At 37.8% G+C, this 144,179-nt stretch overlaps 6 protein-coding genes and 1 long non-coding RNA gene across 7 annotated transcripts in view; 5 read left to right on the top strand and 2 right to left on the bottom strand.

Moving 5' to 3' along the window:
• Positions 1 to 1,572, top strand: part of LOC132151349 (small ribosomal subunit protein uS9m-like) — a 19,359-nt gene extending 17,787 nt beyond the window's left edge. Inside the window, exon 11 of the mRNA XM_059559447.1 lies at positions 1,384 to 1,572. Within this exon, the coding sequence (XP_059415430.1) occupies positions 1,384 to 1,475 (92 nt within the window). The 3' untranslated portion in view covers positions 1,476 to 1,572. The remainder of the gene's footprint in view (positions 1 to 1,383) is intronic.
• A 4,082-nt stretch (positions 1,573 to 5,654) lies between these two features.
• On the bottom strand, positions 5,655 to 28,208 carry LOC132152022 (transforming growth factor-beta receptor-associated protein 1 homolog). The gene is made up of 12 exons (XM_059560646.1): positions 28,123 to 28,208; positions 26,268 to 26,969; positions 13,324 to 13,518; positions 10,773 to 10,927; positions 10,593 to 10,675; positions 9,260 to 9,601; positions 8,903 to 8,960; positions 8,222 to 8,365; positions 7,992 to 8,138; positions 7,729 to 7,888; positions 6,927 to 7,363; positions 5,655 to 5,945 (listed from the first exon to the last, which is right to left on the bottom strand). The coding sequence occupies exons 2-12, from the start codon at positions 26,953 to 26,955 to the stop codon at positions 5,751 to 5,753; spliced, it is 2,604 nt and encodes an 867-aa protein (XP_059416629.1). The 5' UTR covers positions 26,956 to 26,969; positions 28,123 to 28,208; the 3' UTR covers positions 5,655 to 5,750.
• Positions 28,209 to 29,593: 1,385 nt separating this feature from the next.
• Positions 29,594 to 39,223, bottom strand: LOC132151348 (four and a half LIM domains protein 2-like). The gene is made up of 6 exons (XM_059559446.1): positions 39,166 to 39,223; positions 37,898 to 38,071; positions 35,041 to 35,215; positions 30,677 to 30,846; positions 30,411 to 30,597; positions 29,594 to 29,941 (listed from the first exon to the last, which is right to left on the bottom strand). Exons 1-6 carry the CDS (start codon positions 39,181 to 39,183, stop codon positions 29,790 to 29,792), a joined length of 876 nt encoding a protein of 291 aa, XP_059415429.1. The 5' UTR covers positions 39,184 to 39,223; the 3' UTR covers positions 29,594 to 29,789.
• Positions 39,224 to 51,520: 12,297 nt separating this feature from the next.
• LOC132151347 (uncharacterized) lies at positions 51,521 to 53,032 on the top strand. Its single transcript, XR_009436391.1, has 2 exons — positions 51,521 to 52,175; positions 52,751 to 53,032. It is a non-coding gene; the product is annotated as an uncharacterized LOC132151347 (long non-coding RNA).
• A 3,737-nt stretch (positions 53,033 to 56,769) lies between these two features.
• On the top strand, positions 56,770 to 124,375 carry LOC132152021 (cytoplasmic protein NCK2-like). Its single transcript, XM_059560645.1, has 4 exons — positions 56,770 to 56,964; positions 104,444 to 104,685; positions 119,831 to 120,549; positions 123,543 to 124,375. Exons 2-4 carry the CDS (start codon positions 104,460 to 104,462, stop codon positions 123,735 to 123,737), a joined length of 1,140 nt encoding a protein of 379 aa, XP_059416628.1. The 5' UTR covers positions 56,770 to 56,964; positions 104,444 to 104,459; the 3' UTR covers positions 123,738 to 124,375.
• A 3,815-nt stretch (positions 124,376 to 128,190) lies between these two features.
• Positions 128,191 to 129,584, top strand: LOC132152020 (otospiralin-like). The gene is made up of 3 exons (XM_059560644.1): positions 128,191 to 128,260; positions 128,955 to 128,972; positions 129,281 to 129,584. The coding sequence occupies exons 1-3, from the start codon at positions 128,197 to 128,199 to the stop codon at positions 129,463 to 129,465; spliced, it is 267 nt and encodes an 88-aa protein (XP_059416627.1). The 5' UTR covers positions 128,191 to 128,196; the 3' UTR covers positions 129,466 to 129,584.
• Positions 129,585 to 131,476: 1,892 nt separating this feature from the next.
• On the top strand, positions 131,477 to 139,518 carry LOC132152019 (augurin-B-like). Its single transcript, XM_059560642.1, has 4 exons — positions 131,477 to 131,630; positions 132,755 to 132,802; positions 134,818 to 134,984; positions 139,034 to 139,518. The coding sequence occupies exons 1-4, from the start codon at positions 131,561 to 131,563 to the stop codon at positions 139,181 to 139,183; spliced, it is 435 nt and encodes a 144-aa protein (XP_059416625.1). The 5' UTR covers positions 131,477 to 131,560; the 3' UTR covers positions 139,184 to 139,518.
• The last annotated feature ends 4,661 nt before the right edge of the window (positions 139,519 to 144,179 follow it).

The raw sequence follows: 144,179 nt of genomic DNA, 5'->3' as shown, positions 1-144,179 counted from the left end.
TGTGTTTGTAAAACAGACAAAGCTATTGAAAATGGGCAGTTGACAGGGTCTTGGCCTTTGGAAGAGGCTCTCTACCCATCACGAGCATGAGAAGAGCGCAAGAACGACTCAATTTGTGAATGCTATGGCTGCCATGTTGTCCATGTGAACGAGAACATGCTTGTGATGGACCGAAGTATAGAAACACTTAAGAGACAGGTGAACTGCTCCAATCACCAGGCAGGACATCAGATACCTTTTCTCCATGTCGGTCCAGGCACGGAATGTTGGACGACTTTTGCACAAGGCTGCTGTTGTAAAAGGCCATGATCCCCCAGAGGGCCAGCACTTCTAGGCATTTGTGAGTCACTAAGATGAGTGTTGAGCTAAAGTGTGGAGCCAGTGCAGGAACACACGCTTTCAACCATAGTGGAAGTGGTCGCATGTGAAGCAGTTCTAATGTGCCAGATAACTTTACAGTGCAAATAGAGAGAAAGAATTCTGATAGGCTACAACCCAGTATCTCCTCTATTCCGTCTTCCATCCTGTCACACTGCGCAGTGGAAAAACCAAAGCACAAAGAGATCCAGTGATGGTGTCTGCAATAGACAGGGAAACAGTGAGAAGAGTAAAATAGTGCATAGACTTTGTCAGTCCGACTATAACATTATGCAGCACGTTCTTTGTTCCAGGAACGGATGGTATTTTGGCCACAAGTTCTCTGGTTTTGCAGCTGGCTCAGGCTTTATGCAAGAGTTGAAAGCTGGGCTAGACACTTTACATGCAGTAGCATGGAGCTATGCTAGCTGTAACGCCAGCCAATCTATTGGTCAGTGTAAGCAACATGACAAATCTAAAATCTCAATCCATTCTCCATAGGAATGCGTAAGGGGATCAGTAAAAATTAAAAGCATATTCCATAATCCTATTTGGGGATGAATCAACGGCAAAGACTTAAGCATTTATAATGGAGAAAGATTCTGATGAAATGCTGCTCAGTGCAATATTGGGCAGAACGCATGCTATTATTTCAGAAATTAGTACCGGTAGCCATTTTAGTAATTAAGTTTGGAATTGAGTTTATAAAAAATCGATACGAGTTCACACCAATTTACCCGAATTGCTCCCTCAAATTAATGTTTTTTTTTTTTTCTTTATTTACCAACTGTAGTGAGTGTTTATTTTTGTTTTCCCCTATTTTTCTTGGTAATATTTGAGTTTAACTCGTATTACTAACGTTGGCAGGCATATTAGTCTGCACTTCAATGCACAGGTCCAATATTTTGATGTTAAGGGATATTCTATTTTTTTAGTATTTTATTTATTTGGCTTTTCTTCAGTATAATGGCATGTCACAGATGCTGTTCATCTGTCATCATCTGTTTTCTCTGACTACCCAAACAGCTGGCCTGCTGACCGCAGACCCCAGGATCAGGGAGAGGAAGAAACCAGGACAGGAGGGAGCACGGAAGAAGTTCACTTGGAAAAAGCGCTGAACAGGAAAGGATCAAAACAGCAGGAACCCTGAGAGAGGATAATACTTCTCTCTCTCACTGGACTATTGGATTATTCTGCAGACAGTTATACCCATAAACCAGCTTGCATCAGACTATTGGTTGGTGGCACTGGACATCTGTGAGCAGAGGAAATTATTATTTTTCTGAGATTTAATTATTGTGCAAATTAAAGCTGTATTGAAAATGTTAATATAAACATATTTCAATAAACGTTTGGTTTTTCATATGTGAATATTCTTAGCTTATTTTTTTCAGTAATGAACCCAGCTGCCAGAATATTGGTCAGATTGCAATGCTCTTAATTACCACAAGAGTGCGACAATAATCTGTTTTTGAAATTAATTCTATTCATCAAATTGTTGAAATTATTAATTCGGCTAGTTTTAGATTTATTTTATTGTTTAATTTGATTTAATAATATTATCACTATGTTTACTGGGAAAGTTACTACATATATTACACCTCGGGAATGTGTCTAGCACACAGTGGCGTCTACAATATAATACAAAATATTTTTAAAGTGCAGTTTCATTGTAAAACATTATTTACTTTACAGAAAAACATTTACCGTTATCTTTAGTACATACCACTGTAACAGTTATGCAGCATCAATGTTATAAATGTTTTTTTTTTTTATACTTTGTTGTATCAGACTGTCAGTCTTTTTAAACTATATTTGCATTATGTGCCGTTATCACATTATAAATAACTGCATAGTGTTCTCTCCACCTTAAGTATTTTCAGAGCCAGTATTTATTTTTTAATCAAAATATATAACCCACACATGTATAACCTTTGAGAGAAATTTACAGATACATGATAGCTCAAGTCACTACACTGTCTGCACTCTTATTGCTCAAAAAAAATCAAAAAAATCAATAGATAGAAGACAAACAGAGCCTGTGGCAAGCCATTCAGATCATCACTGACTAAAAGCCACTGCCACAGGCCTGTGATAATGACACATCCCTCCCGGACGCACTCAACTACTTTTATTCACAGTTTGACATGCAGAATGACACACCTGCACAAAAACTACCCATACCTCCCAACAACCAGGCACTCCGTCTACAGTCTCCAGCTGACGTAAGGAAAACCCTATCTAGGATTAACCCACGCAAGGCTGTGGATCCTGACAAAATACCTGGCTGTGTACTGAAAGACTGTGCTGCACAGCTGACAGATGTCCTGACAGATATCTTCAACAGCTCGCTTAGCCAGGCAGTCATCCCCACATGTCTCAAATCCACAGCAATCATACCGGTACCAAAGAAATCACCCGTGTCCTGTCTAAACGACTACCGTCCCAAAGCACTGACTCCAATCATGATAAACTGCTTTGAGAGGTTAGTCACGCACATCAAAACCAGCCTCCCCAACACACTTGATCCGCTCCAGTTTGCATACCGTCCAAACCGCTCTACAGACGATGCAATTTCCTCCACCTGGCGCTTACCCACCTAGATAATAGAGACTCCTATGTTAGAATGCTGTTCATCGACTTCAGCTCAGCATTCAACACAATAATTCCACAACAGCTCACTACTAAACTAAACTTGCCATAACACCTAAAGCACTACCACACTGAGCACAGGTGCTCCACAAGGCTGTGTGCTCTGCCCGCTGCTCTTCACGCTGCTGACCCACAACTGCACTGCCAAATTCAGCTCCAACCACATCATCAAGTTTGAGGATGATACAACGCTGGTAGGTCTCATGAGCAACAGGGATGAAACGCACTACAGAGAGGAAGTGGCACAGCTGACTGAATTTTCTGGGACCAACAACCTGTCCCTCAATGTAAAACAAAGGAGGTTGTGATGGACTTCAGGAGAAATTCTGCTGACCACCCCCCAATGACCAGCAATAGCTAGATTGTGGAGCGAGTCAGTAGCACTAAATTCCTGGGTGTATCTTTTTTCCAGACGGAACGTTAAAGAACGTGACATGAATTCAACCAATCCGATGATGACTTTGACACACCTGAAGTGTTTCCACTTTTGTGTCTCATATGCATCAGATGTTTAGCCAATGGTCTGTGGGCGTGATGTTGAGGCTGAGACTACCAACACCATGTTATTCTCCAAGAAGGCACAACAGTGCCTACACTTTCTCTGCCGGCTGAAAAGAGCAATTCTCCCGTCACCCATCCTCACCACATTCTAAACGGGCACCATCGAGAGCGTGCTGACCAGCTGCATCACTGTCTGGTACAGGAACTGTAGTGCAGCAAACCGCAAGACACTCCAGCATACAGTGAACAAAGCTGCAATGATCATAGGTGCCCCTCTCCCCACCATCCTGGACATTTTCCTTACACAATGCTCCAGCAAAGCCAACAGTATAGTGAAGGACCCCACCCATCCCTCCCATAGTCTCTTCCAGCTCCTGCCATCAGGAAGACGGTACTGGAGCATCAGAAGATCTGTCAATAGGTTAGTTGTGTATAGGTTTATATTGTTTTACTTAATTGTTGTATGTGTGTATTTATGTAGCACCGTGGTCCTGTGAGGCATGACATTTCGTTCCGGTGTATGTCCAAACATGCAGCGGAATGACAATAAAGCTCAACTTCACTTATAACATGACAACAGCATAAGCAGCAAGTTTGAAACACTGATAAAGCATATATCCCAAACAGTGTGCTCCATTCATGTAGGCATAGTCTTGTTTATTAAAATGGACATCTGTACATTCCACCCACACTGGCATTGATTTACAAAGCAACAGTTAATAATACAGTATGTACAGACCAGTATCTATGTATATATCTATGTATAAAATACTTTGAGGATATAAAGAGATGTAGCAACGAGGGTTTTCATTTGTAATTTCTCAAGATGAAAAAATTTACAGTCTTTCTTTAGACTGATTTGGTTGCACATATGACGAAATTAACTTTTTTTCTAGGAAAAATGCATCTGCAAATCAAAGCAAAGAACCAGTAGTGCACACACACTTTACAACACCGGATTCACGAACCAAGATATGGTGTACGATACCCAAAGTAATTTATGTACTTAACTGTGGAACATTTTTTTGAATAGAATTTACCATCATCCTTGTAGCCAGTGACCAGAATGACAAACCGTTTCTGTAAAAACATCTCGAGACAAATAGTCATCCTAACTTTCCCTCATCATAGCAGAGGTCATTTTACGTATTTATATTAAGTAGGCAGTGTTTAATCAATTTTTTCCCCATCTTTCAGTCTTCACTTATTCAACCTTTAAAAATCCAACTTCTTTCACTCTCACAGACAAAATATTTTCCAAAAACTTCTTCGAATATGAGGTTCAAGATTATTCTCAGGCAAAACATTCCACAGCTATTTGCTATCGTGCCTCCCTAAAAATCACAAAAAATGGATCATGTTAAAACATTTTGTGATCATTAAAATGAGCATTCTTAAGACATGAGGACTTGTGTCCATATCACCACATGCATTTGAGAAACAAACAGTTTGGATGTAATATATGCATTTCAGCATTTAGTTATAACATGTACACAAACACAGCACAGCCCGAGTCCACTGGTTTGTTTGATAGAGCTACAATTGGACTAAATATCACTTAAACTAATAAATCAACTTTCGACGTGAAAATGAGGGAGAGAGACAAACACAAGAAAATCTTTCTTGGGTTGTGCTCATTATTCATAAACATTGCAGAATCTTACATGTAACTTTGACGTTTTTCCAGATCGGACTATAAGTGAACATGGGAACTCTTCCCTTTTTACCTCTATTAAATTGTTGACCACAAACCATATTCCTGATGATGATATTTTTATGAGCATTTCTCCCTTTATAGCTTTGGCGTTTTATTTGTTTAATGAAAACTATTGACCACAAACTAATTTTTGATAATTCTGCTCACAGAAATCAGACAGTCAAGACACCAGTATTTTGACCCCAAACAGCTTGCAAACAATAATTATTATGGACACCATCCATTTAAAAGCAAAGACAGCCACTGGACCAGTCATCGTAAGGCAATGCTAAAAAGACCAACCAAAAGACAATGTCAGATTTTCTTTAAAATATGATCATATTCATTGTCAGTGTTGTGTGTACACACAAAAGGATTATGGAATAAATAGTAATCATCAGACACTCATTTGCTGACAGACTCTTCTCACACACACAGAGAAAGCAGGTCTTGAGTGGGCTCTGAATGGCTGCTCTATGCACTCAGCCTTCTCCGTGTGTGTGCAACGCCAGCATGTGTCGACTGCCCCACGGACTGATCAGCTTCATGTGTGGTTGCTGCGGTGGGCGTTTTCATGTTGGCGCTCTACTGGTCGTTTCAGGGCTTTTTTGGCGACACAGTGAATGTGAACAGGCGTTCCGCCGGGCAAGCAGGCACAGTCTGGCTCGCTAAAGGTATTGTGGCACAGCTGGCATCCTTTCTTTTCAGAAACTAATATTGGGCCGCCTCGATACTTCAGCTGTACAACACAGAATGCAGTGTTTAGTGGGTCAATTACATTTATTGAAAGAGTATATTTCTAAGAGTATATTTATAAAATTGAATATGTTTTTAAAATCTAGATTTAAAACACATGCAGAGTTATAATTGGTTTCACTGTTGGATTCTTTTGGTTTTGAAAAACACTGAAGAAAAAAAACACTAACTTTCAAAAGTTTGGGGTTATATAATAATAATAATAATAATACTTTTATTCAGAAAATGCATTAAACTGGTCAAAAGTGACAGAAAAGATCAAATGTTTTCTATTTCAAATAAATGCTGTTCTTTTGAGTTTTCTATTTAAACATTTTAAAACTACCTTTTAAAATATTAAAATAGAAAACAATTACTTTAAATTGAAAATATATTTTACTAAATTAATGTTTTTATTCTTGATCAAATTAATTCAGCCTTTGTAGGCATATATATATATTTTTATAAAACCTTACTGACCCCCAACTTCTGAATGTTATTAAATACTAAGAAAATGTAAATTTACCTTGAAGACGTGAGCATAGACATCAAATTGTTTCCAAAAAGTTTTTAAAAATATTTAAATATGGTATGCATTTTTAAACAGATTTCATGAATTATTAATTTTTATGAACTGTTAGGGAGTTGCACTGCATGGCATTTTTTTATACAATCTGAACTAACCTTGCCTTGTCATAAAACTCAAGTTATCTGTCCTCGTAGACCTCAACACTCTTTTTGCAGAAAAAAGGTTTTCCAAATATTAATAAACAGTCGAGTAGTTTTTGTTTAGAAACCTCTAAGGAATAATAATATAATACTGTGCCAAACTACTCAGTTAGGTTTTCTTTTTAAGAATTTAATACTTAAAAACTTTTCCCCCTTTATTATGATATCTGAACAGTTACATCCCCTTATATATTTATTACTTTGTGTCTTGCTAACTATTTTGATTTTGATAAAATCCTAATTTATTAGAACTCACCCTGTCATGCTGAAGCTGGAGGTTTTGTGCTCTGGCCAACCCCAGTGCAATCTGGGAAGTGCACCGTGCATGCACACTAGCCCTCAGCGCCCCGCACAGGAAAGGACGGAGTAATGGTAGAGACCACTCTTCTGGGAGCAGCTTTAACACACGCACTGCATCAAAATCTTCAGCGTGCCGGTTAAGCAAGTCAACGGCAGCTACTGTTTGTGCCCCTCCAGGAACATCCGGGTCCAAGTAAACGCTCAAGAGTTGATGGAAAAGGTTCTGACGGTAGGACTGGTCATGAGACGCAGAGGCCCAAGAGCAGTAATCCTCAGCTGCAGCCGAGTCTTTGAGCCGGTGCACTAGAATGTGCAAGGCCTTGTCATGTTCCTCTAACTTCCCATGTAGTCCAGCTCGCTCAAGCAGCAGCATCTCAGAGTCCTGAATTTTACCTACAAGCACACAAGCATATGACACTGAAACCATATTACAGCTCTTTACGCTATACCAGCCACTTTATTAGGTACGCCTTGACCTTTTGCCTTCAGATTCTCCGTAAACCCTTGAGATAGTTGTGCAGGAAAATCCCAGTTGATCTTTCAGAAATACTCATACCAGCCCGTCTGGCACAACCATATCACATTCACAGAGTTAGTAGAACAAAAACTACTAGAGATCAGCTCAACTCTGCTCTTGATGCCCTTTTCCTAAGGATCCACTTAATTATACTGCAAACAAAGGGTCAATGTGTCTGACATTAAAATAAAAAAACTAATATATATCAATTGGAGAAGAGGCACATGTATTCCATACCTACCTAATAGTAACTGGACCCTGTACAGATTAGACTCTTTGAGTAAGCGTTGTAGTTTCTGGCGGGCAGCAGACAGCTGGTCATCGGTGGCTGATGGTCGTGAGATCAGACCTAGCACTCTGTCTGCATACAGCATAGCCAGATGTGTGTGATACTTCTCTTTCTGGAACAACAAAGACATAACACACAAAGTGCAGGGAAACCTTCAGCATAGGTAGAGCACTGGACTAAAGAATTAAAAATGCATTGGCACAGTGATGATCTACCTGCAATCTCTTCTCTAGAACAAGGTGCTCCAGGTAGAGCAGAAGGGCTTGACTGTGCTTCTGCAAATACGTGATCACGTCATCTGGATTTAACTGACCCTCCTTCTCCTCTGAGGTATGCCGTTTGGTGAAGATCTGGACACCTGTCTGTAGGTGATTTTAAAGATAAAGACAGGTGTCCAACATCCTCTAGACTATTCTGAGGGCAAATGTTAATATGAAGTACAAACCCTTTGGTCCTTCTGTAGTGCCCAGTCTGCATGCCGCCACACAAGATCAAGGTTGGAGCAAAAACTAAGAAAATTTACAACATATTCAAACAGATCTGGTCGTGTTGAGTCCTGGAGATCTCCGCTGACGATCTTAATCCACATCTAAAACAGGAGAGGACCAAAAAAATGCTCTTAGTCATCTATTAAACGAGAGCATGTCCAGTTGTGAAGTTATACAAATAAAACTGAATTCTAAATGAAATCAGTGAGTGGTGAAAAGCGAGGGGGAAAAAAAAAGTGATGAATTCTTTTATTCAGTGAAAATGCATTCAATTTATCAAAAGTGACAGTAAAAACGTTTGTTACAAAATATTTCAAATAACTGCTGTTCTTAAGAACTTTTTTCCCCCCAGAATTCTTTGATGAATTGCATTATGGTTTCCACAAAATAAAAAAAAATAAGCAGCACAAATGATTTCAACATTGATGATAAAAAAATAAAATACACAAAATAATAATAAACTGTTTCTTGAGCACCAAATCAGCATATTTGTATGCTAGATCATTTTTCGGTGGTAATCAACAGCATGTCACACAATTATGTCTTAAACTGTATTTAACCCAGAATATTCTTTAAACATTGGTTTCCTGTCACCACAATCAAAATGTTCAAACCGCACACCAGCAATCAGATCCCACCTGTAAAGCAGCAGAATCTTGACCATTGTAGTGATATAGAAGTCCAAGAGCAAAATACCTGAATAGAGAGAACATTTAAATCCCTTGCCACACATTAAGAAATGCAACAAAAGCTATTAAAGCATTGTCAAACACTGACATTTATTAAAGCCATGTGCTGCCATGGTAACTGCAGTGAATAAAACGACAGAGGGCATGGATGATTAACGTATCATGATTGTTTATGAGACACCAACCCCAAAAAAGCTACAATTTGTGAATATCATCTTTAGTTTTCTTGCAAAAAGAAATTGTCAAAAGTGGACAGAATCTTCTATTAAATATCTACTCAAGGAAAAAATAAGAGTGAGTACCCACTTGTGATGCTTCTCCAGCCAGGGGGCGCTATCTGCCAGGAGACAGGCATTATCGGAGGCTAGCAAGTCCAGAAGACTCTCATGGCCGGTCTCTGCGTAGAGCTTCAGCAATGCTGTATCTACATCTTCACGGAAACCGTTAGCGCTGTCACTGCTGCGCACCTCGTGCAGGTAGCTAATGAGGAAACGTTTGAAGCGCTGTACCTTCTCCTGGTCCCCTTGAGTCAGGTGGTTCAAGTCAGCAAATTCATGAAGTGGTGGATGGCAACGTGTGAACGAGGAAGAGGCGGGAAGGAGCAGAGGATAAAGAGAGATCAGCTCCCTTACATCCAGCTGTCCTTTCCTAAAATGTGTAGTTGAAAAAAGCAAAATGTATTAAAAAAAAATAAAAATCTTTTAGAGGATCTGCTATGAACCAGAGTATTATTACAAGGTTACTGTTTTGTTATATTTATTTTGCTGTATAAATATATATATATATATATATATATATATATATATATATATATATATATATATATATATATATATACACACACACACACACACATATATAAATGAATTAGATCAGCCATATTAAATGACAATAAATAACTAAATAATTAAAAATAATTAAACAAAACGTGTTGTTTTTGGTTAAGTAAACCTAAAACTGCGCAAAAAAAAAAATGAATTGAAATAAAGCTAAAATAAAATACAAATACTACCTGAAATACTTTAACAGAAGTACTATCTTTTTTAAAATACTGAAATGATTGCAATCAAATAAATAATGACCAAACAAACAAATAAAAGCTAAATAAAAATACTGAAAAAGAATAATTTATAAAACTGACAAATGCACAAAATGAAATGTAATTTTTTTTAAATATATTAATAAATCCCATAAATCTATATTAATACCACAGTTGAAAAGTGACCTGTCCAATTCTATTCCTGGTTTTAACGACAGACGGCCATGCTTGTACATATTAAATCACTCCAGATGCACCTTCTCCATGCCATCTCTATACTAAGTGGAATATTACGGTAGTAATAGCAATCAGTGATTTAAATAGATAACTCGTTCTTGCTGTATGATAGATGTAGAAGCTTAAAATACATGCAAAATTCAACACGGTACATCTACTTATATTTATGTCAGCCATTTATTCAGCTGTTAGACAAGCTGCTGTTCTCCATCCATTAGCATACGGCGATTAGGGTCAGGCGCGCAGAGGAATAAGAAGCAATTAGCAAAGAAGTTAATGAACTCCATTCAGTCATCCTCTGAAACATCTGGGTGTGAGCTGCAATTAACAGTATTAATTACAAGACAAAATCATGCACTTCACCTAAAATGTTCTTTTGCTTCTAAAAACTGAAGCTGGCCAAATTGGATGAATCCTGCTTGTTGGAGAATTCTTTTGTGCAATATCTACAACATAAAAAGAGAAAATCATCAGTTAAAATCCTTTGTCCAATTGAGAGAAGCACCCTTGTATCTCCACCAATGTCAGAACAGTTTGGTGTACCTGATATTTTTCTTTGGGAATGTTTCTCTGTGCCGCCTCGGTGAGGGTCAGGGCCTCTTCAACGCGATGGCTTGCCAACAGGTCTTGGATCTGACGCTCCAGAGGAAGAGGGACCAGTATATACACCGCTTTTGAAGAGGCCAGCACCACCTTACCTGAGAGAGAGCACCAGAAATTTTAGAGGTTCTTTATATGACACAAAAAGACATTCAAAAAAGCTGATTATTATCAGAAATGATCAGACCTTTGAGCACTGCATTACTTGAATGCTGTAGCTGATGTAGCTGAAGTTCAGTGCATTGGGGAATGATGAGTGATGTGAAAGGGATGGCAGGTGTTTACATAAAATGGCAATTTCATAACAAGCCACATTCATGGAAATAAATGCTCTTAAGTACAGCACACTGATAATACTGCCAGTGATAGAGATACATGATTTACCAGCTGAGAAATAATCAAACATGTGATCGGCACAATAATGAGTGTTTTGACGCAAGACGTATGGTGACTGACCGGATCGGAGCTTGTCAGAACACATTACATGAGGTGCTCCTGACTAAACTGCCTTCACTACATTCTCTGCAATGCTTGCTTTATTAAATGTGAATGCGTCTGGTTTTCCTCATCTTGATTCAAGCTCTAGCAAGTTTAAGACTTGACAGGAGAAAATTTCCTTGCTGCTTTGTATATGCACCCCTATAACTACCATTTAATTTTCTTTGTTTAATCGTACTGAAAGAAGCACTTATTTTAGCTGCGAAATCAAGGATGCAACACATCTGGTCTAGTGTTTCGCATCACGCTTCATTGCATCTATTTCCAGCCTCTCGTGTACGGGCTCTCGCGACAAACGTTCATTTTCTTACGAAGTGAAAAACATCACAGAGCAGCGAGGACACAGACGACGAGCTGACGGACACGACACAGCAGGAAACTAAGTCTCAGCATTCAAAATCTCCATTCAAATTTTATTAAGAATTTCAAACGATAAATACAGTTTTGGAGCTTTTTAGTAGCGTGACCAGGATCATGCGCGCTCCCGCTTTGCCTCAAGTTCAAGCAAAGCAGGAGTGCATTCTTATTAGCATGAAGTAAACACTGAAAGAACATCCGATCCATGTTGAAAGATACACTACAACTTACTGAATGTAGTGTATCATGTCTTCACTCAACAAGTGTTTCAACCGCGGAAAGACAGCAGCTAGAAGATATTAACAGCACAAAATCCACTCACTGGTGCCCATAAACTAGTGAGAAAAATGTAATGCAAAAATTACATTACAATAGTTTTTTTATTTTTATTATAATTAATAAAAATGTACAGATATAACGTCATTATATAAATATTCTAATATAAACTTGTATAAAAAACAATTGTTAGGGTTCCCTGTATAGTTTAGAAAAATTTAGAAAAAATAAAGTGTAAGTTACCAGTCAAAAAGATTTTTTTTTTTTTTTTTTTTTTTTTTTTTAAGAATTCTCTTTTATACTCACCAAGCCTGCATTTATTCGATCCAAAATACAGCAAAAGCAATAATATTGTGAAATATTTTTACTATTTCAAATAACGGCTTTCTATTTGAATATATTTTAAAATGTAATTTATTCCTGCGATTTTTAAAACTGAATTTTTAGCATCATTACTCAAGTCACATGATCCTTCAGAAATCATGCTAATATTCAGATTTGCTGCTCAAAAAAAGTAATTATTATTATCATGTTGAAAACAGCTGAGTAGAATTGTTTCAGGTTTCTTTGATGAATAGAATGTTCAGAAGAGCAGCATTTATCTGAAATAGAAATCTTTTGTAACATAATAAATGTCTTTATCATCACTTTTGATCAATTTAAAACATCTTTGTTAAATAAAAGTATAAATTTATATAATTCCCATTTTTTTATACCAGGTTGGAGTTATACACTGATTTTCTGTCATGGACCTCCTGAATTAGCCTTGGCCACCCCCTAAATACCTAAAACTCTAGCTCCGCCACTGCACCCGTTATTAAAACTAAGAAAACTCATTCAGAGAGGAATTAACAAAGTCACAGAGACCCTAATACAGTTTGTATTAACATTGGACTGCGTTTCAGAGATGGTAACAACAAAGGATTTAAAAACAGAAATGACCTTTTTTTTAAGACGGATATTGGTTTTACATTTTTTAGGTAATGATCACCTTTTACTATGGGTGCCAGTATGGGTACCTCAAAGAATCATATTTATCCACAGTGAAAATCCCAACCAACTCGCAGACTAAATAACTGATTGGAGACTTTCTGCATACATAAGAGAGAAGTCATAGTTTTCACTGCAAAGAATGCAGAGCATGACTTTCTTGACTGTGAATGTGAATATGCTAGAAATACTTCAGACTCCACATTTAACTTGATGTAATTGAAAATGCTCTGGAATGCTGAAAAGACATATTTTGATAACTGACTACATGCCAAATAGGTAGACTGTCACTGTACCTAAATGTCACCAGTACCAACAATTAATACAGTGTCAGGGTGAAATAGATGGTACATGTATGGGACAGTACTCCTACCTTCAAAATCCTGTAGAAGTTGTCCATCTCTGAATGACAGAGTCTGTTTGAGCTGCTGGTCCAACATGCTGTGAACTGTCACAAAGCCTTCATCCAGTGCGACCACATACGGGAAACACACAGCCGCCGCAATCACAGTCTCTGACCAGCTCACCGGGGCACGCTGAGATATGCCCTCTGCATTAGCAAACATCCCTGAGAGATAAAGATAGAGAGAGACGCATGACTCATCTCGAATGATTGCCATGACAGCAGTCAAAGCCTAGAAGACAGATTCATATTTCAGGTGGGGTGTAACTAGAGTAATAATAAAAATGACAAACAAACAAATAATAGACGCATTCACCATAGAAAACAATTCATGAGACCTCGGGGACATATGAAGAGGTATTTCCTTCTCAAATGCACTAGAGGGAATAAAGTTTTCTCGCTCAGACCTCAAACTAGAGGTCTTCACAGTGCACCCGAGACAAAACCTGTAAGAATCAATCATCACTGCAGCACTCTAACAGCAAAATCTATATTTTTTTTTTACTAAAAACATTTCAGAATTAAATTTTATATTTAACTAAGTGCATATTTCTCATTTATATTAAAGGGGTAGTTCACTTTTTTTTCTGGGCTTGATTGTGTTGGGGTGCAGTCTAACATGTGTTAATGATTTTAAAAAAGGCATTATTTTTTACATAATTTACTTCCACACCACTCTGTCCCTTCTCTGAGAAATGCACTTATTTCCTGCTTTTATGAAGCCTCTCCCTCAGAAATAGCGATGGGCTCTGATTGGTTTGTGTGTTGTAATTGGATAAACTGCCTCTAGTGCGCGTCTAAAAGTCATGTCCCCTCACCTCAGCGCCATGTACTTCGGTTGCATCGTTAATATAACTTTGAGCCCAATTAAGAAGCAGAGGATATTATTGAAGAGGATCGCGCAGAACCTGTGCAACCACAACTTTTAATGGTAAGCCTATGTTTTTTGTTTGTTGTTGTCTCATATTTTTAGATACGCTGTTCTTTGTAAATGCTATTGCTTATGTAAGCTTTTAATGTATGGTTTTATCCTGATTAAAGCTTTAATACAGTATTGCAACTGCACACGTGTCCATGTTTAACGCTTCTCATAGCTATGTGAAGAAGTGCATAATTGGAACAGTTCATTGTTGGAGCTGAGCTGAATGAGAGAGAGTGAGAGAGAGAGAGAGAGAGAGAGAGAAAGAGATAGAGAGAGTGTGAGTGTGTGCAGAGCAGGGGGACGAGAGGAACAGTATTAAGAGCCGCTGCTTTAGAACATATATTTTGAAACTTGTGAATCCATTAGAATCGTTAGAAGACAGAATTGCGATTTATATATGAATAAATTTTTACATGCACCTCTTGTTTTATCTTCCTCTTCTCTACAGCAGTGCAGCATGGTATCGCCCCAATTGCTGCCTGATAAGACTGCTGCCTGATAAGTTGCAAAGACTAAAGTCTCAAACCCATAGAGTTTAAAGTTAAGACTTGTCCACGCCTTCATAAAACGCCTTGTTTAAACACGCCCCATATGTCTATGTCACTATGTGAGAAGATTAGCATAACACCGCCCAAATGTTCACGCAAAGAAAGAAGGCATTACTTTTATTCTTGCTGTAGTATTGTTGCTGCCACCGCCATGTTGTGGAGCCAGGGTGTGTTTCTTTGTGAAAGTGAAACCACTTTGATTGGCCTTCCAAGAGAGCACACAATTAGAAGTTGTATTTACCAGAGATGGGTCACGATTTTCGAATATTCAATTAGTTGTATTAATATGTATTAATGTAATATAATTGTATTAATAGTACATTGAAAAGGCCAAGATATTTTTATAGACAATAGTTCTCCAATGTTTTCGGTGCTGATTCATGTAAGCAGAGGGTGGCGCCACCAATAACACACCTAAAACCTGTCAAAGACAACAGAAGATCAACAACATTGTCTCACACGCATTTTGTAGATTTGCGTCAGCAGGGTATATACAGAACTTCTTAAGCTGAATTTAATGCCGTTGACTACTTTTTTTAATACCTTCAAAATATTTTTTAATATCAGCACGACTTCAATCTGCAACTGTAGTGGCGTCAATTAAATATCTTTCCAAATGGAATAACATATTGCATCACAATGTAATGAAGTCATTGCAAATTAACATCAACACTGGACTCAAAAACTGCCCACAGAGATAAGAATAGAAATAAAGACAGAAAAGGAAGGAGAAATCTTCTTCATAGATCATTAGTCAGTAAGTCTGATGTGTGAGCAATCTAAAAAAGAGGTGTCCATGAAGTAAGCACAGGTGTTGTTAAAATAAATTAAGCTGATACATTTAAGTAAAGCAGAGGGATTAATCAAGATGTCACAATGGGCTTTTGTCCATAGTTTTGGACAAAGCTTCGCAGAAAACACAGCTTTGCAGGGCTTATTGCTTTATTAGACAACCGTAGCCTATAATTATAGCACTATTAACCTAAAGTAAAACAGGCATTTCTTATTGTTTTGTAGTGAAAATATACCACAGAGAACATTCTTCTAACACTTATGACTTTTCTGTCTTCGAGAACCACTGTAGGTCTCCAAACTTACGTTTGATGACACCAACATTAGAGCCATTAAGTTCTACAGAAGGCGTCTCCAGCTCCTGACAATAAAGCACTCACCCTAATCACACATGTAGATCTCGGAGACATCTAATGTCTGCATTTACATATGTGGGATGTATTTTTAAGAGTGCTTGTTCATCTGCAGTACGTCTCTAAGATGTTTCCTGTCAGATGTCAAATAGACATTTATTAGAATGCATGTAAAACTGCTTCCGAGACGTTTATCAGAGTACACAGCAGATGATTCCCAGATCTTTAGAAGACATCTTACAGAGGTAATAAATAGATTACATCTGATAAAATGTACTTTTATTACTGTCATTCATAATGTCTAAATATAATTTAATGAATACAAAAATACTGTATATAGGCTATATAAGGGAGTGGAAATGGCTTATAAGTACTTCTCTGCAGCCATCTACTAGTGGTCATTTAATAACTTTTTTTATTTTTAAATAAGTGTTTGCTTTCCTACATTATAAAACTTTTCATTCACTTAACACAAATTGAAACTGTATCCATAAAAAATTGGGCTCGAAAATGTAATACCTCGTCAGATGACTTTTTAATGCCCTTAATCCATATTCATGGATGTATTAATTAAACTTTTGATTTTTTCGTTTTAAATTGCCATTTATGCTCATTTTTGAAAAGGAAATTCCTAAAATGGAAAATCCTAGCCTTATGAGCAGTTTATGCTAATCGATGGACCGTTAAGTTATTAAGTGCCATCATTCGGTTATATTATTTTAATATGTTTCAGCATGTTACAATCAGTATATGGCTTGAGTTTAGATAGTCTATTCCCTATTCCCTAGTCTTTCCGTTTTATGAGCGTGGAGTGCATGCATGCGGGGAGGGGTGCGATTTTCAAATAATAATGAGAAAAAAATTATAGCCAGCGATTTAGTATTTTTGCTTGAAATGCCCATCCCTAGAATTAACAACGCTGTTCCAGAACATTTCAACCCAAATATTCAGATGTGTGCAACATATTTTACGGAGTTTCCTGGGAGAGTGCCCTACAATGTTCTGACAAATAATGCTGACTCACAGCCTGTAAGTACGTTTTCTTATTTGAAAGATTTGCCACTGATGGTTCAAACGTCAGTTTTGAGCAGTGTAGAGTAGAGCTTGTTGTTTGCGGTTTCTCCTATCATAAATGCAGACATGGTTTTATGTTTACGCGACGCAATGCAACACAACTCGCAAAAAAGACAGTACAAGTCATTTTAATCAGTAACTATGTCCCCACTGGATGCTACAAATGCACCATTTGTAATGGGTTTTATTGGTTTAGTCTTGTCACACCAGGACACGTCTTCACACTATGGTAAGGGGCTTAACATTTCAGTCACACGCTTGAGGTATTTGTAAAAATCAATGCGTTTCAGAAAGACGGGGCATATAGAAGAAACAATAATGTACAGTATGTGGAAAATAATGCGTTTTTTGAACCTCAAACCACATAAGCAACTTCATTACATCAATCACAAAAAAAAAAATATTTTTTAGCAACGCCCTATGACCCATTTAAACTGCCAGAATTTTATAAGACAATGCATAGAACTTTCAGCTACGTAATTACAATACTGTTTATGTTCAAACAGCAGCATTACACACTAACTAACGTTAAAAAAGTGAAATCACAATTCTAAATGTAAAGTTTAGAACGCAAAAATCACTTTATAAGGTGTTTGAACACAGTTGAGTGGCCGCAGTGTGTGAAAACAACCAGCCTATAATGGTAAAAATCCACCCACTCATTGTTTTATAATCCTAATAAATCATAAACAGTCTCTCCATACTAGCAATTCCAGATATCTCACTACCGTGATGTCATAGTCGGGGAAAGTCCCACCCATTTGTGATGTTCTCTGCTCCATTAGCATATACACAGCCCTGAGTGAGAAGCAGCGGTCCGCCATTACTGTTTTCTTGCTGTATATGCTGGATGTACAATGTCAGCGCCAGAGAGCCATTAAAAGTAGGGCTGCAAGATTATGACAAAAATCATAATTGTCGATTATTCCCTTGAAATTGTAATTGCAATTATTAATTACGATTATAACAATTTACATTGAATGATGTTTATACCACTGTTTGATGCAACTGCAAGCAGTAATTTACCATGAAAATAAACAAGCTGAAAACACTAACTGAAAAACTTTTAGTGCTTTTCTATAGTATTAAGTCTCAAATGTCAACTATAAATTGGATTGGTTTCTTCTAGGGCTGTAGCTATCGAATATTTTAGTAATCAAGTATTCTACCAAAAATTCCATCGATTAATCGAGTAATCGGATAAAATGTGTTTTTGCTTAAAGTGCAATATTAATTATGCAAGAGAAAATATGAGTCCTGGGTCTCTTAAAATGAACAACTAAGTTTCCCTTTTTAGAAAAAAAATATTTTTACTTTTTAAATGCATAAAATGCAAGGCATACATCAAAAATAAACATTTAATTATTACCCATTGTTTCTCTGTCTGTACTTGTAATGTGAACAATGACAATAAAGTTGACAGATGAAGTAAACACATGATAGGTAAAAATTGATAGCCTGAATGCACTGTAAGTCGCTTTGGATAAAAGCGTCTGCCAAATGCATAAATGTAATTTAATTTTAATTTAAGTGCATTTAAGCGCCATTCAGTTGGGGTTTAAAATAAAGCATTTTCTGAGATGCACATTAAACACATAAAACATTAATTTAATTTATCTTTTAATTATTAAAAATTAAGCAAACTTAACTTTTTGGTAAACAAAGGGGATTTACTATTAAAAATAAAAAATGGAAGAAATGTTGTGTGATTAAACCTTAAAAAAAACGGACTTTTATTTTGACGGGTTGACGTACCTGACGTACCTTTACAGTTCTGTGTATGTGATGTGACGCTAGTTTTACTCAAATCAAACGGTCAAATCCTCATGAAGTGACTGTCAGAGCAGTTTTGGAGATGTTGTTCATGTGTTCACGTCCATATTTAGTGAGACCGCAGACGCGGAGCGTCACGCGCGCGCGCTTCAGTGTGTGTGACAAAAAGCTAGTCGCGCTTCTGCTCCATTCATTAACAGAGACACGCAGAACATGCAGGATTCATATTTAAATAGACTGTTCCGGCTTAATATTTACAGATATTAGTCAATATCATGATTTGATGTAAGTGCAATGACCTATTTTTGATTAATTCATTAAAAATTTGGCAAATTCCGTGCCATTCCGCGTTAAACTGTAAAAATCCGTTTATGACTGGATTCCGCGATTCCCTCCGCGTTTTCTGCATCACGGAAATCATAGGGCCCTAGTTGTGGTATGCCAGCTCTATCTTGCAATGGACACACGCCACAACGTTCTCTTTACGTTTCCCCGCGCCCTCAAATCAAAACACTGCTGACTCCTTGCAGTATGCCATGGCAGTATGCGACTTTGGACGCAGCGCTTGTGTCTCCTTCCGCTTTGTGGGTGACGTAAACGCGTTGTGTCACATTAAAAAAAAAATCTTTGCGAAAGTACCTGGCGTGAAATTTAAAATAAATTAAAAGAGGCTTCGAGGCAGAGGAATTTGCCTCGATCATTTTTTGTAATCGAGTTACTCGAGGAATCGTTTGAGCCCTAGTTTCTTCTTTAAATTATAAAAAAGTAAAAATATGAATGGTATTATAATGTTACACTAAAACTAAACTAATGAGATAAACCCTTAAGATAACATGTAGAAAGAAAAAAAAACGCATCTTAAGTGACAAGTGACATGACATTCAGCCAAGCATGGTGACCCATACTCAGAATTCGTGCTCTGCATTTTACCCATCCAAAGTGCACACACACAGCAGTGAACACACACACACACCATGAACACACACCTGGAGAAGTGGGCTGCGGCGCCTGGGGAGCAGTTGGTGGTTCAATGCTTTGCCCAAGACCACCTCAGTCTGGGTATTGCCAATGCCGGCCCAAGACTTGAAACCTCAGCCATAGGGTTAGGAGTCAAACTCTCTAACCATTAGTCCACGACTTCCCCCAAATTAAGCATGCAGAATAACCATAATTGTAATCGTGATTAGAAATTTGACTAATGGTGTAGCCCTAATTAAAAGTGTTGACTGGTGGGATGCACCAACGAATCTATCCTAACCCTAAGTCTCCATAGACAGCTGAGGACATGGTGGTTAAATTTCATTTTTGAAGGAAATGTCCTGGAAAAAAAGGAAAAGTCCTACAGTACAGACCAAAAGTTTGGAAACATTACTATTTTTAATGTTTTTGAAAGAAGTTTCTTCTGCTCATCAAGCCTGCATTTATTTGATCAAAAATACAGAAAAAAATGTAATATTGTGATATATTATTACAATTTAAAATAATTGTTTTTAAATTTATTATACTTTAAATTATCATTTATTTCTGTGATGCAAAGCTGAATTTTTAGGATCATTATCACATGATCCTTTAGAAATTATTATAATATGATGATTCATTATCAAAGTTGGAAACAGTTCTGCTGCTTAATATTTTTTCAGAACATGTGATACTTTTTTAGGATACTTTGATGAATAAAAAGTAAAAAAAAAAAAGCTATGTTTTTAAAATATAAATATTTTGTAATAATATACACTACTGGTCAGTAATTTGGGGTCAGGAATTTTTTTTTTCTCTCTTTTTAAAAAAAAAAATAAAATCAATACTTTTATTCAGCAAGGATGTGTTAAACTGATAAAAAGTGATAGTAAAGAAAATATATTATTAGAATATATATTATTAGAATTTTTTTTTTTTTAATAAATGCTGTTCTTTTTAACCTTTTATTCATCAAATATATTAGACAGCAGAACTGTTTCCAACACTCATAATAAATCAGAATATTAGAATGATTTCTAAATGATCATGTGATAGACTGGATGTTACATGTGACACTGAAGGCTGGAGAAATGATGCTGAAAATTCAGCTTTGCATCACAGGAATAAATTATTTTTTTTAAGTATATTCAATTGGAAAACTATTATTTTAAGTTGTAATAATATTTCACAATATTACTGTTTTTTCTGTATTTTTGATCAAATAAATGCAGGCTTGATGAAAAAAAAATGCAATTAAATAGAAGACTGAAAGTGATGTTACTAGCGGAAGCGCAAGTGCATGAGAATGCAAGTCTGAAGGTGCAAGTGCAAGTCTGCAGCCAGATCCTTTTGGCAACACGCACAATTTGTGTTAATTGCAAGTGATGTCACAGGTACCAGAGAGTGCAAGTGGCGATTGCAAGTGACATAGTAATTAAGTAAATTTTTTCTTGTCTTCTATGGAAGTAAAATAATGACTTATGTCTTTGAAACAAAAAAGCATGCTGAATAGCACTATCTGAAAAAAATAATGCATTGAATTAACAGTACTTGCATTTTAATGCCTTGTATTTCCAGGGCTTGCATCTTTAGGTCCTGAAATTTAATATAGTTGTTCGTTTAAGCTGGGAATATTTCAATTAAAAATATTTCACACACTTTTTCATAATTAAAAAATCAATAATTCATATTCACATTCCCTTTCACATCCGGGAGCTGCAGGAATAGCAGTAGAGCACAGAGGCATGATCTCTATCTGCTGTCAGTCGCTCACCAGCAGGTGGTGCAAGCGGCTGTTAAATAAGGCCAAAGCAACAGGTGGATTAAGTAATACAGTTACAAAAACTGATCTGCAGAAATTAAGCAAGCGCTAAGTAGAAGTTTTGATTATCAGGGCATGTGGAAAAGCTGATTGTGCGTATGTTTATTTCAACCTCTTTGCTGTTACCAAGTAAGCAGCATTCAAAGGAGATTATAATGGTGTTTTACCCAACGCTGAATTACAGAACAAACATTACATCTAAGGAAGACACATATTGCTTTCGGTTGTTTAGTTTCCGTGACTTTGTGTCATGGCTTTTGCGTCGCTGTGCTGTAACACTGGGGATCCCCTCACGTCACACTCCAGGATTCCCCAATGACGAGTAATGCTTCTCAGTCAAATAATACTGTGATATAAGACCTCAGATCTCAGAATACATTTTATTGATGATTATGCAAACTATATAGACAGTTAAGCAGATGTAAAATATGAACGAAAGCTCAAAGTTTCACGCGGTTTCCCTCAGAAATCTGTTAAAGAAAAGAAAACACATTACGTGGCTCAGCGCACTAACAGTGACAGCGATTAAAAGACAAACTCACATCTTACTGATAGGGTGACCACCCGTCCCGCGTAGCGCGTGCGCGCACAGCGTTTTAAGCCCAATTCATGCGTCCCGCAAATTGAGACTGTCACGCATAATCAATGCTTGCTCAAAAAAAGTTGGTCACTCTATATCCTCGAGCCCCAGGCAGCCAAACGAACATTACTTGACAGTTCAGAACACTACTTTTGCCACACCCACCCCTCAGTTGAACTGCTGACTAGGTTGTTGTCAACTTTTTCATTGTTGTCCTGGCAGCGCACGCACGTGCATACCAGACACACTGGGAAGGAACTTTTAGATAAACGCTTTCCAATTCGAAAAATGGAGAAAGAGACTCTGAGGCACCGCCATCATCAATTAAAAAACAGAAGGTGTGTCCTGTTTCAAACTTTTTTTTTATGCGCCTGCCTTTACTAACATGCGAGTTCACCATCCTTCCTCCCCGTGAACCTCTGGAGTTGTGAGTTTAGATTTTTTTTTTTTTTACTTCCTGTGGTGTTGAGCAACTACAATTCATTTTAATCCTATAATTTTATATTATAATTTATTTAAAGTGAATAAATTGTAATGAAAAATAAATAAAATTAAATAGCTAAAGTAAATCATAAGTGGAAGTGCATCTGACAATTCTGTCATGAGCAAACATCAGCAGTTACACGTTTAGGGGAATAGGGCATTATTAATATACCATGTAAGGTGGTATGTGCTAGAAATGGGTAAACCACTATCAGTTAGTCTGCCCATGGTGTGGGGGCACCGCCGCACAAGGCAGTGTCCCACATTGTCCCTCAGAAACATACCCCTTGTCCCCCCTTGGGCTTATTAGCAGGTGGTCACCCTACTTACTGATGATGCAAACTATATACAGACAGATGAGGATATGAACGCAAGTTACGGAAAAAGAAAAAGTGCATGTTATATATATAAAATAATTTATTTAATTTATTTAAAAAATAATTAATGAATGAATAAGGGGCCATTCACGTATCGCGCCTAATAACGCGTGGAAAAGGCTATGCGCGCCGCTTTCTCCTTTTTTCCAAAGCGCTCGGGCAGAAGCTCTCCTGAGGCTAAGCAACAATGACGCGCTCTCTCCATGAAGACGCGGAAATTTCAACAAAGGATAAATGGATTTGCAGCACACAAAAAAATCGCTTTCAGTAGCTCTGCTACTAAATTTATTTCAAAATGGCAATCCATATACAGCTATGATCAGCAGTTCCTTCATCTTGGCTGAGCTTTCAACGTTTACGGGAAAGGATGAAGCTAAATGTTTAGTTCTTGTCACATGACCTGCGGTGCGCTTGTGGCATTCTGAAAGTTGAGATGTTTTTAACTCGATGCAGTGCGGACGCGCCTGGAAAAAACGGGCGCGTCGCACCGCGTGCGCATCGCGACCGCGTTGCTTCCATTATGAGCGCACGCCTACATTGGAAATAACGAACTTGAGCATGCAAAAGACGCGATATGTGAACGCCCCCTAAGAACTGCGGTCTTCTACTTCAAATATGCCGTGGAGAATCACAGAAAGTGACCGAATTCAAGAACATTGTTGCGGCATCTCTCAAGCAACGAATAAACACCGCTAACTTGGAGAATGCAGTGAAAACTCCTCTTTTCGCGTCTGCCCTAGACCCTCGGCACAAACATCTCAGGTTTCTCGATGAAAACATGAGAGAAGTAAGAAAAAAAACACTTTTTTTGAACATTATCAGAACATTTTCCTTGATGCGAGTGATGCGGATGCAGCCGCCACGATGAAGAAGATGCAATGCCCACTCGTTGGAAAAGGCTGAGCCAGTTCTTCAGCGATGATTACAGAGAGTCCAGCCGAGACGAGTGGGAACAGTTCTTGCTGGAGCCATGTATTCCATGTATTCCACCATATGACGATCCCATTCAGTGGTGAAACGAAAACACGAAGCGCTTCACAAAACTTATTTGCTTAGCACACCGTTATTTGTGAGTCCCGACAACGTCTGTGCCGTCAGAGCGCGTTTTCTCCGCTGCCGGCCTTATTGTTAACAGACTAAAGAGCCGACTTTCCCCCGATCATGTTTTCATGCCCATATTTCTTAACAAGAACATGTAAAACAATAGAAAAAAAGAAAAAAAGATTTGCTGACTTTAAAAGTTAAGTGTAAGCTACATTCTGTAGGCTACAATAGCCTTATTGCTGCAGGCTGCTTTACGTTTTTTCTTTGTTCACTTTTTTTTTTTTTTTTGCTTTTAATCTGTACTTTTATTTGTTTGCACGCATTGTTAAAGGTTTTCAGCTACAAAACACGATATGTAATGTTCAAGCTTATTGTGTGTAAGCTTGTTCAAAATGACGAAAACAAATGTTGCTGAAAAATAACGTCTGACTCATTAAACTTAATTTAAATAAACGAATATTCTTTTTTTTGTGAGCTCAAATATTCGAATGTGATATTTGTGGAAAACGCCCATCCCTAGTAAGTCAGTCTTGTATCTAGCAATGTACTACAACTTTTGGAACATGAAAACCCTTTCCAGGGATCTTTAATATGTAAATAATTGTATACTGTAAATATATGAAGGGAGGTATTGGCAAAATCTCACCTGTAGAAAATCACTATGAGAAATACAAGATTAAAATTTTAATTAAAACACATTGGACCTTTTAACCCAGTCAGTGGAATTGTCAGACGGTCCCTTGTGTGCGATAGCACGTCAATAATTTCTTCAGTTTAAATTTTCAGAATATACCTAGATTGTTTTTATCTCATTTTTTTATGTTAATATAAATTGGTTGCATGTTGTTAAAACTAATCATGGTATTGATATCTTTGTGTGACTGTCGACTTTATAGATCAGCGGTAATGGAAATCAATTATAAAGAAAATGCAGCGCATTGGATTCTTTTTGACCCCATTTGCTTGCCTGTATATAGTTTGCATAATCATCAATAAAATGTATTCTGAGATCTGAGGTCTTATATCACAGTATTATTTGACTGAGAAGCATTACTCGTCATTGGGGAATCCTGGAGTGTGACGTGAGGGGATCCCCAGTTTTACAGCACAGCGACGCAAAAGCCATGACACAAAGTTACGGAAACTAAACAACCGAAAGCAATATGTGTCTTCCTTAGATGTAATGTTTGTTCTGTAATTCAGCGTTGGGTAAAACACTATAATCTCCTTTGAATGCTGCTTACTTGGTAACAGCAAAGAGGTTGAAATAAACATACGCACAATCAGCTTTTCCACATGCCCTGATAATCAAAACTTCTACTTAGCGCTTGCTTAATTTCTGCAGGTCAGTTTTTGTAACTGTATTACTTAATCCACCTGTTGCTTTGGCCTTATTTAACAGCCGCTTGCACCACCTGCTGGTGAGCGACTGACAGCAGATAGAGATCATGCCTCTGTGCTCTACTGCTATTCCTGCAGCTCCCGGATGTGAAAGAGCGAATTATCTGCCGAATTTTAACCACTGAATTTGTGGAAGCGAATTTGGAAAGTGAAATAAAATGGACCGAAATTTGCCCGTCGAATATTATACATCGTATTTTTTAACCGATTTAATATTTTGGAAGTGAATTCTGGAACGTGAATATGAATTATTGATTTTTTAATTATGAAAAGGTGTGTGAAATATTTTCAATTGAAATATTCACAGCTTAAATGAACGACTATATACAATTTCAGGACCTAACAATGCAAGCCCTGGAAATTCAAGGCATTAAAATGCAAGTACTGTTAATGCAATGCATTATTTTTCAGTTAGTGCTATTCAGCATGCTTTTTTGTTTCAAAGACATAAGTCATTATTTTACTTCCATAGTCTTCACCCCCTGGCTATTGTTGTAAAATGTTGAGAGATTCAAACTAAAAGTAATTAATAGATAGAACAAAAAAATAAATAAATAAAAGACTGCAAGTGATGTCACTTGAGTCTGAGAGTGCAATCTGAGAATGCAAGTGCAAGACTGCAGCCAGACCCTTCTCCCAAATTTTCTGAAGGTTGATGACTCAAATGTTTCTAGAAGAAAAAAAAAACTCATGCTGGCGCAAGCTTACAGTTTGTTAACTTATGGATAAACAGAAAGAAAAATGTAGATGTGCACGTATCAATGCCAAATTTTGGTCATTTAACTCACCAAGCCCGCCTGGAGCAGCCAGGAGAAACTCTTCCCGGCCAATCCTCTTAACAATGGGTTTCCTTTCTTCACAGTCGTAAGGGAACAGGTCCTGTGAGGCTCCTGTGCTGTAGTTGAGAATCATATAATGTGTGGACAGAGCTAGACAGATATTGTATCCATCCAGGCTCAGGGCACAGGGCTGCTCTGGAGTGGTCACTTCCTTTAACATCTGCACTCTGTCCTTATGGACCGTACAGATCTGGACGGCCCTTCTGCGTGCCAAAACCACCGCCATTTCCACACAGAATGCGTCCCCCGTCACTGGATTCTCGTTGATGCAAAACGCAGTCACACCTTTGAGCTTTATGCCCCCGGTGGGTACAGGCTCCAGAGTAACCATGTCCACAACAGTGATGGTTGAGTCACAGAGGACGATTAGACGTTCTAAAGCAGAAGCAGCCTTCAGCTCTGCCACTGGCTTCTTCAGGCCCAGGTATTTGTGGAGGAGCTTCTGGGCATTGTAAGCCAGCTTACCTTTGGTTGTAGTGCGCTCCTCTAGTAGGAAGTGATGAATGAAGCAGTCATTGGTGCCAAGGTACAGGTGTACACCGCAGCACTCAATGCATTCGATGTTTATCCGCACCTTTTCGCCCATCACTTGTTCCCGCTCCACGGCGGGAACCAGCTCAAAAGCTTTCACGCTCATAATGCCACCCACATCTACAGAGAAAGAGAGAGAGAGAAAGACCAAGTTTAGACAAAGTCAAAATCTGAGTTTAGACTTGAACTGACAAGTATTAGCTATATTAGAAATAAAATATACACATTAAAAAGACTATTACAGAGTAAAGAGTTTCCTCCATCTTGCTGTACAAGTCTAAACTAAAGATTTATGATGATAATAATAATAATAATAAAATGCTCTATGATATTGATTATATTTGTTGTCAGTGCAAAACCTTCAGTTTAGACTTACACTGGAAAGAAATATGTGCAAAACTGGGCAACAAAGGATCATATAGATAATCATAAAAATAAAAATATAGACACTGATAGGACAAACAATATAATTAATATTTCCTTTTCTGTATTGCCATACAAGTCTAAATTAAACGTTTTGCTATTAATGTTACAGCTTTTGTTATTAAAATGATGTCATATATGTGTCTCTTCACATTTGTTGTCAGTGTAAGTCTAAACGAAAGGTTTTGTTTCTGTTTTTGCCAAGATGTGGCAAGAGAGAGAAAACAAAACCTTAATTTAGATTTGCACTGACAACAAATATGAGCAATATGGTAAACAGAAACGCACAAGGGCTTATTAATTATCACTTACTGGCATAACTTATCATAACAGCACATTCTAAAGTAATAAATCACAGCTCTGACAGACAAGCATAAAAAACAGGTGCCTGTCAACCAGTGGTTTGTATTACTCAGGTAGGTTCATTACAGATATGTCCCATCAACTTCATCTACAAAACGCAAAAGGTTATTTTAGTAATAGAAAGTTGTTTGCGAGATAAATTTCTGTCAACCCAGCCAAAGACTACGCTAGCAAAACCTTATCATTTGATTCCTCTTTTAAGCACCAGTACCAGCTTCACATCCACAAGCCAAGACAGACATTAGTGATTTGATTAAGGGTGACCATGGGAGTCTATGGCTGTATTTCAAAACCTAGTTGAGGTGCCTAAAATCTAAAAATAATTGTTGAGTTTTCGAATATGCAGCTATTATGAAAGCCGTGCTGGCCGACAGTTCCCTAGGTTTTAGATACAGCCTTCGTGTCTCATGGTGTGTCTGTCTGTGTGTTTTGCGGCATGCAGAGAGCGCAGGTGATGTTAAAAAAAAAAGCCGAGCGCATATCGTACCCCAGCCGTGGTCAGGGCTGTCCTGATTTGAGAGATGGCAGCGTTTCACGGCCTGCCGGTTTCATTCAGGCGCCCCACTCCACCTCACCTCACCTCCCTCTCTCGCTCGCTCTCTCTCTCCTTCTGCGATAACGCTTCCTGTTTCTCCGTCGAAATACATCCGGCCACGTGATGAGGGTGGGCCAAAGACTGTAAAAAGTCTCCGTGGGCTCCGGCTTATTTGAAAGCCTTTGTAGTAAATGTAGTTTTAACATTAATGTCGTTAGAACAGAAGAAGAAAAAAATCTTAAATTTTTAAAAATCTTTAAATCTTTCTCATAGAGCTTTGTCAGAATGTTAGATTTTTTACAATAAACTATTACGTTTGTAGTCCTAAGAACGTCAGCATTTTTGAGATATGGGCCTTTTCAGGATTTCCAATTATTTATTTATTTATTATTATCATTATATACGGTTTTTTTATTCACATTTTATAGTACAACACAATATACATACAAGCGTAGCCTACATCAGCCAAGGAAGTGTTTTTTTTTTTTTATGTGACAAGTCACTAGATACTGTCAACAACTACAAAGATGTCGGTTTACGTGATTGGGGAATCGAACAATTTCTGCATATAACAAATTGGAATTTTGTTCACCATTTTACCACAGGAGGGAGCCAAAAGCCAATTTCTTCCCCAGTTAATCCAGTTCGGTTCATGATCTACACTGATGGCCCAACATGTGCCTACAACATCGTCTTACATTACTGCTAAATGGTTTATTTATTTGTTTGTTTGTTTAAACAAGGCTAATCACATAACTGGTAAATAATAATAAAGGATGGAGTCATATCTTAATAATTTCACCAGCCAAAGTAATCTTATTAATAAAGGAATAGGCCAGAACAGGTCAGAATAGGCATCAATACTAGTAACTATTGCCAGGGTATGGGAAATAGATACACATTATAATAATATTTCTAATTAATATGATATATGTTTTTTTCCCCCATTGAATGAAATGAACCCCTAGTAAGATTTTATTCGAATAAACATAAGTTGCTTTTAATAAGCTACGGAGACAGATGCATGATGACAGATGCTGTTTTGGGTTTCAGTGAAAGATAAGAAAGAACAGCTGAGGCATATTTAGAGTAAATGCATTGAATGTGAGTCATTTTTTATTATACTGATCTCCTACAAGCAGTACTGAGCCTTACGTGAATGTCTTTTTCATTCAGAAGTATATTGTGAGCTACAGCAAATTCTTCACATAGACTATAAATAAGAAATATTGATGAGTCAAAAGCAAATGTTAGTCACAAAAAAAAGAAAGAAAGCAAAACCGGCAATTATACTCTAAGATGTAACATTCATTGTACCTTATGGTTCTATATCTGTAATGTAAATAGTAATTTTCACACTACATATTAATCTTTTTTTTTTCTTTTTTTTGTGTGTGTGTGGGGGGGGGGGGGGGCTATAGTTTAAACCCTGGCCACAAAAACATGACACAATATTATAATAATAGGCCTTGGCATGCACAGGCCCCTTTAAAGTTCATTATATAAAGAAAACTTTCATTAGACAAATATATTAAACTTTGATTGATATTTAACTGTAAGAATAAATGTTATTTAATATAATAGTAAAATGTTAGGAATTGCAGTGCTATGCTGTCTGATCAGATGTCTTTGCCACAGTCAGGACACAGGATGTCATCTCTCTCTGTCAGGAAGCCGCGGCCCACCAGGGACACCAAACACTTCTTGCAGTTGAAGCAGTCATTGTGCCACTGTCTCTCTTCAAAGGAGATGTATTTGGTGCCTCCCAGAACTGCAAAGGATATAACACTAACAAATAACAAAGCTCATGATCACTATAGCAATAATGTCATGGGAAATATGATTATTATTTGCTAAAGTGTGGACAAGAAGATTGCTATGAGACTCGTGCTGCTCCTGGGGTCAGAAAGGCACAATTTCAACACCAAAATAATCCTATCATTTTTTTATTTATTTTTTTTACTCAGCATTATGTCATTCCAAACCCATAGGGCTATCTCTTTTTTTCATGAAACACACAAGGTGAATTCTGAAAAAATATATAATAATAGTATTTTTTGTAATAAAGAAATACAGTCTTGGATTCAACTAATAACTGACGGGTAAAAAAAAAATCACTGCCCTGCATTTTTATGTCATTTAAAAAATAAAATAAATAAATCTTGTTTATACTGATTCCATTTGGTCCTGATAAGCACTTTCCAAAGATAAGGAGATGTAAATGTGCTGGTTGCTCATACCACTAATAGGGGTGGTGCATTCAGCACACTTCTTGGCATACAAATTGCAGTAGCAGTTGAGGCAATAGGGAAAGTCATCACGAGAGGTAAAGTGCTTGCCAGACAGCTGCTCCTTACAGCCAGTACACAAGAAGCAGTCCTTATGCCATGGCTGGTCATGGTAGGTCAAGCCCCCAGTGGTGATTTGCTGAGAAGAAATGATAAAGGTGTGATGTTGTATAATAGTTTTTCTTCAAAGCAAAATGTTGCATTCCAGCTGTTCTTACCTTCTTGCAGTGTACACACTGCAGTGCAAACTGATTCTCATAGCAGGGCACGCAGTAGTTATTATTGTCCTTAGGAATGAAGCTCTTGGTTCCAATAGGCTGCTGACAGCGCTGACAGGTAAAGCAGGTCTCATGCCAGCTGTTCCCCTTGTGCTCCATCTTCCTGGAGCCTGAGAGAAATACAGAAAAATGCAGACAGTCAAACAAATATCCCATTACTTGGCTGGATAATAGAGATGATTGATTATAGCCTATTTATTAAAGGGTTAGTTTACCCCAAAATGTAAATTACTGGGAAATGTTGTATTTACCTTATCTGCATTAAATTCCACATGGTTTTTAACTTTACATCTACAAAATGATGAAGTGTGTTTTTGCTTTTAAATGTGTTTATTCATTTTTATGAAGGCGCTGTAAATTCAAGCATTATATAGTATATCATAATAGTGCAATGCTATTTTGTACTGTACATGCAAATCGTAAATGCAAATTGTTTCTTACTAACACAAACCCAACTGTCCCTCCATTGAAAGAAAGGCTGATTTCGAACATTGATTTTTAAACTTGTGAATCCATTAGAATCGTTAGAAGAAAGAATCATATATATAATCAATATATGAATAGATTTTAATGTGCACCTCTAGTTCCCTTCTCGAGGCAGTAACTCAATATTACATCAGCTATTTACGTATATGGGAACTCCTCCCTTCTCCACTTTCGCTGAAATCTTATGGGCTAACGCCAGCTGGGGACAGCTGGCCAATTGACGTGAAGCATACTGACAGGTCAAGGGCAGTATAAATTGCGCGGGAGCGCGAAAATTACGTCAGAATCTCTTTCTTCACGCTAGAAGTCTTGTTTTTCAAGCTAGAAGTCTTGTTAAGTCATCGTGGAAGTTGCTTTAGAGGACTACTCACCCCTGTTTTCCTCTCTGCATCCGATGGCTGCTACATGCCAGATTTGTGCGGGTCCCATTGACCCGCCTGACCTTCACCAGTTCTGTGTCACCTCGCCCACGCCGAGTCGGCACTCACAGACGACACGTGCGCCCACTGCGCCAAGCTGCCAGTGCGTGCCCTTAGAGCCAGGAGAGAAGTGGCTCGGGCAACAGCAGGGATGAGGCTGCAAGCGGCTGGTGGGCCCTCCCTCATCTGGGGATGAGTTCGACGCTGTTGACTTCGTGGACAATAGCTTCCACCCCCCCATGCCGCCGCAGACTTCGTCACCTTCAGAGCTGGCGAAGAAGATGACTCCATGTCGCTCTTGGCGTCGGAAAAAAATGGGCGTCTCAGTCGGACCGCCCCAACCAAGAGGGCCCTGCAGACCTCCAGGAGGAGCTCGTCAGGGTCCTCGGCAAGGCCGTCACGGAAGAGCCTGTGAAGAGTAAGCTGGACTCGTGGTTCCTCCAGTCAAAACGCTGCTAGACAGCCCACCGTGGTGCCCTCCCTGAACCGGACGCTCGTTTCGGCCTAAGCAAGGAGTGGTCAGGGCCTGGAAGGAAACGTCAGGGTCAGAGGAGGAGCCAACGCCACGAGAAAGCCAGCGCACCATCCTGAGCGGACCGCTAAAGAGGAAGAGAGAGCACGCTGGAGGCCCCGCCCCCAAGCACCATGTTGTAAGGCATTATGTCCCCCATGTTCCTATGGGTGATGATTGCTATGTGGTTTAAATGCTGTTTGTGTGAATTATGCAATAAAACATGTATCCACTCACAAAAAGAGCTTTTTCTTCCTCTCGCACCCAACACTGTAACTCGCCCTGTCTCAGACCAGCGCAGAATAATTAAGCACGGATATTATCTTCAGTTCAAACACAGACCTCCCCGCTTCAATGGCATGGTCCCGTCACTGATTTTGCCCCAAAACCTTTCTGTTCTGAGACAGGAAGTTCTCAGTCTGCTTTACAGTCACTCACAGTTGCGTCAGCACTCTGAGACCGTGGAGCAGCCCGAATATGTTTAGCAGAGTTCCTTTGAGTATAGTAATGCTGCATACCATGGTCTCGACGGACACGTCAACTTCAGAGTCACAGAGAAGGTGGCACATAAACCGTTTGGAATTGGAAGCGGTGACTTTAGGCCTACAAGCCTTTCGGTCGAAATTGGAGTGGCAACATGTACTGATTCGAACCGACAACTGGTCTGTGGTCTCTTACATAAATCGCCAGGGCGGCATGCATTCCAGAGCTCTATTCAAACAGGCAGCGAGTCTCCTGTTGTGGGCGGACCGACACTTTCTCTTCATAAGAGCGGCGCACATCCCCGGTATCCTGAACCGTGGAGCGTACATGCTTTTGAGGAAAGGGATTCCTCAAAGAGAGTGGAGGCTTCATCCAGGATCAGTTCAAATGATTTGGGATCGATTTGGGAGGGCAGAAGTGGATTTGTTTGCCACATGCGAGAACACGCACTGTCAGACGTTCTTCTCGTTATCTCACTCCCCGCTGCTGCACTCCATGCAGCCGTGGGATCTAGCCCTAGATCTCAATGATTGCATCTGTTTCGGACCTGGTGACTGTTATGTCACTCTCCAGCCGAGACCAGGTTACGTTCCGAAGTCACTCAATACACCGTTTAGAGCACAGGTTGTTTCCCTGCCCGCCTTATCTGCTCGGATGCTCGGACAGCAGTTTGCCCTGTTAGGGCTCTGGGGATGTATGTGGATCCCTCGGCCGTCTTTCGTCAATTGGACCAGCTGTCCGTGTGCTTTGGTGGATGTGTTAAGGGGCGTGCTGTTTCAAAACAAGACTTTCTCACTGGATGGTGGACGCTATTGTGTTGGCTTACTAATGCCAGGGGAAATATTGTCCCCTCAACATCAGAGCTCATTCTGTGAGGGCAATTTCTACATCATGGGCCTGGTCTAGAGGTATGTCTTTCTAAGATTTATGTCTTGCTGCTGGCTGGTCTTCCCAGAACACATTCGCCAAGCTGGATGTACCCTCTGTAGCGTCTCATGTACTTTTGATGAGTTAAATTTCTTTCATGTGTTGTACCAAGGCTGTTAACTCTGTGTTATGGTTTATAGGTTTATGCAGTTGTCACCGCTAACACTGTTGACTCTGTTTAACTCTTGTGCTTGAGTGCTCATTATGTTGTGTCTGCCCTATTCAGTGCAGCCTTCTTGTTTATTGCATGGAGATATGCAAATTTTGTTAGTGTAAAATGTTTCATTGGTCTAGTTCCTCATATCAGATGAGAGTACTCTTAGCGCTAAAGGCTAGAACTGTCTCGCTTATGTGTGGGTGTGAATGACCCCGTTCAGGGCTTATCTTCACTGCTCTCACGGTGGGATTTAATACAGTTCCCATATACGTCAATAGCTGACATAATGTTGAGTTACCGCCTCGAGTTATCATAACCTCGGTTCCCTGAGAAGCGGGAACGAGACATTACGTTAGCCGCCGTGGTTGCTGTTTGATCAGCTGTGCTAGCATTCAGTCGTGATTCTGATGTAATTTTCGCGCCCATGCAATTTATACTGTCCGCGACCTGTCAGTATTTGCATGCTTCGCGTCAATTGGCCAGCTGTCCCCAGCTGCCGTTAGCCCATACGATTTCAGCGAAAGTGAAGAAGGGAGGAGTTCCCATATACGTCAATAACTGACGTAATGTCTCGGGGAACTGAGGTTATGATAGTAACCGCAGACGTTTTCTCTTCTTCTTCTCTTAAGCAGCGCAGCATGGCCTTGCCCCTTTGCTGCCTTTTCCCGAGAGTGGGTTTTATCTGTGTTTGCCATGTCACAAATCAAGGAAATAATTTGTTGTAGTCCCTACCAGCCTATTTTGTAGGTATTAAACTGTCAGAAATTTAAAAGACAATATCTTTGTTTGCATCGAACTTTCAGCATCATAACTTTTCAGATATTATTTATGCTCAAACAGCAACATTATACACTAACTAACGATAAAAAATTAAATCTCAATTAACCACCCCTTTATATTATGTTTATATTAAATCTGTTTATCATAAAATGTGATTTGGACTAAACCATTCAATTCACGTGAATTAGCCAACGTTTAAAATGTCTTTATTAACTTTTTGAAGAGCCAACGTTTTGGTGGAATGGACACTCAGGTTTCATTAAAAATATTTCAATTTGTGTTTTGAAGATTAATAAAAGTCTAATGGGTTTGGAATGGCATGAGTGTGAGTAACTGATGACAAAAAAATAGTAAAGACTTCACTTTATTGGTGAACTATTTTTTTAAATGGATTCATTCAGTGTCTCAGCTCTCTATAGTAAAGTTAATTATTGCTATTATGGCAATAGCTGTTGTCCAACACTACAACTACAACCTTACCTTTCCTTCAGGTTTCTGAAGTACATGTGTGAAGAACAGATTAAGCAAATGTTTCACTTACCTGGCATGATTGTCTTCTTGCACTCAAAACATTTAGAGGAATACTCATTGGAATAACACTCAGTACACAGTAGCTGCTCATCTTTGGTGGAGAATGGCTTGTCCGCCAATGAACGGTGACATTTGAAGCAGTGGAAGCAGCCATCATGCCAGTGACGGTCCTTGTAAGAAAGATCCTGAGGACAAATGCATACAGGTAAGGACAGTTCGAACCTACAGTACATTGTCTCACATGAATGGGAGAGTGTGCATGGCCTCATTGCTCTTTTAAAGCCTTTGAACAGCTAATTAGCGAGAGTGGGAGGGTAGGGTTCCTCAATGTCAGCTTTACAGCAGGTTACTCGCCAATGAGAGCTGCAGGTGCTGGTGTCTTTGACCAATCGCAGTGTGATCTGCCAATAGGAATACGTTAGCGAGAGTCTGTCCTCACTGAGCACACATTGCCTCAAGATGAGTGTATGACACCAGTGCTTTAATTATCTTCCAATTTGGAGAGAGAGAGAGAGAGAGTGTGCTTATTAACTGCTGGCCCAAGGTGCTATGAGGTCATTCTGATTGCCTGGGACCAGAGTGAGTAGCAGCAGCTAACTGGGCCAAGGACGGGCCACACAGATGTGGCCCCACCCCAGGTCTGTCCTCCAAACTGGTGACAGCCTCCTCATCAGGACTAATGACCATGTAATGTGACACTAATGACAGAAAGTCACGGAAGCACCACTCGTCTATAGCAAGGGCTGGGATTGTACTTCTAAAGTATCATTGTCAATATATGGTTCTCGTATATCATCTATAACATTTACTATGATACACTGTATTATTTGTTATTTTTATTTTTATCAGGAAACATTGTCTTTAGGGCATTACTATGGCTAAAGTGTTCTAAGAGGCTTTTAGCACTGTGCTATGCTGTTGCTAGGGTGTTTTCTATTTTAATCACTCCTCATTTAATGCAAATGGTGGATTTTTTTCACCTGTTTTATCATCTGCAATAACAATAAATAAAAAAATCATAAATTTAATGCAATAGCACACTTCCTCTCAACAAGCTGCACAACTTGTGGTATAAATTTCTGAAGCATGCAGTTTAAAGGGATAATTTACCCCAAAATGAACATTTTACTTTCATCAGTTTTCTGTCATTCTAAACCCATAAGACTTCCATGCACACTTATCTTTTTTGCTCATCCACGCAACCAAAATGTTAACTCTTCAACAAGTACAAAAAGACATCATAACACAGTCCATTTTTACTCTATTTACCACTAAAGGAGCATATTTTTACCTTAAAGGTACACACAAGTGTACATATTAGTTCTTAAGTGTTATATATTAGTAGCACACCACTGACAACGTTTGTATTTTTTTGTTCTGAGTGTACAGTAGTCCAATAGTAATAGTGATGCTTGCCTTTACAATAATTTTACAGATTTTATTATGTAATCGATACATACTAATTAATTTTTTTACATTTAAAGCTGTACAGTGATGTTGTGCATTGTTAGATCACTGTCTATTGAATTAACCAATGATAACAAATGGAACAATAATGTAAAGGGTACCTATTATAATATAAATTGTCATAATAAACAAACATATGGAAATTTGAAATGACATAATGTCAGTGTGAAATTACATAATTTTATCTGTAATATTTTTTTATAGTAAGTAAAGGTTATAAAAAGTTTAAATTTGTCTTTGAAATGGCAGCGGAGGTCTGTGTGTCCATCACCAAGGTGAATGAGTGCAGGTAATTCCAGAAAAACTCATCTGGCCTCTTTTTTGGTTTTGGGTTCAGTCCAGAGTGCATGAGCTGGCATTCATTCTCCACGATTCCCCACCAGAGGGTCAGAGGGTCACATAAAGCTCCAAATCATTGTGCACAGTGTTACTAGACAAAAATGGTCAAATAGTTAGCGCTAGACCATCTCACTCTGGATACTGAGTTTTGAGTTATATAGTGCACAGTCTGCTGGAACTGTCATTCAAATGGAAGTAAGGGAAAAGTGCATATTTCTAGATATTAACTGCTATTTAATTTGTAGCACTCTTGAAAAAGAAGTGAATTGAATTGCATTGAATGCATACTTGTAGTGTACTTGAAATCTTTAAAGACTATACTTGCAGATATAATAATATACTACTACTAATAAAAAGGCCACTTAACTTAAAGATAATAAACTTTCATGACTGTTTTTAACACACTTGAGCATACTTTTAAAAAGTGCACTATGTAAAAATGTCATACTAAAGGTTTTACTGTTTTAATAATCATTTGTCATGTATTACAGTAGACTTATTTTGATTGTTGAATAACATAAACCACGTAAGTACTTCATTATAACTAGAGTTATTCGATGTTATATTAAATGTATTTTACATGTACTAAAATTTTAACTTAATCATTAATATAATTGCAAATGTATTACGTAAATACATGACACACAAGTTATAATAGTAATAGAATTAAATTAAAATATTTTAATTTGTAAAGTAATATTTTAGTTTGTCATAAATGCATTCATTACATTCAACTGTACACTTTAAACATATTTCAAAGGCAAGAAATTGTGAAATTACATTTTAAAGATGTATGTAAGTCTTACTTAAGAGGATCAAAAAAGCTCTTTAATTGCATTAAATATACATTTAAACTATGGCTAATACATTTTGATTTAATTGCAGTTAACCTGCAATTAAGTGTCTGTAAACACATACAGTTTGCACGTATTAATTTAAAGTATATTACTTACAAAATAAATGCTTACAATATACTAAATTGTACTGCTTTTTCAAAAGGGTTGGATTGTATCTTTAAAACATTTTGTATTTGAAAGTAGACAGTGTGAAGATCAACATACTCTGCTGTTGCAGCCAATGGGATTCTTGCACTCTTCACAGGTGTTGGAGTAGAGGCTCTCATAACACTTCACACAGTATGGGTTTTCATCACGCAGAACATACTTCTTCCCAAACAAAGACTCCTTGCAGAAGTGGCAGTCATAGCGTTCCGCCATCTTGGATTTAAACAATTCCTAAAAGATAAACGTGTTTTAAATGGTGCAGACAGGTTAATGGGGTCCCTGAAAATGCCATTGTTAGGCATGAATCTTAACTTGTAACCCTATAATACCAGTGCTTAACATCTGCTAGATAAAGGCTAACTATATGACACAAACTTTCTAAAGCAAGAGCGGAAGGCATGCCAATGTATTAGTCCCAGCTGTTATATCTCCCTCATTAATGCCGTGCTAATATTCCTGCATTATCCCTCAGAACTGTGTCCAGACTAGCTTTTGTGCACACAATACTAGCCCACTCTGAGCTCCAAACTTGTAGCTTCTTTTCTCAGTGAGTTTCTGCTTCTACAAGTCTTTGAGCTCTTTCATCAAGTGTCCTGATTTGTATTTCACATTGCAAGTGCAAAACTGTAGGCCTACAAGGTGAGCTACAGAGCAATTTTACAATGTCAGAAAATCTATACAGCCAGTCCATACAGCTATGTGATGCAAACATGATTAATTTTAGGTTACAAATCATGCACTATGGTAAAAGTGTTTTGAAGTCATTGTGACCATCATAATAACTTATTAGGCTCCTTTATGTAATGTATGTCTCCAACAGAAAGGTAATGTAGTCAGCTAAATCTGACCTGTGAAAACTTAAGAGTTAATAAAGTTAATTAAACCAAGAGTGATAAAGTGAAACGTGTGGCTAATTAAAGACTACAAGAAGGCCTCTGTGTGTGGAACCTTTCAGCCATAACTGGATAAAGGAATGTCATGTGGCTGTGGAGATGCCTGACACATTTATTTTTTCCCCCATAACTAGGAACCAAAAAAAAAAAAAAAAAAAGACAACCAAACTTTTCATACCAGTAATAAAACTCTTTTTGAGGTATAACACCGTAAACCTACTGCAGAGGATGGACACCACATCCATTTAAAAATAAAGACAAAATACAAATGCTCATATATGCTTCTGTAATCATTATGTTATCATAATGTCAATTTTAAAATGCTTTCCACAAGAGACTGATGCAATTATATAATTTCTAATATGTTGTAATGTATGTAATTAACCACTATAAACTATTAAAATATGGTGCAGAGAAAAGTATTTGACTCACAAGCATTGGAAATTTCATGCCTGAAAGTAGACCATCTGTGCATTGACATGAGAAAAAGAGTCTGAAAATTTGAAAAAAAAAAAGATTCTGAAATTTTAGTGCAGATTGAGAAGTTGTGGATTTCAAAATCAGTGCAGCTTTCTAGATGTTAATAAAGCAACAGGCTAAAGCAGGTGGAATTACTGGGGGAAAAAAGATGATGGGACAAAGGTATAAGCATCTACACAGCGAAGAGAAGAGAAGAGAAGAGAAGAGAAGAGAAGAGAAGAGAAGAGAAGAGAAGAGAAGAGAAGAGAAGAGAAGAGAAGAGAAGAGAAGAGAAGAGCCTTGCCTGTCCTTTGCAGTGATGTGCTGTGCGCCTTTGGTTCTTCAAAGAGAGATGGCTCTAGAGACTAGCTTCCCATCCAAAACACAACATATGCTAATGATCAGCATTTCTGATCTATACAGTACATACACCGCAAAGTTCAAAGTGATCAAACAAGAAATGAACATGTTCTGAATGTAAAATTTTGGACAAGCAGAACCTTATTTCAATCATTCATGCCCTAAAAATTCATTCCATATGCAAGACATTAAATTTGTACAAAAGCAAATTAAATAATACTATTTTGATTTGTGTAATCTTGTAATTTAAGTGCTACTAAAATCTTTGCAAACATTAAGCTGTGTTGAACCAATTTCGTGTGCTATGTGTTTCGAATTTAAGGTCATGCCACCATTAGAGTTTCTTAGGCTTTTGTAAGATGGTGATTAGGTGGTCTTGAAAGTATGAGAACCACTTGACAAGTTCTTTTAACTGTTCACTTCATTCGTTCCCTATGAATTGAATCTGTGACCGTAGCATTGCTGTTGCTTTACCTTTTGAGCTACAATAATTATGTCATGATTCTGCCTTCATGTCCTGATTTTTCTCTAGTCTTGTGGCAGGATCATGACAGGCCCATGTTTTGTGTACAAGCACATGGTCTTGTCTTTGGGCCATGTGCTTGTGTTGTCTCGTTCCCTTGCCCCGCCCCCCTTGTTACCCTAGTTTTGTCTTCATTGATTTACCTGTTCCACCTGTTGTGTTCATTAGTAGCCTCCCTTTATAACCTCGTGTGTTTCTCTGTCCCTTTGTCGGTTCATTGTTTAAGATTGTTTAATATTGTCAACTGTTGCTACCTGTTGTCATATATTGTCAAGTCTTGTCTAAGTAGTTGTTTGATCCTGTTTTAGTCATAGTCTAGTTTGTGCAGTGTTAGTCTAGTTTAGTCATCCTTCGTCTGTCTAGCCCTTGTTTTGCCCCCTCGTGGGTTTTGTTTTCTGTTTTTGTCTCCAATAAATCCTTGTGAGAGCATTCTGTCTGCTTTTGGGTTCATCCACCTTCACCCCCATGACAGAATGAACCAACCTCGCAAGAACTCAGCAGATGGGATGCTCTCCAATCGTCATCGACAAGCGGATCCTCTTAGGCACTGCTGGTCGTCATCCCCTACTGACAGGAAGGGGGTCACCCTCCCATATTCGTCCGAGGGTGAGTGGATCCTGCAAAATTATGCCCGGCTATGGGAGAGTTTCTCCCAGGAGGAGTCGCAGGTTTCCCCCTCGAGGTCCCCACATTCACCCAGGCTGTCAGTGATCCCGGAGGGTCATGTCCTGGCTGTGGTTACCAAGGGGAATCAAGCTGGCTCCACTTCCACCCCTGAGGCTTCAGTCGTCCCCGAAGGTCTCCGTGGCAAACGAGGGAGACGGATTTTGTGGGATTCTTCGTCTGAGTCATCCTCGGCTGAGTCAGCGCTGTCTGAGACTGCCCATCCAACGCAAGTCACAGATCCCGCTAAGCCTCACCAACCGGCCACATGTCCGGCTCCGTCTTCCACACCGCGACCTAAGAGGAGGAGAAGGGGAGCCTCTCGCCCTTCATCTCAGCCGGTCCCAGAGCCCGCTACTGCAAGCGCTGTTCCCGAGCCCGCTACTGCAAGCGCTGTTCCCGAGCCCGCTACTGCAAGCGCTGTTCCCGAGCCCGCTACTGCAAGCGCTGTTCCCGAGCCCGCTACTGCAAGCGCTGTTCCCGAGCCCAAGCGCTGTTCCCGAGCCCGCTACTGCAAGCGCTGTTCCCGAGCCCAAGCGCTGTTCCCGAGCCCGCTACTGCAAGCGCTGTTCCCGAGCCCAAGCGCTGTTCCCGAGCCCGCTACTGCAATCGCTGTTCCCGAGCCCCAGTCAGCTGCCGTGGGCGCCGTACCCCAGTCAGCTGCCGTGAGCGCCGTACCCCAGTCTGCTGCAGACGATAATCTCCCCGATACAGAGATGGTGAGCTCTATACCTTTTTCTGCTCCAAGGTCACCCACAGTATCCCCTGCCGTCTTGTCTCCTGTTGTGTCGCCTCCTGTCTTCCCTGTCAAGCTGCCTACTGTTTCCCCCAAGTCATCCCCTCATGTGTCTCCCGCCAAGTTTCCCCGGATTCCCAGTCCTCAGTCCTCGTCCCGGAGACCCAAGACCCCCAGTCCTCCCATCCACCCTGGACTGCCCCCTAAGAACTTTGTACTCCCCATCCCCCCCCCCCCCCCCCCACCTCCTCTGCTTTGTTTATTGTTTTTGATTTTGCACCCTAACCCTGTGATTGTTTTCATGTTTGCCCTTAGTGTTATTTGTCATGTCTTGTTGGTTTGTGTCTTTGTCCCAGTCAGTCGTGTCCCGTGTTTGATGTTCCCTTGAGGAGCGTCTCGAAGACGCTCCTTAAGGGAGGGGTTCTGTCATGATTCTGCCTTCATGTCCTGATTTTTCTCTAGTCTTGTGGCAGGATCATGACAGGCCCGTGTTTTGTGTACAAGCCCCCTCGTGGGTTTTGTTTTCTGTTTTTGTCTCCAATAAATCCTTGTGAGAGCATTCTGTCTGCTTTTGGGTTCATCCACCTTCACCCCCATGACAAATTATAATTTTTTTTCTTATAGAATACCTACAGACCCACCGAATATTTGAGTTTTGCCTGCATATAAGAAAACAATTTTTGTATGTATTGGCTTTCCATCATGTCCTCTGTATTTCCCTGCTGCACCCTGGCTTTTCTACATCCCTCAGGCTATAAGCAGAGGCCAGTGTGTGATAGTGTACAGTTGCTTAGTGACCGAGTGAAGGAATAGAAGGAAACTCTGGAAGGCTTTCGTCACTGTGGCTGATGGTTTACATTGAGATGGTGAGTCCTAACACCTGTTTGCTCCAAACTTTGACCATTCTCATCTGTCTCTCCCATGGATAAGAAGATTTCCTTATGGCTAAGGAGAAGAAATCTTATGCCGGCCGTCAGTTTACATTTGAATTTCCATGATCAGATTGCAAAAGGAGGCGTAATTTATCCCTGGCTGTGACTATTATTTCCAGGGGATATAGTTTATAAGTAGGCTACACAAAAGCCATGACGATTCTATATTGCTATGAAATTGCTATGAAATATGAATTTCTTCCCTTCATGTACACTTTCTGTACAACAAAACTTACAGGATTAATGCTTATTCCAAAGTAGGCATATGCCCGTATCAAATTTTCCTGTTGTGATTAATTGCTCATACTTTTATCACGGTATACTGTATTATCACAGTATTGAAATTAAGTCTCAAAAAAAGTGGTCCTATTACAGTATAACAGAAGGTTTTCATTGGCAGTTTATGTTAACCAATGAATTAACTAATGTTAACTAATGAAGCCCTAATTAAAGTGTGAATGAACAATAAAGAATCAAATCACTTCTAAACAATATCTAGGGCATGTTGTAGTCCAGATTAAGATGAAAAAAAAAAAGTTTGAAAATAAATAGCCCATTAAATACTTTAGTATTTGGCACTGTGATGAACATCATAGCAAATGTTTTAGAAAGTAGTGCAGCTGCTTTATTTATGGAGTTTCCAGGGTAAGTGCTGCATTCTGCAGTTTAGCGCCATCTGCTGTCAAAGTGAATATGCTTTCATTCAGTACGTCTTTCACGTGTTTCGCCATGTGCTTCTCATGCGTGCTTGTTTACATCAGTGCACAAATGCTCTTTCAAGCAGCATACAGCGGTGTTGTGCATTTTGACCAGTTGGTGGGAATAGTATTCATAAAATGCATTCCAAATTCGGAATAATTTGTAATATATAATTATTCAGGTATTTCGAAGTAGCCAGGAAAACAATATTGTGCATATTCATTAACAGGATATATCACATTGCCAAATACCGGCACATGTCTATTCCACAGTCTAAATTATATTATGCCATCTCTGTCTAATAAAAGACACCACTAACAAAACAGTTATTTTGACATTGCAAATACCTTTGCAAAACAATTTAAATACAGGAGTGGTTTTGCAGTAGAAAATGAAAGACATCAAAGTTTATATCTTAATGCATATTTCAATCTGACTGAAACTTGATCAAAAGGCAATGTCAGATGCACTGGCCAAATATAGTCTCAATATGTTAAAGCAATCAGAGAGGCACCAATTTCAAGGATATGCTAGGATATTTCTAGCTGATTATTCCAACTGGACTAGAGGGAAACCCAACTTATTGGGCTTCACGGCGTTGATAGTTCATATACCATAAATACAACAAGAGAATGTGAAGACAGAACCATGGATGCCACCATAAGTGAACATGTTAGGCTGATTATCATACGTACGCAGGGCTGGCAGTGCCACACACCTCGGTGTTGCCGTGCCAGCCTCTCTTCTCAGTGATAAGGCCTTGGATGAATCCAGCAACTCTCTAGATTACAGTATGAGAGGTAAAGCTCAAGCTCTATGAGGTCAGGAGTGATCCTCCCTATTGGGCCATCACACTGGCTGTAAATCAACCAGCAGATCTGACTGGTCAAACAACAGTGTACATACGGTAGCTAAAAAAGATGTGTTAATGTCGCTATATGATGTCTGTTTATAGTACAGTGTTATTTGGCCTATTACATCTCCATTCAATGTCTTAGATGAAAATCAGCGCAGTGTGTATATGAGTGTTGTTTAACCCTGGTTCCCAAAACAAGAAGAGCTCTTTGGATAACATTAATCTTGTCTACACACTCTTAAAAATATATTGGCATATGGTTCCATAAAGAACAGGTACATGTTGTTAAGGTACACGAATCACCATCTGTGATATGCTGTTGGGGCAATTGAGGTTTACAGAAACCGTATTATCTTTTATTTTGGAACATAATGTGGCTACTCATAAGAGGCAGCACATTCTAGAGGTCTGTGATGCATGAAACAGACCCCCTGTTGAGGCTTTCTGTAAGAGACCACTGAAGTCCAGCAAAATATCCAAATCTTTCAGTGAATATACAAAATTCCACAGCTTGCAACTTGAAAGCTGCAATTAGCTTAGACCCTGATGTGGTTTACGTACACAGCATAACATAATTAGAGTCATAGTTTTCCCCATTGACTACAGGGTACCGACCTTAAAGTACTATAAACACTGTCCGGAGTCATTGCAAATTAAGTTTAGATACTCATGACATTACTTTTTTTCTGAAAACTTTATAGTGTTACCAGACTTTCAAAAGAAGCACATTTAGGCATATTTCTTCACTGCTGTTTCTTGCAGTTTTGGGTTGTAATTGCTGTTTTTGAAATTCATATCATCCCAAGAACCTATGGTTACTCATTTAAAGCGATCTAAAAAGGTCAAATGATTGGTTTTCAGTCTTCTCAATCTTACATTTGCTTTTTTTTTTTTTTTTTTTTCATTTAGCCCAATCTCACATTCGCATTTATTTTCCTGGCAGATATACAAAATTACATTGTGACGAGTGGGGCGGGGCCGAGGGACATGGGAGCGAGGCCGGTGGAGTGATTGGAGATGAGCTACACCTGTTCGACCCACCGGTCTCGAGGCCCACGGAGGAGATGGAAGGATATAAAACTGGAGCGACGACAGTGAAGGACGAGAGAGGACCAGGCCTGGGCTTTTAGTTGTGTTTTGGTTTTTATTTTTATTTGCGCGCACCAGTCGTCCGTGAGGGGCTGGTGCGCTGTTTTGTGTTTGTTTTGTAATTAAAGTTTCATTTTGATTGTCCGCCGGTTCCCGCCTCCTTCTTCCCGACGATTAGGAAGTTTATCATTACATACATGTTCAGTCAATATCACTTCATTTATGTCTTTGTCATCTAAATATTATCTACATGAAGAGTTTTAAAATTGGACACCCATGGAAGAGGGTACTGGGTCTGCAGGTAATTTGAGAAACACATTACACATATTAAAAATATAGTCTTTAAAAGCTAGAAAAAAAGAAAAGAAAAAAACGTTTTTTTAATTATTTTACACATTTTACATGAATCCTGGGGAAAATATTAACCATGGTTTTACTATTTAAAAAACATGGTTACTAAAGTTAATGGTATCCACAGATTAATCATGTTTCCACCTCTGACATCATTAAGAAAAGGCCAATGATAATTAGTGCAGACAATTTAGCAGCATGTTGGACCGGTAGAGAAGCCCCAACAGCGGTCTTCTTTTTGCAGGAAGATGGCACCGCCTGCTCGTCTTCAGGAGACTAAGAACCCAGGCAAGGCTTCAAAGCTGTCCTGAAAGTGACTCGGGGAGGAGGGATCATCTGGATTCCAGGTGCTGAGATTTCGCAGCAGAGCCTGTTATGTTTTATATATGTTGAGGCCTTTAACTTAACATAACAACAAATTTCTGAACTCAAGAAGAGTTTTTTTTAGGGTGAATTATTTAGATCACTCCCTGTTTAATACTAGCAAGCTAATGAGTTAAATCAGTTGCAATTAAAAGTATATATACATTTCATTCAAAATAATGATAAATACAGTTTTATGACATTTCTTTCATGCAATTTTGAAAGTTACATACTAAATAATTTTTTACCTGTTTTTCAATATTAGGAAGTATAAAATTATTATTTTTGTTTTGTGAAATAATGGGTGAATTGTGCATTATACAACACTTTATGTGTCACGCAACTCAGGGGCGAGGAGTAAAGTGCAGATAATTTCTTCAACATGGAATTTTAATTTAATCACGACGGGTAAACACAGGAAGTTTGAAGACACTTCTGCCGAGAGTGAACTCAAAAACTGGAACACTATTTATACACAGGACAAGGCAATGGGAAGACGAGACACACCTGGTATCAAATTAATGCAAAGGGGAACACCTGGAAAGAACACGATGGGGACAGGAACACACACAAAACATGGAACAGAGTCTGACATTATGCAGTTTAATATCGTTTAAAGCTTATGGAATTAATGATTAGTTTAAATCACAAATTCAGCTGCCAGTCATTAATATTAAGTGGCTTACTTTAAAAAAAACAACAACAAAACAACAGCAGTTTTAAAATAGTTATGTACTGTAATCAACGCTGCTGTTTAATTTACAGTAACTGGCTGGCAACCCTGCTGCCAGTATTTTACTTTAAAATTTACAGGTAATTTTTACAGTGATTGAGTCAACCTTACATGCTGACTCAAACAGACATAATGGATTACTTAAAGAACTATGAATTTAGTATTGATGCTTATTTGTTAACCAGGGCACATGACAGAATTAAAAGGTCAATGGTTAAAACTACATGAATCATGTAAAAAACATTCTAGACTAGTTTCTAGTCTAGACATTCTAGAAAGATTTAAGAAGGCTTATCATGATGAAGGTCAGTTATGAGAATTTTATTTGCATTGTAACTCATTAGTTTTTACCACAGTAGTATTAACAAATTTGCTCTTGTTTCTCAGAAAAACAATACTTTTTTTTTTCCAGAAAAATAGTGACCGTAAATTATTCTCTACTTTTACATTTGTGTTTGTGACCTGATAGATCTTTAAAGAGTTTATGCACAAAGACAAGCTTCTGTTCATTACTTCATATTCATATTACCTTAAAGTGTTTTAAATAATAAAAAACTCTCAAGCATTGCTTTTGTAGTTAATAGCATTTATTAAAATTAAGTACCAAGTGTTTGAAGTTTTCCCAGGTCTTAATTCACAATCAAATTTCTGCTGACGCCAGTTATGCATTTATTTCATAATGTCATCTTACTCTTGTAACCATCACTCCTCTCTGTTTGTGCTCTCAGAAGCTCTTTGCCTTTTTTTTTTTGCAAAACCTTCCCAGGCGAAGAAAATTAGTGTGGCACATTTGCAAAATGTGAAAAACATCCCTTTTGAGGATCTGTTTCTCTCCTTGTTGACACATAAAATAGATGTTTTGTATATTATTTAATTTTAGAATGGAAAATGAAGAAAGGAAACTACCTTTATAGAGTTTTCCCCCCATCTGTTTCTTCCTGTTATCTTCGTTATGTGATGAGTTTGGATAAATCTAAGACAGTTACCCAGCAGATGAACATGTTTCTCTTTCTAAAACCCTCCTGTAATGTTCAAATATTGAAAGTAATTGAACTCTATAATCAGCCCAATCTCATGAGTGTCAGTTTCATATAAATTTGTGTGACTTGATTTGTATGAAAACATTCAAACCTATGAATGAGAGTTAACAATTTCGTACAAATTAGCTGCCCAAAATTGCCATGAGAGTGTGATACCATCCTAACTTTTTTCTATCAGCGGTTCACCATTAGCGACATTCTCCACTTGTTCAGACACAGTAGATGTATTAGAGGAAGTGGAAGGGGATTTATATGATTTCGACCTGTGAATGCAGATAAGGTGGCTAGATTGCATTTACATTACACAGATATCCAATCGATACTGATAGAATAATGTCTTGATAGGGCTAGTTTTGGGCATGTTTTGAGTAGCAATTGGACGGGTTTTGTTGTGAAAACCTGGCAAACCTGAGTCAAAGGTTTCTATTTACTACGTGTTTTTGCCACATTGAGTGATACCACAAAATACCACATTTAATAACATGTTTTTATTCCAAACTCACTTCGTAACATGAGTCAAGTGTTTAAAGTAAATCCTTCTTTGAAATGCTGTGGTTTCTTACACAGAATAAGGCAGGCAATTTATTTCATAGTATTCTAAGCAGTGATGAAGGGTATGTCAATTAGCATTGCATTATTATATACTTTATTGTAATAAACATTATAATAAGACTAACTCAGATACAACATACTGTATATTGTCGTGTGTTTATTAGTCACATTGAATTAATGAAAGCAGTTAAATATTCTGTTTATTCAGCAGCATATTGAGATTGAGAGTTCTTCTGCGGGGCGTATTTGAAGTTTCCAAGCAAGTCGTACCATTACCAAATTGTGATGTGTATACCCTGCTGATCACTGATTGTCCGGAGAAAATCATCACTAGTACCTGCATGCAATGTTGAACTTGCAACACAAGACACTAAAGACCCACTAGATTAAAATAATACAGCAAGTAAGGATCGAACGCAACAGTTTTAAACGAGTTCACCTTTTTTATACAAAAAGATAATAACTATTTTGTGGTCTGTTGAGGAAGTACAGACATTCATCTCATTGATAGTTGAAGACTGGATCCAGCGAGAGCATGATGGGCCAACACAGAATTAATTTTTTAGGAGGTCGTGGCAGTGGAGGCAGCACAACTATAATCCTGCCAACTCTAAATTGGTACTAAACTGCAGTGGCAACATAAAATGAGCCGAGCCGTAACGTATTGTGCAGTGCCAAGCCATACCATGCAGTGGAAAAGTGCCATTTAAATGCACAGGCAAATGAAGGACTAATGACAAAACACAGGTGAACTAACTAAAGTAATCAAGGGGAAACTAGGTCAACAGAAGTTAGACAGAGGATGGAGTGGGACTTAGCAGGAGGACAAAAGTGTGGGGTTGAGATGTTACAAGGGCCGGCAGGAAGGCAGGCAGATGGCCAGGGTGGTGACTATGGAGGAATCAGGAGGAACCAAGGCAGATCAGACATAGGGAGGAGCCACAGATGAATCGGGAGGAGCAAGGGTGGATCAATCTGGGTGGGCAGGCTGTGTGGGGATTCATGACAGACAGATTCTTGGATGGTGTGTGCTGCCCACACCCAATCACGACTCCCAACACCTAGAGCACTGCAGACAGGTGAACGACCTCCATGGTCATCACAAAAGCCTGTTTGATAGTCAATCAGGAATGATTGACAGTTCAGATGGACGTTGCTGTCTCGGGAGGACCAATGGTGGTGTGTGCAGCCCACCAGTGGCTGCTGGCACTGCCCCCTCCAAGTTAGCCAAGGAAGAAGTCTACTTCAACATGTTAAAAATAAGTTAAATATATATTGCAAAATAATCACACAATTGCTTTATTTAGTTATACTATTCAACTGGTAGTCATGTTAGCACCTATAAAACAAAAGAAAATCGAAACGCAATTTCATTTGTTTTAAGTGTGCGGGACTCCAGGCATGTTTCCGATTGTCTCTAGGGGTTCAGAGTACTGCTCCCCAGACCTTCCCACTTTTTGTTTTAGCAAATCAGTATTGTTTTTTGTTTGTTTGGTTTGTTTTTAGGCCTCATGTGATTGGATGTCTCTTTCTAGATGAAAATACAAATTAGATTTGATCTTTACAAAAGAATCCTCACAAGATATTCGAATTAAGAAAATACGGATCATGGAGTTTGGAAGGAGTTTGATAATATGCACCTAGTTCTCGGAAAAGGCAATATTATTGAATATCTTGCATTTAAGATTTGATGTCAAATACTTTTCATGGCACTGTAATCGCTGCATGTGGCCTCATGAAACCAGGTTTTGGGTAAATCTTGTTCTCCTCTTTTATCTTCTCAGTAGCCCAAATATATTTGACCAGTTAATATTTGCATTCCAAGAATAAATGCTTGTCTCTGAGTCTTATCTCCAGTTTCATCATAGACTCACTCAAGCTTGAAATCGTAAAATTTAATTCAATACTAAGTTGAAAACACAAGTGTTGTTTTAGAGTCTTGAGTCTTGGGTACGAATGAATGCCTTTTATTTTCATAATACACACCTACAATGAAATTAGAATAGCTTATATCACATAATACATATACAACAAAACATTAAAGAGTTGAAATGCACTAAGAATTGCAGAACCTATTGTTGACCAGCATTTAAAATTTGACAGACATATTTCTTCTGTTATTGGGTCCAGTTTCTATCAGCTTTGTTTACTGTATAAAATTACAAAATTTCTCATTCCTAAAACTCTAGAAATGGCTGTTCATGTGTTTGTTACATCTCATCTGGATTACTGCAATTCTTTATATTGTGATATATCTAAATCTCAAATTGCGAGACTTCAGCTTGTCCAAAACGCTGCATCCAGACTTCTTTTAAAGTGTCCTAAACATGAACACATCACTCCAATTCTTAGATCCCTACGTTGCCGATCTGTCAGAGAATAGACTTTAAATTTACCCTCTTTCTATATAAATCCCTACATAACAAAGCTCCTGTCTCTAACCTTCTTCATCTTTATACTCCATCTAGAAGCCTATGATCCAGTGACAAGGCTTTGTTGGTTTTTCCTCGCATTAGACTAAAGTGCAGAGGGGAGCGTGCATTTGCGGTGTCAGGGCCACGACTCTGGAATACCCTGCCTTTAGAGATAAGAATGGCCCCTTCCTTGTCTATTTTTAAGTCCTTGCTAAAAACCTATTTGTTTTCCTTAGTGTATTGACTACTGTGATGTTACATTTTTAAATGGGTGGTTTTAAATTTTTCTATGGTCTTCTGGTTTTCTGTTTAAGTGTAAAATTATTGCTCTTCTGTAAAACACTTTGGTCAGCCTGGTGGCTGTAGTAAATGCGCTATACAAATAAAACTGAAATTGAAATTGAATTAAGAATTACATTCAATGGTTTAAGTGAGAAAATATATATTCGGAATGAAATGGGCTACATATTCTTACTGTATATTAAGTGCATTGCAGTTTACGGATTGCATATTTATATAGCTACTGTATGTAAATAATTAATGAAAATGGTAAAAGATTGTGGCTGATATTGCTTACAATTCATTTCTAACATCTCAAATACAAGACTGAATGCATTATGCATTACAGTGCATTACGTTGGAATAGTTTACTCAAGCTTCTAGCAAACAGTATGTATTCTGGGGTGTTTCTTGTATATAGATTTGCATTATTTACACAGTATAACTTTAGAACAATTAAGTATGATAATACTAATATGCTATTCCAATATGACCTAACTTAGTGACTCAGATGGAAGCAAATCAAACCAACTCAAGAATAAGACTGAATAATAATTGTTAGCAATCTGAATTTCACTTCATCGTTTAATGAGATGATGAGCCTATTGAACTAGAAACATATTGTATGCAGGCCTACTCGAGATATACTTGTGCACCGTAAGGTGAATAGAAATTTGTCTCCTCCTGGTGGCTAAATTGTAAACAGCTTTTTGTTGTACTTGGCTAGTTGTAGACAACGTCAAAATTGTGCGCCACGTTGGTTCTATACGTCATTGCGGGCGCATGTGTTGAATCAACACCAGGCCACCGGCGGCGAGGCCGTTTAAGAGTAATTGATTTAAAATGACGGTGTTTCACGACGAGGTTGAAATAGAAGATTTTGAATATGATGAAGAAACAGAAACATATTATTTTCCTTGTCCATGTGGTGACAGATTTGCGATAACGAAGGCAAGTTTTGTTTCTCCTGTCATAACTTGACATTTTCACTTTCTAAACGTGTAACTTATATATATTGATATGTCATTAATTAAAAAATTATTTGAATTTGTGTAGTCGTAACTTTTACAGTGTAACGTTATTGTTATATGAGCGGGTAAATTAACGGATAAATTTTTGGAATAGCTTACAGAAGTACTGCAGAACTAGAAGATATTAACACTGGAAAAAAAGAATAAAGGAAAAGAAACTGACATTTAATTGATCTTATAATATATATCTGTGTATTGGCTCGAGGTGTCAGGGTATAACTAAGTGGCAAATATTTTTAGGCGAATTAAATAATATTTTATTGAGGGAAACTGCTTCTGTTTTTCAGGATGATCTTGAGAATGGTGAAGAAGTGGCCACCTGTCCGAGTTGCTCACTTATAGTAAAAGTAATCTATGATAAGGTAGGATGATTAGTATGTTCTGATATTTGTTTGTAGACAACTTTGTGTGGTTATTTGTTGCTCTGCACTGCAGAATATTAAGGATAATTTAATAAACAATCACAATAGAATCCTAGTTCGAATGTCTAATATAAATTAAAAACCAAATAAGTTGTATTGTTTTATATCTGTTAACCATTTTGTCATTGTGTGAGTATTAATGTTCTTGTTTTAGTGTAGGAATAATGCCTGTCTTGGTTAAAAAAAAAAAATTGTATAATAATGAAAAAACTTCTTAAATGAATTTAAACATTCACTGAAGTGATTACATGCAACTAATAATTATTCGTAAATTATGGGGGGGGGGCAGCTTAACAGCTAAACAGCTATTTAGAATACATGGAAATACAGACATTTAATTTCTGTAGAAAGGGTTTAAAAATACCTTCTTAGAGTATTCTGTTACTACCACTACTTAATGATCTTTCATAACATTTGACCTCAGATGTTTTAAAGGTTAAATTATGAGAAATGTGTCCAAATTCATGTTAGTTTATTTAAAAGGCTAAAATATACACTTTTTGCTGTTGTTGTAGGAGCAGTTTATGTGTGGAGAAGTAATTGAAGCACCAAAAACATCAGATAACAAATTGGAGCTGGCCCAGAGTTGAGACATAGACATCGACATGACTCTTTCACCTGATCCTTTGCCCTGATAATGGACTTAATGCACATCTGTCATTTCACATATGCAGATCTTTTGTGAGAAAACTGATCACATTGGACTTGAGAATTTTAGCACCAAGATTTTGCACACAATTTACTTTTCTGTTAAAGTTATTTAAGTTAAAATAATAAATAAAAAACTTTTAAAACAAGCCCTGTTCTCGATTGAAAATACATTTTCAGGAATTAAGAGCATCTGGAGTTTGATTCTGTCCATTGTCAATGGGTTGGGTTTTGGTTCTATGTAATTTGGGTGCTATTCCTGAATATTTTTTAACCTTTTTTTGTCAAATCTTTTATACCTTTTTTCCCAAGTCTGTCCTTTCAATCTTTTTTAGAACTAAGAATGACATAAATCAGTGCTTATCTTACAATATCTCATGAGATTCTCCCCATTGTGTACTTCTTGGCATTACTTTTGGACACCAGGGGGTGCTATTTTTAAACAAAAAGAAAAATATGTACGGAAGAATATTCAAATTGTAGGTTATGTATGACACCCAATACAGAATTTGTATGAATTTGTTTAATGCAAATGTAAATCCAAATGACTGCAAATCTAGCCTAAATCTAGAACTCAGCGACGCAAATGGCTTGTAGTTATATTGTACTTCCCATACACAGGGTTGGACAAGGATACATCAAAATGTATTTTAAAATAAAATAGAAAATACCTTAATTTTAAGTGTATCAAAATAAACTACAAAATACAGCAGCCACACCAAGTATCAAAATAAACTACTGTATTTTTGTATTTTAAAAAATGCTTTAACAAAGGAGCATAACATTTCTTTGCAAACCTTCCATCATCTGGCTTATTTAATCTATTGCTTCACTATTACACTGACTCCATTGATTAACTAAACAATATTTGATAGCAACAGCTTTTCTCTGCCCAAGTCATGCAATAAATCTGACATATGCAGCCAGTTAACAGATCAAATATTCACATGTCCCTGTGATCTCCCAGATGAAGGTTTGTTTTAAAGTAACCAACAGTTAAATTTTTAACAGTTTGCGAATGACTCAAAATTGTATCCTAATTTAGTTACTTGGTGTTTGCGAAGGGCCTAGTTTGCATCACTGACTCAATGACAAACAAGTCATTCATAAGAAGACAACTGATGGCACCTGTATTTATAGCATTTAGTTTCTAACTAATCAATAATTTGATTGTTAATCATAAATATAATAAAAAGATATGTGTCAGGCAGTCATTCATGCAATGGTATGCAAAATCATGATCCTACTAAACCGCTACTTCAATTAGGGTACAATATTTAGTATATTCAATATATCAAATATTTATTTATCAATCATTGGACATGTATTCAAAGGTTCAAAACAAACATTTTAGCATTATAACAATTAAATGATCAATACGTTTTGATTTTAAATGCAGTCAGAAATGTTTACTCAGAAAGAATCAACAGAACCTGTCGAGGAATATTAATGCAACTCCAACCACTGAATCTTGAGCTCCATAGAAGTATAAAGGACACATACACATATACACTTACAGTAAGTGCAAGTGCATTAAGCACATCACATTCTAATACTCATTTCTTCCATGCTTCCTTTTCCACTCCAACCTTCCAAATAATTCCTGCCCACTAAAAGCTGCAAGGATATATTTGCTTACCCTGACAGGCCTACTTATGTAAATTTTTTAGAAAGAAGTTTATATAACTTTATATCATCACCATGATATGAATTGTCATATCAACCAGCCCTAACATGCAGTAATGCTTTAAACACCTTTGGCAAACTATAGTTGGTAAAAAAAAAAAAAAAAAACAGTTTACTATTACAACTGATTGGCTAATGCTATTTGTCAGTGCCCTTTTATTCTTTCATGTTAACTGAAGGCAAATCTGAATGATGAACTATTTTAAGTTTAACCAACATGTACAATTGACCATGACATCCTCACCTTATCTTATTCCAGAAAAGTTACTCACCCAATGCTGAATGGAGTTGTACAGCTGCAGCTCACATAATGAATATTGGGGTCGAGGGGAGGGGGCGAGTCTGGACTAAATCAGCACCCTGATAAAGAAGTTGACTGGCACAAAGTATTATATGCATTTTGAAAATACAAAAACACTAATCTTAAATGTATTTAAATACAGATTACATTAGATTTTTGCCAAAAGCTTTAAAATACAAAATAGTATTTTGTTTTTTAAATATGTATTTTAAATACTGTACATGTATCTGAAACACTGCCCATACATTATGGGAAAATATTCTTCTTGCAATAACTTTTGTAACAGGTTTGAATTGTTGAGCTTTATGAATGCAGCAAAACAATTGGCCTATACAGTATGTAGAACGAGAGAAAGAGTAAAAAATAAAAAATCTACATGTTTGTAGATGTATTGCTTCAACAGAATCAACTGAAATTGCACACTCTTTGAAAATGTTTTAAATATAACCTCTCAATATGAAAACGTGTGTCATTTTCATGGTTGACCCAAACCTGGCCTGCCATTAATTCATCCGTTTATTGTTTCCATCCAGTATATATTCACAAAGCATAGTTTGGCATTCATTGATTTCCGGTAATCTACATTTTGCCATTTTGCTTGTCAGCAGCCAACCTTGGTATGTGTGTGCATGTGTGTGAGTGAGCAGTTTTCTGTCCTTTATATGATATTGAAAGTCCCATCTCTCTGATGACTGTGGCATCCTTTATGAGCCAGCAGTAGAAATGCTGCACTCGTCAATAGCATTTTAGCTCACTCTCTCAATGAACTGATCGAGAAGAGAATACGGGCTGCGACCCACCCTACATGTTCACACAGACACCAACAACATGACATAAAACAGCTGGTCATGTAAAAGCAAACACTTGTTTCATTAATCACGTGGCCTCTCTCACTAACATTTTCTATGACACATTTACAGTTTCTCATTTGCTAAGACACATTTATGAACACAACACACAATTATTTTATTTAATTTTTTTGAGAAAAACTTTATTTTTTTATAACTGCATGATCTTTCGAACTTTGCTATGAAATGCATACAGCCCCACTGAACACTCATAACACACTGAGATTAAAAATAATAGATCATTGCCTCTTGAATCATATTTTTTGAGCAATGTCTAAGGACTTTGTAACATGCAGTCTACACTGATTGCAGACATATTCGGGTAAAATGATTAATAAGATTTTAAGCAATTCCTGAATACAGTTTTGGTTGTGTTGATAATATTCTTTTAGCAAAATTAAGCCTTGAAAAATTTAAACGAACAAACACATGCATGAAATGTAAAATTCTAATTGCATACAGAAAGCGAGGAAAAACTGATTCTGTAGTGTAACACGGCATTTTTTTTTTTTGAAACAGTATTAAGAATCTCAAAATTATGTCATGATTACCAATGTAACGTTCTCACTTATACAGTCTATGGTTCTCACATACATATTTCTAATATTTCAGTCTTTCGGACCCTCATAGGCATACATCTGCCACTTTCCATGACTAACATATGGTCTGTAAAACTCTGAGGTCTGTTAGAGTGCACTTAAATCTGGTACTCTTACAATTCTTTCAACTAAACTTTTAACTAAATCCTAACTTTTTATCAGCTAAGCAACGTCAGTTATGAAAGTTATTTTAAAGTGTTACTTAAGAAAAAGTACTTTTTATATGCTAGGGGTCCGTGGGTTGGTTGAGAGTCTGGGTGAGATCTCAGCTCCTTTTTTTAGGAAACAGAAACACAGCGCAAACAACTAAGTTGACAATACATGGCGATCTTGTACATTGCCTTTCGCTTTGAGTCACGAACATTGCTCGCCCCGGGCAGTTCATCCCTGGCAGCGGTGACGTCATCGAGCACTGGGTTGAGCAGCAGAGAGAGAGAGAGAGAGAGAGAGAGAGAGAGCGAGCTCGAGAGCGCTGCGGCGGAGTTCATAGGGCCTGCGAACGAAGCACTGGGAGGACAACGAAAAGCACGCTGAACGGGATTTTCCATTTCTTCTACATGTACCATAGCCGAGGCTAATAGGGATAAAGGCCGTTTCCATCCGTATTCCTTCTTTCCCCCCAAACTGTCGAGAGGCAACCTGTAAAGGTAAGCAACAGCGAGCTCGTAAACTTGGTGCGTGTCTGCGTGAGCTTGTGTGGCAGCTTCACGGGAGGTATTCGGTGCTTCGTGGTTCACCAATAGACGTCTCGAGAGAAAGTCTAACTGAAAAGCGAAAGCCTTTTTAAATCGCTTATAACCCCGCATAAGACTCGTGAAGTCACACACAGTGATTCTGTCTCTTAAATGTGCTGTTGGTTAAATATTGAATGAAGCTTTTGTGTGGCCACACCAATACAAGCAGCGAGTGCAATAAGAGTCGAGTCTTCGAATCTTTCATTGCTAATCAGAGCGCAGAGCTGTTTTTATGGTACCTAAACCAGCTGACTTTAAACGATATTGTTATTGTTTGTTTTTCTGTGTCACTGTGCAACACCACATGGCACAGTTGCAATTATTATTATTTATTCCAATTAAATAAAGTGCATTTTTATTAGGAGCAATTTTTTTTAAAAATGTGGACAGTACTACGATATTTATTTATTTATTTAGGCAGGCCTGATTATAAACATATACATTATTATAAGTATCTCAATGTTTTGGCTTAACCTTTTTGGTTATAAATGTTGCATACATTTTCAACCTGGCCTAAACTATTAAAATTCAATGTATTTACTCTTACAAAACGATGTATTTAAACTGTAAATGTCAAGTTTTTCGTCTTAAAATAATTATAAAAACATTTACAAATAATTGATGCTTAACAGGAACTGTTCACCCCAAAACAAAAATTCTGTTGCCGTTTTCACCATTATTTCAAACCTGTTTGCATTCCTTCTGTGGAACCTAAAATATGACATTGCAAGAATATGGAACTCATGTATGGATCCCAGTTACTTTGTTTTTATGAAAAAAAAATGTGTTTAACAGAAGAATACAACACAAGGGTGGGTAAATGATGACTTAAGTGTTTGGGTGAATGGCCGTTATGTCTAAAGTCAAACTATTCATTTAAACAACACAGTAAGATATTAAAATAATTTACCTCAAACACCATTGTTTCCTGTCGATCACCGTTGTGCTAATGCTGTTGCCTGCATGGTGGTGGTGGTGCTTAGGGATTAACCAAAAGTTATTGATCAATAGACCTAAGTAGAAAATTTGTCAATATTGGATTGTAGTATTGGTTCATAATCTCTGTCTGTCTTTGTCTTCAGTGTCTGTTACTCCTCCTTCTACCATCCTGTGGTATTTCTGTGGAAAGGGAGCATCCCTGGCTCTTCCTGCAGCATTCTAGACAGTGTGCATGCCAGAGATAACAGAATTGGACCATTTTCTAAATCCCGCAATTCTTTCATTTACTAAGAACAGGTCAAGCATAATGAACTGGCACTGTTTCCCTTTGCACTTTCATTTGTGTGCTCCGCTGCAGTTGATCGTGGAAATCGGGGTGGTTAGACATGCATTATGTCAATATCATATGGTGAGTGTGCTAAATTGGTCAACTACGTCTTTTTAGGGGATCAGATTTAACTTCTCTCACATGACATCAGAGTCAGATACCGTATAGGATACTGCCAGCCCTCTCAATGTGAGATGAGATTTAAGCTACATGTATTTAAATTCATTCAGATGTGTTAAATGTCATAGAGTGCTTCCCATGTATTAGAGAAGTGTTTTTTTTTTTGGATCCCTTAGACTCTTAGCATTATAATTAGTAACGTATTAATAATGTATGGTGGTTAAAAAAAGTGTACTTGTACCGTATTGTACTGATTCTGTAAATTGTCGACACACACATATATGTATATATATGTATACATGTATACATATATGTGTATACATATATATATATATCTGTACACATATGTGTGTGTGTGTATATATATATTTATATATATATATATATATATATTAGTGCTGTCAACGTTAACCCGTTAACGCATGCGATTAATTTTTGTCTGGTTTAACGTGTCAAAATATTTAACGCAATTAACGCAGCATCCATATTTTCTGCCATCCGTTGGCTAGCTTTACATTATGATCACGCTCTTATTCATTTAAATTAAAAGTCTAAAATGAACAAAAAGAGTTGTGAGAGAATGAGGCGAGATCCATAGAGAGTATATAAACGGTGAGATCCGCGTGTCTGTCTGCTCTTAAAGGGACAGCAGCCAATAAAGCTTTCTGTCAGTAAAGTTAAAGAACAAAGGGAACAGAGAAAATGACTCGCTGCTCTTGACTAAATAACTTTTGTAGTTTTAATAAGGATTAACTATTTAATTTATAGTTTATGCAGTGCAGACTGCATATAACTTTGATAACTTTATTACATTTTCTGTATATTTCCTAACTGTTAAGACAGGAAGGGCAGGAGTAAACATGACATTTATTATGGGTTTATGTTAGCATTGTTTTAAGTTTACTTAAATTAAAAACTGTTTTGTTTTTGAAGCCTAATAATAAATGTAAAAAAAAAAAAAAAAAAATCAGTAGCTGTATTAATATCAGTAATACTGGCCTTCATTCATAAAAATATGCCATTTAAACAAGTATTTAAAATATACTGTCTTTATGTTGTTTCTACATTAATTTGATTAACTGTGAAATTATTACATTAAAAAATATATTAAAAACGTACAAAAACATTTCTTTTTTTTATTGCGATTAATTGCGATTAATCACAGAAAAAATGTGTGATTAATCTAGTTAAAGTTTTAATCGATTGACAGCACTAATATATATATATATATATATATGTGTATATATATATATGTGTGTGTGTGTGTGTGTCGACAATTTACAGAATCAGTACAGTACGGTACAAGTAAACTTTTTTTAACCACCATTCCACCCCTCACTAGAACACTTAAACATTATTGCAAGGCATTAAACTGATGTGTAAAATAAGAGAAAAAAAAATGAATAGGTAAATAAATAATAATAATAAATAAATAGGTTAAGGCAAAGAAGGTTTACATCAGGGATCCTCAAATCTGGCCCACAAGATCCACTTTCCTGTAGAGTTTAGCTGTAACCCTAATCAAACACACCCGATTATGCTAATCAATGTCATGATGCCGAGCAGATGCGTTTTCTCCATAGTGTGAGCACTAAACAGCGGTGTGAGATGAGATCCAGTGTGAAGCGCTTGAATTCAGTGATTTACACAAATGACTGCGATTTTAAATTAGTTTAAAGCCAAACAGGAGAAACACTAGCCGTGTTTCCACTGTCGAGCTTAAACCGGGTGTGCTAGTGCGTGCCAGGGCCAGTCGCGTTTCCACTGACACTTCCGGGGCTTGATCGTGCTTCACCGGGGCTTCCTCAGGGCCAACAGCCAGGGTTTTTTGGCCCGACGAAAACCTTGGGCCAAAGCAGGCCAGCTGGGGCTAGAGGAGGGGTTATGAACAAAGGCGGAGTTTCTCCGCATCTGGAGAGCTCAGCACTGCAGATCATTTCAGAAAAATAACACCATTTAAAGACTTTTTAAAATAAGTTGATATCAAAACTCACTCTTAGTCAGCAGCGAGTATTTGAAATAACTTGATCAGATGTGGATTATGATCACCATACAAGGCAGAAATATTTAAAAGCGATGTAAAAGACTATGCACAATAAACATTAACATTACCATAGTAAACATTGTAAATGCAACCACTTGGAGAAATCAGACGTCAGCTTCTTATTCTCTATCACAATTGTGTTTTTATTTAGTAACATATTTTATCTGTCATGTTAAACGTCTCAAGAGTTTAACTCCGCGTAGAATATGTCATCAAAATAAAATAATGATTTTTGTTCGGGTGCTTTTCTAAAAATAGAGAGTCAGCGCTGCGGATCATAACAAAAAGCAGCTATAACACCAGCATTAAAAACTTGAAAAAAAGTTGAGCTCAAAACTCACTTTCAGTCGGCAGCATGTGTGAAATAATTTTATCCGATGTGGATTATAATCATACAAGGCAGAAATATTTATAACATTACCACAGTAAACAGTAAATATGACCGCTTGAAGAAATCAGACGTCAGCTTCTTTTTCTCTATCACAATCATGTATTCATTTAGGGGCTGTTTACACCTGGCCACTTCATGCGTTTTCTCAGATTGGATAGCTATCTGATTTATCAAAACGGTTCCATTTACACCTGGTCACATGAATGTGTTTTTGCGAAATGGATTTAAATCCGATCTTCAATTCCCGCGCTATATGCAGATTTAATGGAGTGCACGTCACCGAAAGCAACAGATATGAGCTGCATTTTATTGATCATCAGCTAAAATTTCTAAATCAAAGACTGTAATAAGAGAGAGCGGCAACAGCACTGGTAAGATCATTTCGTTTCTCTACTATTAATGATGATGATTGTGTGTTAAGCGTTCGCGACTTACTTTCACTTTGATTTGCGATAGTTTACACGTTGGTTTAATGAATATATGCTCAGCTTCTCATCTGGTGGTGCGTGTTCCAATAGCGTCGTCATATCTGGCTATAACATTACATATAGCCTATAACACCCTCACACGTTAATTTTTTTAGCATTTTGGGGAGGAGTACAATTTACATATGTGGTTTTAACAACCAGATGCATTTACACTTGTCTAGTTTTGTCTGGAATGCGGCCCAGACCACCTCCTGAAGTGGTTTGAGCGATCGGATTCAAATCCGTCTCAAATGCGTTTCGGAGGGCATTTACACCTGGTCTTTGCACGATCGGATAGCTATCCGATCTGAGAAAACGCATGAAGTGGCCAGGTGTCAACGGCCCCTTAGTAACTTATATTATCTGTCATAAGTTTAGTTTCGAGAGTTTAGCTCCACGTTGCCTATCATAAAAATATAATAATGTTTTTTTTTGTTCGGGAACTTTTATAAAAATAGAGATATTATCATTCATTCTAAATGTGGCTACAAATAAACAGAAACGGACTCGACTGAATAAGCAGGCTATTTTTATAAGCATTAAAAAAAAAAAAAAATACATTTATTTCTGTGTGATTTAATTTTGAGTCCTGATAAATTAATTCATTATGATCAATGTATCACTTATTCTATATTAAAACACCAATGCTTTTGAATTTGAATATTTAACAAAGCATACAAACACACGGCTGCTTTTATCATGTTCGTTTTGTGATCGCGCTAGTTCCAGTGACTTATTTCTTAGTTTTCTGATAACTTCTCTTAGTTGATGAAATGATGGGGTTTCGTGACATTGTTCCTGAGAGGCGTGTAAAGGGCGTGTTTTAGTGGAGCGCAGCGGTGCTTCAGGCCCTGACTGTGGAAACCCTGCGCTATTCTGGCCTCGGTGCTACTGGCCCGAGGCTATTAGCCCCGCCCGGCCCGGTTTAAGCCCTGGCTCGCACTGGCCCGACAGTGGAAATGTGGCTACTGTGTGCAACGAGACAGTTAGAAGGCTTTTCAATCTACACATCACCATCATTTTTCATGGATTTACTGTAACACTCTTACTGCAGCATGGTATTGTGGCAGAAATGAAATATATCAGTGTGAATAGGCAGAGGCAATAGATGTTATTTATACTGTTTATGCAAATAGTGATAGAGGCTATTTACACTGTGTAAATAGCAATTATATGCTATTTACACTGAAAAGAGCATATTCTCTTAGCGATAGAAGCTATTTACACTAAGTGCAAATAGCTGCATTTTTAAGGGATATTCTATTTACACTAAGTGCAAATAGTGATGGATGCTATTTGCTCTGTTAAAATAGCAGGATTTTCTGCTATTTATGCTTTTTATTGCAAATAGTGGCATTTATCTCTCAGTATTTTAGTTCATTATAAAACCTTATGCAATAATAGCTTATTGAGTGTAAATGTTCATTTTAATTCAAATTATTAAATGGATGCCACCTTTTTAGAACAATAAAGCCCTCCCTGCATCTTATTTCCTTCAATTTCATTGAAAGGAAATGCTTTTCTGATGTGATTTGAAATTTGAAAAGGGAGAAAAAAGTTCAGCAAAATGGAGAAAGTGTAAATAACCTTGGCCAAGGGAGGGCTATTTGTACTTAGTGTAAATAGACACTCTGATTTTATTACAGGAGTAATGGTATATAATTATTGTATGTATTTGTGATTTAAGCTATAGCATGTGTGCATTTATACTGAATGGACTACTGTTTTTTTATAGTTATATTTTTACTATGGTATTGAGGTGCTATATTTGTGGTTTTAACTGTTTATCATTATTTAAATGTATGCTACCATAGGAGACCAATGCTTAATAAAAAAAATAAAACATAAAAATAAAAATAAATCCTTGGATAGAAGAAATGTACCAATATAAAATTGAAATTGCTACAGTTTTAACAGATGTTACTGATTTTGATAATGAACGAAAATGTACCTCTCCATCCTAACTCAAGTTGCTATCAAATGTGCATTTCTAAGAGACAAAAAGTTATATTATTATTATTAATATTATCAGGCAATCTAAAACCTGTTTTTTTATTTGAAATGATATCACTCATTAGAACAAGCAAAAACGAAGGTCCTCTCCACACGAATGCAGTTTCTTTTTTAAACCGCAGCTTTTTTTTACGAGGTTTGGCTGTTCGTCCACATGCAAACGCAGCACCAGGTCATTGAAACTGAACATTTTTGAAAAGTCCTGTCAGGGTGAGGATTTTTCAAAAACTCTGGTTGTAGTGTTATTGTGTAAACATTGAAACCGGAGTTTTTGGCTTGTGTCGTCGGAGCATGCACTGTTATCTCCACCTAATGGAAACCTTTTCAGGCTTCTGATTGGCCGATATGTCTTTACGGTTGAGATTATATCACCACCTGTTGGTTTGGCAAGCTCTTCACAGTGCTTCACAGCATGCATTTGCTTTTTCATGTGGACAGTTTTTTTTTTAATGGAAGAAGGAAAAACTTATACCCATGTAAGTGTGGACATTGGCTTAAGAAATACATTTTTCTATTTCGATTATTTATTTAGTAAAGGAAAATTAATGGATTTTACAACTTTCAATTTAGAGCAAAATCCAGCGTTAAATTTGAAAGAAATAAAGATTTGACATTCATTGTGTCATTCAATTGATATCGATTTGAGTTTTTCAGCAATCTTTTGATCATATTGATAATTTATACACCTTACAAATTTGTACACATAGGCTTTATGTGATTTAAGTGAACTGAGTCTCAGGCCCATATGCACCAATGGAAATACTGAAGTCATTGTCAGAATCTCCTTCGGTCAAAGGAGTATGTGAAAATGCTCTCCTGATGTGCTTATGGCTGTTTCTTGTCTCTGTAGGTGTCAAGCTCTCCCAAAAATAACATCCTCTCTCCAGGTTTGAACTCTGGAATCTTGCCCCATTGGGAGTTTAATTGCTGATCAGCATTTCAGCGCCTTATTGATCTCAGATTGATCTCAGAGCCTTATTGACCTTTTTGAGCAGTTATGATGGTCTAATCCCTGAGAATTTTTTTACCTAGAAATAAATTACTCAGTGCAGAAGAAAATGAATAATATGAAGGTGTTTAGTGTAGATTGTAAACTATAATTTTGTCTTCAAGACAAAAAATTTTTCTTTACTGGCTTATCCTTTCTCCCATGCAGCGCAAGAACAGGGCAATTTGCAGCTCAGTGTGGATGATGCATATTTTATTAACAGTCTGGGGAAATGTAGCATTTCAATATTTCATCAGTGCACAGCTTGTCATCGGTGCCAGGATAAACTATGAAGCCCTCCAAAAATAGGCTCTGTTAAAAGTTACCATGAGGAGGACAAATTACATGAGTTGTGACTCCTTGTTTCTGATTCTCATTATTGCAATTATGGATCTCCAGAATAAGCCCCTGCTGAGCTCTGATCTCAGTAAAGACCTTGAGAAAGGTACTAAATACAGGCACTTTTTGTGCCGCTCAAAATATTATACAGCATAAGGAAACAAAGGAGGAAAAGATTGTTGATGGAACGTCTTCTGATTTTGGACAGTCATCTTATGCTAATGTTAAATCGACGACTGCTTAATGTGGCAGAAACATTGTGTTGTGTGTGTTCTGTCTTCATGTAATGTGCATGATCCTCCTCTGTTCCAACATGACTAGTCTCAGCCTCAGACGTCACACCCACGGACCGTTGGCTAAACGTCTGATGCATATGGGACACAAAAGTGGAAACACTTCAGGAATGTCGAAGTCGTTATCAAATTGGTTGAATTCTACAGGATTTCCGTGAGACGTGTGTGTTGCATTCTTTAACGTTCCACCTGGAAACAAAGATACCATGATGCCAAACCTCCTAACGAAAGAAGAAAGCCATCGTGTGACAATGAGTGCTTATCAGGATCATGTGAAATATTTAAAGTTTGCAGCATATAATCTTTAAAATACATCAGAGAGTTTAACACACTGGTCTGTTATTGTGGCAACATGTGGCAAACAGCCTCATGGGCGGGCCTTGACCAATGAAAGCTGCCATGAATTCCAGACCTTCAGTATGAAGCGAGTCTACAACATGACTGGCAGCACATGTTATAAAGTATGTTATAAAACAGATATTTAAGGCTATTTTGCCTCATTTGAAAATATGTATTCAACCCTGCATTGTGTCTGTTGGACGTTGTGCCCCTGAATATGCGCCCAATTACCCATGTAATTAATTCTGCCCTGTATGAACATTATCTAATGACAGGGGCTTAAAGGAATATTCTGGGTTTAGTAGTTAAGCTAAGTTAAGCTCAATTGACAAAATTGGTGGCATGTTGATTACCACAAAAATGTTTTTGACTCATCTCTCGAGGCACTTACATTGGAAGTAAATGGGACCCCTTTTTGAAGGATTTAACAGCAGAAATTTGAAGCTTATAAATTTACCACTTACATTAATGATTGAGAGATGTACAAATAAATGTTTCTCAAAAGCCTGTTGTTATCATTTTATACTTACATTTTAACATGATTTTTCTAAAAGCAAACAATCATAATTGTTGTGGTTCCACAAGTTGCTGCTTAAAAATAACTGAATGCTGGTTAACCAAACCATCACACGTGTTTGTCTTTGATGTGAGGAAGTAGTATTATTCTCTACAAATGATAGGATTTATGTGAGATTTTAAATCTCAGCTAGAGACATACATGTATTTCCCAGAATCATGGTCAGATGTGCTGTATTCTATATTTTTCATATGACAGTCATTGACACTGTTATTGAGTCTTGAACCAACTTTTGAACCTTGTTGTCCAATTTCTGAGAGCATGCCTGTCGGTGTTTCCGGTAACTAAATGGCAGTTTATACTACAGTCGTGGCCAAAAGTTTTGAGAATTACATAAATATTGGAAATTGGAAAAGTTGCTGCTTAAGTTTTTATAATAGCAATTTGCATATACTCCAGAATGTTATGAAGAGTGATCAGATGAATTGCATAGTCCTTCTTTGCCATGAAAATTAACTTAATCCCAAAAAAACCTTTCCACTGCATTTCATTGCTGTCATTAAAGGACCTGCTGAGATCATTTCAGTAATCATCTTGTTAACTCAGGTGAGAATGTTGACGAGCACAAGGCTGGAGATCCTTATGTCAGGCTGATTGGGTTAGAATGGCAGACTTGACATGTTAAAAGGAGGGTGATGCTTGAAATCATTGTTCTTCCATTGTTAACCATGGTGACCTGCAAAGAAACGCGTGCAGCCATCATTGCGTTGCATAAAAATGGCTTCACAGGCAAGGATATTGTGGCTACTAAGATTGCACCTAAATCAGCAATTTATAGGATCATCAAGAACTTCAAGGAAAGAGGTTCAATTCTTGTAAAGAAGGCTTCAGGGCGTCCAAGAAAGTCCAGCAAGCGCCAGGATCGTCTCCTAAAGAGGATTCAGCTGCGGGATCGGAGTGCCACCAGTGCAGAGCTTGCTCAGGAATGGCAGCAGGCAGGTGTGAGCGCATCTGCACGCACAGTGAGGCGAAGACTTTTGGAAGATGGCCTGGTGTCAAGAAGGGCAGCAAAGAAGCCACTTCTCTCCAAAAAAAACATCAGGGACAGATTGATCTTCTGCAGAAAGTATAGTGAATGGACTGCTGAGGACTGGGGCAAAGTCATATTCTCAGATGAAGCCCCTTTCTGATTGTTTGGGGCATCTGGAAAAAGGCTTGTCTGGAGAAGAAAAGGTGAGCGCTACCATCAGTCCTGTGTCATGCCAACAGTAAAGCATCCTGACACCATTCATGTGTGGGGTTGCTTCTCATCCAAGGGAGTGGGCTCACTCACAATTCTGCCCAAAAAACAGCCATGAATAAAGAATGGTACCAAAACACCCTCCAACAGCAACTTCTTCCAACAATCCAACAACAGTTTGGTGAAGAACAATGCATTTTCCAGCACGATGGAGCACCGTGCCATAAGGCAAATATGATAACTAAGTGGCTCGGGGACCAGAATGTTGAAATTTTGGGTCCATGGCCTGGAAACTCCCCAGATCTTAATCCCATTGAGAACTTGTGGTCAATCCTCAAGAGGCGGGTGGACAAACAAAAACCCACTAATTCTGAAAAACTCCAAGAAGTGATTATGAAAGAATGGGTTGCTATCAGTCAGGATTTGGCCCAGAAGTTGATTGAGAGCATGCCCATTCGAATTGCAGAGGTCCTGGAAAAGAAGGGCCAATACTGCAAATACTGACTCTTTGCATAAATGTCATGTAATTGTCTGTAAAAGCCTTTGAAATGTATGAAGTGCCTGTAATTATATTTCAGTACATCACAGAAACAACTGAAACAAAGATCTAAAAGCAGTTTAGCAGCAAACTTTTTGAAAACTAATATTTATGTAATTCTCAAAACTTTTGGCCACAACTGTATACTGAATTTCAAAGTTGTCTGTTTTGTCATTTGGGTTTGTTTCCCATGAGTTCAAATGGTGTGTGGTGCTTTAGTGTACAGGAACAACAGTTTATCCAGCCTGACAGCATGCAATGTAAGCTGAATAAATTGATTGATTAAAGTGGACATTAATAGTACTGTGTTTGTGAGTGAAATGTGGCTACTCTTGTCTTAGCTGTCAGTTTTCCTTGTAATAACAGCTTGGATGACGTATCTGGTTTAATAGACAAGACATAATCCTGTGGTTTTATTTCATCTGATGGTGATTACATTTACCATTTCTCCTATTTCATAATAAGCTGTTAGGAAGAAGACACACTATTGCAGAGATATGTCTGAGGTCAGAACAGTTACAGTCTCAGCCTGATGAGAGACTTTTTTTTCATTGCATTACTTGTGTACCTCGATTTTCCATCTCTTGTATGTTAAGGACATTTACAATGTTGATTTTTTATCATTTAGTATATAACAACAACAAATGTAAAAGAAGTCACATGAAAAAAATTGTACCATCATTGGTCTAAATGTTTGTGCGCTGTTAATCAATGAAACCAAACTAGATGTGAAAATACCCTCATTTGGAAAGGTTCATCAATCCTCTTTTTCTATACAGTTTACATGACATCTCATTTTTTTTTAGCTTAATGCTTGAGGGCTAAATGAGAATAAATATAAATTCATTACTCTAAAATATAGGCTAGAGTTCAATCCTGAATTATTTATCTTTTTTTTATTTTATTTTTTTTATCGAAGATACATTTTCATCATCCTTCTGTTGCATTTTAGAGATGTCACAGCTCAGTTAACCTGTATTGCACCCAGCTGGGTGTTGCCAATCTAGAAATGTGTTTGTGTGACCACTCAGCCACAGATGGCTCAGAATAAAATACGTCTTTCTTTCAGATATGAGCAGAGCAAGATAGACACATGAGCAAAGAGGTTGAAAAAGAGTTCCTGTCTGACCATAAAACGGCTTGTCAAACAAAATTACAGCTTGTCTACTTGACTGCCTCTCTCACTCTTTCCCCACTCCCTCTTGGGCGTGAAGTGTTGGCAGGCTGCTAACTCTTTAAATGACTTAAGTAAGATAACCTTGGTTGCTTTCAGTGAAACAGGCAAGGACCTTTTTTTCAGTTACAAATGTATCTCATCCTTCTTGGTAAATTTTGATTATGTAGGGGCCTGATCTGTCAAAATGAAGCTATAATTTTAATGGTGGATCTCCTGGAACACTAAAAGAAATAAAAAGAAGAGGTTTAAACAAGACAGTTTTGAAAGTATTTATCATGTTTAAATATGTAAAAAATAAATATTTATAAGACATTATCTTTGAGTGTTGATACTGTATAGTAGTTATACTTTTGTGGTTAATATTTACAGGGTGTCTGAAGAATCTGTTTGTTTTTGAGGAATGTGTGAAATAAATCGTGTCCTCCTGACTGCAGCACAAGTTCAGGCTAGTTTTAATGAGTTTTACTTAACATTTTGTCCCACTTTCTCTATAGACATTGTGTTAATAAATGTTTTCCTTTCATCTTTTTTCTGTCCTGGCTCAATTTCTCATGTGGCCTCTACAAATATATCAAGTTCCCCCATTGTTAGTAAAATATCTGCTTCACATATATGATCATTTCAACTAGGACAAGACTTATGTGTTTTCTATTTAATACTACAGCAGATGTAACACATGATAACTGTCTAAAATAGCATGTGTAAAACATAATAATTAAAACGTGGTGCAAAAGCTTCATTAGTCCCTAACCAAATAATTATGACTATTTTCATTTAATTGAACCCCTTTTTTGTAGATAATAATGGAGGATATGATTGCTGAGAAACGTTGTTTGTTTGTTTATAGAAGAGATGAATTTAACACAAATAAAAAAATATTAAAAATAATAAGATACTGGAGTACTCCCAAACATGAGTGGTTCATTATTCTTGCTAATGGTTAAAGAGTCGGACTTGTAACCCAAAAGTTGTATGTTTGATTTTCAGGTCCATCAGGGATTGTAGGTGGGTGGAGTGAATAACTAGCGCTTTCTTCCACCCTCAATATCACGACTGAGGTGAGACCCTTGAGCAGGGCATGAAACCCCCAACTGCTCACCAGGCGCCGCAGCATTATGGCTGCCCACTGCTCTGGGTGTGTGTATGATTACTACTGTGTGTGTGCACATGAATGGGTTAAATGCAGAGCACAAATTCTGAGTATGGGTCACGATACTTGCCATGTTTCACTTCACTTTCACTTTCAAGTTTACAAAAACAAAGATAATTTTCTCTGTAATTTTTTTTTTTTTGTTACAGTAAAAGTTTTAATCTTTTTATATGTTAATGTCACAAATTCAGCCTCTGTGGCTCCCTCCGATCACCACCAGAGGGAACCATCTCCGGAGTACTAACCGGTCTTCTTGGACTTCACTACCCACAATACACCATGCCTGAGACTGATTACCTGCACAGGTGTTTCCCATTGCCCGGCCTATTTAAACTGTGCCTTCCCTGCTTTCATCGCGAAATCTTGTTTTGCCATGCAGACATTTCTGAGCATTTTCTCTGTGTTTGATTACCTGTTGATTACCTGGACTGTTTATGTTCGTACGTGAGTTTAAAATATTCTAGCTGAGCCCCCGGCATAAGTTTTTATTTATTTATTTATTTAATTTTCTTTTTTTAGGCGACCATTATTTTAGAATGTACCTCCTTTAGGGCTTCACGGTTAATCAAATGGGATTCTCATGCGCATTTTGTTAGTAAAGCTGGTTCTGTAATTAGCAGTAAATCATCATCACCTGCTTTCAGATGGAGCAGCATTTACTACAAAAAGCCGTAGTTCACTGACAAGTTACCAAAAAAATCGCAGGCGATTTAATTGCATGATTATGAAATCGAAGAATTTGTCTGGATAATGACAGCTGTTTGTAACTTCTCAGTGAACTATGGCTCTGTGTAGTAAATGTTCCATCTGAGAGCATGTGAAAATACCACATTTAATAACATGTTTTTACTTCAAATTCACCTCATAACATCAGTCGAGTGCTTAAAATAAATCCTTTTGTGAGATGATGTGACTTCTTACACAGAACAAGGCACGCAACATATTTCATAGTATTCTAAGTGGTGATAACGGCACTACATTATAAATATACTTCATTTTAATATAAAATAATAAGAAAAAGAACTCAGATAAACCATATATTGGCGAAGTCGTGTGTTTATTAGTCACGTTGAATCAATGAAAGCAGTTAAATCTTCTGTTTATTCAGCTGCAGCGATAGGCATTTATTTCCTGGGTTTCTTCTTTCGGGGCATATTTGGATTTTCAACGCGAGAGTGCCCTCTGGCCTTCGGATGGAGATTTACAGCTGATCACAGAACCGTGCTTCACTGAAAGATACGCATGAAAATCGCAGCTTCTGTCGAATCATGATTTCTATTCCATTTCAATTAATCGTGTAGCCCTAACCTCCTTATTGTTTCCATGGCAATGCATCATGCTTGTCATGTGACACAACACAGCCACAATATATCTGTATGACACATGGATCACTTTTATTTCATTTTTACCTGTTTTATTCAAAATATTCACAAACATGCTCACTATATTATGAAATATCTGATATTCTGATTCTGAAATATGTGCAAGTTAAATAATATATTTGGTAGTGTAAACACTTTTATATCGACCGTGTTAGGTGATCTATAATGGTTGATGGGCGCCACCATGTTAGTTCTTGCTGAATCCGAGCTGTGGGATTTACAACACACAAATTCATTATCTTCTAACATGTTAAAGTAGGTCTGCGGTAAATTGGGAGAAGAGCAGAGTAAACTTTATAGTTACCTACACAATCTGTATATGATATCAATAAAAACATGTAGTCAGATTATATTTGTAAGGATCATTATTGCCGTTTCCATAGACATCAGCCGTGTATTTTACAAACTGTAAATGTATGGTTTTGCTAGTTTTTATGTGTATTTAAATATCTGAAACCTAAAATAAGCATTATATGGTTGAAAACACTGAATATTTGTGATATGACAAGCACTCAGTGTGTCGATCTGGCTCTGAGACAGCCAAAGCGTGAAAGCGGATTTACATTCAGCAGTTGATGACGTGACATACTGAAAGTTCTAATCACACCGGTGTGATCGTACGCTTCAGGGACCAAACAAGACTGATCACATCATTGTGATCGTACATGTTAAAGGTATAAGGGAGTCTGATTTCAGCTTTCATTTGAAAAATATATGTATAATAACTACTAAGTCTACAATATTTATAGTCCACTATCCAGCTTTGTAACCTTTAAGATGCTGTTACCATAGAAACTAAATTAAAAAATAAAAAGCTCAGCAGAAAAATGCCACTTCTATGAAGATTTGCGAATAGAGTTTTCAAATCAGTCTCTATAAACAAGTTCAAAGTATTGCATTTTATACTAAAGTCACTTTATTTTTACCTGCTTGTGAAGTATTAGACTAGACTAGAGGAAAAAGATTTCTTACCCTCTTGAATCTTCTCTTCCTTTCTGGATCTTATTTTAGGCAGCTGATGTTTTCATTAATTCACATTAAGGATTCATTAGATGTAAATTAGCAATCTTATTGTGAGTAATACATCTGAGTAATACTCATGCTTACGTGACTCATGCTGTATGTACTGTATGGTGTCTTAAATGTTTACATGTGTATGAAACATATTAAGTCTGTGCTCTGTAATCTCAGACCAGTTGTTTGTTTTTCCCTGTTTTGAATGGTTTATTTTCCAGTGGGTTTCTTGGCTAGTATCTCACCACCGTTTAGAACATAATGTAATATTTTGCCAGTGTGAGTAAAAAGATCCATTTCAGCTTCAGAACAAACATGCTTAAACCTGTGCTAAACTGCTACTCTGAATTTCAGTATGACTTGCTCTTTTGTTCTGTTATTAGCTTTCTTGATAATGAAACCAAGTTTCTTTTCTGATCACACAGGAAACAGAGGAGTATTAGGAAGCCTGCAAACTTTTTTTATCATCAGAATGTGTGTGCACATATAAGCACTAAACTAAAATGATTTGAGTGTGATGTTGAGCAGACAATCAATATGGAATCTAAAGATATTTAATTGGCACTTTTCATGAATAGGATAAAGTAAAAAAAAAATCTTAATAAACTAAATGAATAATCATATTACCAAAATTTGAGACAATTGGTTTTAAATACAGGTTTTCTATGAAGAAACATAATTAAATAGGATACATTTGTGAAATAAAATATTAAAACAGTATGTGTAACATGGTTGCCCAAAGCATAAATTAAATAGGATGGCTAAATCTGGCTAGCTACATTTGACTGAATTTGACTGAAGTGACTGAAATACTGAAATAGGTTGAAAGTTTTTGATTTTGCTTTTGAAAATCAAAAATGTACTTTTGACATTGGTTTAAGTGTTGCTTGTTTTTGTGTCTGTAAGCTTGGTACTGTACATCAGGTTGATTGAGAATGATGTATTAAAGAATGTAAAAAGGATGTTTGTTGCCGAAAGCACCACCTTCAGTTTCTGTTTGGATTATTCAAAAGCTCCAGGGCTTGAACTTGCTGTTTGGATGCAAATATTAGTGCATTTTCATTCTCATGATGTGACAGTACAAGCTCTCAGTTCAAGAAAACAACAAAATGTGCAAAACAATTATTGAACATATCACTCCAACGTAGGACCACAATCATCAGTACCTGCCTAATTATTTATATTGATTTATTCTTTTACACGTCATCTCCTTGTTGGCCTGTATATGGGCTAGTTGGGTGAAGATTGAGGAGTTACAAAATAGGTTCTGCTCTAAATATCAGCCCACAATTTGTTTGAATATCTGGCTGTCCTTCAGTGTTTATGGTAAAAAATGTGTTTTAGGAAGGTGACATTGGCTGAAATTGATGGCCGTGTTTTGCTGTGGCCCTCTGACAGGCTTTAAAATGTATTATTCTTAGTCATCCCTCTGAGAGCTGTGACAACAGTCAAAACATCGCTGACTCGCACACTTAGTCTTTACTCATGCAGATACTCAAATATTCTTAGGCCGTGTGTCCACCAAAGCATTTTTAACCAGCAAAAAATGATCCCTGGCTGTTACCCACCATTATTTTTATACCATGTGGGAAGAGTTGCATAACACCGCCCAAATTTTCATGCAAAGAAAGAAGGCCTAACTTTTATTCTCTCTGTTCCCGCCGCTGTCATGTCGTGGAGTGGCTGTGTGTTTAGTTGTGAAAGCCTTCCAAAAGAGGGCACGATTAGAAATCAGTGGTTAAGTTGTATTTCAACACTGTTCCAGAACAGTCCGACCAAAATATTCAGATATGTGCTGTGCATTTTATGGAAGATGAGGACTGTCTACTGAACCAGTAGCCTGCAATGCGTCTGTGGCACCACGGCTGTTTCTATAAAGTTGGGCAGTTCAAATGTTGCAAGGACAGTCTGGCGCTTCTGACTCACAGCCTGTCAGTATGTTTTTTATATTTTAATAATTTGCCACTGATGGCTCAGATGCGAGTTTTGAGCAGTAGAGTAGGCTTGTTGTTTCTCAGATCACAAATGCAGACATGGTTTTATGTTCACACAGCACGATAGGCAACGCAATGCGTATAAGACAGTAAGTCATTATAATTAGTAATTATGTCCCCACTGGATGCAACAAATGCCTAATTTATAATGGGTTTTATTGGTTTTGTCTCGTCTAGTGAATGAATCTTTCTATTTTAACCGGATCTTCTTAGTGAACCGATTGAACCAGTTCACCAAACCTAACTGAATGGTTCGCATCTCCAGTACGCGCTAATCCACAAAAGACTTCAGTTATGCGATTTATAAATGTGCCTTACACTCCCTCTGACATTAAATAAACCAATACCTCGAGTTATTCAGTTACTCCTAAAACTACATTGACTGAAATGTTAAAAGAGAACCGATGATGGGATGTGCATGAGCAAGGCACCTGGACTGAGTCTTGTTCTGCTACGGCATATGTTAAGGGGCGTAACATGCTTAACATGCATTCGGCCCATCATAATGCACTAGATAGCTGGCCAATCAGAGCAAACCTCGGTTTTTCAGAACGATGATTCTTGTAAAAATTGACGCGTTTCAGAAAGTCGGGGCATAGAGAAGAAACAATAATGTGCATTATATGGAATTTTTTTTTTTTTTTTTTTTTTACCGCATAAACACATTGAATTACACCAAATCCACAAAATAATGTTATTTTTAGCAGCATCATCAGCACCCCTTTAACCGCAACATTTTATTAAATGCATTAGGCTATCACACACATTTAAAATTAAAGCTTACCATTTACAGAAATAGCGGTCTTATGCCTTTTCTTTGAGTTTGCATCCTAATTACAAGTAGGCTAATCCTGCTGGTCATAAAGAACTTTTTTTTTTCGAACTCCACAAGTGCCATCTTGCTGTATTTATCTTAAAGTGAATGTTAGCCTACTTTTCCTTGCTTTACCCCAATAGCTAAAAAGCCATGTGTAAAAAATAGTAGACTTTAATTGTATGCATTCATGGTGTTATTTATACATTTCATATCAATCCAGTCCATTTTTACCATGATGCACTCATTGTCACAGCAAAAATAGACTCGGTGCGGAGACTATCGCTGCACTCGGAACACATTGCCAGCCTGCATTGGTGTGCAGAGTGAATACTCAACATAGGCATGGAAATATGCACTGCAAACGGAGCAGGGCCGTCACCAGAACAAACCAAATGGGGGGGCATTTAATTTTCATAGGGGGGCACACTTTTTTTTAATGATCTGAGACAGACCAAAACAACAACCCATATTAGGCTATAACTAAAATAGACCACAATAGTCTTGTTTTGTTCAATTATTCAAATAAAATACTTCACCGTATGATCTCAACGTCTCTGTTTATTTTCTCTTAACATTTCCACATTTAGCTATAGCCTATATTTTTTTATCTGCATTGCTCGTCACATAAACAATACAGTGCCATCTAGTGGCTTTTTTGAGTAACAGGCACAATCAACGTAACCTACAAGTCCAACCTAAAACTACACCAAAACCAATTTGATTTATGAATATGACTCTAAACCTTATAAACATGAGTCACAAAAGCTCCTGGTTTCCATCAACAACACAACAATAATAAAAGCAATGCATGTCATACTGCAGTAGAAAATTAGCAATAGGCAAGCAGTCAGTCAGTGTACTCACAATTGATTAAAATAGTTGAAGGCGGCGGGTCTCAGAGTGAAATCTTCGAAGAACTTTATCTTTCCATTCATGTTGACACTTGCGTGTGAGATCCTTCTCAAATGCCAGCTGAATTAGCTGGGCCTTGCGTGTGTGGCACATAGAACGTCTGTGGTCGGTGAAAACATTCCTCAAAACTGAAAATGAATTTTCACACATCGCGGTTGAAGCACCAAGCGTCAATCTGGTCTTCAAAGCTGTCAGTACACTTGGCATTGCTTCTAATGTTTTGTGGTACTTTGAAAGGAGATTTTGTGTTGTCAATTTCGCGTTTCCTTCTTTGTTTATTTGTGTAGAAATAAACTGTTTAGCAACAATACATTCTGTCTCAACGATGGTTGATTTTGTTAATGACATGATGTGCTGAAGTAACTTCGGATTCAAAAATTGATCGCTCTCTGGGTTCAAAGCAATCAGCGATTGCGCAAGCTGTGTGTTGCGCTCACCGAAGCGATGGTTGATTTCTCCAAGAAGTGTGTCAAGTGCACTGTAATAAAGCCTTCGTAGCTCTGGTTTGTCATTGTCCCTTTGTCCTGTTGTTTCTTCAACGAAATACTGGTGTAAATTCTTATTTACTGTGCGCTGCCGTTTTGAAGGTGCGTAAGTAACATCCAATTCGGTGACCGCATCCCACAGCTCTGTGAACTTGGCCTCACAGCGGAGTTCACTCACACACTTAGTGGCACTCGCGACCAGTTCCAACCCAGTCAACAGGTCCATTTCCTCACTTTGTAAAAGCTTGTTAGGGCCATCCAGCAACATCAACACTATCTTTACAAAGTGTGCGATGAACATAAACGCAGGCTGAGAAATTTCCCTCAAAAGCCCAATGGCCTCCATCCTCACCTCAGCACCGTATGTGCGCTCTGCGTCGATCTCCGAAAGCAAAGAAATGATCTCCTTGTAAGACTTAATGATCGCAGATACTGTTGATAAATGTCCTGTCCATCTCTGCTCAAGAAGTCGCTTCAATCGCTCACCTTTGTACTGCGCCGAAACAGTAGGCTTCCGAAAGAATCTGTACAGGGTGCAACATACATCAAAAAAATCAGTGACTGCTTTCTCTGCTGTCAAAGTGTTCACAACCACCAGGTGCAGCTGATGGTTCATGCAGTGAACATATGGGATTTCTCTGCCCAGCTTTTCTTGAAGTAGTTTCTGCACACCGCCATTCTTTCCAGCCATAACAGAAGCTCATACACCTGCTTAAAATTTGTGACGTGTTCAGTCCGGCTTTTGCCAGTTCTTCCATAATTTTGTTTGTCAGTGTGTTGGCATCACCAGCGTCTGCTGTAGCTATTGTGAGAAGACGTTCTGTTGTTTCATGTAATGCAGACACGAAGCGAATAACTATAGATATGTTCTCACATCCAGTGGCGTCCCGTGTCCCATCCACTTTAATAGTATACCACGAATCGCCCACCTCTTGGGCAATGGCATCAGTCACGACGTTACTCATAATGGCGATCAGTTCATTTTGCATATCCGGACTTGTGTAGCTTGCATTACGGGGGATGTGTTTTATTATTTCAGACAATGTAGGGTCTTTCTTAACAGTATAATTCAACAGGGAGAGAAAAAGACCACTACCATCCTCTGCCATGTCATCAAACGCACCACAGCTCCCTCTGAAAGGTAACTGATTTTCAGCGAGAAATCCCACAGCATCAATGAGAGCAGACACGTAATAACGATTTCTGCTTAGCTGATCAGAATTAAGAAGTGTGGAAATTTCCCTTCCACTATCCATGCGAATCTGGTGTTCTTTCCATCTTGCCAGACATGTCAAATGTTCTTTTGAACTTGCGTGTTTATGAAATCCCTTGTCTTTTTCAGCGGCATGTTTCCAGTCCCGGTACCCTTTAACTGTGAAAGTCGTGTCTACTACTACGGCATGCGCACTATTGAACACTCGACAAGGGAAGCAGAATGCGGCGTCAGCTTTGACACTATATTCAAGCCAGTCACGAGTCTGATACCATGAAGACACAAAGGAGCGATTTTTATTATTATACAAGCGAGCAGGGTATCACTGTAAAATGATCTGATTCGGTCCTTCTTTTCCAAGATCATCAATGGCCTGCAGCTTTGGCCCAGTCACAGCCACAGCGCCGGCGATCACGTCACTAGTAGTAGTAGGCCCATCCATAAATACACCCGCTGCTCTGTCTACGCTGTGAACTTGTGTCTCATTAGACAAATTCTCCATTCCTACCATCTCATTAGTTCCAGAGTCGTCTCCACACACATTGTTGTTGTTGGTCAAAGTCTTTGTCAACGACGAATCTTTAAACCACTTTCTTATATCCATAGCTTACAAAACCGCCAAAATTTTATTCTGAGATCGCATGCACTGCGCAGCTGCGTAAAGGAATTACGTAAACAAGAATACTGTATGCTTAACTAAATGAATTGCATGATTTATATATATATATATATATATATATATATATATATATATATATATATACATATATATATATATATATATATATACATATACTTACAAACTGAACATTGTAATTTGAATAAATAAAACTACTAACACAAAAATAACATTTTGAAAGATCTGCCGCTGGAGACTTGCCATTGGCTGTTGTATTTGAATAATTAATGAGGTAGGTCTTTGGTTTGGGTGCTGTTTTGGGATGTTTTAACAGCCATATATGAATATAATTATATTTCAAGTAACGTTCTGTGCAATAATGCGTTGAATAATGAATTTTCAGGAAAAAATTCTATAGATAATGGGTTATGCATTTCTAGTGTTACCGTTATAGAGATTACTGTTCCTGTGAGCTAAGGTCTGCGGATACATCGCTTGATCTGCAAGTGAAAATGATCACAATAGCAAGACTTCCTTTATCAACTGTATAATTGTAATTTGTTTTATTGTCTTATTTCAGGGGGGCACAACAAGTAATCTGGGGGGGCACTGCCCCCCAATGCCCCCCCTTGACGACGGGCCTGAAACAGAGTATGTGAAACGGGTTGTGTTTTGGATAGCGGGAGCTATTTTTCACATACTGTACATTAATCCTACGTGATAATTACTTTAGAAATAATCATAGTAAATTTAGTTTGTAATTATACATGCTCCTGTGACACCTTTGTAGTTTAAATAATATTTTTTATGAAAGATCATGTTTAATGCAATCATTCTACATTTGGTTTTCCATTATTGGCTGTTTGTGTTCAATCATTAAACAAATTTTAAATCATTAAAACTCTGTAATAATGCCATATTGAGCATTGCGTTTTTTCCTATTCGAAGCTATACCAGTGACACGTCTTGGGTATACTGTAGTCTTTGGTACAAGCAGATTGTGTGACAGTTGGTCAATGTGATATTAGTACCGCCCCTCCTCTGTGATTGGATGCCTGACTAAAAAGTGACAGTGATTTAGCGATGCATTTTACTCAGAGTTGAGCATTCTTTAACTATCAGTGCAGAGAAGAAAAAAATGCCTGAGTGCTCAGCGCTCGTCACGCTGCTGGCGTTTAAAAAATGCTGCGCTCCCATTGAAAACAACTGAAAAACTTTGGTGGACACAGCCTCACACATACATTCACGCTTAGTCTGTTTGTGTTCAGAAAGCAATTACTTTCTACTATGTTTGAGTGCTCTTTTGACCAACAGTTAGAAGGCAACATGTTCTGCTTTTGCTCTGGGAGCAAAGAGACATGTGGATTGGACTGCATTCATATGCCATATGATCTGGAGTCGGTTAAACATTTGGTGCTTTTTGAGAGGAGACCGAAGACAGGACATTGTATGCAGCATATGGGATTGTCTGCTTCATCTGTTGGTTCCAGACATTCCTGAGGAACTAGAAAATTATGCGAAAATTGACTGAAATCTCCGTTATCATTATGCCATGTTAATTACCAAATGAATTTCAAACATCGATTTTAAGGAGGGAATGAATGTTCTTCAAAGAAGTGAATGGCAGCAGATGGTTTTGAACCTTAAAAATGTCAGACGTGAGAAAAAACATTTGAACAAAGACATGATTGCTCTCTTTCAGTGTAGTTATTATAATGTTCACTTTAGCTTGTCTTTAATGCAAATGTCAGGAAAATTGCTAATGATTCCCTCTTGAAATGTACTCATCCTTTACAAGCTGTTGTCTAGAGGAAGCCACCAATTGCCATGTAGGCACAAGACAGTCTGTTCCAGTGCATGAACTCTTTCTGCTGACGAAGCTGACATAAAAAATGACAATTTCAGGGCTGCCAACTTTTGAGTTCATCTTAGAGTGAGATTTTGGGGGCGGGGCTTTGTAATGGGGGAGGGGCTTATGGAAGGGCGTGGCTTGGTGTGGAAAAAAATACAAACACAAAATCCTTGCATTAGCAGAAGTGTATTAAGTATATATTGATTGTCAAAGTATTTGGTATATGTACAGAATTTCTTGGGAGATTAACATTTAATTTTCACAAACATTTTACAGAAATAGGATTAACATCCATACTGACACCACTACCAGTCAAATATCTGAACTTGATTGATGAGTTGTGATTGATATAAATAAAATCTTTTTAATATGGCATGTCTTTGACTTGACATTCTGTTCTTAGAAAACAATAATTAACATTAACTAGGCATGTCCAGATATTTGTCATCTGGAAATGCTTTTGTACTGTTTTGTTATGATAAAGTTATGTAAAATAAGTGCTCAGTGCTGCAAAACAAACAACTCTGCTAATGCTAACTTAATCCTATATAAACTATATAACAGCATAGGCCTATTAGTTACTAGCCTAAACTGGACGGAGACACAGAGCACCCTGTAAATCACTGACCTGCCTGCGTTTAGAGCCCTGCACGGGACTGTTTTCTTAAACCCGCACCCGCACACTCCCGCTGAATGTATGACCAGGCCCGCCCGCTCCCGCAATGTTTGGGTCCACACCCACCCGCTCCCGCGGACTTTAAATGTACTCAAACAGGTAGGCTACTCAGACTAAATATTCGTTCAAGTTAACATCCAGAATAACCGATTTTAAACATCATTGCTATATATATATATATATATATATATATATATATATATATATATATATATAACAATTAGGCCTACTAGATACATTTTATGTCGAAATTCTTGGTTAATTGTCTAAAATAATGCATGCTGATAAATAGCAATTTAAAAAAAAAAATTCTTACATTCTTCCTAATTTTATTAATTGTATTAGGCTAATTAAAATGTATTTAATATAATAATCTAACCTTAGCAAACAGCCTACCTAAAATGCGAACACTGAAGAAGTGTATTTGATTTTCGTTTACTTTGTTTATTTCAGTGAAAATAGCAGCCATTGTTGTGCAATAGAACATTCAAAACAGGCTCATTAAAACACAAACACACACACACACACACACGATATGAAATGTGAGTAGATCTTTACAAAATACACCTAGATTATAAAGCCTGTGAAAAGCACACACAAGATAAAATGCACTTAAAGAACGCATGGATTATTGACTGGGTTGAGCGAGCAGAGCGGAATCTCCAGAAGGCGCTCAGAGCTCTTCAGGAAATTTTAGCACTCCGCTCCTCTCACATGCTCTGGCAATGCTCAAAATAAAACACATTTTGTTTGGTTCCAGATGTTTGACTTGCCTTCCTTTGATTTTGTCAAATAAACAGCAGCTTTAATTTTCTTCTCAACTTCTTGTGTTGACTCCATTTCTACTACACACCACCGTTGACTGCGGGTCTCCCACAAAATTTTCTGATCGCCCACTCCCGCCCGCAGCAAAGGTAAAACTGCCCGCTCCCGCGAGATTTGTGTTGGGTCCCAGGGGTCCCCAAACCCAATGCAGTCCTCTACCTGCACTTTAGTGATGGGAAGTTCGGCTCTTTTCAGAGAGCCGGGTCTTTTGGCTCAGCTCCCAAAGAAGAGCCGGCTCTTTCGACTCCTGAATGGCTTTTAATTTAGGATTTTTCGTAGGCCTTTGTTTTACCATAACTTTGCAAAAATTAATGGTTTGTGTGTTGAAAACCCTTTCATGTGCAGTGTTTTTATGATTATCCTTATAATTGCCTAATTTTGTTACAAAACCATTCTTTTGTTTAATATTTTAATCAAACATTTTATTGCACAAATTAACAACAAAATAATGAAAAATAAATCAATAAAATAAATCCACAGAACTAGAACCAAACTCAAGAAAACAGTATTAATATCCTCAGTGAAGATTGGCATTCAAAAAAATCAGATGCCTCAGCTTTGATGGACTGATCCTATTTCTTCTTTCTGTGATTATCTGCCCTGGTTTTGAGAAGATTCTCTGTGAAGGAACCGATGTTGCCCACAATACACAGTCACGACTCGTTAACTTCAGTGGAGTGCCGCTTCGCTTTATCCCCCTCTCTGTTTTAACATAATGGTATGATCCCATATACTCACATCTGATTGGCCGCGATGCGATTGCTGACCAATCAAAACAAAGTTCTGCCTTTAGGTAAGCAGCCAAAGGCTTCTGATTCACTACAAAGCATCGCCTCTCAGAGCCGCATCTTTTGCGCATGACCCATCACTACTGCGTTCACAATTCACAAGGTGCAGATGGGAGGGAGAACGGCTTACTACACAGTTTATGGGAAAAAAAAGTATTTCCCTCACAATTGTCCCAAAAAATTCACTACACTGTCAGTCTGGTCTGAAAATCATGCGGCGCAATTTTTTTTCCTCACTGCTGCACGAGTCTGCGTGAGAATATGGGGGTGTGGCGTGAGAGCGTGAGAATTGGGTCAATTGCGTGAGTCTCACGCTGAATGCGTGAGAGTTGGCAGCCTTGCAATTGCATGAAATCATTCAAATTTTTCCATTCTTAATTACACTGCTAAATTATGAAAGTTTCCATGTTGTATTGTTTTAATAGCATGTTGGTGTTTTGACTCATTCATACCAGTGAATTTGAATCTTTTGAATCATTTCACAAAATGAATAATTCACAGATGCAGTCATTTCTGTAGGTTACATAGGTAGGTGTGTGTATGTTTTAATTGAGTCATTGAATCCTCAAACAACAGTCAAATAGATGACCGAAGCACTGATTATTCAAATTTAGCTGCTGACAAGTCTTCTAAGAGAAGTTTGCATCTGTAGCCTTGTGGGCAGCATGCTGCAAATAATAATAATCTGTCAAGACACTTTTGTAATTCTTCCACAGCATTTCTCTCTTTGTTGTGAAGGACACTGATTCACATGTCGAACTGAACCAACATTCAGTCGGTCAGCAGATCCACCTTCGCAACTGAGTTGTGCTATTTTATTCAGTTTGGGCAAGATTGACTACATCTCATGCTATTGCCATTCTATAAACACTGAAATGCAGTCACATGTTTTCAAAAAGGAGAGGCGATTTAGATTGAGAGTGATTCATTCACTTATTGACAATTGTTTGTAGGAATTGTAGATTTTGATGTAGATCCTCTTTCTCTTTTTTGCCCTCAAGTGAGGCATGTCACCCCAGGTGACTTCATTGAAATGTTCTTCTATTTAGTAGTTTTGAATTAAAAGCATTCAGTGGCAGTCCTGGTAGATTGAAGTGTTACACAGTCCAATTGGTGGGACTTTACACTGATCATCATGCGAGTCAGTGATAGAGAGAGAGAAAGCAAGGTGCTCACTGGTTGGTTTGAAATGTTAAACGTGAAGGGAGTGTCTTTTTTAACAACAAAGCCGTGGTGAGTAATTGACATAGAAAGAGGTAACCCAGGCACTGATGGCAAGACCAGTCAATGTCTCACCGTCCTTTTTACTTTTGTGCCGTTATAGTTTTCCTTTCACTTTCTTGCATGTACTTACTATACTTCTTGTGGCTTGTTACTTCATGGAGTATGGGACGGAGTGCCTTTACAAAGTGAAGACTTTCACTATTTTCATTATTCCTCTAATAAGAGACCAGTGCCCCCCTGAGTGAATTACTAATAATAACTTTTCAAGAACTGTTTTACTGGAAGCAAAAGATGCAAATCAAGTTTAGAGTAAACAAATATTGTGCTACTATCTGTAAAATGAGTCCAGACTTTATACTTTTGTATACAGTACAGTGTTTTTTCTTACAAACCTTTTTATAGTGAATGACAAACCTGATTTTCAACTCATTGTTGACACAAAAACAGACAGGATTGTTTTTGGAGTTAAATTTGCAGAGGTATGTTTATGTCTAAGATCTCTTTGTGCATGGTATCTATGAATTCAGAAAAATTTAACAGAACACACTGAATCCAAGAAGAAATAAACCAAGTACAGCATGATCTAGGTTCCACATCAGTTCTTTCCCCTCTGGTGCAGTTGGAGCAGTTCTGGGTGATATTGTGGTGTCGGTCAGATTTGTTAGCTTTTTATTTTCCTGTTGCAACAATGCTGTGAGGATGTTGTCTGCACCTGCATGATAGATCAGGATGGGAACAGGACATTTGGCGCCAATATGCTGCAAATTGACCTTTATGGGATTTGCGGTTTGAACTACCAGATTGGCAGTCAAGTATTAAACTGGGGAAACAGATTTCACATCCCTTGTGCATTAAAACCATGGGAATTTGGAAAGAGAACAGTGGCAGAGAGATACTATGCAGTCTGAAAGAGAAGAGAAGAGGAGAGGAGGGGAGGGGAGGGGAGGAGAGGAGAAGAAAAAAAACAGGGTGAGATAAGACTAAGATGAGAGCAGTGATTTCTCAACTAAAACAAGCATCAGGGCTTTTGATGTCACAAATGCTATTTTCATATGCAGTAAAAGTTTAATATGCTAAATACTGTGTGTTTTGAGTTAACTTATGAAAAAAGTGACTTTTTACAGTGAAGTTGCATACATAATTAAAAATGAAAGTAATCGCATCAAATTAATGCCTAAAATTGTTAGGCCTAATACTAAAAATAATAACAATTTTATTTAAAGGTATTGTAAATAATTGTTTGCAACACATACAGGTATATTTTTTATACCATCACTTACTGTTAAAACAGGATAAAACAAAATGAAACAGAAGTAATCCAAAAGATTAAGAAATTATTTTTATTTTACAGGAAATTCAACAAATTGCCTCAGGCAAAACTTTTAAATGTTTTTAAAGTTTCTTGGCTGTGAATGTGAACTTCACTTTTTCAAATACTATGTTTAGTTGCTTCTCTGAAGTGCTCAATGCTGTAGCCGTGGAACTTGTAAACATGGCTTTGTTGTAGAGTCCTGTACATGTCAAGCAATCAGATTTAGACTTTCTGCTTTGAAAAACCATTTCCAGTTTAATGTGCCATATGCATCAGGTCTGTAGGTGTGATGTATGCAAACCAACCCAAGTCTGGAAATAGACTTTAGAGAAGGAAACAGCATAGTGTGATTATGTTGTCATATTAGACTTGAAATAGAATATGAAGCTTACAGATCATGAGGTTCTTTCAGCCTAAAATGTGCTGCTATGTTCCTTAAATGCAATATTTAGCCTCATCTATTGTATCTTACCCCTTAGGTGTGATAATGTGTTAGAGCAAACCAGAGCGCTCCAGCTTGTGTTTGTCAAAGATATTGATCTTGCCAGGGTTAATTTCTTCTAATTTATCTGTTTTGATTGTGTGAACAGGCTGTACTTGGTATTTGAAAGGAAAGTGTTAATAGTCAAAATTGAAGAGCAGGGAAAATGCTTTTTTTGCTATCATAATTTTCCATTAAGTCTGCGTGATGTGAAGTCAAATCTTCCTTTCTGCGAACAAGGAAAACTGCAGTGCTGAGCCAAATATACTAGCTGTTCTCTCTTTCTCTACTTTTAAGGATAGTTCACCCAAGAATGAAAATTGTCATAATTGTCTACATGATTATTGTATTCCATGGGACAAGAAAGCAGAGGATTTAAAGAATGTTCATGCTGCTCTTTTATACTGTATACAGCACATGGACCAGAGGCTATCAAGCTCCAAAAAGGATAAAAATTAAGATACACTATGTTCAAAACCTTGGGATAAGATTTTTTTTTTGTATTTTATCTAGCTTTTTCTGTTTTAAGAGCTTGACAGCCTAGTGCTCACCCACTTTAATTTAGAGTAACCGAAGCAATTTAAAAAAAACTTCTTTCATGTTTGATGGAAATAAGGAAGTCATTTATGGGTTGTCAACAATATAAGAGTGAGTAAAGCATGACCAAATTTTCTTTCTTAGTTGAACTATAACTTTTAGGTTACTCTTCTGACTTCCTGTGTGCCACAGCTGGCCTATCCTTTCTTTGTTTTCCTTTCTTTAAATCCCTTCTTCCCCTCAGGGTCAAGATTTCTCAGAAACTGGGCTTCAAGAGTTCACAGTCACATGGTTCAGCTTTACCGCCTGAGCGTCGAAAAAAATAAGAGTATCCAGAAACACAAGTTACAGTCATTAAAACACACAAATACACAAATGAATAAAGGGGTCAAACATGCATAAATGCGGGCACACACACACACATACACACGGCTGCAGTGAGAATTAAACACTACTGCCAAAAATCCAAAACAGGACCCCCTTCTCTTCATATTTATTTCTTTCTCACTACTCCAGTCACTATCCTTCATCTCCTGCACAACACATAATGCAACATTTATGCAAATTATTATCACATACCAACATGTGCATACATGCCCATATAAAGCACTAAGCAAATGTTTTACAGCACACCTGTCTATGTGTGTTAAATAGACCACATTTAATACCTCTGTTTTTCATACTTGAGACACAATACACAGAGCGAGAAACTTCATTATTCCTCATGCTCTGGTTTTATACTTTATTTTTAGTTCTGACTAGTACAGAGCTCTTTAGTACTGGAACTTTTAGTAGTCTCAGTACTCCAGTGTTGTCTGACTGCTCGGCGGCTATTTTTGAACACAGTCATGCATGAGCAGATATACCGTATGCATGAATGATCAAATGTGGTTGTTGCAAAATTCTTGAACAAACATTCACTGGATGAGATATTAATATAAACTGGGTTATGTCTTGAGGTAATACAGTCAGACAGGACCAAAATAAATAAATAAAATGTTTCAAAATATCCAATCTGTACAGTGGTCAGCACCAGGTTGTTAAGACTGCACCAGACAGTCAGCTGCTCAACCTCTTGTCTGTAAGCAGACTCATCGCCGTCCTAGATGAGACCGATGACTGTAGTGTCATCTGCGAACTTCAGGAGCTTGACAGAAGGGTCTTTAGAGGTGGAGTCACTGGTGTACAAGGAGGAAAATTGTTGGTGGAGCGGCTGTTTGTCATGAATTTCCCGTCTCACTAGCTGTTGCCTATCTGTCAGAAAGCTGGTGATCCACAGCTAGACAGATAGAGCTAGGGACAGAGAGCTGTGTTAGTTTGATGTGGAGGGCTGTTGGTATGATGGTGTTGAAAGCCGAACTAAAGTCCACAAATAGGATCCAGTAAGGGTCCAGTGATGTCCTTCAGATAAGCCAGAACCAGCTTTTCGAACGAATTCATGACGACAAACATTAGAGCCACAGGTCTGTAGTCATTAAGTCCTGTTATATTGGGTTTCTTTGGAACAGGAATGATGGTGGAACATTTGAAGCAGGAAGGGACTTCACATAACTCCAGAGATCTGTGAAAAGATGGGGGCCAGCTGGTCAGCACAGGTTTTCAGACAGGCTGGTGTTACATTAGCCACTTTCACACTGCCATTCCCGCAAATACACGGATAAAGTGTTCCGGCAATTGTTCCCGGGTCGCTAGATTTTGCACTTTCACAATGCCAGTGATTACCCGGGATATTTGCGTGCTTTCACACACAACCCGTAAAGATCCTGTAACGACACGTGACATCAGGGCGTGACGTGTAATGTACTAGTCGAAAACGTTAGGCACGTCAGGGCGGAACGATCTCGGCGTCAGGGTGGAAAGTGAGGAACAAATTGTCTCTGCTGCATTACAGTTTGCAATTTTTTTTGTCGCGAACGTTGGTCTTCCTTCAATACAGCCAGTAAAAGAGTCGCGCAATAACGCGCATCATCACTTCGACACGGCATTAGATCTGGCTTTTGTTCACACAGTGCTCGTCCCGGGTTGAACCCGGCAATGTTATTAGGTCCCCGACCCGGGTTCAATGCCGGAATCAATCCCGGGACGTGTTTGCTTTCACACAGAAGGCGACCCGGCAATGTTCCGGCAATTTGCTGGGTCTGACGTGCAGTGTGAAAGGGGCTATAGGCAGGGCCCCAGTGCCTTTCTTCTTTTGTTCTTCCTGAAGACCTGGTGCACATCGTCCTCACTGATCTGAAGTGCAGAAGCGGGGGAGAGAGGGATTGCAGGAGGTGTTAATAGTTGTGTAGAGAGATGGTCAGAATGGGTGTGGGGGGTTTTGAATCTACAATAAAACTCATTCAGGTCTTCAGCAAGTTGTTGATTTTGCCTCAGTGAAGGGTGATGGTGTCTTGAAGTTTGTGATGGCTCTCAGACCTTTCCACACTGAAGTTGAGTCATTGGAAGTGAACTGATCTTCCAACTTTTTAGCGTAGCTCCTTTTAGCCGCTCTAATCTCCTTATTCAGTGCATTCCTGGCCTGATTGTTCAAGACTCTGTCCTTTATTAGACCTCTGCATCCTTTATTGCTGTGTAACGGTGATCTGGTATATTATTGTCTCTGGTGGTAACATGCTGTCTGTATTTTGGCAGTTCACAGGAAAGATTTGCTTTATTAAAGTCCCCGAGAAAAATTAAAACAGAGTCTGGGTGTTGTTGCTCTGTCTCTGTAAACTGATCAGCGAGTTTCTGTAAAGCTGACCTCCCGTGCGCTTGTGGAGGAATGTAAATACTCACGAGAATGAACGAGTGGAACTCCCGTAGAATGGTTTACAGTTAACGTGGAGTGCCTCTAGATAGGGACAGCACATCATCTTTAACACAGTTACATCTGTACACCACCTTTCATTGATGTAAAAGCATGTCCCACCGCCGTGCGATTTCCCCGTTGATTCTGTGCCGCGATCTGCTCTGAACAGCAGAAAGCTCGGCAGATGGAGCGTACTGTCAGGTATGGCGTCATTCAGCCAGGTTTCTGTGAAACTCAAAGCAGAAGAAATCCTTATTTGTCCGGGAGAGCAGAAGAAGTTTGTCCGTTTTATTGGGTAGAGAGTAGGGCTGCACGATATTGGAAAAAAATGACATTGCGATATTTTATTTTTCTGCGATATATTGCGACATTTTTTCTTACAAACAAAAATGGGGTGAGCACACTTACATTCTCATTTTAAATTATTTAAACATCGACACCATCGTGTCAATTGATTAATATGCGCGAGGGAGAGAGAGCAAGACAGCGCTTGTGTTGTTTGAAAACGTCTCTCTCTCTCGGTCTCTCTCTCTCTCTCTCTCTCAATTCAATTCATATTGCTTTATTGGCATGACATACAAAGGTACACATTCCTAAAGCATTGTACATAGCAGAATAGAAACAAACAAAACAAAAATACATATATATTCATAAGAAAAAAAAATTACATGCAAAATAAATCCATATACATTTCTATAAACATTGATGGTACTTCTAATGTACTCTCTGTCTGTCTCTCTCGCGCGCGCTCTGTCTCCCTGTCTCTCGCGCGCGCTCTCTCTCCCTGTCTGTCTCTCTTGCGCGCGCTCTCTCTGTCTCTCTCGCGCGCGCTCTCTCTGTCTCTGTCGCGCGCTCTCTCTGTCTCTCTCGCGCGCTCTCTCTTCCTGTCTGTCTCTCGCGCGTGCGCTCTCTCTGTCTCTCGCGCGCGCTCTCTCTCCCTGTCTGTCTCTCGCGCGCGCTCTCTCTCCCTGTCTGTCTCTCTTGCGCGCGCTCTCTCTCCCTGTCTGTCTCTCTTGCGCGCGCTCTCTCTATCTCTCTCTCGCGCGCTCTCTCTTCCTGTCTGTCTCTCTTGTGCGCGCTCTCTCTGTCTCTCGCGCGCGCTCTCTCTCCCTGTCTGTCTCTCGCGCGCGCGCTCTCTCTCTCCGCCTCTCTCGCGCGCGCTCTCTCTCCGTCTCTCTCGCACTCTCTCTCTCTCTCTCTCTCTCGCTCTCTCTGTCTCTCTCGCGCCGCCGCGCGCTCTCTCTGTCTCTGCCCTGTTAAACTTGCATGTGGTTTTCAGTCCTGTCAATTATAAACTTTCACTCTATGATGGTTAAGCTGTGCAATTAATCCGCGAATCACATTCGTCAAGGGCAGGGGAGTAGCTGGCCCGTACAGTTAATGAATAACGGATCAACTACGACAGCCTACATCCTACATGACTATCGTGGATTTGTACATCGCGATATCGATGCTTAAACGACACATCGTGCAGCCCTAGTAGAGAGTGGAGATTTGCCAGATGCATTCTAGGCAAAGGCATTCGAAATCTGCGCTTCCTGAGCTTGACGAGTACACCGGCTCGCTTTCCCTGTCTGCGCATCCTGAAGCGTTTGATCAGCGCCGCTGCTCCGCCAACTACAACATTCAGCAAAACATCAGAATAATTGAAACTCCATAAGAGATTTTGTGGTGTGTTCTTCCGAATGTACAGCAGTTTATCCCTGGTAAAACTGATTGTGTTTGAATAAAAAACCAAAAACAGGAAAAACTAACAAAAACACTGAAACAACTGTAGACTGAAGCACCGTGGCTGCCATGTGCGGCACTATCTTTGAGATCTTTTGGAGATTAAAACGTCAAGGATGGTGCAGCTAAATGGTGCTGAATATTGGGATCATAACACCTAGTCCTATCATGCAAACTAATACTGTGCTACTGTCTATTATAATTTTTAAAATTAATAATTTACAAGAAAAACACAAAACCACTGCTCTTAATTTATTTTGGTTCTTGAAGCAGTGATGATTTAATTGATTTTAAAAATACACATCTGACGGGCAACAAAAACCTCAGTGAGGGTGCTCAGCTAATGCAAACAGTAAAAAGAGGGAAAGGTTGGCACATCACTGCTCCAAAAGTACCAAAATGTTTTATTTCTTGTTCTCACCACAGGTGACATTTTAAGCTGTATAGCTTTTCATCAGACAAGACTCAGGTATGACTATAAACTGCTACTTATGACACTTCTACAATGTCAGATGAAGAGCCACATTGCTCAAAATGTCACCTTTCCCCAAAACGTCACTTTTCCCCTCTTTCTAATACTTATAATAATAATAATAATAAAAGTGTACTAAAATATTAGATACTATATAGGCTAATGTATATAGTTATTTTTATAATAGTTTTTTTATACTTCATATATGTTTTTTATATACTTTTATTTTGTAATTCACTGTTTTTATTTTAATAGAACACACAAAAACACATCACAACAAAGAAAGGAAAACCAAGTTAAACCACTGCCCTCCCAGAACCTCCCCCCAACCCACACCTATCCCATCGCACCCCAGGACCCAAATAAATACAAAAGTAAGATAATATATGATCAAATAAATATACTCAAAAATAAATAAATAAATAAAATAAAATAAAAATAAAATAATATACAAACAGAATTGGTAATAATATTAACAACAGAATGACATTTTATACTAAATAACCAAAATCTTCGATATTATGGAAATCCAGTTATTCCACATAGAAAGAGTAGCAGGCTTTGCGTGGTTAGTCCGTGCAGAAGACAGTTCCAGGTATAGTATTTCCAATAAGGAATGCATCAAGTGTTGAGCAGAAAGATCATGAGGGGGTTTCCAGCGTTGAACTAGTAATTTCTTTGCCGCAGTCATAGCTGCTAGCCAAAATTTCTGTTCTTTCACACTTACAGAAAATTTGAGAATTATCATTCAACAATAAAATAACAGGATCCTTGGGAAAAGGAATCTTGATAACCTTGTATAAAACATCAAGCACAATGTCCCAAAATTTTTGTACATCTGGACAATCTCATAACATGTGTCTTAAAGTGTCAAGGCAACCTGGTCAGCAAAATATACAATATGGATGGGGTGAAATACCCATAGCATAACGTATACCTGTGGTTAAATATGCCCTGTGAATAATGTTAAAGTGAATGAATTTGTGATTAGAGTTTGAGGACGCATGGAATGTATTAACCCACACTGTGTCCCAATCAATACTTCTAATATAGGGAGTCAAATCTGATAACCACGCTCTAGCATTAGGGAAATGATCAGGATTAAGGTTTGAAAAGCAAGAGTAAAAATAAGAGACAATTCCTATGTTTGGCGCATTTTGAATCCATTGCACTACTGGGAGAATTTGAAGATTATTACCCCAAGGAACCTTATGATATTTTAAAGCAGAACGGAGTTGAAAAAAATAGAAATAAAGTGTTATGGGAAATGTTAAATCTTTCAATTATGTCTTGAAAATTTAAAATTGATTTCTCTCCATTTATATCTTTTAGTGTTACAATACCTTTTGTAGCCCAAGATGGCTGTACAAATGGTTGTCCGCCAGAAAGCAGATTCCGATTGTGCCATACGGGAGTATGGGTATGCCATATAGTTTTAGAAGGAAAAAGGGATTCAATCTTTTTAAATATTTGGAGAGTATAGGAAAGTATAGGTCCATAATGTAATGTGCACTTCCTACATGTAAGACCAGAAAATAAAAAATCTTGCAATCGAATTGGTGAAATAAGTTCTTGCTCTATTACTTTTAGGGCTGCAACTAACGATTATTTTGATAATCAATTAATCTGTCGATTATTTTTACGATTAATCGATTAATCTGTTTATGTACTTATATTTTAGTTTTTTCCATTTTTTCCCCAAGTAAATTATTAATAAATGGTCTTTATCATTCAGCATAGATTTTTAAGAGATTTTAACCATTTTGCACTGTCATATCCTCATCAAAAATATATCTGGAGTTGTTTTATTGTGTTAGTAATCCTTTGTCGAACTCTTCTGCAATCAGAACACTGACCCATACTCTAGCAAATTTCACAAGTAGATTTCAAATAATGTTTTCACCATGGCAGTCCTTAGAGCTCCTAAAGTAGTTTAACATCCCGAACAAAGCTTAAGGAATCTTTCAGAACATATTTTCACGAAGAATAAGGATAAAACAGAATAAAATTGCAGTGCATTGTATTTTATTATTTACTGGGAAACAGCTTTATAGCTTTTGCTGTGAAATTGTAAACAATCCTTCGAAAAAAGTGCCAATGGCATGAAACCTGAATGGAACTCACAATTTAAAGTAAAATCCATCAGAAGGTTGTCCAGAAAAAAAAATTGGACACACACAAAAAACCTGCTTTGTGAAAAAGAGCAGTGAATACTTAGAAAAAAAGTGCATTTCAAATATCTTTAAACATTTACCTCTCTCATTCAGTCATAATTAGGCTGCACGACTGAATTTTGAACTGGTAAACGACAAACTGATCACAGAACATGTTTGTAAAGCTTTAAATGTTAACTGTTAAAAAGCAATGTTATCAGCTTTTACGACTAAACATTTGCAAACAACATTGTACTGGAGAATCTGCACAAATGAAAGTCTTAGGGGCCGTTCACAAATCGCGCCTAAAACGCGTGGAAAACGCTAGGCACACCGCTTTCTCCTTCTTTCCAAAGCGCTCGGGCAAAAGCGCCCCTGAGGCGTCTGCCTTTGCTAAGCAACCATGACGTGCTCTCTTCTTGAAGACGCGGAAATTTCAGCAAAGGATAAATGGATTTGCAGCTCAAAAAATCGCTTGCAGTAGCTCTGCTACTAAATTTATTTCAAAATGGAAATCCATATACAGCTATGATCAGCTGTTCCTTTCATCTTGACTGAGCTTTTAACGTTGTTACGGGAAAGGATGAAGCTGATTGGTAAGTTCTTGTCACATGACCCGCGGTGCGCTTGCGGCATTCTGAAAAGTTGAAATGTTTTAACTCGATGCGGTGCGGTGTTGGAAAAAACGAACTTGAGCGCGCAAAAGACGCGATATGTGAACGTCCCCTTAAACAGTTCAGTAGTGCAGAGTTTACAGGTTACTCTTCTTTTTTGAAGGCTCAAAGTAAAGTACTCCCACATCACGCTGAATGCTGCAGAGACGCTGTTCGGGAAGCATGTGACATAAAACGAGGCCAGCTATTGGCTATTCGCTACTTCTCCTGCTGTACTGGCTGAGTAAAACCTCCGGTGGCTCATTACTGCCACACTTTGGTCACCGCAGATTTGAAATATGCACGAAATGAGCCGCTTACGGCAAATAAAAGTTATTTAGCAACGAATCGATGACTAAATTAGTTGACAACTATTTTAATAATCGATTTTAATTGATTAAATCGATTCGTTGTTTCAGCTCTAATTACTTTCCACGAGGACCATGAACAAGGATCAAACCATTTCTTAACCGAGAGAAGAATAAAAGACCAATGATACAATTTAAAATTTGGGCAACCCCATCCACCTTTAATTTAAATTCTTTGAAGTGTAGACCACTTAACGCGGGGACGTTTTCTGTTCCAAATATATTTTATTAGTAAAGAATCTATTTTTTTCTAATAATTTGTAGGTTGGGGGAGAGGAAGCATGGAACTAATAAAATTGATGCGAGGCAGAATATTCATTTTTATTACTGACATTCTGGCTGAAGGTGATGAGGGCAGATACATCCATCGTTGAATATCAGACTAAATTTTCCCATAGATTGAAATATAGTTTATTTTTAAGATTAGGGGTAAAGTATGTCTGAGTTCGATCCCTAAATATTTAACTTGTGTTGATAATAAGATATTGTTTGGAATAGAAACATTTAGACCACCGGAATTAAGAGGCATCAAAATAGTTTTTGAAAGATTAATTTTAAATCCCGATAGTATGCCAAATTCATCTACAATTTTGAGGGCGTTAGGAAGCGAGCGCTGCAAGTCAGATAGAAATAATAAAGTGTCATCTGCATATAAGGAAACAGAGTGGCTTGATGTGCCTAACCGAATTGGTGTAATGCGACTGCACTGTCTAACATACTGTGCCAGGTGTTCTTTTGATAAGTTGAACAAAAGGGGGAAAAGTAGACAACCCTGCCTTGTACCTCTATGAATATTAAACCTGTCTGAGATGAGTCCACCAGTAGATACCCTGGCCATGGGATTAGTGTATAGACGGTTTCATTGGGCGCACGCGCCTGGACCTAAGTTAACTTCCGGTCTGTGTTGTGTATATCGGTCTGGCTGCAGTGCCTTCTACAAACCCAGGTAAAGTCAAGGTGATGAGTAGACTGAAGTTGGGCTCAGGTGGTTGTGCTGCGGGATGTGTTTCCCATACATTTATTTATTTTTGGAGACTCACCACATTTTAAAACTGATCGATTTTCAAAAAGGTTTCGTTGAATAAACATGAGTAAGTTATGTACTGCACGTTTAATAATAATGATTCCTTACATTTATATGTTTAAATATCAAACCGAGGCACAGGTGTTTTATATCGCTGTATTTCTGAAGGAAGACTTGCATGTTATATGCCTGATAAAGCAGTGTGTGAGCGTACCAGCTCTGCTTTGTTTACAGCTGTTACTGGGGAAACCTCTATTTCTCGCGCTTTAAGTCTATGCTTTAAAACATCTCCTATTGGCAAATAATTAATTAGCATTTTCATTAAGTCCGCCTGATCCACGCAGCAAAATTTTGTTTTTTTTATAAAAAAAAAAGATCTACTCTAGAGGGACTTGGCTGTTGTTATTGATTCTATTTGGAAGTCTACCGGAAGTTAAGTTAGGTCCACAAAAGCGCGCGTGCGCAGTAACGTTTGTTTATGTTGTTGCCGTTGAAACCGCCTATAGAGTTTGTATCATTCTAATGAACCCACGCCCGACATTGTCAGAAGCTAGGCGTCCAGGAATGAAACCTGATTGATCTGGATCAACTAGTTTATGTATTACTACTTGTAGGCGTCTGCCAATAACTTTAGCATAGATTTTGACATCCTCATTAATCAAGGAGATGGGCCTATAGTTAGAACAGTCTGAGTGATCTTTGCCGGGTTTATGTAGAACAGAGATTAAAGCTGTATTGAGGTCTCTGTGAAAATGGCCTTTGGGTATGGCCTCATTTATAGTGCATAACCAAATGTGACCTAATAAATCCCACAGCACCAGGTATAACTCTGTTGGAAGGCCGTCAGTTCCTGGAGACTTTTCTTTATTTGAACAGATTACTGCATTATGTAGTTCTTCTAAAGTTATATCAGAGTCCAGGTTGTCCATTTCCTCTTTTGAAAGTTTATTCAAATTCAATTGGTCAAAAAATTCTTTTAACTGACCGGTACTGGGTTGCGTTTCTGAAGTATATAATTTTTCAAAGAATGACGTGAATATTTTGTTAATATCTTTGGGATGTGAATTGAGAATTTTTTTTACATTTTTAATCGCCCGTATATTAAAACGTTGCTCATGTTTTTTCAGAGTAAGTGCAAGGAGTCGGCTTGGTCTGCTTCTATCTATATAGTATTTATGTTTTGTAATATGCATTAGATATTTTGCTCTTCTGCGTAGCAAATCATTGAGTGCAGTCCTTTCAACATTTAACTCACATAGTTTAATACTGGAAAAATTGTAGCCTAATTCCCTTTCTAAGTCCCCACATCTTTTTTTCTAATACTGATATTTGTTCAAAATATTTCTTTTTAAGTCTAGCAGAAAAGGAAATGGCTTTGTTCCTTAAAAAGCCTTTGGTAGATGCCCATAGCATATCATAATTGGAGACTGAGTTTTGATTTAATCTAATAAATTCAGTCAGTTCTGCTCACAGTTGAGATAGGAAGTCCTCGTTTTGTAGAAGCAGAGTGTTAAATCTCCATCGGGACGGTTTACAGGATGTCTTGATCTGGAGCTGTGCTAATACAGTATTATGGTCAGAAACACTTTGTGGTAGGAATTCAATGTGTATTAGATCTGAAAGTAGCGTAGACGAAAGTAAAATATAATCAATTCTTGAGAATGATTTGTGACTTGGAGAAAAATAGGTGTATTCCTTAGCTGTAGTATTATGTAAACGCCAAGCATCACATAGGTCTAGGTCTTTGATAAACAATCTCAGTGCTGCAGAATACTGAGACTGTGTTACTGAAACTAAAGGATTGGAGCGATCCAAAACTGTGTCAAACACAGCATTCATGTCAGATCCAATGACGATTGAATAACCATGAAGAGATAAGTGTTTTCAAAACTTGTGGAAAAAAGGAGATGTCATATGAGTTTGGGGCATATATATAAACAAATGCATACCTATTTCCTTCAATTAAGGCACAGTAATAAGCGACTCGGCCATCGTCAACGGAGCCTTTGTGTTCAATAATAAAATTAGAATTACTTTCAAAAAGAATTGTCACCCCTTGCTTTTTAGAATTACAATTTGATGATATTATGGGAATATAACGCCTGTTTTGCATTCTTTGGGTGTCTATTTTAGTAAGATGTGTTTCTTGAAGAAACGCTACATCGATTTTCTTTCTGTGCAAAAGATCTAAAACCCATGTACGTTTAATGGGAGAATTCAACCCCCTAACATTGAGAGACAATATATTTATATTAACCATAATCTACAATTGCTGGATTCACACAGAATAACGCATAAAGTAAAAAACAGGTTGTTGTACATATAACCAAGATTTTCATATCCATATGCAGTAACAAAATCATTATCGGTCCTTGGGTGCTTTATGCGCCGCCCCCTCCCTCTCCCAAATAACCCTTTTAGCAAACATCTGTGGCGATCACTAGGCAATGTCTAGAGCACTATTCAGCCTTATTAACCCCTATGATTAAAACAAACAGAGAAATGTAGAATTATAAGATGATTTTTACAGAACTCTGGATAATCATCTAACATGTGATTTCCATAACTGGACTCTTTATGACAACCAGAATTAAATTATGAACTAAGGCCCAACTTTTCAAAGTTAGCGAGCTTACAATACTCAACTAAAAACTCTCTATATAGCAATATCTATCAATCTGCACGAGATAGAAAAAAAATAAAAATAATAATAATCAAAAATAGAATAAACAAATAAATAAAAATACCTTATACAACCCGAATTCCGGAAAAGTTGGGACGTTTTTTAAATTTTAATAAAATGAAAACTAAAAGACTTTCAAATCACATGAGCCAATATTTTATTCACAATAGAACATAGATAACATAGCAAATGTTTAAACTGAGAAAGTTTACAATTTTATGCACAAAATGAGCTCATTTCAATTTTGATTTCTGCTACAGGTCTCAAAATAGTTGGGACGGGGCATGTTTACCATGGTGTAGCATCTCCTTTTCTTTTCAAAACAGTTTGAAGACGTCTGGGCATTGAGGCTATGAGTTGCTGGAGTTTTGCTGTTGGAATTTGGTCCCATTCTTGCCTTATATAGATTTCCAGCTGCTGAAGAGTTCGTGGTCGTCTTTGACATATTTTTCGTTTTATGATGCACCAAATGTTCTCTATAGGTGAAAGATCTGGACTGCAGGCAGGCCAGGTTAGCACCCGGAGTCTTCTACGACGAAGCCATGCTGTTGTTATAGCTGCAGTATGTGGTTTTGCATTGTCCTGCTGAAATAAACAAGGCCTTCCCTGAAATAGACGTTGTTTGGAGGGAAGCATATGTTGCTCTAAAACCTTTATATACCTTTCAGCATTCACAGAGCCTTCCAAAACATGCAAGCTGCCCATACCGTATGCACTTATGCACCCCCATACCATCAGAGATGCTGGCTTTTGAACTGAATGCTGATAACATGCTGGAAGGTCTCCCTCCTCTTTAGCCCGGAGGACACGGCGTCCTCCGGGCTAATGTCAAATTTGGACTCGTCTGACCATAAAACACTATTCCACTTTGAAATAGTCCATTTTAAATGAGCCTTGCCCCACAGGACACGACGGCGCTTCTGGACCATGTTCACATATGGCTTCCTTTTTGCATGATAGAGCTTTAGTTGGCATCTGCTGATGGCACAGCGGATTGTGTTTACCGACAGTGGTTTCTGAAAGTATTCCTGGGCCCATTTAGTAATGTCATTGAAACAATCATGCCGATGAGTGATGCAGTGTTGTCTGAGAGCCCGAAGACCACGGGCATCCAATAAAGGTCTCCGGCCTTGTCCCTTACGCACAGAGATTTCTCCAGTTTCTCTAAATATTTTGATGATGTTATGCACTGTAGATGATGAGATTTGCAAAGCCTTTGCAATTTGACGTTGAGGAACATTGTTTTTAAAGTTTTCCACAATTTTTTTAAGCAGTCTTTCACAGATTGGAGAGCCTCTGCCCATCTTTACTTCTGAGAGACTCTGCTTCTCTAAGACAAAGCTTTTATAGCTAATCATGTTACAGACCTGATATCAATTAACTCAATCACTAGATGTTCTCCCAGCTGAATCTTTTCAAAACTGCTTGCTTTTTTAGCCATTTGTTGCCCCCGTGCCAACTTTTTTGAGACCTGTAGCAGGCATTAAATTTTAAATGAGCTAATTAAGTGGATAAAAGTGTAAAATTTCTCAGTTTAAACATTTGCTACATTATCTATGTTCTATTGTGAATAAAATATTGGCTCGTGTGATTTGAAATTCCTTTAGTTTTCATTTTATTAAAATTTAAAAAACGTCCCAACTTTTCCGGAATTCGGGTTGTAAAAATAAGAATGTTACCATATCACTCTGATGGGCTGACCCATGAGCAAAGTTTGGAAAGGTTTCTAGTTCTTGTATTGAACAAAAACAAAGCGATTATAAGTCCTCCTCCATTGACTCCTTAGGCGGAAAGTTTAAAGATCTGCGAGCAGACGGTGTCGCCGTTCCATCAAGACCATCCAGATACTTTTCAACATCTTCTGGAGATTCAAACAAGTTTTTCTGACCCTTGTAAGTGACTTTCAGCAATGCTGGGTAGATTAGGAAAGTTTCAGCGCCTTTCTGGTGAAGCTTGGATCTTACGGTTGAAAACGCCTTCCTTTTTTGTGCCGTCTCGTGACTATAATCAGCATAGAACTCCAGACGTGCTCCTCCGGGTAAAGTGGGTTTTGCTTTACGTGCTCCTTGAAGGATGGCTTGCCTGTCAGGATAGCGAAGAAGCCGAAATATCATCGATCGTGGTCTAGGTGAATTGGAATTCGAATATAAGCGATGGGCTCTGTCAATCTCAATCTGGCATGAGCGCGCCGAAAGATCAGTGATCCATTTAGGTAGCATTTTCTGTAGAAAACTGACAGGGTCGTCTCCTTCCATTCCTGTTGGTAGATTAACCAGACGAACGTTGTTGCGACGTGACCGATCTTCGAGGTCGTTGCATTTTCGTTGGATCTGCTCTAATTGAGTCAAGCAGAAGTTTGTATCTTTTTTTGATTTGCGTAAACTGCCTTGAAGATTGTCCACTTTCGTTGTAATTGATGCCATACTTTTTACTCAGAGAGTCAATTTCTTGTTTCATTGATCGAAGAACAGTGCTGTTTTCATTAATGTAGTCACTGAAGGGATTAAGAGCCGTCTTTATTGCCTGTCAACATACAAAAAAACAGTTCTCACATAGCCTCCTGTTGTGCTTCGATTGCGTGACTAACAATTGAGGCAACATCGTCATCGAGTGTTTTGAGGCGTTTGCTGCTCGTAGTAGGCTTTTGGGGAGAAATCGATTTTTTTTTGCTGGTAGCCATTCTTGTATTATAAGTGTCTAGTTGTCAAAAGAAACAATATTCTCCTCTGTACGAAATGAATAACTAAAAATAGGAGGTTAATATTCGGGAGCCTAGTGTTGTGCAGCCATCTTGCAGGGCGCGCCACCGGAAGTCCCTACATTTTTTATATACTTTAATTCATCAACAATGCAATAATATATTTATATTGTTACAAACAATTATACTTTATTCTGGATCAAATAAATGCAGCAGCTGTAAACAATTTTACTGACCATATTGTAGGTTTTTATATTAAAGTAATTAAAATATACTGTCATTTATAGTATATTTATAATATTTATTTTAGTTGTCTCAAATTCTGAAATGTCACAGCTCCTGAAATTTTTGTATGTAGTAAACCTAGCTCATAACCCTAGTCCTGTTTAGTCTTTCTGTACTTTCTGTTATAACGAGATAGAGAGATTGAGAACCTTTAATCGGCTCAAGTTTAGAATACCTAATAGAATTCCTCTGTCTCTTCTAAAAGAAAATGTGGCTGCTATTCAATACACACTCCACAGCACACATGGGATTTGACTAACCAAATGGATAAGGACAGTGAAACTCCCTCTCTTTTAGCTTAATTTCATCTTTTTCTTCCATCTTTTAATTTTTTTTCACATTATATATTTCACAGTTCAAGGTAGAGTGCTATATTGTGTGTTAAGCAGTTGTACACCATGAAGGCATTGACACGAGAACAGGTGTTCAGAGAAGATTGAGATGCCAAGGTCCTTTGTTGAAGCTCTGGTACTGGCACACCCTTTTGTTAGAGGAAATTCAAGTGCTCTTGAGTTGTTCAGCTGATTTCATTTTCCAGCTGCCAATTTGCGGGACATCTGCTGAAAATGAGAGTGAAACCAAAGCTCCCATAGCAACTCTTGCTCTGTTACAATCTCCAACAGTGATGCACAGAAATTTCAGCAACGGAAATATTCAATATTCAGTTTTGGTTTTCACCTATAAATACTTAAAAGAGATGACGATGTGTACATCTTGCCACAAATGAATTTGACAGGGATTATTCATAGTTTCAGCAATGATACACTGTGTCTGAACTAAGCATGTGTGTTAACTGCTGGCCATGGTACTTGTGTCGTAATATCATTTGAAATCATCTGCTTAGCCCTGCCCTTCCTATAGTCGGTCATTAGCATTGTATTTAGTGGTAATGGAGATTGATTTTTAACCACTCCACCTCAATATGAATGCTTTTAAAAATGGGATTTTGGATCCATAATCGTGTTACATAACCAGATTAAGAACTTAGACAATGTGGCTTTATGAGCTTAGCGCCATGGTTAAGTAAGAGGGATATATCGTTGCATTGTAAGCACTGAATGTCCTCTATTTACCCAGACCCCATGTGTTAGGAAGGCTTTTATTATGACTGAGTCCTGTTTGACAGGTGAGTGTCAGAGCAAACCAAAAGTTTTTCCGCTCTGCACTCATGGCGAGTTTCTCTTTCAACACCACACAAGGAATGGAAAGATCCCGGGGGAGGCCTGAATGTTTATTAAAGAGGAGATTTTATGCCTTGCTGTTTAAAATGCTGGCCGTCAGGCAGTCATTGTTATTGTATCAGCCGGTGTCGACACATGTGACAGCTTTATCTGTGAGTTGACACGTTTCCCTACTCCACTGGGGATGGTTGAGAGTGGAACATGGAGATCTGGCAACAGTTTTGAATGATGACTGCAGTGTTTGTTTGCTCTTAAACTTCTAAAGTAGCTGTTTATAGCTATACCTGAGGCTTGTTGCTTTTTGTAAGCTGTCGTTTTGCATCTGAATCTACGTGTAGTTAAAAAGACCTGTGATTTGTGTTGATACAGGCGGCCTACCATTTAAAGACACTTGCATTTCATCATTTTGTGCTTGCAGTATGAATGAGGTAGCCTGCTGCCAGTGATGAAGCAAGCAAGGGGCTGTTTAACGATGAAGTGGCCAGGGTTTGTGTACAGTATCATGAAGTGTTCTCTAGGTCCTGCTGACTGGCATTCAGCCTGCATATGCATTTCAGTGTGGCAGCTGTCAGAGTGACTGGACGACAGCATACTGAGTGTCTCTGGAGCAGGAAGCAGCACTGTTATAGTCCAATAAAGCCTCTTTCACTGACACACACCCTCACATTCTCACACTCACTTAAACACACTCACTCTTGAAATAAAACTTGAAAAGTGTTTTAATTTATGCAGCTTCAACAATAAAATGGTTAGAAACTCTTTGAACTGAAAGATGAATCCAAAGTAAATATATGTTTTATGTTCTTTAAATGCAGCCTATGGTGATTTTATAAGAATAATTTTGAGAAATGCTTTAGCATACAGCAGTGCTTAGAAAAATATGTTTTTATTTTCTTATGCTATGCAAAGAATCAATCTAGGATTAGAAATGTATGCTCTTGGGACGATTTTAAATTTTTAACACCAGAAGATAGTTCAGTGTAAACTGCCATGCAAACATACTTGAGAATACTCAAGACGTGTCACTCGTACAGTTTTGAATGGAGGAAACTGCAACACTCAATATGGCCGCTCTACTGAAGGAAGCCCCACCTTCGGGATAAAAGAGCCAATCGCTAATCATTAATAATCGGTTGCTATCAAAAAAGTCAGCTTTCTGAAGCATGTTCTGGAGATGTGCACTAAGGACTGGAGCTTTGTATTTTCAGCTTGTATTTCAAAGGGACTTTGCTATAGCCTTGTTAATAGACATGATTATAATTTATGAGTTCCAACTTCCATCCAATTTTTTTTAATGCAGTAATATAATCCTTTGATAAATTCATAGAAGGAGTAACACTATTTGATATTTATGTTACAAACTACACTTTATGTAATCTATTGTGTAATAAAATGTTTAATTCCTTAGGGCAAACAGCCACAAATACAGGTCATAAAGTCACAAAAAACGTAATTTTGATATAATGGATTTTTTTTTTCTTTAAACAGATTGAAGATTTTCATTTACTTACTCTCAAACTTGTCAATCATTTACCTTAAACATGCATGCTCGATGCTCAAGAATAAGTGAGGTTTTTATCCTTGCGTATCAAGCATGCATTTTTGGGCACATGTCTTTTTAACATACTTTTTGAAGCTTGAATATGTTGATCATGTGGACTTTCAATGGATTTCCAAAAATTTGAGAATATTACAAATATCTTCATTTGTTTCCCAAAGATGAAAACAAGTCTTTGGAACGTGAGGGTGAGTGAATGATGACAGGATTTTCATTTTTGGGTGAACGAATGCTTTAAAGCTGTATGTCCTTGTCTCTTGTTATCTCTTTTTTTTTACTTGTAGTCATTTTGTGGAATATAATGAACATATTTTTGTTCACTTTCTTCTTTTCCTTCAATATCTGTCTCTCTTTCTCTCTCCTTCAGTGCATCTGCTGAATAATTTACTGTGTTTTTTTAGATGGGAACATAAAAAGGAGAGGCTTTAAAAGCTGTTTGTTTGTGGGTAGTGTGTAAATGTAGCCCTTCTGTCGTGTGTGTGAGAGAGAGAGAGAAAGGAGAGACTCGCACATTTAGAGCTGTTCGTTCAGAAACCGGCTTTACCTCCAGGTTAGCTGGGTTCTTGATCCGTCCCGTCACTCCTGCGGTTGCTGCTCAGCATCTAGAGATAGACTGTCCAGACCAGAGCTGCATGCTAGTTTTCACAAGAGAAAGACTATCTACATGGGTGTTCAGGAGTCCAGAATATCCTTGAGCCTATATTAAAGTTTTTACTTTTTTGTAGATGAGGATTCTATGATAGATGGTAGCCGAGGATTCTAATTTCTTCTTTTATTTATATTACAGAGAGAGTCCATGAAAGATGTCAGAGGAGGCAGTTGTTATTGCCAAGTGGGACTATACGGCACAGCAAGACCAGGAACTTGACATTAGGAAAAATGAGCGCTTGTGGCTCCTGGATGACTCCAAAACGTGGTGGCATGTACGAAATGCATCCAACAGAACAGGCTACGTTCCTTCTAATTACGTCGAACGCAAGAACAGTCTAAAGAAAGGCTCTCTGGTGAAAAATCTCAAAGATACACTTGGTAAGAGACTTATATATTTTGATTTCCTTTAATAAAGGGGTTATCCAGTAATGTCAGGATGATGGCTGTGTAAGATTTTGTAATATCCTGAAATCCTGAGATAATGACAAATAAAAATGTCCAGTTTAAAGCACATGCTTAGAGATATTCTTTATCGTGTAAGATTCTCTGGATTCATGTCAGTTTCTTATGGGTTTAAAACTAAACATTTTAAATGAAAAACATTTTCTTTTCAGTTTAAATAAATTTGAATGTACACATCATTATATTCCAAAATATGCACTATATAAAAGTAAGAAATTAATATGTTTTTTGTTGTTGTTCCATAAAGGATACATCACAATTGATCAATAGTGACAGTACACACATTTATAATGTTACAAAATATTTCTATTTCAAAAAATAAACCATGTTCCTTGGAATTTTCTATTAGTCATAGAATCATTAAAAGTGTCATTAAAAAAAAAAAAAAAAAAAAAAAAATATATATATATATATATATATAAGCAACACAATATTGAAACCATCAATATTGATTAAACTAAGAAATATTATCTTGAGGACCATATTAGATTGATTTATAGAAAACTTAAATATTTCACATTATTGTGTTTTTTTTACTGTCTTTTTTTGATCAAATAAATGCAGCCTTGGTTAGCACTTCTTCCAAAAACAGAAAAATAACCTTACTGACCACAAACATTTAAACGGTAGTGTATTTTCCAAGATAAAATACTTTTTTTTTTGTTTTACAGATTTAATAAATGAATATCATCATCAGGAATATCAGCTAAACTTCCCTTGACATGAAAAGGTTAATATTTGAAAAGATTTATTGACCTTGACGCACAGTCATGTGAGTCTGCAGGGTTTTGCATGACGATATCATTTCCTGTTTTGTTTGTTTCTCTGTATTGGTTCCACCACATGACTTTTTAAAATACTGATATGGAGAAGGATCCCTAAGGATGTTTTTCTTCTTAGAAAAAAAAAAAATTTTTCCAGACTGCATTTCATTTTTAAATATACATTTTATTTGTATGAGATTTTTTTTTCCCAATTATGAGAGTTCAGGATAGTTCCATTCCTCTGATATGTTTGACTTAATCCCTATTTTCATGTGAGAAATTCAAAGTCTTCAGAAATATTCAGCATGAAGGGTGTGTAAGCGGGAAGCACTAATGTAAAGGTTTTCATTGTAAAACCTAATTAGTTTCCCAGCCTTTAATCACACAGGGGAGAGGGGTGAACTAATCGATCAGCTGTGTCTTGGGGCATATTGAGTGTGCATGTTCATTGTAGTCAGCCTCAACTCTCCTGGCTGTGAAGTGGAGACTAATGTGTCCCAAATTTCCAGTGCCGAACATACAACATTGACTTTTTTTTTGACTGTTTAATGGTGGTTTGCTACAGAGCTGTTATGCTGTTTGCATAGTCGTGAGTTGCAGCCCCCCGAAACTTCACTGTGGTTTTGTTTTTATAGTAGCATGGTTGATTATTGTTGTTATTGTGGTGGAGATTCTTCTGTGTTACACTTATGGTTATAGTTTAACCACCTGGGTTGAACAAGCTAAAGGCAGTTGATATGCAGATGGTAGGAAATGAGCCGTGCAAATGGCAGTTGCATCTTTTCCTCGATGTGCTGTTTAATCTTCCTATCAACAACATGCACATTTCATGGGGAAATTAAATTGAAAAAAGATTACTGATTTAATTTGTTTTAAAGCTCATGTACACTACTGGTCATAAGTTTAACTGGTCAGAGGAAAAAAAAAATTTTGTTTATGTATTATATTTATTTGATCTAAAATGCAGTATTAATATTGAAAAATATTATTATTACAAAATAACTTTATTGTAATATAAATTATAATTTATTATTACAAGGCTACATTTTTAGCAGTTATACTAAAAAAAAGGATTATTTGAGAAATTTCAAAAGAACAGCATTTATTTAAAATAGACATCTGTTTTAACATGGTAAATATGACATGTAACACGATCAGTTTAATGCATCTGTGCTGAATACACAAGGATAAATTATATTGTAAAATATATTAAAAAGTAACTTCTTTTAAATTGTAATAATAGTTAATAGCTAAAAATAAATAATGAATAGTTAATTGTAATTTCACAAATTTACTGTTTTGCTGTATTTTGATCAAATAAATGCAGCCTTAGTGAACATTAAAGACTTCTTTCAAAAACATACAAAACAAAATCGTAATTATTCCAAACATTTGACTGATAGCATATATGGCTTCCTACATTCATAGAGGTGGCAGCTATCATGATATCTACACAAAGAGAGAGATGTTTTGTTCAGTGCAATATCATCACTTTCAGAGACAGACAGAGCAATTAGGATCCTCCACTCCATTTTGCTATCCTGCTGACACTGTACAACCCCTTCCCTGTCAGGGTAAAGGGGCCCCAGCTAACTGCCCCTTTGACCTTAACCTCTCTAGAACATCCTTTTCTCCCCTCCCTCACTTTCCTTAAAAAAGCAGAGATTCACATGAAGCAAACTGTAGAACGGTAGAGGTGAGTACTCGAGTACTCGACTGCGGCAGCGATGATCGATCATGTAAACGATGATAAAAAAAAAAAAATTTAAATTCTGTTTGGTTATGGCAGGACTTTGGGCAGCGCCCTGAGCTCTGATTGGTTAGCTGGCCACAGGATACATCGAAAGACGTGAGAAGAGTGAGAATCATGGCCCCAAAGTCACATAGTGAGGTCTGGCTTCACTTTGAGAAGACCGATGAAAATACAGTTCAGCGCAAGCTGTGCAGCGCCAAGCTGTCACACAAATATACAACAAGTACAATGCGCTATCATCTAACATTTGTACATAAAATGTCTAGCGATAACAGAGCGGCAACTCAGACGAGCATTGCATCATTTGCCGTAAGACCAAAATGCAATGCAGGCAGAACCGAGAAGATGACACAGCTAATCGCTGAAATGGTGGTGAAAGATTTGCTTCCCATTAACAGAGAAGGATTTAAAGTTTTCCTTGACTGTGGTGGAAGGTAAATGAGAATCAGTTTACAAAGCTAAGCATATTCGCACAGTGGTACCTTGCTGTTCCTGTAACATCTGTTCCAGCGGAGCGAATTTTTTCCACCACTGGCCTAATTGTGAACAGACGCCGCACTCTAGATCGACTCATCTTTTTGAAAACAAATATTTTTGAATTTCTGTTTGAACGTTTTAAGTTTCACCGATCATGGTAAATATAATATAATTTTTTTTTAATTAATATTATTATTTTAGTTTTGAGTTTTAGCAGCCATAGTTAAAATATGGCTATGGGGTCTCTGTTTTACACCTTGTAGCAGTTGTTTGGATGAACTTTGTTGAACTTTGTTCTTTATCTTTTAAAAACTAAGTTTTTAATTTTGGTTATTTCAGATGCACCGTTGGATTAAAATATGCTGCTAAAGTTATACTGGAAGACAATGTTTTGTAAAAAAAAAAAAAAAGCAGTTGAATAAAATAGCGAAAAAGTATCTTTGTGTTAATTTTTAAATTATAGACAAATAATTAAATAGTCTTTATAAAATAAAATTGCATTGGATATATTTGTAGCCTAATTACAATAATGAAAGAAGAATTAGCCTATATGTTATTTGTCGAGGCTGTTTGTCATAGTTTTTATCTTAAATATATTTTAAATTTTATTCAGTTATTTAGCAATAATCATCAGTGATTTACATGCTGTTAAATAACATCGGTTAACATAACATTGGTTGATCAGAAAGTGCAAATTGAATACAAAATATTGCTGAAATATTAGAATACATTCTAATAATAAATAACAATAGTGACATTAACGTAGTCTAAGAATGTGAATTTATTGTACCTTCGTTTTTTTAAGGCGCAATCCGAGTTACACTTTCAGTCAAGTTCAAATCTGCATTGGCAATTTCTTTTCAGATGAAAGTTGTAATAGCTAGCCTACATCTGCTTAATTAACATTAACATTTACTACATGCTGAAAGTGCTGCATATAAGTGATCAATTTCATGCTCAAATGCAATGCCCGATAATTATTATATTGCTTTTTTTTTTTTTTGTGTGTGTGTGTTTGTTCAGCAGAAGAAAGAAAGCCATACAGGTTTATAACAACATGAGAGTAAGCAAATGATGACAGCATTTTAATTTTTTGGTAAACTATCCTTTTAAGCTCGCAAAAGCTCATAAAAGCAGGCACTATGATCTGTAGATAGTCTGAATGGATAAAATGGCTTTGTGTGAGAAACAGATTAAATTTAAGTTAGTTATTATTCAATGGTGATTTTTACAACCAGTACCCTTTTTAACTTTAGAATCATTGTGGCCAGATCACTGAAGTCCACTGTGCAAAGGCATGATGTCTGGTTAATGTCAGTTTTCAAACTGTTCTGGAAATCAAGGATCCAGGCCAGAAAAAAAAAAAAAGGTTCCACTTAACCATTAGCAGAGAACCAGGCCTAGCACTAGAACTCACACAATTTGAGGGGAACAGAGGTGTGTGAGATACTGAGATAAACTTTGATTTGTGAATAAACTGTTCAGAACCAGATGAACAATAAACTGGACAGTTTACAGTTTTTTTTTTTTGAGCACTTTGTCATAGTCTCTTTCAAATTAACTGTCCACAAAAATAAAATGATTAAATATATTAAAAGTTTTGATTAGTCAAAAGCTGTGTCATGACCATACAGGCTGCCTCAATGTTTGACCTCTGCTGTCATGTTTTAAAAGCTCATCCTCTTCCCTAGTCTATTGGCCTATTGATTCTCTGTGGACAGAGCGAGGACAGCTCTCTCACAGGCTCTTTGTTCTTTCAGTGTGCTTTGATAAATGTGCTCATTTGCTGTCTGTGAGGTGAGACTCAGGTGTGTTTATGGACTACATAAATGAGGTGTGTGTGTGTGTGTTTCTATATTGCTCATCTCATATACACGCGCACGCACACAGATGTGCTGGTGTATTGGTGTTTTTCACCTGCTGGCCTCATAATCTCATCTCTGCTCGTGTCTAAGGTCATTCAGTCATTGCCGCTAATGCATACAGCTCCTGCCTTCATCCCTGCACCTGATTTATTGTTGTCAAGGTTACCTCCCCTCTGCTCATCCATTGTGACAAGGTTACTCTTTCTCTGGAAGCCTTCATCTGTCTTTCGTTCCCTGTTTTTTGCACTTTTCCTGTCTTTTCCAGGTGTTGTTGTTTTTTTCTTATCCGTGTATAAAGATTGTATTTTCTCCGAATGAGAAAACTCAGTGAGCTCTTTAGAGATGGGAAATTGAACAGATGAAAATTGTCATCGCTATTTACCACCATGTTGTTCCAAATCTGTATGACTTGTTTTCTTCTGTGAAGCAAAAAAAGAAAAAAAAATCACTACAATATGTAATGTATTCTAACGGTGTATGATAGCCTTAGAATAGAATCATTATTTGTAAGTCGTATTTATGTATATTAAAATATGATATGTCAAGATGTGTTGCAGTCATTTATGACAAACCTGGAGTGACATCTTGATGTCATATTTAAATGTTTGGTTAGATCTGTGGCTCTTAACTGGGCTTCAGCAAACTTCCAAGAAGGACTCAAATTGAATTAAACCGTTTTGTAAAAAAAGACAAAACAAAGATGAGACTAAAAACATATTTCTCTTTTTTCTTTTTATTTATTTACTTTTCAACAGCTCTTTTTTTATTTTTAAAGAACCAGGTTTCCCCACTTGAAACCCACTTTCTATCTTGAAACACTTGGATGTTTGAGTGAAAAGTTATATACTGTATAACAATGTGTGGCATTGAAGTCAAAATCTTTAGTATGTTTGAAAAAGCTCCAATGATTTTATGCACATTCTTGATCAAATAGGGTGCACTTTGTCATAACATCACAATTAAAAGTGTTGTGAAAACAACCTGAGGTGAAGGATAATTTTCCCACCCATGTTCTCATCTGTTGCAAGAGAGGTTTGTGGTGGCTTGCCTCTTTTCCCCTAAACACACCCTTTAACCTTATGCATGACACACTACCTTAACACTTGGCACTGAGATTTGTCAAAAAATCTAGACAATTCACAGAATTGTGAGTAGTTCACCTGTTCGGAAAATCCCACCAGATAATGTGGGTTGAGAAAACAAGACATGCTGTAATTTCAAGTTTGAATGTGTAGCCAGTGAAATCACAGACAGGCCTATGAATGAAAGGCTTGATCAGTAGAATAAATCGGTTTCCCCGACTAACCCTAAACAAAAGATAGATTAATGTTTGTTACCAGGAGTGTTAAGATGATGCATGACACTTAGTGTAAATGAAACATCTTTCCTCATTTTTAACTTAAGGCTTGACTGATTATATATTTGAGAGTTTAGTTTTGCATAAATCACATATGTTACACACTGGTTTTAGTGCAACCCCTAAATCCAGCTGTTAGAGTTGCATCCTGCTGTCCTGAGAAACTATTTCCATGGAAAATTCTGACTTTTAAGCCTCAGAGCTGCTACCTTTAAAGGATTCCCACTTACCTTTTTTTTTCTTCTTTCTCAGTTCAGTACTTTCTCATGTCACAGTATGCTAATAAAGAACAACACTATTTTGTGTGCATGCATGTGTGTGTGTGTGTGCATGTGCAAGTGTGTGTACCTACTTAACTATATTTTGTGGACAAATTTGTACCCAAAAGTGAGCAAAACCTGACAAAACGCCAAAAACTATTTTGGGATGTCTTCAGTTGTAAAACTGGTATAAAAATAAAGTAGGACATTTCTGTGAGGGGTAAGGGTGGGTTAGGTTAAAAGTGTATATGTATATAAATACAATAGAAGTCTATGTAATGTCTCCTTTTAGATAGCTAAGTAAACGTGTGTGTGTGTGTGTGTGTGTGTGTGTGTGTGTGTGTGTGTGTGCACATGTGCACATCCGTGATGGTGGAATTATGGAGGTTCTCATTGGCATTTGCAGAGATGGTCTGGCAATAGGAAAGCTTAGCCTGACTCTGCTTGTTCTCACATGCATTGTCGGGAAGAGAGATAATTCACATAGTTCCCTCTCTTGGGTAGTTTGATTTATATATTGTCTATATATAAACAGATGAAGGGCACACTCTAAAACTCTATATAGATTAATATAAAGATTGAAATATAGAAGTGTCGCTACTGTGTAATGGCCCACTTCGAGCACTGTTTGTTGCGGTCATGTGATCTTTCTGAAACATATTCACTATTGTGATGGCTCAAACCCTGGCATATAGATGGCACTGTCATGCGAACAAAGAAACAGAATAACATGATTGGAAATGGTGATTATCATTAAAAAAAATAAATAATAATATATGCATTTTATTTTATTTTTTTGGTTTGTTTAATTTATTTATATTTAGGTTTTACTTAAAGGGATACTCCACCCCAAAATGAAAATTTAGTCATTAATCACTTACTCTATCACTATGAAGTAACGATAATACGTTTTGTACAGCGCATCCTTGTGTCGCGGCTGACACAGAAAAGTGTAAGCTGCCTGCGTTCAGCTCATATTCTCCAAAAGTGTGCTACGGTGATGTGGAGAGACACATAGGAGACAAACTGTTGATGAAGTCGTTATTTTTGTTTTATTCGCATACAAAACGTATTCTCGTCGCTTCATAACATTACGGTTGAACCACTGATGGCAGATGGACTATTCTGACGATGCTTTTCATACTTTTCTGGACCTTGATAGTGTAATTTACTTTGCAGTCTATGGGACAGTCACAAGCCTCCCGGTTTTCATCCAAAATATCTTCAATTGTATTCCGCAGACGAATTAAGTTTTTACGGGTTTGGAATGACATGGGGGTAAGTGATTAATGACAACATTTTCATTTTGGGGTGGAGAAACCCTTTAACTTTTATTGCTGTCAGGTGATCTGTCTTACCATATTCACCACTGTGATGGCTCAGACCGTGGCATGTAGATTAGGGTTGTGCCGATAGACGATAGTATCGTGTATCGACGATAGTCAGAGATATCGACATAAGCAGATTTCTCTGTCGATAATCAAGACGATATTAGGCTCATTTTCCTATTAATGTATTAGATTATAATAATAATAACTATTATTTTTATTAGGCTGCTTATTAAAATAAAACTGCCCAGCTATTTCATTTCAGCATCGCATTTCACACACACACAGCACGTGCGAGCGCAGGAGGATTAGAGCCTGTAGTCACTGATTCGTTAAATCCATGAAATAAAAGAGATAGAAAACGAGGAGTTGGTGTCCCACACATTTAATGGCTGCTACACGACAACACGCTCTTCTCATACATGACAGATTAACTCTTTCTTGGCGTTACAAATAAAGTAAAGACAAAATATTAACAAGGCGGTAGAGCGAACTTATCATCCATAGTGGTTCTCAGGTAGACCTTCTATTAGACTTATCACTTATAACACTCACTATGTGGTGATGATGTAGAAGGACTACGTGAGAACCACTATGGATAAGTTTGCTCTGGAGCCTTGTTATTATTTTCATGCACACCACACTATAATGTGATGCATGCAAAATACAGAGTTTTGGCCGTTACTAAGTCACCATCCACAAACAGACGTACATCGTCTGCAGATATAAGGTGTTTCATTGCACTTTAACAAGTAATCTGAATGGCCTATATATGTGCACTATTTTAAACGAGCCCTCACTGAGTTTAATGCCACAGTTATGTTAGAATGCATCTCATTCTTGTTTCAGTTGCGGTGCGTCGAGCTCGTCATGAGGAGCGCGGTCCGGAGTGCTGTATGACTGATGCATCAGTTCAATTCAACTTTACTCCAAATATATGAACTTACCTGTTTTAAATACTTTATATTTAACTTGTTCGTTTATGCCCAATATTAGTGTTAAACTGTTGGACTTTAAATGAAATCTAATATTGATTTTCACCGTTGACTGATTATGCAGAACATTTAGACTGATAACTTCCGCACACAGATGCGGCAAATTGTCACAGGACGCACGATATGACAGTTGTGTCCGACTATATATATGAACGTAGCTGTTTTAAATACAGTATTTTTATATTTAACATTAGTTTATCAGTATGTTTTAAAGTATATTTTTTTAATAATTGGTGATTCCATAGGCTCTCTCACGCACCTGCACGGTTTAAAACACAAGAACAAAGAGTCTCTCTCTTGCTCCACCCATGCACGATAAGATCGTGTATCGTCGATCTCACGGGCTGACGATATGATGATTTGAAAAATGACCATATCGCCCAACACTAATGTAGATGGAAAGAGTCATGAAAATAAAGAAACTGAAGAACATGCTCAGAAATACATTGATTTTCACAATGAAATATTTATGTTGTAAGTTAATACAGGTTTTTGATGTTGTCACATGACATTTCTTACCATTTTTGCCATTGTGACGATACATACCAAGTCATGTAATTAGAAAGAGTCAAGCAAAGAAAGGAAAAGAGAGAAGAACCTGTTCAGAAATACAGTGACATTCCAGAATATAAGAATCATTGATAGTTTATATATATATATATATATATATATATATATATATATATATATATATATATATATATATATATAAATGTATGTATGTATATATGTATGTATCTATATATATATATATATAAATGTATGTATGTATGTATATATGTATGTATCTATATATATATATATATATATATATATATATATATATATATGTATGTATGTATGTATAATATTCAGTATGTAAAACATTCAGACTGGACTTCACTTTTGTTGCTAAGTCTTTCTTATCATGTTTGCCATTGTGTCGGCTCAAAGTGTGGCATTTGGAAAGAGTCAAGATGCAAAGAAAGAAACAGAAGAATATTGTCAGAAATATAAAGATTTTCCAGAATATACAAATTTTTTGATGTATTCAGATAAAACTTGATATTTCATTCATGAGACTTGACTTACCTTTTATTGCTGCCATTTTTCACCAAGTCTGCCATTGTGATGGCTCAAACATGGCATGTAGAAAGAATCATGCAAAATAAGAAACAGCAAAGAACATATTCAGATATACAGTGATTTTTTTTCTGAATAATAAACCATGCAATGTAACATAAATGAACAGTATTATGGTGTATTACCATGTTTGACATTGTGACGGCTCAAACCATGGCATGTAGTTGAAAAGAGTTATGCAAAGAAACAGAAGAAAATGTTCAGAAATGCAGTGAGTTTGGATTTTTAAACGAGTTAATACATTATTTTTTTTTTTGGTATTCATACCTTATATAGCTGTCAGATGATTTACTTTACCACATCACTGTGGCAGATCAAATCATGGCATGTAGTTGGAAAGAGTAATGCAAACAAAGAAACAGAAAAGAGAATGCTCAGAAATATGCAGATTTTCTATAATAATAACAATAAAAGATCCATGATGCAGTTTAACACAAGTTAATACAGTTTTTTCATCGTCACATTATCTTTCATATATATATATATATATATGTATGTATGTATAATATTCAGTATGTAAAACATTCAGACTGGACTTCACTTTTGTTGCTAAGTCTTTCTTATCATGTTTGCCATTGTGTCGGCTCAAAGTGTGGCATTTGGAAAGAGTCAAGATGCAAAGAAAGAAACAGAAGAATATTGTCAGAAATATAAAGATTTTCCAGAATATACAAATTTTTTGATGTATTCAGATAAAACTTGATATTTCATTCATGAGACTTGACTTACCTTTTATTGCTGCCATTTTTCACCAAGTCTGCCATTGTGATGGCTCAAACATGGCATGTAGAAAGAATCATGCAAAATAAGAAACAGCAAAGAACATATTCAGATATACAGTGATTTTTCTGAATAATAAACCATGCAATGTAACATAAATGAACAGTATTATGGTGTATTACCATGTTTGACATTGTGACGGCTCAAACCATGGCATGTAGTTGAAAAGAGTTATGCAAAGAAACAGAAGAAAATGTTCAGAAATGCAGTGAGTTTGGATTTTTAAACGAGTTAATACATTATTTTTTTTTTTTGATATTCATACCTTATATAGCTGTCAGATGATTTACTTTACCACATCACTGTGGCAGATCAAATCATGGCATGTAGTTGGAAAGAGTAATGCAAACAAAGAAACAGAAAAGAGAATGCTCAGAAATATGCAGATTTTCTATAATAATAACAATAAAAGATCCATGTTGCAGTTTAACACAAGTTAATACAGTTTTTTCATCGTCACATTATCTTTCTTAGCATAATTACCATTGTGGCACCACAAACCATGGCATGTAGATAGAAAGAGTAATGCAAAGAAAGAAAAACTGAAAAACATTTTCAAAAATGCAGTGATAAAAAAAAAAAAACGAGATTAATTGAGATTACAGTTTTTAATTTATTCATATGAAAAAACTTTAAGAATGGACTTGCCTTTTATTGCGGTCACATCTTTCTTTATGTTTGACATTATGACGGCTCAAACCGTGGCATTTAGTTGGAAATCGAAAGAAAGAAACCGGGAATATGCTTAGAAATATAACGATTTTCATAATATAATAATATTTTGATGTATTCATATAAAATTGAGATTTGACTTACCTTTTATTGTAATATGACATTGACTGCCAGGTTTGCTATTGTGACGGCTCAAACCATGACATGCAGATAGAAAGAACCATGCAAAGAAAGAAGCAAAGAACATATTCAGAAATACAGTGACATTTTCCACACATAAGATTCATGCTGCACTTTAATACGGTTTTAAATGTATTTATTTACTACACATTCAGATTTTTTTTTTGTAAATTCAGAATTCGCCAACCTTCTATGTCTGTTTTTTTGCCACTCTTACTGTAACATTCATTGCATTCGTGACATGAACTTGGAAAGAAACAAAGAAGAATGTGTAAGTTTTCTTTCAGAAAAAAATTAATTGTTTTATGGAATTGAACAAGTCGATAATTTTTGCTGTAATTTTTGTTTGTAATGTATGTTTATATAGATTTACCTTCATAAATAAAAAGATATCTTGTTTACACTAATCAAACATATGATCCGAAGTTACTACAATACTGCTGTTCAAGTCCATGACATCATAAAAGTAACAGAATGTATGAAGACCGTTACCTGTAACCATAGCGACACTGACAAAAGTAAATATCAAAGATGGCAACGTCCATTTTTATCATGAATTGACTTGACAAAGGTTCAGTCGAGGCACGATTTCCTTAATTAACCGACTGTTGCTTTTATACCTCAGTATAACATGTATCATCTGTGTATTAGTGACTGGACAATGTTCATTTATTTCAGTATGGACAGGTTATACAAAAACAGCAGTCCAATGCCATTTGCCAATTGAGTAACAGAGTTAACTTAAGTAAGCTTTCTAAGAACTTTTAAACTAGAGAGAAAAAAAAAGGCTTTTGTGCATGTGCGTACAGTGCCCCGGAATGTTAGTTTGTGCACCTGAGATCAATTTCCTGCTCCCATTAATTATACATTAGTGTTTAATTTTCAGCAGCGAAAAGTTATTTTAGGGGATGTTTACATTTCACAGAAAGGTTTTCCTAAACAAATTCCTATTAATGTTTGCCATTCTCCCTTGTCCATTGCCACAACCAAACCATGTACTCAGCTGCATGTTTTAATCGTGCACCCTTTAGGTGTCACATGCAAACATGTACAGAGCAGTTGGAGCATACTTGGAGATCCTTGCCCCATCCTTGGTAGTGCAATTCATATATTGTCATTACTAATAACCCAGACACTGATGCTTTAACTCTGATTGGCAAATTATCTGCAACGTGATAATAAGTGGCGGTACGCAAGAAAAGAATGAAGGTACGCTAAGATATCGGTGAGGACCAGCCCACTTAGAGTACTGAGTAAAATAAATTATAAAATAATAGATTCAGACATGAGCCTCATGTGTTGTCTCTTGAATATTTAATTTTCTCTCTTATTTACAACTCTCATGCATTCAGCGTTTGTGCAATCAGGTGTGTGGATCTGTTTTTGCATGTGTAAATGTTTTTATTTACTCTGTTTTAGTGAATTCCAGGTGGGTCACTATGCTGAGTGTCTCTCCTGTTTGGTTTTATTGTATTTATACTCTAAGCAACACTGAGGTCTCTATCACATACATTATTTCACTGCCCATATTAACAGGTTGCAGTATTCAGAATGTCCAGATAAGCAGGCGGCTCTGCACAGCATTGGTGCTTTAAAAAAACAAATTGAAAATAAGCAACTGTAAGCCAATTCATCAACACAACATTCTGCGATGTACATGTTGGCTTTTATGCAGCAACGTAATATATTGGACTACTCACCTATTGTTTGATAAAAGACATGTATCAGGCAAGTTTTACATGCAGCATACAGTTACCTTCCATTCATGTCTGACTGAATCCAGGTGATTTAAATTAAATTAAAATTAAATTTATGCATTTAGCAGACGCTTTTAACCAAAGCGACTTACAGTAGACTCAGGCTATCAATTTTTACCTATCATGTGTTCCTGGGGAATCAAACCCCAATGCTCTACCAATTGAGCTACAGGAACACTAAGCTTTGATTTAAGCTGTATAACATTTTGAGAATAAAAGACAGAATCTGTTTTTAAACCTATCAAGGGTTTGAGTCTGCAACATTGTCTTAACACAGTATAAACTACACATTTCAAAGTTTAGAGTCAATGAGATATTTGAACTTTAAAAAAATGTATACTTTTATTCAGCAAGAGTGCATTAAATGGAGCAATTACATTTAGAATGGTACAAAATATTCCCCGGATAAATGCTGCTCTTCAAACTTTATTCCTGGGGGAAACAAAAAACAAACAAACACACAACGATTTTTTAAAATCTGTTTTCCACATTTTTTTGATCCAGCATAGCTATTTTCACTTTTTATAATAAAAAGAAATGTTTCCTGAGCACCAAATCAGAGTGTTGGAATGATTTCTGAAGGATCGTGTGACACTGAAGACTTGAGTAATGGCTATTGAAAATTCAGCTTCATGATCACAGAAAAATAAATAAATATATAAAAAATATAAATAGCTATTAAAATTTGCAATAATATTTCACGGTATTACTGGTTTTACTGTATTTTGATCAAATAAAAGCCGCCTTGTTATTAATAAATATGATCAATTATTTGAGATACCTTGATTTTGATGTCATGGTTCTGTACATTTTCGGTACAGCAGGGGGGAAAACCGCTGAACAGATTGCTCTCTTTAAATAAATTAAATTATTTATATAAAAATCTACCTCTATGTTACTATAAAATTACAATTAACAACAGAGCCCAAACATACATTCAATTACTGTTTATATTTAATTATAATAATCAACACTCAGATTTAAAAAATTTAAAACATCATGCAGTTTTTGAAACTTTAAAAGTATATAGTCTAGTATTTCACAAAATGCTCTTCTCTGCACTTCATTTATAGCGAACTAATGAGCTGTGGACACTGATGACTTTCCTGAAATGCTATGTGACATTTTGTTTATAAGCGGTTTTATTGATGTCTTTTCCTGGTTGAAACACTGATTGAGGGATTACGTGAAGCATGAGATGTTAAATCATGTTAAAACAAGTAGCTAAAGAGGAAGGGATGCTCGTGCTGACGTTTGAGCTGAGGTGTTTATACAGTGATCTGTTGCACTACATCAAAGAGCACCAAAATGAAATTTCCTGAAAAGAAAGGGACCGAATTTGAAAGAAGAGACTTTATTATCAAAAGCAACAATAAATATAAACCGGAAGTTTTCAATGAAGTTACACACATGCATTGGTTACACCAACACTATCTGAACCAAAAGACCTGTACAGAAAATATTCAGGGATAAATACAATTTTCTTTATGGTTGGCAGCAACTAGAGATGTGATGGATGAGTTTAAGAATGTGAAAAAGATAGATAGAGGACAACGAGAGGAAATGTGGTGGGCTGCAGTAATGATTTCACATCTTCTTTCAGCAAGAAATGATTAGTATTGATGATTTTACAGCGTTAATCAATGTCCCTGCCCTTTTTATTCTCTACTTCTAATTAGCAGAGCTCAGAGGCTTGCGTTTTACATATTAACTGTGTCTGATGTCTAATTATCTCTCTTTCTTGTTCTCAGGCCTGGGAAAAACGAAACGCAAGACGAGCACACGGGAAGCCTCTCCAACACCCAGCACAGATGAGTACTCGTCTAATGGGGGTGGAGCAGATCGAATATATGATATGAACAGTCCAGTGGTGGTGAAGTTTGCCTACAATGCAGAGCGGGAGGATGAGCTCAGCCTGGTGAAGGGAGCCCGGCTGATGGTGATGGAGAAATGCAGTGACGGCTGGTGGAGGGGCAGCTATAACGGTCAGGTGGGCTGGTTCCCTTCCAACTATGTCCAGGAGGAGGAGGAGGTGGAGGACATGTCAGCTGACCTCCCCGCTTTCTTCTCATCACGGCTGGGCCTCAGTAATGGCCAGGGCCCCAGAGTCCTTCACACTGTTCAAGCGCTTTACCCCTTCAGTTCCGTCACTGAGGAGGAGCTGAACTTTGAGAAGGGTGAGATGATGGAGGTGCTGGAGAAGCCAGAGAATGACCCAGAATGGTGGAGGTGTAAGAACCGCCGTGGGCAGGTGGGTCTGGTGCCAAAGAACTATGTGGTTGTGCTCAATGATGGTCCATTAGCCTTGGGTCCCCATTCCCAACAGGACAGCTACACGGGACCCTCCCACATGGGGAAATTCGCCGGAAAGGACTGGTACTATGACAACGTGACACGGCACCAGGCTGAGTGTGCACTGAATGAGAGGGGGGTGGTGGGAGACTTCCTGGTGCGAGACAGCGAGTCCTCTGTGAGTCAAGTATTTATCTGGATCTAATCAAAATGCAGAGCTTTCTGTAGCTGTGAATAGTCACTCGAGTGTTGTGCAGTTATTTGTGTTCATGATGTCATTTGCAGGGTTATTATTGGTAACTAAAAGTATTAAAAAAAAATTAATGACACGAAGCTAAATATAATATAAATATAAAGGCTGACACATCAAGCCAACATCAAAAAATAGTGACGACCAAAAAGTTGCGCATGAACACACCGCCAAGTCTACAGCCAACAGCCAGTACATTCTTGTTGAGCTTGAGAGGAAATAATGGTTTATATCATCAGGTGGCAGAACTACGACTGCGGATTACAAACCGTAAACAAAGCACTAGCACTTGTTTACCATTTATATGATTTATATAATACAGACCAAAAGTTTGGACACACCTTCTCATTAAAAGAGTTTTCTTTATTTTCATGACTATGAAAATTGTAGATTCACACTGAAGGCATCAAAACTATGAATTAACACATGTGGAATTATATACATAACAAAAAAAGTGTGAAACAACGTAAAATGTCATATTGTAGGTTCTTCAAAGTAGCCACCTTCTGCTTTGATTACTGCTTTGCACACTCTTGGTATTCTCTTGATGAGCTTCAAGAGGTAGTCACCTGAAATGGTCTTCCAACAGTCTTGAAGGAGTTCCCCGAGAGATGCTTAGCACTTGTTGGCCCTTTTGCCTTCTGTCTGCTGTCCAGCTCACCCCAAACCATCTCGATTGGGTTCAGGTCCGGTGACTGTGGAGTGTGGAGGCCAGGTCATCTGGCGCAGCACCCCATCACTCTCCTTCTTGGTCAAATAGCCCTTACACAGCCTGGAGGTGTGTTTGGGGTCATTGTCCTATTGAAAAATAAATGATGGTCCAACTAAACGCAAACTGGATGGAATAGCATGCCGCTGCAAGATTCTGTGGTAGCCATGCTGGTTCAGTATGCCTTCAATTTTGAATAAATCCCCAACAGTCTCACCAGCAAAGCACCCCCACACCATCACACCTCCTCCTCCATGCTTCACAGTGGGAACCAGGCATGTAGAGTCCATCCGTTCTTTTCTGCATCGCACAAAGACATGGTGGTTGGAACCAAAGATCTCAAATTTGGACTCATCAGACCAAAGCACAGATTTCTACTGGTCTAAGGTCCATTCCTTGTGTTCTTTAGCCCAAACAAGTCTCTTCTGCTTGTTGCCTTTCTTTAGCAGTGGTTTCCTAGCAGATATTCTACCATGAAGGCCTGATTCACACGGTCTCCTCTTAACAGTTGTTCAAGAGATGTGTCTGCTGCTAGAACTCCGTGTGCCATTGACCTGGTCTCTAATCTGAGCTGCTGTTAACCTGCTATTTCTGAGGCTGGTGACTCGGATGAACTTATCCTCCGCAGCAGAGGTGGCTCTTGGTCTTCCTTTCCTTGGGCGGTCCGCATGTGAGCCAGTTTCTTTGTAGCGATTGATAGTTTTTGTGACTGCACTTGGGGACACTTTCAAAGTTTTCCCAATTTTTTGGACTGACTGACCTTCATTTCTTAAAGTAATGATGGCCACTCGTTTTCCTGTACTTAGCTGCTTTTTTTTGCCATAATACAAATTCTAACAGTCTATTCAGTAGGACTATCAGCTGTGTATCCACCTGACTTCTGCACAACACAACTGACATTTATAAGGCAAGAAATCACACTTATTAAACCTGACAGGACACACCTGTGAAGTGAAAACCATTTCAGGTGACTACCTCTTGAAGCTCATCAAGAGAATACCAAGAGTGTGCAAAGCAGTAATCAAAGCAGAAGGTGGCTACTTTGAAGAACCTACAATATGACATATTTTCAGTTGTTTCACACTTTTTTGTTATGTATATAATTCCACATGTGTTACTTCATAGCTTTGATGCCTTCAGTGTGATTCTACAATTTTCATAGTCATGAAAATAAAGAAAACTCTTTGAATGAGAAGGTGTGTCCAAACTTTTGGTTTGTACTGTATGTGTAGTGAAGTGTGGCCAAGTATGGTGACCTAGGGCTGGACGATATGGCCAAAATTTATATCATGATATATTTCTTAATTTCGGTCAATGCAATATAATTTCTTAAGTGAACACTTAAGGTTCTTTAAGTTGACTTTACATTTTTTCTTGCATCCCAAGTTTCACTAAGGGTTCCCTTAACCTTATAACTGAGGGATTTCTTTGCTTAAGGGCTTTCAAGCAACCAGGAACTGAAATTGGACCAATCATTTGTGAGCAATGTGGCATCTCCGATGCAATAAAGTCAGTCCCCTGGTTTCTTTTGTGCCAAATTAATGGTCACTTCACAGTTAAAAGAGTTTAAAAGACAAAATTGCCTGGATTTTAGTCATTTATTCTTATTGTTTTATTTATATTTCATTTATTAGACCTTAGACATAATTTTGTGGTCAAATTAAAATATCAGATACTTTAAGTCAAAATTAGTTTGTTGTAAAATGTCATGTGGTATGACCCAAAAGTTTATTTTTTATAAATGTACGATGTTTGTCAAAAGTATATTTTAACATTTGCAAATGAAAAAAAATGATTGTGGTGTGTACATTGCAAAATATTAACTCTTTTAGGAAAATGTTTAAACTTTTTTTGTTTAAAGTTTTTCAAAACCATATGAAACCAGCATAATTGCAAAGAGTACATTTTTAAAAGCTTGACGCGTTAAAAGTTTAATGCATTTCTGTATCGTGGACACGTGTCACATTGAAATGAACATGCTTTTCAATCTAGCGCAGTAGTTTTCAAACTGCTGCTGTATATTTGGGATGCTTTCCTTAATTGCATACATCCAGCTCAAGTCAATCAGAGTTAATTCAGCTGTGTTAAATAAGGAAGATGTCAAAAAAGTGCAATGCTGTGGAGGCGTCATGAATCTAGGGTTTATGGCGCCATCTGTAGGCTGAAATTCACTAAATGGCAATTCTGCTTCTTTCTCTTGCCTTCTCTCTAGCCGAGTGATTTCTCAGTGTCTCTGAAAGCAGTCGGGAAGAACAAACACTTCAAAGTGCAGCTGTCAAATGGAGTCTACTGTATCGGTCAACGCCGCTTCAATACAATGGATGAACTGTTAGAGCACTACAAGAAAGCTCCCATCTTCACTAGCGAACATGGAGAGAAACTTTACCTTATCAAACCCCTCCAGTGACCTTCCACACACAAATGAGCCTTACAACCAGACATGACTGGACCTGACCAGATCTGACCTCACACTGAGCCAAGTGATCTGCAACTCCTAATTACCGCTTATTTCTCACCAGCAAACAGGGAACCTACTGAATACCAACCCACAGGAAAATCATAGGATGTTGTTTCCGCTGAGTACTCCTTTCTGTCCCTGTGGCTCTGTTACTTTAGCTCTTCTTTTCACCTGGAGTGGTTCACCCTTAATTAATATCGCCTTTTCAAGTGATAACTGAAGCACTTGCCCATTGCCTTGATGATAGCTCATTTTCTGTTCACACTTAGCCGACATCGAGACGCAAGAAAGCCAACAGATGCAGCCTTCATCTGATCCAGACTTAGACTGATACAGTCGTTACAGGGCAAGCGCAATAATGCAGACTCAGAGGAATTACAGTAAACTGTATATGCATGGGAGTTGCCAAAAATAGAGTTGGTGACAGGTACTTGTCGCCCCCTGCCGGATGAACTGAGAAATGCCAATGGGAGGGTCTTATGAGATGAATGTTTTGTAGATGCTTAACCAAATGTGCCACATTTACATTCAAACACTGTTTATCTAATATATCCTTTATCATTCTCATTCAGATTCACACATCTGCATCCGCATTAAAGTGTTGGCATAGACCTCCATATTACAGCAAAACTGTTAGAGTTAACGTGTCTAAAGGGCACCATTCGAAAAGAATGGTTTGGTGTAATTACAAATGAGTCCGTTCAGCTTTTAGTTTCCGGGCTTTTGTGAAAGTATGGTACGTCTGAATGTCACTGAGCATTGTTATTTAAAGTCATGTTTATTTAATGTGAGAAATAAGCTGCGGAGAAGGACAATGTAGTCGTGAGCTCCACATGATAGCTGTGCAAAAAGTTGAAATACTTTTAATTAAACATTTTGCAAGAGTAATGTCTAAGTTGTGTGCTTTTTATTGTGTCTTGGTAAAACTACAGTTCAAAAGTTTGGGGTCAGTAATGTTTTTAAAATCTTATGCTCACCAGGGCTGCATTTATAAAAAAAAAAAAAAAAGCCATATAAGTGTAAAATACTGTAAAAATACTATTTAAAAAACATTCTAATATGCTGATTTGGTATTTAAGAAAATAATATTTCTTATTTCTTGTTGATAATTTTTTGTAGGAACTTTCCTGAATTCTTTGATGAATAGAAAGTTCAAAAGAACAGTATTTATTTGAAATAGAGATCTTTCATAATGTTATAAATGTCTTTACTGTCGTGTTTGATCAATTTAATGCATCCTTGCTGGGAAAAAAAAAAAAAAAAAAAAATATATATATATATATATATATATATATATATATATATATATATATATATATAAAGATAGAAAAATAAATAAGAAGAAAAGGTATAGTTATCTCAGAAATAGAGACAATGATTTGACTTTTTGCAGTGGAAAATGTTAACTTTTGGCAGGTCAATTAATAAATGAGTCACAGTAGATGTTCGCAGGTGATTTTAATTTGGATATGTAACACTTTAAATGGTAAGTCAGGTCAGGTTTGTTGCACTGTGGGATACATTAGTCAATAACAAGTTCATCAGAGGTTGGCAACATTTTGCAATGTCCAATCAGACTCTGCCACGCCAGGGACCTCTAATATAAAAATGCTAGCGTGACATTGCAATTATATGCTTTGATAATCTCATGTTTATTTATTTTGTTTGTATTGGAACAACACACACACACACACAAAATAAATAAAATAAAAAAGACATTCTACACAGAACTCCAAAAAATGGATTGGACAAAATTATTGACACCCTCAATTTAATATTTGGTGGTGCACCCTTTTAAAAAAGTAATGGAAATCAATCACTTCCTGTAACCATCAGTGAGTTTCTTACTGCTCTCTACTGGAATTTTGGACCACTGTTCTTTTGTTAACTGCTCCAGGTCTTTCAAATTTAAAGGGTTTCTTCTCTCAACTGCTGTTCTGAGATCACTCCACAGGTGCTCCATGGGATTTAGATCTGGACTCATTGCTGGCCACTTCAGAACTCTCTAGTGCTTTGTCTTAAACCATTTTTGGGTGCTTTTTGAAACATGCTTTGGGTTGTTCTACTGTAAGACCCATGAATTCTGACAGTGACCCAGCTTTCTGACACTGGGTCAGAAATACAGTGACTGAGGCAGCAAAACAACCCCAAAATATCAGTGAACTTCCACAATGTTTGACTGTTGGGACAGTGATCATTTCTTTGAAGGCCTCATTTCATTTTCTGAAGATAGTAGAATGATGTGCTTTACCAAAAATTTCTATTTTAGTCTCATCTGTCCACAGGACATTCCCACAAATAGATTTTGGCTTCCTCGGGTAGGTTTTGGCAAACTCCAATCTGGCTTTTTTATCTTTCTATGTCTGCAGCGGGGTCCTTCAGGGTCTCCTACCATAGCGTCCCTTTTCATTTGTTTGGAAGTTGTTTATTCACTCTTTAAACAATTCTTAATTGCAATCTTTCATCAAATTTTCTTTCATCCACGTCCAGGGATATTAGCTACAGTGTCATAGGCTGTAAACTTCTTGACAATGTTGTGCACAGTGGACACAGGAACATTAAGATGTCTGGAGATGGACTTGAGACTGGAGATGGCCTTGAGACTGTCCATGCTTTCCATAATTTTGGTTCTCAAATCTTTAGACAATTCTTTACTCTTCTTCTTTTTCCTTTTACTCAGAGACACAACACAAAGGTTGAGTCAACTTTTCAACATTTTAACTGGTTGCAAGTGTGATTTCTTTATTGCCAACACCTATGAATTGCTACAGATGAGTTTAATTACAAATTAAAGGAGCATCACTTGCTTGAAATACAATTATTTCTGAAAATTCTGATAAGGTGCCAATAATTTTGTCCAGTCCATTTTTTGGAGTTGTGTGTATAATGTCTCAGATTTCTGATAAGGTGCCAATAATTTTGTCCAGTCCATTTTTTGGAGTTGTGTGTATAATGTCTCAGATTTGTTTGTTTGTTTTTCTCTCAGTGTTTTTTTTTTTTTGTTGTTGTTATTCCAATGCAATAAAATAAAGAAATAAACATGAGGATACCCAAACATTAATTGCAACATTTTTCTGGGAGAAATCCAGGGGTGCCAATATTTTTGTTCATCATTGTATGTTTATATACAGTTAGGTCCATATATATTTGGACACAGGCACAATTTTTATTATTTTAGCTGTTGACCAAAACATATTCAAGTTACAGTTATATAATATGGGCTTAAAGTGTACACTCTGAGCTTTAATTTGAGGGTATTCTCATCAAAATTGGAGGAAAGGTTTTAAGCAATTACAGCTTTTTAATATGTACCCCCTTCCACCTTTTTCAAGGGACCTTAAGTAATTGGACTCGAAAGCTGTTTCATAGACTGGTGTGGGCTATACCCTCACTATTTCTACATCAATTAAGCAGGTAAAAGTTCTGGAATTGATTCTATGTGTGCCATTTGCATTTGGAAGCTATTGTTGTGAACCCACCCCATGTGGTCAAAGAAGCTCCCCATGCAAGTGAACCAGACAATTGTTAGGCTTCAAAAACAAAATAAATCCATCAGAGATATAGCTGAATGGTTCGGAGTGGAGCAATGACTGTTATATATCAGATACATAGCCATGCACTTTTATTCTGTTTTTTGTCTCTCACTAATAGGGAAATGCATTAAAACACACACAGCTACAGTATATTAAACAATTCTTGATCAAAATATCGGCCCTGTTTTTTTTTCCCTAAGTGATTAATTTTTTTAAGAGCATTACTTTTTCATACATTTTTCATACATTTTTCAGTAGACTTTTTAAGTGCAACGCAAAAATTAATTTACAACAGATATGTACAGTATACAAATCTGTCCTGGAATGTCTTACGATGTGTTAGTTTGGAAACATGAAATGTTTCTTTGAAACTGACACAAATACAGACAACATTTTATTCTATTAAAGCGAGATGGAAACCATGAAAAAAGGCATCTATGCGATCTCTTAAGTCTGTGAATATTCACACAGAATCCACTTTAACAAGGGATTCTTTCAGCTGTGGAGAGAAGTGTGAGAATCCCATGTACACAAAGAGGTACAGAGTAAGTGAGCAAAGAAATGAAGGGTATGACATATGAAAGGTCCATGTGAAGGGTAAACAAGACCATTCCAGCCCTGAGTTGGTGTTCTTAAAGCTCTGAGCACCGTTACACACTACAGTCTCCAGGAATAGCTGCTGCAGGTAATCTTAAGCAGACAAATGATGCAAGATTTACTTCTTTAGTTCCTTTAATACAATCTTTTTTTTCTCTCTCTCTCTCTTTTTCTTAAGTGCTTTATGTTTGAATCTTTTTGAAGTTTCAAAATGGGGAGAAAAATGAATTTAGAGGCTTATATTGAGTCTGTTGCTGTGTTACTTTCAGTGGGTGACCATGTTTCGTCTGTGTTTCTCACTCTTCCTGTGTTTGCTTTGGCTTGGACTGCTCTGTCTCACAGGTAAGAAAAGCTGACAATTTGGGCATGTGCCTTACCTTTCAAATGTTTGGGGTCGGTGGGAATATTTATGTACATATTATCATCTCATGTTTACCAAGCCCTCATTAATTAAAAATACAGTAAAAACTGTAAAATAGTAAAAGTTTTGGAAAAGAAAAAGGCCCTATATCAATTTAAGGCCCGATATAATTTGGCAAAACATTCACAGGGGAATTTGCGGGGTGGATGCGATTTGTCCAGGGCTGAATTTGAACCCCACTCCAGCCCTGAATGGAAGCTTATGAATAATGTGATATCCTTGGTATTAAATCAAGACCTTCAGAAGCACTCTAAGCACTGTATATAAACATGAACCACTACTCTCTATGTAGATATCATTTAGTTTAAATATTCAGTTTTTAGAATAAAATGACTTATTTGCTTTTTCTTCAGAAGCAGGGCATGAATAACAGAATGAATAATACTTAAATTAAGATCAGTGCTGTAATTTAAAAAGTCATGCAGCTACTGTCCACTTTCCTACCAGATGTGCCCCATTCTATTCAAGCTTTACACATTACTTAGTATTTACATCTCATTCGCATTTATTGGTTTCTAGCCTTGAAAGAGTTGCATCTATACTGTCTTTACATCTATACGTTTTTATATTCAATTAATTATATATTAAATGTCCCTCTGTTTGAAATCCTTCCAGAGGCAGTGGAAAACCAAGGTGAGTTTTAAATAATCTTTATAAATTTCACTTGTGTCCTGTATAGTGCAATGGGGTCCTACAATGTCCTAAAATATGATCATTGAAAAAAAAAAGTGCTGAGATATTTATTTTTTTATTTTTATTTATTTAATTATTTATTTTTGGAAAGTTGGAATACCTTTTACCTCATTGTACCCAATACTAAACTGCATGATTTACTTTAAAACTGAATATTGATGTTCAGTGTAAGGATCTTTTCTTAAATCTGTCCTGGGGTTTTTATTTTATTCATTTTTATTTTATTTTTATTTTTTTTTGGCTTATAGCTGAATCAAGGGAAAAAAGGAGTGTTCCTAACTGGGCCCTGACATCCTCAGATTTTTTCGCCTGGATTGAAGAGCTGCGTTCTCACGCTGGCTATGACAAGATTGAGGAATTGGCCAGAACCTTCTGGGCTCACTTCCCTTCCGCCAGCCGCCTGGGTTATGACCCTCCCGCTCCAGAAGAATAAAGCCATCTGAGTTGGAGTCTGTGTTGTAAAGGCTATTTGCCCCTTTCATTATAACACAGCTCTTGGAAAAAGAGACAAACAGTCTTTATTATTTAGCTTAACTTGATTTGAGCCAGGCCAAAATATCTTGAGAAAGGTTTGTTTTATTTTGTATTTTTTTGTTAAAAGTTATGTAAAACCACTTATGTAACAGCATCCAAAACCCGGTAAAAGTGTCTTGCTCACAAACTGTCTTTTATTGCTTTCACAAAATAGTTACTTCTCCTGGTTCTTCTTTAAAATAAATGTACACTCTGGATTTTTACTTGCTGCAAAATAAATCAAATATAACATCATGAATGTACGCTACACACAGAGAACAACAACATCCCCCTCAGGACAAGTACAGTACATGCAGGAACACGGCCCTTATGTGTTTGACTGCAGCAAAATCACTCCAGTACTATGATGTGTATTGTTTACTGTCATGAGTGTAAGATTTCAGAAAATACAAAGAAATATAAACACATATAAAAACAAGTGCTTCGGTGTTTCTAAATGTATTTTGGGTTGTTTGGATATTCATTGATTTTGTGGTAACAATACGGTTCAATCCACTGACAATAGTTAACTTTACAACTTTGCTTCTGGCCAAAATATCAGTCCATATCCAAAAATAAGCCTCCGGCAGTCCACCACCTGTTGTCCTCTCACGTCAAAATGCACAGGCATGGGTGAATTTGTTTATTGCAAACACACTAATCTTTAAAATAGCGTAATTATGGATTTGTTTTTTATAAACACTTAACTTATCACTTCACATGACATTAATTGATGGACTGGAGCCGTGTGGATTACTTGTGGTTTATAGTGATGTATTTATCATCTGTCTGGATTCTCATTCTGACGGCACCCATTCACTGCAGATGATCCATTGGTGAGCAAGTGATTCAATACAAAAATTCTCCAAATCTGTTCTGATGAAAAAAGCAAACTTAATCTTGGAAGACGTAAGGGTACATTTTCAGTAAATTTTCATTTTGGAGTGAACTATTCTTTTAATGCATTAGGTATCATGAACAACTTCATGAATAATCCAGGTTAATGTTTGAAATATAAAAAATGCATGTACTAGAATATGCCGAGGTTTATTTATTGTGCGTTAGTTACTTTGATGCTTCGAAGTAAAGGATAGAGCTTTTAACTCTCATCCATATGTCTGACATTAAAATAAAGATCAGAAGATTAATTTGATAAAGAATGGAAATCTTCTGTGAGTTCCACTAACTGCATTAAATGACTAGCATCTGGTGCAATGTTTGACATGAGAACTCTGGTTCTGACACTTGTCAAGAGTTAGTTCAGCATTTATTATTACTATTATTATTTATTTGTGATCAAAATGTTTCATTTTTTACTTTTAGTTTCAGAACTCAAGAACCATGTGAAATAGCCATAGGTCTTCGCTGATGTCCTACAGCATGCAGACACTTCAAAGCTGCGGCAGGAAATTGAGTTAGAAAGAAAAAGAAAGATGTTTATTACATCAGGAGAAAACATCTCTTTCCCTCCCAAGTTGTTTTGCTGCTTATGTCTTAAGATATACCCTCTAGGAAAACTGTAAATAAAAATGAGCATAAAATAGGATTACTAAAATCAGAGCATAAATAAAATATTCAATATTCAGTCTGTTTGCTGTGACTGGGCAATGTCAGTTTAGAAACCAGTCAGTGATTGCTGAATATTCCTGATATTAATAAATAATGCTGTTTACTGCTTATGATAATTGTTCTTTTAGCAAGAAGGTGTTGACATACTAACTTTATGATGAAAATACTTTTTAATTTAAAAAGCTGATCAAAACTTAATTTAACTAAAACCCTGAGACCCTGAAACAACCAAACCACATAAAGCACACTTCAAACATCACACACACTGTGGTATTTGTAGGGGTAGGGGGTTTCTGCTGGCCTCCTGTACACATTCCTCCACAAGCGCTAACAGGTCGCCTGTAGGAATGTTTGCCTGTTAGTCCAGGATGGCACCTCATCGTTCATCTCATCCCTGACCAAATCCTTTCCCAGCACAGTGCAGCACCAACTGATAGAACAACAGCATGTCTCTCCACAGCCTCTGTGTACAAGCCGTCCTTCTCATAAGCATCCTGTCTCTCTGCTCACCCTCAGGTATGCCATTTAAAGATTTCCATACCATTTTGGGGCTTTCAGACACCACACATTAAAGTGGCTTCATTAGTTAATGAGTGTTTAGTGAACTTACAAGCCTTGAAAAAAGGTTTTATGAAGTGTGACATAATACGTAAAAGCCTGAAACTCTGTGGTGTTTAACTTTTAACTCTTCATTATTCGTTATCATTAGTTTAATTTATACAGGACAAATAAGGATGAATTGCTTTGCATTTTAGTGTTGAACAATTTATTTTTAAAACAAATTTGTATTTACATTTCCAACAACATTTCACTGTGCACAAAATAACCTGTCTTAAAGTGTATTATTTAGAATATGCGCTTAGTTTTAAAATTGTTTTGCAAAAACATATATATTTTTTTCTAATTATAATCAACACAACCAGAAACACTACAATAGCAACAAGCTGCAGTTAAGGTATATGTGCAAGCAGGAAAAAACAAAAAAAAACAAAAAAAAAGTACAGTACATATAGTTGTTTTGTTGGCAAATGTAAACTTATTAGTTGCATATCTTTGATGTAGACATAAGACTCCTTGCATTACATTACATACATTTCTGATATGAGATTGTTTCAGTCATGTCTATGTAGAGACACAGCATCTTATAGACAACTTATGAATTAAGTTTCATGAATGTCCAGTCAAAAAAGAATGTACTGGCTTTTGAGTTCTGATTCAAGTCCTGCTTGATAACATTAGGACGTGAAAGTTTTTTTGTAGTGCCCCCTGTAGGTAAAATGTGACATAATTTGGCCTGCATCCTCAGGATTTCCTTCTGTCTATACCAGGGGTGTGTCTAAGTGTCCTGAAGTTTGGACTTCAGAAGATATAGGCTAATTAATCATTGTGGGCCACGTTTGAACATTTCAATGCTTCATTTATGAGGGTTGGATTTGTCTGTAAGCAACTGGGACCATCCCACAACCTGTGTAGCCTTTCTCTAAAATCTACATTGTTCTGACAAAGAGACTGTTTTAAAGCATAAAAATAAGAAAAATATGGGGGAAAATGCAGTAATTTTCAGTCAACTATAATTCCCATGTGGGTGTTCACAACTGATATGAATATTGTGGTTAACTGTGTCTGTTTGATTATTTTAGGTGGTTCATCTGGGAGTAGACTACAGAGGATCCTAATGAAACAATATGGTGAGATGATGTCAGCCTCAATATATATATATATATATATATATATATATATATATAAAGGTGCTGGTCATATAATTAGAATATCATCAAAAAGCTGATTTATTTAGCTAATTCCGTTCAAAAAGTGAAACTTGTATATTATATTAATTCATAACACACAGACTGATGTATTTCAAATGTTTATTTCTTTACATTTTGATGATTATAACGGACAACTAAGGAAAATCCCAAATTCTGTATCTCTGAAAATTTGAATATTACTTAAGACCAATACAAAGAAAGGATTTTTAGAAATCTTGGCCAACTGAAAAGTATGAAAATGAAAAGTATGAGCATGTACAGCACTCAATACTTAGTTGGGGCTACTTTTGCCTGAATTACTGCAGCAATGCGGCGTGTCATGGAGTCGATCAGTCTGTGGCACTGCTCAGGTGTTATGAGAGCCCAGGTTGCTTTGATAGTGGCCTTCAACTCTTCTGCATAGTTGGGTCTGGCATATCATAACTTCCTCTTCACAATACCCCATAGATTTTTTATGGGGTTAAGGTCAGGTGAGTTTGCTAGTCAATTGCAACATGGACTGTGTGCCTCTCCTCTCTTCCCCCATGCGACAGCTGGAACCCATGTCTTGCATACGTCTGTGCGTAGTGGTTCTTGAAGCACTGACTCTAGCTGCAGTCTACTCTTTGTGAATGTCCCCCACATTTTTGAATGGGTTTTGTTTCACAATCCTCTCCAGGGTGCAGTTATCCCTATTGATTGTACACTTTATTTCTACCACATCTTTTCCTTCCTTTCACATCTCTGTTAATGTGCAGATTAGAGTGTGGCACCAAGTGTCTTCAATATTGAGCCTTTTCACAATATTCCAATTTTCTGAGATACTGAATTTGAGATTTTCCTTAGTTGTCAGTTATAACCATCAACATTAAAAGAAATAAACATTTTAAATAAATCAGTCTTTGTGTAATGAATGAATATAATATACATGTTTTGAATGGAATTAGTGAAGTAAATAAACCTTTTGATGATTTGATGATATTCAAATTATATGACCATATATATATATAGTACAGACCAAAAGTTTGGACACACCTTCTCATTCAAAGAGTTTTCTTCATTTTCATGACTATGAAAATTGTAGATTCACACTGAAGGCATCAAAACTATGAATTAACACATGTGGAATTATATATGGAATTATATATATAACAAAAAAGTGTGAAACAACAGAAAATATGTCATATTCTAGATTCTTCAAAGTAGCCACCTTTTGCTTTGATTACTGCTTTGCACACTCTTGACATTCTCTTGATGAGCTTCAAGAGGTAGTCACCTGAAATGGTCTTCCAACAGTCTTGAAGGAGTTCCCCGAGAGATGCTTAGCACTTGTTTGCCCTTTTGCCTTATGTCTGCCTTCTATATATATATATATATATATATATATATATATATTAGATTTCAGTGATCTATGGTTTATAGCTCTCTTTCTACCAGTCCATTTTCCACATAATCACCTATCCTTCCCATTATGCCAATAGTTTAGTCATTTACTATAAATCCTTTAATTATAGCCTGATGCCCTCCATATTTTCCTCCATAAGTTCTTCACACTGGTCCTGAATTCCCCATCAGCTTCTGACCTCCAAAGCTGACAAAGTTTGATGGCTGATGTGTTCCAAGGGAAGATAACATGTATGATTATAAGCGAAAGACATTGCTGATATTTATAACACGGAAGTGTGGAAGCTCTGGGCTGTAGATCAGGTCAGAGTCTCTGTGTGTCATCATCAGAGCGAGATAATTGGGCAGCGGTCCTGTCCCTTTAGGCTCTTATCATCCTCTGTGCTAAAGCACATGTTTCTCTTTTACACTGATCTGGGGCCTGCTCTTTTAAACTCTCCTGGTCTATTGGAATAGTAAATCTAGTTTTGCATTAGATAGGAAGCATCTAATCATATATGAGCATATAATATCTGACTCTGGCTTTGATTTTTTCCTGTTTTTTTCCACAGCAAAGGAGCTGGAGGCCAAGCCTAAAGGACAGATCGCAGTGTCGCAGTCCAAGGCTAAAGAGTTTCTGTCAGTTTTTCACAGGTCTAAGAGAAATGTGTGGGACCGGAGCCGTCCTGATGTCCAGCAGTGGATCCAGCAGTTCATGTACTTGGGCTACGATGAGGCAGTGAGTAAAACAGTAAACATACAAACTGTTAATTACTATATGTAATATCCATATCTAACATATCCAAAAAGTGCATTTGCACTCACATTGACTGTGTTATCATGCAGTCTGCTTCATAATTTTATTTTTAAGTGCACTGAAAATTCACACTGAATTACATTTTGATATAACCGTTGAATATCAAGTAGTTATCAGCAAAATCAAATGAATCTGAGCCTAGATATAGTTATAGAGAGGACAAGTAAATGTCTTGGCTCAGCTAATCTAGAATGCTTCTAAGATTTCACTGTGTGATTATTGCTGTGCAGCAGACTATTGATGCATATCATAACACTAGTTCAACTGCTGGACACAGCTGCTCTTGTGTGTATGTACAATACATTTGACTTTTTTCATTTTAAAAGGTCTGTTCAAACCAAAACGGATGTTTGGTGTGATAAACATTTTAATTTGATGTATTTGATGGTATTTTAATTTACAAAATACCAGGTAAACAAACGAAGAGGTGTTCTAGTCTCTTTTCTACTGCACTGCAAGTAAAGATAACCAACCAATAAGATTTGCATTTCTAGTCACATGCTTAGTACAGCTGCGGTTACGTAAAACTACAACTTGGAGGCACTCACGAACAGTCTATTTTGCAACGTGACTGTGAATAGAAGAGGAAGGCTATAAAACTGCCGTTGTGAGAAAATGGGTTCTCGCTTGAAATCAGGTCAACTATCAGTTAATAGTTATTCTAAAAGCACAAAAATGACATTTTTATTTTTTTCAAGAAATTTCATGTATTAAGTGATTTTTAATTACTTATAACGAAACTTAAAAACTGAGAGATCTTCCCTGACTCGGCAATTCTGCGCACAAGTGGCTTCTGGCTTTCTGTATGAATGAAACATGCATTGCATGTGTTTATAGTGCTCCATAATGCTCACACCACCCTATTTTGAGTAAATATAGGAAAAATAATATTTCAAAATTTAAAGTAGACATATGCAAATTGTAAGTCAGAATTGCATGGGTTCCTAATGGAGACCCTGATTTCTCATGACACTGACTTTCTTGTCACTTTACTCTTGTTGTTTGATAAACACCATAGTGATTACTAAAATCTGACAGCTTGTCTGAAAACATGTAATGATGGTTTTACTCCCTTTCTTCTCCGTACCAAGTGCAGCTCTACCTATACTGTCAGAACTTGAATTAGCATTTTCATTCAGCCTGTCTGACATTTTTTACACATCGATCTGAACAGACAAATCCATGTGTAAATTCACTGAACATCTTTGAAAAATTTACAATTTAATTTAATTTTTATTTTAACCAAATATTGGTTAATATATGTTACGGGAGGAGAGTCAGAGTCGTTCGGATACAAATGCAGAGCTTTTTTTAAGAATGGTCAAACAGGCAGAAATCAGGAGTGGCGTCAGGTGTGTCAGGGATAACCAGAGTCAAAACCAGAAACAAGCAGAGATCGGGGCAGGCAGCAGAGAATCAGAGTCGGAGTACACAGTCCAAAGATCAAACGCGGGAATGACAAACACAGGGAGAAACGCTCGGAAATGTTAGACAGGCTAAACAAGACTTCGCAAACTGGTGGAGTGAGTGTGCTGCTGGAGCTGGAGCCCTTCCTGGGCCTTACATGGAGATCAGGAGCCCTTCCTGGACCTGACATCGGAAACAGGCGCCCTTCATGGCCATGGGCTTAACTCAGGAACAGGGGCCCAACAAGGCTGAGCAGGTGGCGTGGGAGCCAGGGCGGAGCAGAGGACGACCACAGCGGAGTCGATGGCACAGGAGAGCAAGTCTGCTCAGGTGGGACTGAAACAGAGAACATAAACAGGTTCATAGCGGCCTCTGTGGCTGTGATGAGATGGTAGCTGGAAACCGTGGCCGTGACAGGGCGGGCGGTGACTTGGTGGATTGCCTCGATGGCCATGACAGGATAGGATGAGAGTTCTGGAAGTTCGGCTGAGACGTGGCGAGGCTCTGGTAGACGTGTGGTGACTTGACTTGGCTCATGAAGAACATTGGTGACTTGACTTGGCTCATGAAGAACATAGGTGACTTGACTTGGCTCATGAAGAACATAGGGGACTTGACTTGGCTCATGAAGATCATAGGGGACTTGACTTGGCTCATGAAGATCAACTGTGACTTGACCTGACCCTGGACGGTCAGCGGTGACCTGACTAAACTCTGGGAAATCAACAGGGACCAGATCAACAGGGACCTGACTGGACTCATGAAGTTTAACTGTTGTTTTGCTTGACTCTTGGGGGTCAGCGGTGACCTGACTAAACTCTGGGAAATCAACAGCGACTAGATCAACGGGGATCTGACTTGACTCTGGGAAGTCAAAGGGGACCTGACTGGACTCTCGAAAGTCGATGGAGCTGGCGACCATCTTGTGCAGAGGCGCCAAGCTGGCGGCCCTCTTGTGCAGTGGTGCCGGCCCTCTTGTGCTGGGGCGTCGGCTTGACAGGCATGACGAAAGCAGACTCTGGAATGGCGGCCATGTCGTGATGAGACTCTGGAATGGTGGCCATGATGTGACGACACTCTGGAGTGGGAGATACTGCAGGGCTACGATGTTCCTCATCCACAACACCCACAGTAAATTCAGAGCCACTTAGTTGGAGTGCCAGATCTTTATAAAACTCTAGTGTCCGGTTTGGATTGTGCAGTGGCATTATCTATTGCAGTGATTCAGCTAGGCCTCCTCTGAAAAATATCATGAGGCACATCTCGTCCATAGATGTGAAATGGGCCAGTTCAATAAAGTCCAACACATAATCCTCAATAGACCGCTCACCTTGACAGAGACCAATCATTTTTGCTGCTGGATTCATGGCTGGCCTGGATATATTCATAAAGCTGTTGGATCCTGAGTGGCGAAGTCTTCTGTTACGGAGGAGAGTCAGAGTCATTCAGATCCAAATGCAGAGCTTTATTTAAGAATGGTCAAACAGGCAGAAATCAGGAGTGGCGTCAGGTGTGTCAGGGATAACCAAAGTCAAAACCAGAAACAAGCAGAGATCGGGGCAGGCAGCAGAGAATCAGAGTCGGAGTACACAGTCCAAAGATCAAACATGGGAATGACAAACACAGGGAGAAACACTCTGAAATGTTAGACAGGCTAAACAAGACTTCGCAAACTGGTGGAGTGAGTGTGCTGCTTATATGTGTGTGTGTATTAGCTGAAATGAGGTGCAGGTGTGAGTGCAGATGCAGGTGTTTGTGTGCAATCAGTACCAGGAATGAGGCAGGATGGGAAATGGAGTTCTTGAATGAGTCCTGAGTCCTGAGTGGAGTGCCCTTTACTGAAGATCATGGGCACTCCAACTAATGATCGTGACAAAATATATATATATATATATATATATATATATATATATATATATATATATATATAGGAAAAATAATTCTTCTCTCAAAAGAAATTTGAAGCAGACACACCTGTAAATAAGTGTACAGGTGATTTTTATTATTATTGTTGTTCTTAAAATCATATTAAATAGCAAATCACAAATCATCACAAATCACAGCAAGTCTGATCTGAAAACTGAAACCAAAAACTGTGGTTAATTGAACCGTGGCCTAACTTTATTGTTGTATCCACATATACAGTATTTACCAGTACTTGTATTTCTCTTTTTGTGTCCCATGCAAGAAAAAAAGGTCAGATGGGTTAGATGAGTAAATGATGAAAGAATTTACTGTGAATTTTCATTTTTGGGTGACATGTAATTTTGATTATTGTTATATTAGTAATATTTTCAATTTCTTTCATCAATACATTTCATCAAGTTCCTGACATGATTCGTTGTGACACTTGTGAAAGTGAGTTAGAGTCTGGTCTGCAATGTGCATTGAATTCATTCACTCTGTTTCCCCATTAATTTTTCCATCATTCCCTGTTGTGTCTGTGCAAATAATAATAATAATAATAATAATATAAAAAAATAACAAAGAACCCAAATGTATCCTTAATCCTTTTCCATACAGCGCCATATATCCTCTCTCATTTCACCGTTATGTACTTTCAGAGACTTGAGACTGATCTCTCCTATTGGATGGACCAGGCCAGATCAAATGACCAGGGCCGGCAGCATCATCATGATGAGAATGCACCTATGAGCCAACAGGACCCCAGTTCCTACAGACACGGGGCCAATGTCAATTATGATTACTATTAAGATACCTAGAACCTACAATTCACTGTGAGAGCTGGAGACTACTGGTGATTTTGTAAATCACTCTGATGCTCTAAGGCACTGTACATAGTAGTAACCTAGTATGCTACTGTATGTCCTGTAGATGATGTCATTTTATTTTTTTATTAAGTGAGTATGATTTTGCAATTGCTTTAGGGGAAGCAAATCAATATAGAGAGAGAAATGGATGCACAGTGAATAATAATAATAATAATAAATGTCCTGTTTGTATTCTATTATTGTATTATACCCTGACTGTTTTGTAAATATAATGGTAGTTTGAAGCAGCTACATTTTAAATAAAGTCTAAAATGGCATTACAGTTATTGTGACTCTGACATACTTGCTCAGGCTTGCATAAGCATTTACAAAAAGGATATGCATATCGATATGACTCACTTAACTACAAAATGAAGGGTCTCAGTGTAGTGGACAATAGATAAAAACTATTGGTCTCCAGAATTCAGTTAATCAGACTTATAAATAGCATGCTCTTAAAATTTAAACAAGACAATAGTCGTGTCCCAATTTCACCAACATCACCTCCATTCAAAATGTAGAACAAACACTCTGCTCTCAGCCTGCCCTGTTCCGGCCGGCTGTTTTGAGGCCGGAGGGAAACTGGGAGATAGGTCGCTATCTCAGACTGAGTACAGAAGCTATATGAAATCGAGTGGAAGTACGACTCAATCATTTGGCAACCAAAACCGACTGTTATGTAAACTATAACAAACAAACCACTAAGACATTAGAAAAGACTTTCAAAGAATAATGAAAAAAAAAAAACCCCATAAAATTAGCATATTAGAAAGATTTCTGAAGGATCATGTGACACTGAAGAATGGAGTAATAGTTGCCATCACATTGTCACGGCTTATGCTGCTGGAAGGAACACGGAGCCGAGGGATAAACGAAACAAGGATTTATTAAATAAAACATAAACAAGGTAAGTCGTAAATAACAGGTGGCAAGAGGCAAGTGGCAAGTAACAGGTGACAAGTAGACAAGTTGACATTTAGACGAGTAGACCCGACAAAACAGAACTGAAAGGACAAGGCTTTTATAGAAGGGATAATTGGGGAAACACAGGTGGATGGCATGACTAAATTAACTGGGACATGGAACACATGGGGAAATAGAATAGGCACACCTGGGAACTAATCAAACCGAACACGGAAGACAGAAACTGGGTCACAGGGGCAAAAACACACAAAATGAGTCCAGGTGTGTGACAGTACTCCCCCCTCCCGGTAGGTGCGTCCTCGCACCGTAGAAACAACAAAGGGAGGCGAGGGTGGGAACTTGGGAGGAGGTTCCGGTGGAGGACAGCCTCCCAGGAGGGGGCCAGCAGACAGGGACTACAGAGGAAGGAGCCAGGGAGGAGATGATGGAGGGAGGAGCCAGGGAGGAGACAGGAAGGATGTGAAGCAGGAGGTACCCAGCAGGACCCAGGCCACAGCCATAACGGCCCAAGGTGGGGCCGACGGTGGAAGGAGCCATGGAGGAGGAATGGTCACTGACTCCAGGGACTCGACCCACGGCAACGGAGCAAGTGGAGGAGGAGCCCGAGGCGGAGACGGAGAGCCGAAGAGCCAGGGTGACGGGGAGGAGCCGGAGGTCCTAGGCGGAACAGATGGCTCTGGTGACTGACGCGGCGATGAGGATCCGGAAGGCCGCGGTGAGGCCAGAGTGACCGAGGACTGAGGTGTAGCCGAGGGGATGAAGGAGCCTGACGGAGCCGGAGGGACGGAGGGATGAGGCGAAGCCGGAGGAGTGGAGTCCCGAGGCATAGGATGGACGACGCCAGACCAAGGCGGAGCCGGAGGGACGAGGGAGCCAGGCAGAGTTTGCGGACTGCCGGGCCACGGCGGAGAGGAAGGAGCTAGGAGCCATGGTGGAGCCGACGGGTCAACGGGCCGAGGCGGAGTCCAGGCCTCAGAGGCTGGAGGCGGAGGTGAGGGAGACGCCGACCAAGGCGTCGCTGGAGGATGGCGGTCCCGCTGAGCTCGCACCACAATGATGGTAGGCTGAGGGCGAGCAGAGGGGCAGCCAGACGACAGCGGAGGAGGAGGCAGGAGTGGGTGGGTGGGTGGGAATTTTGGAGGAGCAGGCATTGGAGTAAGCTCTGGGGCTGGAGCCCTTCCTGGGCTTAACGGAGGATCAGGAGCCCGTCCTGGGCTTAACGGAGGATCAGGAGCCCGTCCTGGGCTTAACGGAGGATCAGGAGCCCGTCCTGGGCTTAACGGGGGAACAGGAGCCCGTCCTGGGCTTAACGGGGAATCAGGAGCCCTTCCTGGGCTTAACAGAGGATCAGGAGCCCATCCTGGGCTTACAGGAGGATCAGGAGCCCGTCCTGGGCTTAACGGAGGATCAGGAGCCCGTCCTGGGCTTAACGGGGGTTCAGGAGCCCGTCCTTGGCTTAATGGGGGTTCAGGAGACCGTCCTCGGCTTAACGGGGGATCAGGAGCCCGTCCTGGGCTTAAAGGAGGATCAGGAGCCCGTCCTGGGCTTAAAGGAGGATCAGGAGCCCGTCCTGGGCTTAACGGAAGATCAGGAGCCCGTCCTGGGCTTAACGGGGGAACAGGAGCCCGTCCTGGGCTTAACGGGGGAACAGGTGGGCTCGGGCTTATGCCTCGTACCGTGGGGAGATTGTAGGCTGGGCTCTGGGTCCAGAGTGGACCTGGCGAGATCCTCCATTGGGCCGACCGTGAGAGGGGACCCATTTCTCACCAGATTCCACTCTATAAATGCGGCGAAATCCTCCCGAGGACCATCTTCGGGCGACAACGCTCTGCACCTAGGGTTCAGGCTGGCGTGATAAAAGGTGCAGAGCGTGTGGTCCGGGTAGCTGGTGGCATTAGCTAGCCAGAGAAACCGTCTGGTATGGTCCTCGAGAGACAGTCCCTCCTGCTCCAGCAGGAGGAGGAGGTATTCGGGGCGATAGAGGGGATCCATGAAACACTACGGAAAGAAAAATGACTGTGAAAAAAAACGGAAAACAAAACGGAGGGAAAACACGCAGTTTTTAACTTTTTCAGGTCGGGTCTTCTGTCACGGCTTATGCTGCTGGAAGGAACACGGAGCCGAGGGATAAACGAAACAAGGATTTATTAAATAAAACATAAACAAGGTAAGTCGTAAATAACAGGTGGCAAGAGGCAAGTGGCAAGTAACAGGTGACAAGTAGACAAGTTGACATTTAGACGAGTAGACCCGACAAAACAGAACTGAAAGGACAAGGCTTTTATAGAAGGGATAATTGGGGAAACACAGGTGGATGGCATGACTAAATTAACTGGGACATGGAACACATGGGGAAATAGAATAGGCACACCTGGGAACTAATCAAACCGAACACGGAAGACAGAAACTGGGTCACAGGGGCAAAAACACACAAAATGAGTCCAGGTGTGTGACACACATAAATAAATAACATTCTAAAATGTAATAAAATAGAAAACATTTATTTTAAATTGCATTTTTGATCAAATGAGCAGAAGACACTATCAAAAAAATATATATATTTTTAAATCTTACCATCCACAAACTTTTAAACAATAGTGTAAACAAACCAAAATGTGACACTTCTGGCTTTTGTTGCTCCAAACATCTTGCAGGTTAAATTATCTTAATTGATTTTTATACTTCACAATTCACCTTGCACACTGGTCAAAATATAACATAAACCTCTAAAGTTTATGATGAAGAAGAAGAACCAAGAAAAGGACATAATAATTTTGTAGGCCAGACAAAGAGCTTAGGGGGCTTTAAAAGTGATAGTTGTTTGGATTTGTTGAAGTCTGGTTGGTATGTTACATAAGGGTAAAAATAAAGGCCCATGTGGTTTAATTCTCTCAGGGAATAGACAATTAAAAAAAAAAAACTGTCTGAATCAGGGCTTTATTTTCAAAATGGTTTTTACCTTTATCAAGATAGTATTAAACATGGGAAATGTATTACAAATGTTTTAAACAAAATAATGTTTTATTTTCATTTTCTATGTTGCAGATGGTGTCTGGTGACATAGTCTTTATTACTCCAGAGAAAAGAGCTGATATGACCATTGATAAATGGCTGACAAAATACATTTAACATAATGCTGAATGTTCTCGCCTTTTATGTAAAAATCTTTTTTACATTAAATTCTAGATAATATTATCTATCACATCTCTCATTATGGATATTATCCTAGTGATTAAGTCTTTCAGTCCTTAATTAGGTGAACATATGAATAAGAAACTATGCTTATGTGGTAAAACATTTTTTTTATGCTTGAATGTGTCAGTGTGAGTGTATGGATGTCTGTGTGTGTAAACTTCAAGGCTGAAGCACAAGCCTACAGTGGATCAGAGCCCTGGTTTAGCCATCATCCTGATGTTATTGCTTCACAATCCTTCATTTATATCCAGCTCTAAACTAATACTGCTGGTTTCTGTCTTTAGCACTGAGAGATGTGTTATATAACCCTGCTACAAGTACCAGTGCATTTGAAGATCAAACACACCTGTGGAAACCCTGTTCTAATATTATTCTTGACAACATTTCAAACAAAACTACTGCTCAGGCTTTATTATCATATCCAGAGGGTACTCTGTTCTGTACTCTTTTGACCATGTTTAACGTTCATTGTATGTCTTCAATTTATTTGGTATTATCTTTGGTTCTCTATTTATCCTCCTCTTTAACTTTGTGCCACATTTGAGTCATCACTCCATCCCTCCATGAAGTTGGCCCCTGACCCAATTCAAAACGTCTGCACTTTATTGATTTCCGTTTGAGGTGTCAGGATTTTATGCTACAACATGCATCGAATGTGCTTTGCGTAAAAAATGCACCATACTATGATTTCATGGTGTTGTGGCTAAGAAATTCACCCTTTAATACTTCTGGCAGTTCCCATTAGTCTGGTGAGCTGGAAGAAACCTTGTTTGTGTTCTTGGCTCTTGAGATATCTCCTGTTTCATGATCTTAAAAGTGA

This window comes from Carassius carassius, chromosome 10 (genome assembly GCF_963082965.1).
Source record: "Carassius carassius chromosome 10, fCarCar2.1, whole genome shotgun sequence".
In the NCBI taxonomy this organism is placed as follows: Eukaryota; Metazoa; Chordata; class Actinopteri; order Cypriniformes; family Cyprinidae; genus Carassius; species Carassius carassius.
The sequence above is the reverse complement of the archived record's forward strand: the minus strand, read 5'-3'. Positions and strand labels throughout refer to the sequence as shown.

Coding starts and splice junctions, on each gene's coding strand:
- LOC132152020 (XM_059560644.1), top strand. CDS start 128,197: ATGTTTCGTCTGTGTTTCTCACTCTTCCTGTGTTTGCTTTGGCTTGGA.
- LOC132152022 (XM_059560646.1), bottom strand. CDS start 26,955: ATGAGCGTGAAAGCTTTTGAGCTGGTTCCCGCCGTGGAGCGGGAACAA. Junction 13,519..26,267: donor GGCTGCTCCAGGCGGGCTTG/GTGAGTTAAATG, acceptor TTTATCTCTCAG/GGATGTTTGCTAATGCAGAG. Junction 9,602..10,592: donor GAAGCAAAAGAACATTTTAG/GTGAAGTGCATG, acceptor TACACATTTTAG/GAAAGGACAGCTGGATGTAA.
- LOC132152021 (XM_059560645.1), top strand. CDS start 104,460: ATGTCAGAGGAGGCAGTTGTTATTGCCAAGTGGGACTATACGGCACAG. Junction 104,686..119,830: donor AAATCTCAAAGATACACTTG/GTAAGAGACTTA, acceptor TCTTGTTCTCAG/GCCTGGGAAAAACGAAACGC. Junction 120,550..123,542: donor TGCGAGACAGCGAGTCCTCT/GTGAGTCAAGTA, acceptor CCTTCTCTCTAG/CCGAGTGATTTCTCAGTGTC.
- LOC132152019 (XM_059560642.1), top strand. CDS start 131,561: ATGTCTCTCCACAGCCTCTGTGTACAAGCCGTCCTTCTCATAAGCATC. Junction 132,803..134,817: donor GATCCTAATGAAACAATATG/GTGAGATGATGT, acceptor TTTTTTCCACAG/CAAAGGAGCTGGAGGCCAAG. Junction 134,985..139,033: donor ACTTGGGCTACGATGAGGCA/GTGAGTAAAACA, acceptor ATGTACTTTCAG/AGACTTGAGACTGATCTCTC.
- LOC132151348 (XM_059559446.1), bottom strand. Junction 35,216..37,897: donor CCATTGGCTGCAACAGCAGA/GTATGTTGATCT, acceptor ATTTGTCCTCAG/GATCTTTCTTACAAGGACCG. Junction 30,598..30,676: donor AGTGTGTACACTGCAAGAAG/GTAAGAACAGCT, acceptor ATTTCTTCTCAG/CAAATCACCACTGGGGGCTT.